Below are 144,179 nucleotides of genomic sequence, written 5' to 3' on the forward strand. Positions count from 1 at the left end.
CTTCCTTTGTACACCTTGCTTCAGGACTCATTTATTCCTTCCAAATGATGCTTTGCAGCCCGTAACCCTGACTGCAGAGTGGCCAGGCTGGCTGACCCATATGGCCCACACATAGAGAATACTTCAAGTATCTCAAGCACATGTGTGACCATGGGTTCTGGCAATAACACCCCTTGGCCCCTCACTTGTCCTTACCGAAGACACATGACTGTTGTCAATATCTCACTGTGCCACCGCAGGACTGAACACCATTACAAACCTCCGCCTCTGCACATACTCATATACTTCTTTAAGAAACAAAAGCCTGCAGCCAGCTGAACAGTTTAATTATGCCATAGTCCAGCCTCCAATAAGACAGTGTTAGCTCGATGCCAGAGGGACTATGGTGCTAGTAATTATAGCAAATGAAGAAGCAGAAGCATCTTTGGAAGGATGTCCAGATGGTCCCCATTCTGCACAGTCTGTACAGGGAGGAAGAGGAAAGAAAAAACCCAAACCTCTCTCCTCAAAGGCAAAAAAATATCCACATCACTGTCTCTCTCCTGAGCAAAAAAGGGGCCACAGAAGATAGAAATAGTTCTAAGGCAAGTGTTAAGGGATCACAAGGTCAAGGTTAGCCTAAGACAATGCCAAAGCTGCACTGCCCGAGACTTGTCCTTACAGAAGAGTGGGAGGAGGAGCAGCCACAGTGAAGAGAGGCTGATAACCCCTGTGCAGAGGTCAGGAGCCATCTCCCATTTCTCCTGTTCAGAGCAGTTATTGCTTCAGTCTGAGCTGACAAGCCCAGTGAGCACCAGGCTCACGTGAGAGGTGACGCATCCAGTTAACAGTGCAAATACAGACACAGAAAGGGTCCTGCACGGCTTCCCAGCCTGGAGCTGTGCTGAGCACGCCAGCTCCTGGGAAAGCCACCAAAACTTCCAGTCAGCATTCCCAGTGCAGGACAGAGGCCACGTTTATCCCAGACAGAGCGAGAAGACAGGAGGGTGCTCTTGTAAGAAGAGACTGCTGAGGGGGTGGATCTTCCAAGTCCAAGTTGCCCCTCTGCAGCCCAGGAGGACACAGCAAGTGCCAGCCGGTGGCCTGCCAGCTGCAGGGTGTTACAAGCTCTCTGCAGAGCTGAATGGGACGAACTTGGCATGTTTAGTTGGGGATGCTGGCGTCTGTCCATTCGCCTCCTCACTCAGCTTGAAGAACATCTCCTGCTCACGCTTCTTCTGGTTCAGCTCATCCTCCAGGGCCTTAAGCAGAAGGGAACACACATAAGAGCAGTATTTGAGATTGCACTGGAGCTACAGACACTGTCCCCTCCAACCAGCCAAGCAGAACACCCTGCTCATGTCAAAGAGGCACTACCTTCTTCCGCGGCCTCAGCTTGTCTCGCCACTCCTTCATGTGCTGGTTGTGGTTCTCATCCAGGGATTTAAGCTTCTGGGTTTCATGCTCAATCAAGAGGTGACACTTTTCATTCTAAACACAGATTAAAAAGCAGAACACCCATTAAGCATCTAGCAGTTCTAGACTTTGAATCCTGTGGTCAAACAGGACTTGCATCAGCCAGAGGCATTCAGAGCTCTGAGCTCCAGGGCACATGTAGGCACAGCCACAAAAACCTCAAGGCAGATCAAGGGGACATCATCCAGTTCACTGACTGTCCTCTGCTGCCACTTCTTATGACCCACTCCCTGTGCTGGAGCAGAAACAGCACACAGGCAGCTCAGAGAGACCGAGCCATGATGGACAGTACCTGCAGCTGCTGGAGCTCGTTCGTGTTGCTCTCACACTGGGCCTGCATGTCCTTCATCTGTGTCTCATGCTTCTGCTGCTGGTGCAGCCGCTCGGCTTTTTGCCTCTTCTCTTCCTGCTGGGCAAACTGAAAGAGAGAAAAGCAGGTGCCCATGTAGGCAGCATTGCTCTCATCTCCAAAGCTGGATAAGAGACTGGCCAGCTTGCACTGTTACACGGGAAAGAAAGAACAACCCTAAGGATGCTCCCCAACATTGGTCGTAACAGGAGCAATGCTCAAAACCACACCTGATGCCACAAAAGGCCTCCAATTCCCTGCAGTGGGTTAGAAATTCAGGACCAGTTGCCTTTTTCCAGCTTCCCTTTGCCAGGAGGCCAGCAAAGTACTTCACCCCAAACCAAGCCTCAACTCGGTGCCCTTTCCAAGACCTGACCTGTTTAATCTTCTCCCGTTGCTCGGATGCACTCCCGCTGGAGTGGATGTGAAGGCTCTTCTTGTACATGGCCATGCGTGTCTTCCCTTCGCTCCTCTGGATTTTGGGGAGCCGGGCTTTCTCCTGCTGCTGCCGAACTTTCAGCTGCTCCAACATGCGCTGGTTGTATCGCTGCATTTGCTCCCTTTCCTGCAGTGGCAGATGGATGGGTATCAGAGGCGGCCAGCAAGAAAGTGCTGAGGACACCAAAAGGAGTTTGAGATCACATCTGGAATTGCACAGTGGTGGCTGGTGACAGACAAGAGGTAAAGGGCAGCTACTGAACATGCTATGAAAGCAGAGAAGGGGCTGGAAGGGAGCAGAAATGATCGAGATGTGCCAATCTCCACTTGCTGCTCTGAGAATCCATCATTCCACATACTGGACAGTGACAGATTTCCAGAAAAGACCCCAAATTCACAACTGCTTCTTGCACATTAAATGCATGCAGCACAGAATATGTGTCCCAGGCAAGTAGGCTGACCCGAGCATTACTCTAGTCCCTTTTCACTAATAATGACCAGGTCCCTTAACTCCTAACCCACCCTTACCCACTTACAGCCTAGAAAGGAAACATCCCTTCTGGGGACACACAGGCACCTTGCTGACCAGCACTGGCATAGGAAAGTGCTAACTCTTCACCTTCTCATGCTTCCGCAGCAATTCATGCCTCTGAAGGAAATACTGGTCCTTTAGCTGCTGCTTGATGAGCTGGTGTTTCTCCTGTTGCTGAAACTCTTCGAGATCCCAGATGCACGCCTCCCGGTCTGAGGAAGGGAAAAAGGTCAGGAACGCACCCTGGCCCCTCAGCTTAGTCACACAAAGCATCCCAAGCACAAGCAATCCCTTACACACAGGAGCAGTGCAGCAGATGTGGGGGGTGATTGTTCACCTCTTGTTTTCCAAGAGAAATTGGTGGCAAACCATACTGGAGAATCACTTCTTGCAATTATGAAGCCTAATTGGTTCATATTTGTAAAGCACTTTGAAGATTAAAGCACTAAGTATTATTATTGTTAAACATTTAGACAGGATCTGGCAAGGCTGGTTTATCCAAATCCCATCCTGCCAGCTTGCAACTCTGTCACAGCATCTGCTGCGTGGGAAGGACCAGTGTTGGATAAACCCATCATTACAGCCTTTGCCACCCACCTCTCATGAGCTGCTGCTTTTTGTTCAGGCACTCGCGTTCCTTGTCGCAGATCTCTCTCTTGTTCTGGGCAGTTATATTCTTCATGGCTTGCTCCAGGTCTTCCTTCTGCTTGGCCAAAAACTCCTGTTCCTGGAAGAAAACAGCAGTAGCACCATGAGCCTTCTTTCTGCTTCAACTTGAAAAGCATCTGGTGGTGTTTTAAAAACTGCTAGTCCCTAAAAGAAGGATGTTTCTGTCTATTGTGCACTTCCCAATCTTGGAGTCATGGCAACCTTCCCTCAGCCTTACCATGGTTTGTTTTTTCTGGGCAAAGTCATCCATCTTCACCTTCATGTTCCCTTTGCGCTGCTGACGTGGCAGCTTCTCAACCTCATTCTTGACCTTTGGGAAGGGAAATGAGACTATCAGCGAGTAACTTTAGGGCAAGGACAACTCCATCAGATGTTGCTAAACAGCTGGATCTCAAGCAATACCCAAAGAAAAGCAAGAGCTTCCTGCTAAAACACCAACTGCTTCCCTCTCAAGTTCTGCTATGGAGAAATGCTGAGCCTGGAAGAAAGAGATGCAGGAAACCAGCTTTCCTCCTTCCTCCTACCCCCATTTTTACCTCCTTCTTCATCTGCTTCAGCTGTTCCAGGAATTTGACATGGTCCCGCTCCTGCTCCAGGCGAATGCGCTTGGCCTCCTCTCGCCGGCGCAGCGAGTGATCTTGTTCCATCTTCTCAATCTGCTGCTTCTGCTGTCGTTCGAGGTTCTCCAGTTCAGTGTCATAGAATTTCTTCTTTGCCTATACGGGAAGGGAACACAGGTCAACCTCAGCCTCCTCGCCTCTTCCTTCTGAGAAGTTTGTGAATTTTTTGTGGTTTTGTTTGCTCTAAAAGAAGATAAAAAAAGGGACGGAGGTTTTGCATGGACTGAGCCTCTTTACTAAACACAGAGGAAGGAAATTTCCATATAGCACCCCATGCAGCCCACAAGGCAATGCCAGCGCTAGTGTGAGCAGAAAGTGCTTCGGAACTTGTTCTACTGGTGATGCCTTTCAAGACTTCTGCTTATGTCCTGATTGGCAACATCTCACTGGGACCCATAGCCCTGGGTGAGCACCAGACAGCGAAGCTCATGCAGAACAGTTCTTTCACTGCAGACAAGGATTTCCAAGTTTGAGGGCACTGCGCTCTGACAGCACCCTTGGGGCCGATCCTCCCTGTGAGCTGAAGGGATGGAGCACCTGGGTGTCAACAAGAGCAGGCTGCAAACTGCCCCAGGGAGCGGGTAAAGAAAGCAGGTTTGGGGCTTTTGCACATCACGCTGTAAGGTGAACAGGTCTCACAAATGGGAAGTGACTTGCTGAGACGGGAATTCACAGACCTGGCATGTCAAGACTGTAGGAATACAACAGAGCACACGAATGAGCTATGGCTCCCAGCCTGCTGCAAGAGGCTGTGGTTCCCAGGCACACATATGAGGTGAATTAATAAAAGGGTATTTAAAAGATGGCTCATGAAAGTGTTAAAGGGACTTGGCTACAGCATTATTTTACTTCAATGGAAGCTGCCCATGCAGGGACTAAATATGTAAGCCCAGTTTATTCAATTTACACTCAGAGACTTGCCAGAGTTCCTGCTGTCACATGCTGGCCACACTGCTTTCTTAAGGGTTTTTTTCTGTGAAATACAACAGCTCTAGGAACTGTTTCTCACAGTAGCCATGAACAGATGTACAAGAAAAAGATCATTAAAGCGGGAAAGTCCGGAACAACCCTTCCCCTGCTACATCCTGCCAGCAGAGGTACTTGGCGCTTGCAAGCTGAGGGTTGCATATGCTTAATGCCCACAAAAGCCTCTGTCCTCCACAAACATCCCATGCCCCAGATCCCAGAGGGCTTCCTCAGCAGTCCTGCTCCCTCTGGACATGATGCCCCAGGACTGCTGCAACTCAGAGAGCATCACCCTGCACCAGGGTTTGCAAGGCAACTGTAGAGGAAAAGTCAAATGAGCTGATACCCAGGAGCTTCCCCCTTCCACGTACCACCATTTCTTGCTCAAAGCGCCTGAGCATCTGCTCCAGCTGCAGCTGGTGTTTGCTGTTGAGCTGGGCCTGGTTTCGGTGCTCCTCCTTCTGAAGGAGACGCAGTTCCCGCAGCTCCTGGCGCCTGTTGAGGGTTAAAATGGAGAAGGAGAGAGAAGCAGAGAGTCAGACAAGGTCAGGGGCATGTGCCCGAGTGGAGACGGCAGAATCAATAACCAGAGCACTTCAGGGGGAATGAGAGCTGTGCAGCCATCCTGTAGCACCCTGCCACTTGCACTCAGCACAGGCAGGAGGTAAATGCCAACTGACTGATGTGCTCTCAGGCTCTGTGACACTGCGAGGAAGCAGGATGCTAATTACCATAACTGCTGGCAAACCATCAACTCGCACAGGTAAGGCCTGTTAGCATTCACTGTGTGTGAAATAAGCCCTGTCAAAGCTCCTAAGGTAATTCTACATGCACTACTCCCCAGCCAGCACTGAAAACACACATTCTGCTAGCTGGGTTAGTGCACACTGGTCTTCAAAACACAGCTCAGGCCAAGCTGGTGCCGTTCTGGCCTGGCCCCTGTGCTCTGCATCCATTCTTGCTCACACCCAGGTGGCAGAAGAGGCAGATTTCCAGAATTCAGATCTATCTGTCACAACACTGCATCGTTCCCCTCATCAAGCAAAAAGGAGCCTCTGCTCAGACAGTTGCATTTGAGCCTGACACGTTTGCGCCTGGTTGAGCTGGAATATACTGATGTAGAAAAGGAACAGCAGCAGCAGCAGCTTCCCCATGCAGGATCCCCACCGTGACCTCTGCTGCCATGCATTAGCCTTACACATCAAGTACAACTCTCCCTGGGGGCTCTCCTGGGAAAAGCACTTTGGAACAATTTCTTCTTTCAAAACAAACTCAAGCCCCATTAAATCAGCTGGCACAGTATGATGTGCTCTCATCTGATCTCACCTTCAAATCCAAACCTTGGCATGTTCCAAGAAACCAGAAACAAACCCCTTAAGTGCAAATCAAGATGCGAAGAGAGTTGATTGTGCCCACTAGCTAGCCCCAGGGGAATAACTGCTCCTCCTAAAAGGTGTTCAGGGACTTGAGGCTTTCCAGCCAAAGCCTCTGTGTCTCTTCACCCACCTCACAGATGGAGAGGGCACAATTTAAAGAGAGTCCTCTTTCCAGGGATGCCACCACAGCTCGGGGTGGACCAGGAGAAAGCAGCTGTGCCTGGAAATTCCCTATATGCTAGTATGCACGTTCTCTGTGTTTGACTGGGGTTATATGCACTTCTCACACAAGAATAAGTAGCTAACGAGCTTCTGTATAGATCTGATATTAGGGCCTATGAATAAGGTTGCCACAAGAACACACAGTGCTTGGGATGAATTGTATTCTCAGAGGGCCCCTCAAAGCAGCACAAGGGAACCTAGATTAGGGCATCAAGCAAAACAGTTTGTATTTTAATTATTTTAAGGGCCTTTTCATTTCAGTGCTGCTGATAGTAACCAAGGTAGAAACAGCAGCTTCTCTTCCTGAGAACAGGTCATGAGGTTTGAAAGCTGTAAGATCCACAAAGGAGTCATAAAGGCTGAAACAGGGAGGACACATTCATGAACATTAAGTGGTGCTCAAGGAGTTTACAACTCTGTTGGCCTTTCTGTCAATGAATTCTGAGGAGACGGAAGAGCAAAAGGAAGAGGAGCGTCTTGAGAACCTTTCTGTGCTTATTTCCATTGAGCCAGAACACCTACAGCCCTGGAGACACATTCAGTCATCCCCAGAGGATAGAGTGAGCCACAGCACAAGCTTCTCTCTCGTCACAGCTTTGCTGCACCTTATCACCAAGATGCATACCTCATTTCTCTGCATGAAAAGAGCTCAGCTTAGTCAGTACATCAAGGCCTCTGCCAGTCAAGGAAAGGCCAAAAGAAGTGATGCCCACACTGGACAGTTGTTCTGCCCAAGGGGGATCAAGACAGAAAATAAGAGCACATTAGGTCGCTCCTGGATTTGTTTGCAGAGAAGAAAACCCTGCCCTGGCTGGTGCCCTGCCCTCCCTGCATCCCAGTGACCCACTTGCCTGAGAAACCTCATCTCTTCATCCTTCTTCTCATCCTCACTGATGATTTTCGAGGTGGTGACGCTCACCTCTACTCCATCCACCACAAACTTGCGGGTGCGCTTTAACGTCTTCTTGTGCATCCGGGAATCCTGAGTTCAGCAAGAGAGGGAAAGAAGAAACTATGCAGCAGAGCTCCCCCGCTTGTTGCATGGGGTGCAGAGCTGGAAGCTTCAGAGCAATTTTGATGCCATTGTTAATGAGGAACATAAGCAGGGAAACCACATCAAGCAAAAAACAGCAGCAGATTTGGAGCTGCCCTTCACACCACTCAGCCTTGCAATGATGCCACAGTACAGTGTGATTGCTACCCTGCAGAAACCTGACCTGGAGAAGAGGCATGTGAAAACCCTTCCTCGCCATGTCCAACTAAAGCAAAACCTGATAGGGAACACTAGGATCCTTCCTTAATTGCAGTGCTGAAAAATCCACACAACAGGAAGCTTGCAAATGGTTCATTTAAAGGCTCCTGCACTATCTGACCCACAGGTATCCCCCCATGTCCTTGCACATGTGAGGCAGGCAAGGTCCTCGCATCAGGCTGTGCTTGCAGACAAAGCCAGGGAAACAAGCCAGCCCTGCCCAAAGGCTCAGCACTCATGTCCCTCTGCTCCTCATTACAACACTCCACTAATCACAACCAGCTCTGAGCCTCTCACCATGACCTCCACAAAGCACAGCCCAGGCTCACTTACATTAGCATTGGCAGGGACAAGTGCCAGAAGCACCCATCCTCTCCCAGCAATAGCGCAGGTGGTCAGCATCCCCCTGCAGGGTCAGCAGCCCAAGCTTGGCTAAAGGACTGTGACCAGGGACTCAGTTTCTTTGGCAAAAAAACAAGGATATGAATGACTTGAATCATGGAGCCCTACAGGAAAGCACAATGGTGCAATGAGCAAAGGCTCCCTGAAGTCCTCTTGCTCTTGCAGTGATAGCCATTAGAGATATAGAAGATGTCAGAAGAGCTTCCTGTGAGCCTGCAAGGCCCAGAGCAAGCCCCTGAAAAGCTTGCTGTAACAGAGGAGTCAGAGAAGCTCTGACGGCATGCAGCCTGCCCACTGTGTAACAACAGACCACTATAGCAGTGGTTCAACCAACAGACAAATTGGTGCAAAAAGGTTTGCACGAGACCAGCCTAGGTCACAGAGGCTCTTACTGCCCCAAACTGAATTAAAACAGCTGTCTAAAACTCCTGCATTGTCCAAATGAGAAAATGCCACCACTGAGCTCTCTGTACCAACCTCTGTGCCCAATAACACCCTCACTCACTGCCTGAGCCCAGTGACCTGGGGATGTGGCAGCCCACCTGGTTCTTGGTCTCTGAGTGGTCCCCAGGTTCTTCCCCACTGTTGAACAAGCAACTCCCTGCCTTAGTCATGGAGCTACTCAAACATGGATATTAAAACAGAATTACTCATTTTCTCCTGGTCTTTTCTGTTACCCCTCAGTAGCAGGCCAGCATCCTCTCATGAACACAAGAAAATGCATTTTCAAACATTCCTGTAATGTAAATTGCTCTCCAGAGAAGAATCTGACAAGCTGTGGTCATATGGGATGCTGACTTTGAGTGCTCACACTTCACAGCGCACATCCCAGTGCGCCTCCTCCAGCTCCCAAGGGTTTCAGCCAAAGCTGTGAAACACCAGCACACACGCAGGTCAGACCTCAGAAAGTCAAGCTAGATACTCAAAAGGAGGAGTTCCCTCCAGAAGCAGGTGTATCTGAGAAAGTTTGGGTTACCTTTTCAAAACCCTATCCATCTCCTTTTGCCTGAATCTGACCTTTTTCCTGCCAGCTGCAGCCTCCCAAACTCACCTGTAGATTTCCTATTCCTAATCTTCCTGAAAAAAAAAGAAAAAAGGCCTGAACACTTTTTACCAGAGGTTTAGTTTTTGGTTTTCTTCTGGACTAAACTATTAGCAACTGGAAAAAGAAAAAAGTCTGGTAATAAAAGGGTCACTTGAACTTTGCAGTTTAGCCTGTGATAAATGCATGTAATAGTTAATGTTTACAGTCAGAAATGGTTTAATTCTTTGCTGCTCCTTCTCTTGCTGTAACCTGCCTGGCGCTCTGTGCACAGAACCCAGCAGCACCAGGAACATGAGCATGGGCAGAGCAGGGGAGTTTAACCCCATGAAGCTAAGGCTGGGCAAGGAGCCTGGGTGAGGAGGGAGCAGCAGAGCCTGGTACCCCCCATGCACTCACAGCTCATTGTGCAAAGCAGAGGCTTCAGCAGAACATCTTTCCTAGAGGCCTCCAGCAGCATTGCTTCTGCAGAACAGCTCTGCTTGAATGCCTTGAATGCTTGGAGAGATGACATTTACTTTGTTCTGAGCAATACCTCTGGCTGGGGCAACTCAGACTACGACCTAACATGACCATCTCTTTGAGACTTACTCCCTGTAAAACCCATGAACTCCTTTCCCTTTCTAGGGGAGCAGCTGGGGAGAGCAACTACATGTGTGGCATCATATTCATCTTTGGCTGGCCTCAGGGAGACCAGGTAACATGGGAAAGGCAGTGATGAGGGATAAACTGCTATGCAAGAGCATTGCAGTTCCCTCATTAAGGATCCACATTAATTGCAGGCTCCTGCAGGGGATGCTGGCTCTCATGCTCACAGCAGGAGACAGAAGGGGAGGAAAGTTTTGCCAAGAATGGTTTTCTCAGCACGTTTCTATGCCGGGAAGCTATCACTCACACAGGCAATTGGATAAAGGTCTTGTGCAACACGCTACTTTGCTCCCTCAAGTCACACGTATTTCTTCTTCTGAAACTCAGCAAATACCATTCCAGTTATTTTGCCTTTTCCTCCAAGCCATGCTGACCTGGCCGGCTCTGGCTCACAAGCATTCCCAGCCTCCAGAAAGCTTTAGCAAAAGCCAAGAAGCCTGGGAAGTTTTCATGCAAGTTACTGCTGACACAAACCAGGCCAGATGTATGGCAGGTTGGAAAAATTAAGAGAGGTACTAGCCCAAATAAGCTTTCTGCTAGGGCTAGGAGAGCAACAGAGTGATGGGCAATGGATAGCTTAGGAAATCACATTTTGGGTTTCATGCTTGCCCTTGCTCCAACTGTGTATGACTGCACAAGTCAGGTGAGTGGCACGGTTACTTCACGCTTCTCAAGGACCCAAAATAACTATAGAGCATCAGACTTCAGTGGCCTGAGGTAGCAGAGGACACATCTACCTGCAGCAGCTCCATGAAGAGCTTCTCCTTCACTTGAGAACACACCATGTGCTCATGGCATAATTTAACCCAGCAGTGTGTGCTGTGCCAGCTGGAGCCCAGCTGGGACAGGCATCCCACAGACAAAGAGAGCAAACCATCAAAGGCTTTCCCTAAAGATGGGCTTCCTCCCTCCTTGCTGCCCCTATGTTTATTTGCAGAGCTCCAAGCCTGGACACTCATACTGCAAGCACCAAGTCCAGTCTTCCCAGCTATCTGGAATGTAGGCACATAGGTGTTCTTTAGCATCAGGCTGTCCTCAACCAGCCTCTGTCCTCTCCTACTTTACCTGTTCCCCACCTTCAAGCACAGGTCACACTTGGGGCATCTCATTTTCTCCTCCTGTAGTCAAAGCTCAACCCCATGTAGAGCACAACATGCTGCTTTCTCAGGAAGGAGTTTAAGGGGCTATGGCTGAAGTGTGCAAGTCCACAGCCTCTCAACGAAAGGATCTGAATTTCAGGTCTGAATTCTAGGACTTGGCTGAAAAGAGAACCTCGGTGCTTTTTAACAGGGGGTGGCTGCTCTTCCTTCTTCACACCCTCTGCCCTCCACACCACTCACCTTCGGGGAGATAGATCCACTCTCCCTGTTGAGGGACAGGTCAGCAGACAGGGAGATGGTGAGGTCCATACTTTCAGAGGCTGAAGTGCTGCCAGAATCCGAATCCCCTTTGGGCCGGCTGCCAGGGAACGGAGCTGGGGAATCCAAGCTCCCATTTGCAAGCTTTTCCTCCATTAAGGTCTCCAGGTGGCTGCTCTCTGGTCGCTCCACGATGCTCTTCCGCTCCTTGCTGCCTGGCCCAGGCTGCTTCTCCCCCTCCATTGAGTTACTGAGCCGGCTGGGCTGCAAGATGATGTCTGGCTTGCCCTGGGTGGCCGAGGTGGCAGAGCTGGCAAGGGCTTTTGTGGAGTGGTTGCTCTCCAGCTTGCCACTGTCACCGTTTATCCTTTCACTTGAGAGTTTATCGCTATGTCCATCTGTGCTCTCCTTGCCAGTCACCACAGGCCCGTTCACTGCCTTGGGCAAGGGAGATTCTGGAGGCTTCTCCCCATCGAAACTCATCTGACTTGCCTCAGAGGGGTCCCGCTTGTGCTTACCAGGGGGCTAGAAAGACAGCGAAGGGAAGGTGTTGGGTTTTGCACCACTGCTTTAACACATCTGCAAGAGCTGCAAGTCCCCGTGCATCAGAGCAAAGTCACCCACAGCTAAAGAGTCACTGGGAGGAATTTTTCTCTTTCAGGACATCAGCCCTGGGATATCTTTTTCCAGGTTTGTGGTCCCAAGGACTGTGGACACTGGCTGGAGGGAAACAGCAGAGTGGGGAAGCTGCAAAACCTGCAACTTCTTAAGAGGCATCCTAGGAGTTTCCTTATCAAACACCTTTTCCCATAGCTAACTCCACCATGGATTAATCACTATCCTTTGGTACAGATGGAGGAGGTTGAAGCATGGCCCCCAACAAAGCTGCACAGGCAGCCACCAAAAAACAGCCCCTCTGTGGCCAAGAAACTGCTCCCCCCAACTCCACCAGATGGGGCCCAGAATAGCTGTAAACCAGCTTTTGGGAGCCTAGAGAAGTTAGGGGCTCCTTCCCTCATCACAGCCACAAACTTGCCAGCACGGTGCTGGGAGCGCTCACCAAGGCAGACTCCAACGAGTCGTCTTCTTCTGCTTCATCCCGACTGTCCTCGATCTCTTCCATCACCTCAGCCTTGGCCTCGGCCACCAGCTCACGCAAGGCACGGTTGCTGGTCACCTTGCTGACGAAGGGATGCTGAAAAGCCAAGCACAATGCACATGTGTGAGGTGGCCATAAAGCAGACTTTGCGAGCTTGCAGCCAAGTAAGCACATGGGGACAGCAACGGCAAGGACCACTTCCTGCTTAGAACAATCACAGAGTCCTAAAGACAAAATACTTGCCAGTGTCACCATGCTTAACCCTCAGAAGAATCAACAGATACGTGCTGCATGTATGAGGCAGAAGAAGAACAAGCACGATGCCAAGGTTAAGCACCAGCTCTGCACACAGATTCTTAAAGCATGGTGCTCTGTGAAGCTGCTTTGTCAATGTCCCCCAAACAAAATCACCAGCTGCATTTAAACAAGGGGCTTTTGCTGCAGAGGAGACGTCTCCCCTCTCCACAAGCAGGCTGAACTCCAGGGTGTAGGTCCAAGCCCAGAGTGCCACCAGCAATGGGGTAAGAGCCAGTCTGGGGGGCAAACAGAGGGGAAGGTTTGATTGAAATTGAGCTCAAATTGCTCAGCACACACAGTGAAGTGTTTGTGTTGAGCTTCAGCAAAAGGCTGGGGAGTCCCTCGGGTTCACAGGGACTGTTGCACGCTTCCTCCTGCCAACCACAGCCACTGGGGAAAAGCATCTTCCAGATTCTTGCTATTGCTCTGGAAGTGAACGGGAGGAAAGGAGCTGAATTTGAATCTGGGATAACCAGGTATAATCCAAGCTGGCTGCCACATGGGTATTTTCAGGCAGTGGGAGCCATTTTTATTCCAGCTTTTGTCCCCAGGGACTCTGCAGTTAGCTCCAAATGGAAAAAGCATTGCTGTTGCTTTTTGGAGCATTTCAGTGGCTGAAAAGCGCTATGAAATTTCTAAACAAAACAAAAACAATCTGAAACCAGCCTGGGGCCCATCAGCACCTTAGTGGGGTGGTTTAGCTCTGAATCACGCCATACACACAAGGGACACTCACAGACTGGGGCAGACACAGACACTATACACAGACCCAGCCCTGGGTCCAGGGCTGGCCCCTACCTCCAGCAGCTGGGCAGCACTGGGCCGGGTCTCTGGGTTCTTGTCCAGCGCCTTCTTCAGGAAGTCTCTGAACTCCAGGGACCTTAAAACACAGTTGTTGGTGAGAAGCTCAGAGGGAAAGGCCCTGAACACCACAGGGGTCTGCTCCATCCCTGTGCAGGTTCTGTCCCAGTCTGCAACTGGTAAGAATCATCGTTTCACTCCCAGCACGGGAAACCCTGTGCTTGGCTATTCTGATTATTTGTAGGAGAATCAGCAGTGTGGCCAAGTGAGGGACTAGATTTTGCCTTACCTGCGATGGCAACGGACAGAGAGGCTGAGCACTGGGCTCTGTGCTCCAGGGCCAAGGCACAGTTAGGAAAGGACACCAGCAGTTATCCTCCAAAGGGAGCCCAGGGGTGGAGCTGCTTGGACAAGGATGCTCCAGAACCCATCCCCACAGCTTCAAGTGTGAAAGGATGGCTGTGAAGGACCAGAAACCCCATAGGAGGGCACCCTCAGCCTGCAAAGCACAGCTCTGAGACACAGAGCATGTCCCTGATATTCTGTGCTGCTTGCTCCTGCTGGGTTTTGGTGTTGGGATCCTGCCTGCTACCTGAACTGCTGTAACAACGCTTGCGACTCCAGTGCTCTCCCAGCAGTAATCTACTGCTGGCTATTATGCAGTGGGTTTTATCATGATTAAAAGAAAAATCTGCTAGTATTTTTTAAACGGAGAAGAGACTTCCCAGACTCCAGGAAAGAAATTCTAGAGCTCTCAGCCATCTCCAGGTTTAGAGGAAAATCTGCCTTTCATACAAAACCAGGATGCTTTGAAAGCAGCCAAGAGATCACCCTCATTTCAGCAGGGCTGTGGGTGAGCAGCAGCTCCCCCCGTGCTGCCTGCACATCATCACAGTGTCAGCACAGTCACAGCACAGAGCTCGATTTCTGCATTGGGTTCTCAAATTAAACAATACTGCTAGAAAAGACTGTTTTTTTTCTCTCTTGAAACACTGTAAGTTGGAAAGCAGACACCCTGCTGCCCCAAACCCCTCACCATTTGGAAGGGCAGCTGAGTGTGGGGGGGTCAGACTTGGCAATCTTCAGCAGGACTCTCATGGGGTTGAGCTCATGATGGGGTGGCTCAATCTGGGCCATTTCAATCAGCGTGATGCCCAGAGACCAGATGTCTGCCTTGTAGTCATACGGAGTGTCCTTCATGGTCTCACACATCACCACCTCCGGGGCCATCCTGCAAGGGGCAGAGCAAGGAGCAGGGATGGGACGGGTGACACCACAGACAATGTGAGGCTTGCCACAGCAATTAAATGCTTTAAATAATACACAGCATTCCATAAAATCAGCCTTTCCTCCTAGCTCTGGCTTTCAGAAGCAGCAGCATCTTTTCTAAGGGGTCCAACTCCCTCTGTCTTCCACAAACCAACCAAGACAGCCCATAGAAACCCCCAGGCCATTGACATCTGGCATGGATGTTGCTGCAGACAATAAATTAATCCTCGCTGATGCCATTCCTTCAGCAAGTCGGGTGATTTAGAGATTGTGTTTCTGGAGCGAGGAGTTGTTCCCATGTGCTTGGAGCTGCTTCAAAGCCCACTGAACCCCCCCCCGGGGGCAGGGAGCGAGGAGCACACACACGCAAGCACACGTGTGTCCTTCACTCCTCCAAGCCTGGAGCATGGTGGCCCCTCTATAGCTCAGGGCACTGCGACACAGGGCAACGCTCCCACACCACTGAGGCTGCTCACAGCCCCCTCCAGCAAGGGAAACCCTTGCACATGTGGACACTGGCCAAGACTCCTTGCTGAAATCCTCCCAGCCGTGCTTGGTGAGGCACTATGGTGCATCACATCCCAAAGGCCATCCGCTCCCTGTTTCTGAGCAAGCCTGATTTTCAGAAGAGTGAAGCTCCTCACGAACACCGGGTTTCTTAGCAAGCAGGTCACTCACCAGTAAGGGGTGCCAATGAAGGAGTCTCTCTTCTGCAACGTTTTCATGTTTTTGGCAGACACTCCAAAGTCAGCTGCAAAGAGCAGTAACATTAGATGCTGCAGGAAAACCAAAGACCCTTCTAAACCAGCACACTTGGCTGAAATGCAGGTTTAAAAGCAAATGCACATTTAAAGCAAGAACATGATACAACTTGATGCTTCCTCTAAACAGAGCATCAGAAATTAGATTTGCTTTTGGACACATAAGCACCAGGGACCTTCCCCCTCCCATGTGCTGTAAGACAGGGGCATAACAAGTCACCCTTACTGTAACCCAAACCCTACACATCTAGAGCGAAGCTGAGCTCTTTTCCACAAGCAAACAAAAGCAGAGCCGTGGCAGATTACTTTCAGGACTGCTATTTCATGGCAAAAAGTCTCACTTTACACCAGAAAAACCAACGTGCTGTTACATTCTTTCTTTTCCTTTCAGCCCTGCTTACAGCGGTCACTGCATGATGCCTTTCAATGAGTATGCCCCTTTTATAGAGAGCTTCTGAAGCCAACCAGACCCAAATCAAACTGGTAAGACCTGCAAAGGGTACCAAGCCCACTTCAGGTTACTTTGCTCCCCAGATTGCTACTGATGACCTCTGGAGGAGGTGTTATCCATCTGCACCCCGTTCTTAGGAACATTTCTATCTTCCCAGGCTGACTCCTGGTCTCCATCAGCACCCACAAACACATCCCAAGAGCACCCACAGCTACCAGCACCCCTCAGAGTACAAAAGGAGATCTGCATCTTTCTAACCAGTCCCTACAGACAAAGCTACCTTCTCATCCTCCAGCAGGTAGTTGGATGTCAGTTTAACTCAAGTTGCTTGGCAAAGCAACCTTTTGGCAAAACTCCCCCTGTCACCACCAGACCTGCTCTGGAGATAGGATGAATTCTTCCAGCTCCCAGCTATGTCAACTGGCACCCTGCACAGGATGCTCAGCAGGCCAAAAAGCATTAAAGTTGAGTTCAAAGAAGGATTAAACAAATTCACTAAAGGAACGTCCGTGAAGAGCATGAGCACAGCTGTGGCTCGGTGAGGCTTGGTACCCAGCTGGGTGCTAAGCACAGCACACAGCTCAACAGCAGACTGAGCCTTGCACCTCCTGCCTGAGCTCATCAGCAGCAAAGTAGCTGATGTCCCATAGGCAGGGCAGAAGGCAGAGAGCATCCCTTGATCTCCCCCATGCTTGGGTATAGCTGAACACTACTGTCCAGCTCCCAGCAGCACATGGCTGTCATTAACGTAGCATGAAACGGTCCCGCAGCTCTCCCATTGAATTCACCAAGCAAACACTTGCTGTGCTCCTGTGCAGGCCAGCTCACCGAGCTTGATGTCCCCATCCTGGGTGAGGAGCACGTTGCCTGCCTTCAGGTCACGGTGGATGATCTTCTTGCTGTGGAGGTAATGGAGGGCTTCCAACATCTGGCGGCAAATCACTTGAATCTGAGGTTCGGTCAGGCCCCGGTCCAGCTCTGTGGGGAGGAGGGAGCTGTTAACCAGGTCAGGGATTGGAGCAATGCTCCACATGAGCAGCAGGAAGGCACTTGCTATCCAGCAGACCATTTAAAAACCACTGTCCATGTGTCAAAGTCGTGGGAGACCAATGCAAATCAGCTTGTTAAGGTAATCTATTCCCTAAACCAGCACTCAGCACAATGCCTGCCTGCCTGAGGCTGCTGGTTTATAGCTCCCTCCCAGGGATGCTTGGCTGAGGCATCTGGCCCAGGAATAGCGGATAAGGAGCATGAGAGGGGGAGCCAGGCATGCCTGCAACAGGGGTCTGAACTGTAAGTTCCCTGCAATTTGGAAAAGAGGTCCCTGCAGACAAGGTGAGTCATGCCCAGTGTGGGGATGCTGCTGCCAGGAGGAGGGAGGTGAACTCAGCTGCAGGCAGCAGTAGGGCCAGACACAGGCGTGAAAAATCAGCAGCTTCATATGCAGCCATGGTGTCATCCCCTAAGGAGCTACCCCTGCCATGGAGACGCAGCATATCTCCTGGTACATGAGGGGCACACTACTTCCCAAAGCAACAAGCAATAAAATGCTCATCTACGTTATCCCTGTCCACCGCTTTCAGCTGGTATTTCAGTTAGCACCAGATACCAGCCAGCAGTTTGTACCCTGCAGTCTGTCCCTATTTCTGAAGCCACCGGTGTGACCTCCCTGCTGCGCTCTGCCCAGCCATCTTCACCACCCAAGACTACTTTCCAAAGCGACAGCTCTGCAAACCATCAAACTTCCAGATGGTTAGCATCATCCGAGCTTCCCTCCCTCCCTTTGCAGTGCAGATCCCTCCTCCAGCACAGCAGAGCAGACCAAGCCTCAGACAACTCCAGCTGCCCAAACTACACAGCCAGGATGGGGCTGATGGATGGACTCTAGCAACTGGGACAGATGCTTAACCACAGTCTGGGGGATGCTGGGTCAGCCACTTTGTTCCTCCTCTTCCTTACCAAGATCTCCCTTGCTCTGGGGGAAGCTGATGCTTTTCACTCTCCCTGGAGCACCTGGCACAAGTGAGGTACAATAGGCCACAGGTTTTGTACAAAAGATTTCAAAAGCGAACACCAGTTGCTGGTGGTGATGGGGAGGTGGAATAGGCAGCAGCTCTGAATCTACTCATACTGGGAGCATTCTTGGGGTCCTTCTCAGAGCTCCTCCTGGCCCTCATTCAGAGGGTGACAGTGCTACAGGCAGGTCACTTGCTCATGGTTTTCTATCTTCCCCCTTCCCAGGTCCTCCAGAGACCGACTGCCATGGACACAGCCCCATGGATGCTCAGGGGGATTTTCATGTCCCAAGAGGCAGGGCACCCCTCCTGAGGTTTTCCAGGGAGAAGGCATCATTTCATCCAGCACTTTGCAACAGGTACTTGTTAATGCAGTGATTTGGGCCTTTTAAATTCATTAAAGAATTTCCTAAAGGACGCACTAAGTTTCAGGGCTGAATCAAAAATGACAAATTTGTGTCCATACTTTCTCTGTAAATAAAAAGCAAGCGAGGACTTTGGAAATATCAGAGCCGAAAAGGAATAACCCCTGGGGAGAAGCAGCTCTGCCCAAGGGGCTCCAGGCAGGAAGATGTCAGAACACCACGTTCACCATGTAGATGGGATGTCACTGCCCCTAGGGTCCATAACTGCCGTGGCACCAGCCAGGGCTGTTTTGGGGAACACCTGCACACTCCCAGTCCCAGCAGCTCTATGTGGAAGGGAGGAGTTAAAAATGGGAAGATTCCTGGAATTTCTGCAAACTGCAGTTTCTTCGGACACTGCTGCCTCGCCAGATGACCGATACCATATGGAGAAGTCAGCAAGGAGATCCTGGGAGATTCATCACAACAGATTAAACATCTCAGCTCTGTTGCTCTTCCCAGGAAGCTGTGGGAACACGATCCCAAGACCCAGTGCCTCAGATAAATATTTAAAGCCATCTTTCCCCTCCAGCCAGACTCTCCCTTCTCCCCATGCCTTGTGATCTGCTGATGCCAGCAGCATTTAAATCACAAAAGGACATCAAAGTAGCTCAAGAAACACTGCAGGGCTGCCACACCTTCTACACCAGGTATGAAAAATAGGCAAGCTCATGGGAGAGAAACAGTAGCTGGAGAAGCTGGGGCACCCACGTCCACCATCCATCCATCCATAGGTTGCCCCTGAAAGCATGCCAGAAGGCTGGAAATGCCTTCAGGGCATCCCCCAAGCACGGAAAGGAGCCCAGCACCGCACACTGCACTCACCCAGCATGGTGGCATCCACCGCCCCGCCTGGGCAGAACTCAATCATGATCTGGGGAAACAAAGACAGAGGAATTAAACTCAGGTCCACATCTCTGTGAGCAAAGCTCACTGGGTAGGGAAGAGGAGACAAAAGCACTGGGTTTTTCTTCCCCACACGGCAAAGCTGTTCCTTTGCCCCACTCAGGGATGCAGAGGCTTCTGTGCTCCTCAGGACACATCCTCCCAGGCATTCCCCCGCACCAACAATCACCCAAGCCCTGTGGCAGGATCCAGCACATTGCCCTCAGCAGCCATCTGGGAGGGGCAGGACTGTCCCCATCACTGCAACACCCCCAGCATCATACCTGGCCCCGTACCTGGACACCCACCCTGAGCAGTCAGCTTCAGCTTCGCTTCCTCACTGTTCACATCTCTTCCCATTGCATTTTGGAGCGAGGGCTGCTCCAGAGAGCGGCCTTGCCAACAGGATGAGATAGCTGTCATAGCTGGGAGCTGACGTGGCCGCGAGAAATCAGGCAGGGTTTTCTTTGGCAAATGAAACATGGGGAGGGCTGGCAAGTCTTAATTTTGTTTTAACTTTGCTTTTTTTTCCTGCCCCCATTGCTCCATAGTTCATTGCCCTCTTGATTCTGAGCTATTTGAGGAGAAACTATGTCAATAAAGAAGTTGGGTACGTTCACCAGATTGATGCTGTTTCTCTCCCAGTGATGTGCACAGAGTTCTTCCAGTCCTGCCTGGTCCTGGCTGTCCCCCCACTGATCCTCTCTACCTTCACCTCTGCAAAAACCTCAGCCAGAGCCCAGGCTGGGGCTCTCTACCATCCACGGCTCCCCACTGCCCTCAGGGCAGGCTGCTCAGATGAACAGATTAACATCTCAAGCAGCCGGGGTTACAAGATAGAAGAGATGCTTCACCTCCCCAACAAGCTCTTCTCCTTGTCCAGGTGACACAGGACAACATACCAGAGAGGTGAAATGCTAGAGTTTATTTTGAGGACAACAACTGAGCAAACCAAAGGCAGCGTTTACCAGCACAACTCTCTAAGCCCTTCAAGTGGAAGTCACGTGCAGCACTAAGCACTGGACCAGGAGCCAAGGTTCAAGCTCCCTCTTTCCCATGGTGTAAGCCTACAACTCCAGCAAACCACTTCCCACCCTTTGGATCTGCAGTTCCTACACATGGACAAGAGAAATGCTACTATCAACTTGGACCACAGCACAAGACACAACTGCCTTGTTTCAGTGGAGAAGAGGGAGCAGGACCAGGCAGAACTGCTCTACAAGAATTGGCCCAGGAACAAGAGTCAGAAGGGAGATAATGCTGAGAAACCCAGGCAGGTTGGGCAGCATGACAGAGGCACTGTTGGAGGAAGTGGAGAAGAAGAAACCAGAGGCCAGGGCTGGGGAAGCATTTGAAGCAGGCAGATGGAGACAAGCAACTGGAAGATGTTTAAACCATTGGCAAACCAGGACAACAAATCTGCGCTGACTCTGGTTTGCTGAGGCTGCAGAAAGACAGTGCAGATCTGTCCCATGAAGTCTGACTGTCACACCTCTGCACTGCTCCGGCTGACAGAAAATCTGCCCTACAAATGATCCTGTCTCATCACTGAATCACAGTACAAGGGATTTTTCCATCTCACATGAGCAATCCTTTCCTGCTCCTGCCGCTCCAGGCACCTCAGGAACTCACCTACCCAAAGAGGGTGGCCTCCAGATTCAAGCAACAACCAGTCAGAACAGAAAGCCTGAGGGAAAGACTGGCTGTGCTACCAGGCTCAGCTCTTCAGCTTAAACAGACCCATAACCTAACAGAACCCATCTCAAATCATCTGCTAAAGTGGCCTTTGCCACCCGGGCCACTTGGGTGCTTTCACTGCTAATGCCCAGCAAGCAGCTTTACAGCCTCTGCCTCTCTGTGTCCCGCAGCTGAACAAAGTCCCCTGGCACCTCACACAGCAACTCTTGCACAGCCTCCAGACTGAGAACCGTGATTTGCATTTTGAGGGGTGAGACGCACACAGAGCAGCCAGCTGGGGGATAGCCACATCCACAGCCTCTCGGGAGCCTCCACGCATAGATGCTGTGCCAAGGTCTCCTGCCAGGGGCATGGCTGGCACAGCCCAAATGTGCTCTGGTCAGACACACTGAGATTTTAAATGGGGAAGAGCTCAGCACAAGCAGCCTGACTCTGGACCCGTGTGGGGTGCATTTCATCTCCAAGTTTCATTTGGGTTTGCAGTCTAGCAATGAGAAAATCAGGGAAATCAGTCCATCTGAACCAGCATGACTGTGTATGTTTATGCAGGCACAGCAGGCTGCAAGCCAGGCACTGGGAATATGGGAAATATGGAAAACTTACAAATATGCATTTTCAACAAGGGCAGAGATGCCAAAGAATAATTACGGGTGCGGCCAGATTGTCTGAGCATCCAAAAACCTAATGGGCTGGTTTCAGCCCAGAAAACCTGATTTAAACAACTGCAACTGGCAATCCCATAGCTCATACACCACACACACACTTCCTTCCAGGAGCAAGTTCTGCCTGAAAAGTGTTTTACCACTGGAGCAGGTAGGAAGGCAGCAGCAGCAGTACATGGTCTCTGTGCGAGCTGGAGGATGCAGGAAGCTCACAGAGAGCAGAGGCTGTGCAGCGGGTCTGACACCCTGGGGTGGGCAGCCTGCCACTCTGGCTGCAATGAGGAATGAGTTGGGAGGATCCGAGAACAGAGCTGTTGAACAAGAGCCTGTGCATCTGTGCAGTAAGGGCTTAGGACTGTTTCCATGTGCTTTGGTATATGGGGCTGACTACTGGTGTCCCCAAACCACAGCTGGAGCAGTGACTGCTCTGGTGAGGGTCAATCTCAGCGCTGCACTTCACCTCTCTACACTGCACCGGGCTGCTGCCCATGTTGTAATTGCTGTCCCCAGCAATCCCCCTGTGACCTGCAAGACCCGGGACCCGGCACAGGGCTAGCTGAGCCACAGCAGCACCGCAAAACAGAGGTTTCACACACCCAGACCCAAAAAAGCTCCTGCCGCCTTGAGAACCAGCACGGGAAAACCAGGCGATCTCTGCCCCACTGTTGACAGCCTGAAAATGCCTCCTTCAACGCCAAGCTGGGGTAGCACCTACACCTCCTCCTCCTGCTCAGGGTCCAGGCAAGGGGGGGGTCTGAGCACGCTGCGGGGTCTGCAGCGAGCAGCCTGGAACAGGGCTGGAGCAAACATCCTGTTTATAATGATTTCCTCTGCGCACGAAATCCAGGGACTTCCTTGCTGCAGGCTGCCCAGCCCCTCTGATGCGCTGAGCTGCTGGGGGGGGGGGGGACGACACATGCAGCAGCAAACAGGAGTTCTCCCTCCTGCTGCCACCTCAAAGCTGTCATAAATCCCAGGGATTAAGCACTATCAGCATTCTAGTTTTCAAAGCCCACAGGCAGCCGTAACCGTACCTCGCAGGCACATCCAAATTCACCGCTAGCTCCCATCACTGGGATGTGTGAGCAGCACAACCCTCCACCACTGCCAGAGCCCCACGGACTCAGCTCCAACATCACAGCCAAAGGAACCCAGCCAGTGTGCCTGCCGGGCTCGTTTGCAGGGCCACAAGGATGCATGAGCTGCATGCATGGGAACAGATTTGGGCAGCTGGTTTATAGACAGAAAAAGAAGCCCACTCCCACTATCTCTCAAAACCTTTGTACCACAGTTTGAGGACTGATACATATAAAATTAATATATATATTTAATTTTATATATTTTAGTTATATATATTTTTAAAAGGACCCTTTTCTTCTATACCTTTAGCAAAACAGCTGAATAAAGAGGACTGCAAGCAGAAGCCACATAATCTTTCCCTTTCAAGACACTTTTGCATGGGCAAAATGAAACACAAGCTTAAATCTGAAAGCAAAAGTCCACTCGAGTTAAAGAGCTTTGCTGGTGACCTTGACGTTTCCCAGCAGCTCATCCTAATCCTGCCTTTAGGCACAGCAGGATTTGGAAGCATTTTGTAGCCAAAGTGGAAGCAGGGCATGCAGAGGGGGCTGGGGCTGTTTTCTGAGCTGCTCAAGTAATAAGTGACTGCCTGGGAGGAGAGGAAGCAGGGTCCAGTGAGTCTAGGGCTGCCCTGGAGAATAAATAGACATACATATGTATGAAACAGCTAAATTAAGGGCTCTTAAAGATGCAGGTCTTCAAGCTGCACCTGAGCAAGGGGGCACCATGTATTATGAGAAAGCATTACAGGACCTTGAAACTCAAGACAGCAGATTGGACCCTGTGCCAGGAGAAACCCTCCAGCAGCTCACACAAGCTGAGGGCTGGAGGGATACCAGCCCTGCAAACAAGCTAAGTACAGATTTCAGCCCAGGACAGCTTCTGGGTCTGACAAACCAGAAGCAGCATCTCCTGCCCAGGTACCGAAGTCCTCCAGGATAGGACTGAGATCCTGCTCCTCGCTCCTGCCGCCTCAGGGAGGACCAGTCCTGTCTCCTGGGTGTGTTTGAACCCCTAGAACTTTCTATACTAAAAAAGGAATAAACAAATAATAATAATAATGAAAAGCTTATCTTGAAAGGTATTTTTACCAAGCACTGCACAGTTGCCAAGGGTGGAACAGCTGATGTCCCTGAACTGAGGTTTGCAATTGAAGCCCAATTAAGAGGAGAGGACCCACCCTCGGCCAGCTCTTACTCATCCAATTGGCACGTCAGAGGGCAGAGGCCCACTAACTGTTCCCTCTGCAACAGCACTGGAGAAATGCCTCTTGCAGACAAAAAGGGAGAGGAGGGGAGAAAAGGAAAAGCCATCAATTTGGGAAAGCTGGGGGCTGCTCATCTCGGCACTTGTGGCCCTGGGCAGCCAGGCATTTCCCATGAGTGCAGCGGACTGCCCAGGGAGGCCACCAGGTCCCATAGGATGGAAGAGCCCTTGGCTGCCAGCCCAGTTGCTCCCAAGTCACTGGAAGGGGTGGGTGCCTGCAGGTTTTCCTGTGACTGCTGCGGATGCAGTTGCACACTGAACAGTCCAATTGCTCTGGAGGCATAGGGGTGCTACAGAGCATCATGTCATTACTAGACAGATGCACACTGTGCTAAGGCACTGTAATCATCCAGCAACCTCCCTTCTCACTGAGCCCTGAGCATCAGGTCCAGTGGGAACAGGAGGCTGCCTCTGTCTACCCTCCTTGGCCCAGAACCTGCTTCAAAACTGAAGTACTTCAGCAATTTCCTCTCCTAATCTGCAGCACAGGGTTTCATTTTGCTTCTTCAAGCAGCTGCCTGCTATCAGGGAGAAAGCAACCAGTAGCATCCTGCTGTGGCGGCAGCCTCCATCACCCACATACAGCCTCATGGCCATGCCACGCTCATGGGGCAGTTTACAAGCATCCTTGTCACCCACAGTGGGAAGCGCCACTGCGGCACAGCCACAAGCTCTCCTGGCTTATATCAGCACGGAAAGACTGGGGAGATAAGTAAATGTGGTGAAGTAAACTGCGCTCCATTTAGAGTAGCTGGTGAAGAGAAATGCTCTCCAGGTTGCCTCCTTGCCAGCATCACAAGTGCCAGTTCAGTGCAGTCATGGCTGGCTGCAGGAGAAAAAGGGGGAAAGAAACCCCCTTTAGATGAACTTTACAAAGCTGCTTTTTAGGCTACAGCAAGAGAACAGGCCCTGCTTTTCTGCAGGGGGATTGCCCAAAGGAGGAAGCTCAGGTCCTCCTCCCACCGCAGCGAAACTGCGAGGTGAGAAGGCAGCCGAAGCATCATTCTGAGGCAGCACCACCTCTGGTGCAAACCACAAGGCATGAACAGCTCCCGGCGTTTCAACAAACGGCCACATTGAGTAATAGCTGCTGCCACTGCAGCTGCAGGGCCCTTCCCCTCTCCCTGCCAGCCCCAACAGTGGGACACAGGCAGGTTGGTCCCTACAGCAGAGCCCCATGGGGACAGTTCAACAACCTCCCTGCACCACGGCCACCAAGGGCAAACCTAGAGTCGCCCTTCCATGGTCGGAAATGGACCCAGCACAGCAAACGCACAGGCAGGGTCCTGGGCACTGATGGCATGAGAGACCTTGCATCCCTTCCCCGGCACCATGGGAAGAGCCCACCTTGGGAACAGCACTCCTGTGTGCTGCCCCAACCCACCAAAACACTTCCTCACTTCCTAGTTTCATAGGGGCCAAAGCCTCCCTTCCCAGGGCAGGACCAGGAGTCCTGCAGGCCCCTCATGTATCCCACACCATGGAATCTGTAGCACAGGATGACTCTCCTGGCATCACAGGTAACGGGAAAAGCAGGGGAAGCATAAGGAAGCTGTCTAGACCTTCCCATCTGTGACAGGGTATGGAGGAGTCACAGCAAGGCAGGTCTCTTTTCCCAGCATGTGGATCATACACCATGGGTGAGACAGGCTCCTTCCCAAGCCCTGCAGGAGCAGCAGGAAGCTGAAAACCCAGACAGTCTCCAAGGCTTCTGGTCTCAACTTAGAGGCAGAGGAGGCATCGCAGGTCCAGGAAAGCATCTTACTACAGCCCTGAGTTGTGGTTCTGGAACAGCAGAAAGTTTCCTGCCCTGTTATCTGCAGTGGGCATTCATTAGCTACTGAACACCAGCTTTCCCATCCTGCTCTTCAGTATCCCAGCTCACCCAGCAGCCTGCTGGTGGCTATCCCATACTGCTGCTTAGCCCCATAATACATGTCATGGAAAATACAGACAACAACCAGCTCTGTTGCTGAACTCTACATGTTACTATAGCACCAAGAGGACTTCAGTAAGGTCAGGAGCATCTGTAGCAGGGGCTGAGGTGGTCCCTGAGTGGGGACAGCCCTGGTCCAGCAACACTGGCTGCAGCAAAGATGAAGTGTTACACAAAGAATACAGATGGACATTTGTCCAAAAGCACACAGGCAAATGATGGATCCAGATCTCAAGCTATACCCTAAGACCACTCTGTGCCAGAGTCACACAAGCAAAGCCCAGTCCCACATGCAAAGCAGGCACCTGGGATGCAGGCAGCAACCTCCATGTGTACCCAGAGATCCCAGAACTGCCTCCACAGCCCAGTTATGGCTTGGACACATGGCGAGACCCCCATGAAAAGCTTGTATCCTTCCCCATTATCTGTCCAAGCTCCCACCTGCACCTACCCCCCAAACACAGTGTGAAATCTAAATACCTCTATCCCCTGTCCCTCCAAGCCCATCATGCTCCTTGGGCTGATGGGTTAAGCCCATCCTCATGCCTCCAACGAAATCTGAATGCATTTCTACCTCCCAGGGCTGAGAAAGGCACTTCAGCTTCTGAGTGACACAAACCCCAGAGGACAGAGCTGTTCTTCACTGGTGGGAAGAACACAGGGATATATTTAGGCACAGAAACCACATTTAGCCACTGTCAAGGGGCATGTCCTTTACTCCATCTGCTTGACATCTGAACCCAAGTTCTGGTGGTTAATGGTGAAGCTATGCTGCTCAGCTGGCTGCAAGAGGAGACAAGCAATACCATCAGCCCTCCCAGGAGAAGCTCCCCTCTGTCCCCCATAGCACAGACGCATGCAGGACCACAGGGGCTGGTTTTGGGGAGCACCTCCTTGGAATCAAGTGCTGTGCTGACCAGTGATTTTGTTTGCAAGCATGTTGAGTCCCTCCGTTATCTTGGCCAGCCTGCCCTGCTCCGACTGAAGTCCAAGGAGCAAGTTTACATTACTGAGCAGAGGGAGGAGGTGGATCACATTCCTACACCTACGTAACTTGGCACTTTCCACACCACCCTCCTGCCCAACACTTTTCACTCATCACATGCAAAAGGGCTGTAAGAAAAGGGGGAACAGATTACGCCAGTGTTGCTCATAAGCCAAATGGTGATTCAAAGGAAGGCTGAGCTGCTCTAGCGATTTGCTGGGGGCTGGCTGAAGACAGAGCAAGACACTACAGCAGCCTGCTATGCACTGACACACACTGTCCTTCCCAACCTCACTTCTAGAGCCCCATGAGGCCACCAACACAAGAGGGGCCAAGTACCCAAGAACCATTGCACCTGCAAGCCAACCAGGTCCACGCTCCCTGTCGCTACAGCAGCCCTCAGCACACACTGGAGAGGCCATAAAACAATACAGAACTCACCAGAAGCCTCTGTGCTGCTACAGCAGAGCACAAATGTCAACAGCTTGCCTGACATGACAAGCATGCTGTAGGTGGAAGCGAAATAATTAGTTCTCTGTAAGAGAGTGCTCCAAGCTTGCCAATTTTCCCTTGCAGACAAGGACACCATTCAGAGACTTCAAATATAATGAACTTTTTCTCCCCCCCTTTTCTGAACAAAATAACCTACAGAGAAAAATATTTGAAATTTAAAAAAGGTCTGTCCCCATAACAAGCGGGGGAAAGAAGATGCAGGGCAGCAAGTGAGGAAAGCCAAGGCTTATGGAGTTTCAGAGCAGGAAAGCTTTATCAAGAACAAAGTCAAATGACACTGCATATTCCTGTTTAAATGCAGAGTTCCTGCTGATCACAGGGAGACTGGGGATGAGGTCTTCACATCAAAATCATTCTGAGATGACAAAACATTTCCTTGAACTACCCCCTCAGGTTGGCAGAAATATTCCCATTCCTACTGAAATTTTGGCAGAACAAATCAAAATTCCTTTTAGCTTAACAAAATGGTTTTGACATTGCAAAAACCATCCTTCCCTTGCTAGAATCACACAAGGCATTCCGTTTCTTTTGACAAGGGCTGATATCTGACCTGTCTGAATTCACCATCCTGACTCACTAACCACAGGGAAGAGAATTCAAGTACACCCGTGGCCAGGGAACATAAACAGCTACGAGCTGCAGAGCAGAGAGGGTCAGCATGGCTGTGACCAGGCAGTGGTACCTGGATGCTGAGTGCTGCAGGAAGGGTTAATTACAACGTGCTCAGGCTTGCTCATGAGCTCTCCCTTCAGCGCTTGGACTCACAGCCTCACGCTCTGTGGACCAGGGACACAGGGACATCAGGAGGAAGGCCAGAACTCTGGTTTGCTATAGAAACCAGAAAAACACCCAGGCAATGGCTCCCTGCCCAGGCATGGGGCAAAGCCTTTGCTGCTTGGAGGGCTTGGACTGGGATCCTCTTCTCTCACCAAGTTAATCAGCATTTAGAGGCCACTCGGTTCACACGAGCATTTGTTACTGGATGGGCAGCAAAACGTTGAAAATCCTTTCAAATCTAAATAGCTAAAAGGAGTAAGTTTCTTCTCCAGTGGGAAGTTTTACTAACCTCAAGTGTCCCAAGTTTGTGCCAGCATCTGAAATACATGATGCATTTCAGAGGGGCAGAGCTCACTGCTGGAGTCTGCTTCAGCTCAGAGTTGGAGTTTGACCCAGGACAAGTTTCCTGATGTCTTTTATTATTAACAGCCAGCAGTTCCAACACAGCCTCAAAGCCTCACGAGGACAACTCACTGAAGGGGTGGCAAAGGACTTGATAAGTTTTCCACTCATGCCTGGTATCTTCTCAGAAACAACTATTTGTTCTGATCATCCCCAAATTCACAACATGAGGTCGATGGATCCAGCACAAAAGATGCTATTTAACTGTTTCAGTGAGGGCTTTGAAGTCAGTGGATATCACCCCAAGCCATAAGTCTGCACAAGGCCATCCATTCCTCCCAAATGACAACTTTCAGGCTGTATCTGAAATAAAGAACTTTAAACCTGCAATCTATTGCTTATTCCAGGACATCATAGGCTGAAGCTAGGTTTCAAGGCACTGTCTCTTATACATAGATAGTTCATAAGTATTCATCTATATGCAAACACCATTCCTTAGCATTTCCCTGGGTAAGCCAGCCAAGTGGGAACGTGGCTTATTGCAATACATTTCTAAAACCAAAGTTTTAAAGTGCTTTGAAAGCTGATTTGCCTATGGGCTTCTTGTCTGCTGCTTTCTTTTCATAAAACTATAGCCTCATGGTTATAACCCCTGACTGGGATTCAGCACATAAGACTTATTCCCAAGTAGCATTTACCTGCTGGGTAAACTTTAGGCAAATTCTTGTCTGTGCCTCCACTCCCCCTTCTAATAACCAGGATAACAACACCAGGTCTCTTTTATAAAACATTCCATGGAGTATAGATGACAAGGGTATGTAATTCCAAGGCATTATTATTGTTTCAATAACCTTGTCTTGTAACATTACCCTCTATAAAGGATGGTAGACAAAAGGCTTCTATTCTAGTCTGCATTGTCATGTTACTACCTGTAGAAGAAGTGCTCTTGAACTTGGCTGGGCTATGGCAATTTGCCTGCTGCATAAGTCATTCTTGGTGGTTGATCAAAATCACTCCAATTCCATCCTTGCTTTAAGGGAAAGCCCCAGTTTTACCCAGAAATAACAGTTCCAGTGACTTGCCAGGGACCTGAATGCTAAAGCTCACGTTCACAAACAGAGCAGATGTGTTGCTCTCATGCAACCCACTGCCCAGCTTTACGGCAGAGAGGAGGGCAGAAGACGACTTAGACCTCCATGCTTATCCTGCAGCAGTTCATGGGTACCAGAGCATGGCCTGGCGAGCAACACAGCGCTGCGTGCTCCTGGGGGCTCTCAGGGTACAGCCAAACCTGGCATGGGTTTAAGCTTCTGCAGTTGGGAGAAAGGAGGAATAGAACAGAAGGGGTTGCTCCTCCAGGACACTGGCTAGATGTTTAACAAAGCTCACTTTGTTTTGATGGGTCTCTCCTTCACTATGCTCAAGCACTATGCGCAGCTTGACACTTGGAAACCGCGGAGGTTCAAGCACTTCAGGGGGACATTTGGTACAAAGCCTCAGGAGCAGGAGGCCAAGCAGGAAGGGCCAGTTTAGACTGCAGCACTCCTGCCAAGTTAAATTTGAAAGGGACCCGAATAGCCCTTGAATTCCTTGGGGACAGATGACTGAGAAGCTTGGAGAGTCCTGGCCTGGAACAGCATTCACGTGAAGGGTCCCGTGTGGGCATCCAGCCACAGCTCAGGCTGCTCTCTCTGCAGCCTTCCTCTGCTAAGGAAAACCTTAGGGAATCTGGTTGGGTTATCAGCTTTCTTTATTGTTTGTTTTAAAGAAAAGGTATTTCGAACTTAAGGATTAAAAGCTGCACATGCTTTACATAGCCCAGCAGTCTAGTTCATGGGATAATGAACATTTCTTTACGATACAGGATTTTCAAGAATGTCCAAATCTCCAGTCAACATCCATATCAAAGGGGTAGCAATCCAAAACGTCCCTGGCTGAACAGGTCAGAGCCTGCCCACAGAAAATGCAAAAGGCTTTTTTGTAAGGGAAGTACAAAGACAAGCTACAAAGCTGGTGTCTATCTGCAAGCTCTACGAGTTACATACCCACACAGCAGGCTGGTGAGAAGAAACTCTAAGCTGATTAAATTAACCATCCCCAAAATGCTCTGGCAAGGCAGGGTTACCTGCATGGTGCAGCGGTTTTTGCTTTGATCTCCAGGAAATGTCTGCTTATTCAAAACCCATGTGCTATAGCAACCATGGTTTATAGAAAAGGAGGGAGGGGGAACAGAACTCCCCAGTGCTTTGCTAGGGAAGTTGTACCACCACCGAGAGAGTCCTGTGGTTAAACACCTGGGGCCAATTGACATTACAGCTAATTTCCAGAGCGTCTTGCAAACCTAAGGAGCGTTGACAGGATCCTGCAGGAGGAATCCTGGGTTTCCTGCCCCACTCATCAGTGTGTTGGTTGTCTGGTGGAGATGCCCACCATCCCCCGGAGCAGAGATCTCCCACAGGAAAGCTGGGGCTCATCACTCCAGAGGATGAATCTCATCCCCAGTCATCTTATTGTCTTACTGCTCCTGTGTCTGCAAGAGGGGACACTTGGAAGCAGCAGAAGTATTCAGGAGCAGGAGATCAAAAGTTCCTCCCTTCCTTTGAGGTCTCAGTCTTCGTGTTGTTTTGGAAGGGGGGGAAAAACCAAACCAAAACAACCAACAAACCACATAGCCCTCAAGAGAGACACAACACGTAAGATCTGTTGGTTTTCTTTCTCATGTACTAATAATTATCAATGTAAATCCAGCACCACTGATTGCAAGCAACCAAACCCCATACCTTAGACATATTCATCAGTTACAAAATAGCTTAAAACGGTTCCTTTTTTAAAGCTGCATGTATACTGGGCGAGGAGGGTTTGCCTTTGTGTTTCCACACTTCTTCAGAAAAAGGGCTGTAAGATGTGGCCCAGCCACAAGGACTCAAACCAGATTCTTTTTTGTTTAATAGCATGAGATTCTCAGCTTTCCTTTGGTGCCCCCATTTCCAGCAGCTGGGATTTATGCAAAACAACATCAAATGCCACAGGGCTTATAATAAAAATCAAATAAAATCATGAAAACTCCTGCGACTGCAGTTTTGCCATCCCTGGGCTGCTTTCAACCAGCACAAGACTGCATGGCCTCTGCCATGAGCAATGAGAAGAAGATGAAAGGGGAACAGAATGAGACAGCATCTGCTGGTGAGGGCACAGCATCTCGGCAGTGTATTTATATGCTGAGGAAGATCATGCTGCATGCTGTAGTCTCACCAGTCATATTCCTGTGGACTCATTGGGGTCCTCCAAGCCCTTGCCTGTGGTTCACACTGGGGTTCTGCTCTGCCCTGTGTGAGAGCTGGGGTTCTTCAGTTTGATGCCCACCAGGTATAAAAGCATGAGGAATTTGCTGGTTTGTGCTTTCATTTCAGTGCTATGGATTCCAAAGCAGCTGCTGTGGGTTAAGAACTTCCCTTTGCACAGAAAAGTTTTCTGCTCCATAAACCCTGCATGTCACCTTCTGGTTACTGAAGCACAAAGCCAAACCCTGGCACCGAGGAGCCATGAGGACCCAACGCAGCTCAGGGGGACAAGGACACTTCTGCAGCAGCAGCCACCACTGAAAACCAGGTTTCCTCACATATTTTCCTTGTTAGTTGAAGAGTTGGAGAACAGTCAACAAGGGCTGATTTAGCAACAGCCCTTCCCAGCGCTGAGCCCCTCTGTGCTGTTGGCTCAGACCAAGCTGTAAATTACTCAAAGGCAAAGAGCTCCTGCCATCCAAGAGGCTGGGCACATCTGGACCCCTTGCCAGGCTGTCTGCACAGTCCCACTCCTGCCCCTGTGTCACTTTGAACATTGTCTCTCCACACCAGGCTACAAGGACAAGGAAACCACAGGGAACAACTGACCAGACACGCACTCACAGCACACACTCAAAGCCTGAGCCACACGAAGCCAAAAGTACAGCAGAGTCCATGCACCCATCAAATGGATCATTTGCTAACGGTCCTGGAAAACACTGGCTAAAACAACCACACAAAGAAATGGTGATGGCATACGGACAAGACAAGGAACGCTGGTGTTCCATTTAGATGCGAATTTTCCCCAGCAGCACCAGCGACCAAGAAGAGGAAGACTTTGAAGGAAAACCTGCTAAAAACTAGAAGCCTTCCAGAATTATAACAGCCTGACTTATTTACTTCCCTCAAAGCCAGTAAAACACTGGAGCATTAATAAGAACAGCCTGAGCAATGAAATGCAAATGCCACTCAAATAATTAAATAAAGAGAACGATCCTCCTCCCAAAACAATGGACAGAGCTGTAATATCTACCCTCACGGGAAAGCCTCATACAGGAGGCTCTTGTTCCAGCCGCTTCAAAAAGGCTTTAATTTTAGTAGGTCGGCAAGCGTATGACATTACAAAGCACTTCTTAGACAAAAGCAGAGCTGAGGAGCCCTGCAATCCATTTTCCCTACAGGAAGGAAGGCAAAGCTTCCTTTTGCAGGGAGGAGGTGGAAGGGGAAAGGGGAGGGGGCTGACATTTTAGATAGGATGAACAAGGCCAGTGCAGGCCGGGCACAAAGCAGGGAGGTGAAACCAGCAGAAGAGAGTGGAATACAGACCAGCCCCACCTCTCACCCAAGCTCTGCCTGTGTTTGCCTTTTTAATTTTGCTGAGATTAGTTTTGCTGCATTTGCAACACGTCGAAGTCGTGAGTCCCCTCCTAGGAGGGATGTTTGTCTTTCACTTCCTGAGAAGTGTACATATTTACTTCATTCTTTAACGCACTCAGGGCTCGGCATCACAAATACCTAGTCTCTAGGCAACCTGCAGCCCAGCTCCCTTGAAGCAAGACAACGCATGGGAGGAAGTGCTCGGTGCTGGCTATGGCAGCCCTCTGAGCAGGGTGTCACAGAGAGGCTGGGGGCTTTAGTGATGGATTTTTAAATAAGAAGGGACACCGATGCATGCTGACACTGCAAAAGGCGCTAGCTGAATAAGCACACATTGCCCAATAGAACAGTACCTCTTCTGCATTGCTTAACCAAGGAATGAACCAGACATGGATTGCATTATTCCTGTGACAGCCCTGAGGCTCAGGCCTTGGCTCTTGCCTAACAAGCAGAGACCCACAGCTCTGGCAGCTCAAGACACAAGTACAGGTCTCAAAAGCTGAGATCTCTTTTTAACCCTGGTAAGATTGCCCTGGGAGGCCATAAAGCCCGATTAAAAAGAGAAAGAAAGAGTAACAGAGCTGCTGAACGCGCCCTTTGACCCTCCTGACTTGCCAATAGCTGTAAGAAGGAGAAGAGGACCTGGCCACGAAGATGGTTTTGAAACTGATAGCATGACAGAACGGTTTGGGTTGGAAAGGACCTTAAAGCTCATCCAGCTCCAACCCCTGCCACAGGCAGAAATGTGCAGCTGTACAGGTCACACACAGCAACAGCCTCTTACCCAGAGCTTGCCATCCCAATAAAAGGCTCCCAGCAGCTTGACGATGTGCCGGTGATCGCAGGTTGCCAGTATTTCAATCTCCACCATGTAATCCTCCAGTTCATCTTCACTCTTTGTTTCAATGACTTTGGCAGCCGCTAAAGCTCCGGTTTCCTTGTTCTTGGCCTGCAAGGAAAAAAAACAGTGTGAGTACAACAAAGGCAAGAAGAGCCAGGAGCACACAGTACTCAAACAAGTCCTTCTCTCCCAGTTCATGCTCAGCTTGACTGGTACCAGCCACACCACAAGCGCAGAAACATGCAAAGGCATTTCTGTTTCCTAAACCTGCCTGTAGCTTTGCAGAGAGGATGAATGCTGTGTCAGGGCCAAAGCATCCTCTTCCCAGCCTCCTGTGCCCACACCACTTCCCATCATGCAGAGAAAGAAGCTTTTAGAAAAGGAGATGCATCCTATTGTTTGTAGCATCAGGCTCTCCAATAATATCAAAGGTGACAGTTCCAATTACTAGCAGTCTTGAGTACACAGATAATCCAGACAAATTCGAGACGGATGTATTTTGATTTCCCAGGACTGGCCAGGATTCCTGATGGTGCATATTAGTAAGCTTTTCAGATCACAGTAAGAACAATAGTACACATGCTTTCTGAGCTGCCCCCTCCATTGTACACTGTCCCTTTAACCAGCTTATTCACCAAATAAGCAGAAAACCACCAACACCTCCATGTCCAGGGGTTGAAAAACTTTTCCTGACTTTCCCTCCCCATTCCTCACACCACCACAGGTGTGTCCCAGCTTGCTGACCTCCTTCCCCCCAGACACCCCTCCCCAAGCAGCAATCTACCCAGGAAGGGGCTGCTCTGCTTGCAGGGGCCACACACCAGCAATAGGCCAGTAAATCCAGGCTGCACCGGAAGCATTTGCAGACACATTTCTTGTCACCCACTCCTCTTGTGTCCAGTCCCATATGAGGAAAAGGCAGCTGACAAAAGACTAGGCTAACAGCAAGCGCCTGTGAGCAGGGACGGAGCTGCTCCCATAGAGGACTGTTTCAGCATCATCTGCCCAGCACTGTCCATTGGCTTCTGCCAGAACAGCCAGGGCAGGTTCACATTTCGCAGATGCAATTTGTACAAATTGGTGCAAGAATCAGAAGTTTCAACAAAACCCCAAAAGGGCGTTTGCCAGACAGTCTGTGCACCAGGATGTGTCACATGCTGGTAGAGGGGGCCCCGCAGGAGCTGTTTACTCAGGAGCACCCTGCCATGCCCAGCACCACATTGAATCACCAGATCAAGGGGCAGGATAAATCCCTATACCTCACCCATTCTGCTCCCCATGGATACAGGCAAGCCCTTATGCCATGGCTGCAGTTCATTACCTGTTTTCCTTCCATCACATTCACTTTGGACTGCCTCTCCCCCAGGGAAAGAAGTCCCACTGCAGGTGCTAATAGTGCAGGAGCCGGGCAAGCTCCGGTTGTGAACTTCCTTACTGCTCTGTAGTTTATATGTCTGTGTTTGGAAAAACCTCCACAGAAGTTTACAGGATTATTAATTCCTAGTATAAACACTGCAAGCTCCGGTGAACAGTTTTATATAGGTTAGGTGATAGCTTAACTGTGTACTGAGGAATAGGCTGGGAAGGGGGGCAAGGAGCAAGGGGAAAACAACACAATGTAGTCAGGAAAGTAAAGGACCCCTGAGCCTCTGCTGAGTTTTGAAGCCTTGCTGCATTCGCATGAATTGGCATCGACAGCTCTGTCTTTACCACAGGGGACAAACCCATTTCCATCTGGGCTTGCTGCCCAGTCTCAAGACAGAAGCTCATGCTGGTTTCTTTTGCTCCTGTGGTTTGTTTCTTACCATCTTACCCAGATGTCCAGAGGAGAACACACAGAGCAGGGCAGCGGGAGATGCGGAGCACAGTAAGCATTGGGAAAAGCAGAGTGCTTCCAAATCGGAGCAAGAGGTGCCCCACTCTGTTTGCTCTGCACTTACGGTGTTGGGAGAGGTCCAAGAAGGGGAAGTAAATATTGTGAGAAGAGGTGGGGCTTCCCTTGGAGGTCAGCCATCGCACGCTTCCCATTGGCAGGGTCCTGGCCAGCTCAGCCTTTCCAGGATGCTGGGGCCCTGCAGGCACCTGAAAAAGCCCAGAAGAGCATGCCCCAGTTGCCCACAGCATCATCACCTACTGAGAGGTCTGAACTGACTTGCTCTCACTCTCAAGCCTTGAGGGAGCCACTGCAGCAGCCACTCTGCCACCTCTGACCCCCTTCTGGGCTTGCTAGAGGCAAAAGTGCAGGGATGCTGGATGCTGAGCTGGAGGACATGGGTTTGCAAACCCGGCTGCAAGCTGTGGGTGAGGGAGTGACTGCAGCCCACACGTTCATTGTGGCAGACTGACCTCATTCATCATTACTAATGGGTGAGCAACCCAGCAACCCCCAGCAATCGCTTCCTGTCTAGCTACAAGCCCATGTAGGTTCTGCCTGATGTTCAGCCTTTAAAGACATCCATAAGAGAATTAGCTGCTGCCTTTCTGTGTCACATTGGACAGTCCCAAATGAGAGTGTTTACCCGTCCATCTCCATTTCCTCATCCACTGTAGCAGGGGACACAGCTTGGGGATGGAAGGGAATCCCATGAGCTGCGTGAGGTGGGTTTTCACCCCAGGGGGAGAGGAGCACTGCACTGTCCCAGATCCCCTGAGACCAGCAGGCACAGGGATGTCACACCACTTGGTCACACCAGTGAAAGCAACACCACCATCTCCAAGGAGAAGTCAGCTCCGGACAACACAAACCCAGGAAGCAAGAACACGACTTCTGAAACAGCAAGCTAACAGGGGGTAGGCGTGCTGCAGGCATGAGCCCTGTACTGTGCCTGCTCCTGTGATAACGTCACAGGTACAACTGAGTGCCCTCACAGCACTTCCCAGAAGGGATCAAAATGACCCTTAGCCCTGAAGGATGGAAGAGAAAGGTAAAATAGGAAGGAGATCCTGGAAAATTAATCTCCTCTGGCATTGCCCACTGCAGTGTGGAGAGGAGACTGGTGGTCCCAGTCCTTTGAGAGGACCACCACTCACACATCCTGCACAGCTCCTCTGCTCCCGCGATGTCTGTAGCCAATCTGAGCCCAAACCCAGCCTGTAGTGTTTCTACCATACAAGACATAGGGAGATCCCCACCGTATGGCGTGTGCATTCCTGAACAAAGCTCAGCAAGTCACGTTTGTCACCACAAGAGCTTTGGAAATCCAAGGGGCTTCTGTCCATTTCCTCTCCATCTGTTTGTCCTCCAGCAGTGACACCAGGCTTCAGCCTCCCTGGGAATGGCAGGTGCCTGCCATCAGGCAGACGGCTGCATCACAGCCCCTCACAGCAGCCAGCCAGCTCCCGAAGCTGCTCACAGCAGGCCACATTTGTGCAGGCAGCGTCACGTTTTGGCCAAGTACGCCAGGCAGCCTCGCTGCAATTCACATCTGGTGCTTTCCTGCAGCTTCTCTGCTGGTATTTTCCTGCATACGTTGTATTACGACAGAGATCTTCTTCCAGGAAGGTTTGTTGCGATCCCAAGTATGCCAAAGGCAAACGTTGCCAGCCCTCAGAGCTGGTTTCAGATATCCCTGGCATGAGATGATGCTTCAGGGTTTAAATCCCTTTCTTTATTTCTGCTTAATCCTTGTGCAATGGATGTGAATCTGCCCACAGGTGTTAGCACAAAGCAAAACACAGCCTACTCTGCCCTCAGCAAGCCAAGCTAGCAATCAGCAGCTCCGAGTCTGTGACCTGCAGGCCTGGTTGATGACCTTTACAGCAAGGGGATGCATAGTGCCAGGCTGAGAAGAGGCAGTATCTGCTGCTCACTCAGCAAGAGATGCAGAAGGGAAGGAAAGGGTTGCACCAACCTCTTTGCAGCTTCACCTTTACCTGAAGAGGGATCATGCCCTCACCTTGCAGCAAGGGACATGAAAACTTCTCTCATGCTGCTTCTTGCCTTGTCTTTAAATGCCAAAAAAGGAAGAGACAATGATATGGAGGAAAGAAGAAAACCAAGAACTATCAAGAAAGCACCCTAGCACTACTCACCAACAGTTTGTAAGATGTTTGAAACGGAATCCTGCAAAATACAGGTTGAATTACAAGCCTCGAGTCTTCTGCAAACCCCAGCCTAATTACAGGGTCTCCATCCCAGCAAAAGCCCAGGTAGAGAATGCAGAGATGGGGAGAGAGCTTCTGTTCTCGGGTTGAACACCCCCAAACGAGCAGCTTTAGGGGAATCTGTGGCATTTCACATTTTTCCAGTGAAACTTGTGGACAGGAACAAAAGACCCACCAAGATGGTGAGATTCCAAGAACAGAAACTGTTTGATGTCAGTCTATGATCTACAGCTGGCCAGTCAAAAGCACTCATCCAGTTCCATCATCTTTTAGCTCCTCCACTCCTGGGTGTTTTAATGGCATGGATAATTTGTCCCTGGAGTGCAATTTAGTACTAAAACTAAGCAAACAGAGCAGCCAGCTGCCAGCACAGTGCCCAGGATGTGCTGCTGAGCTACAGTTCCATTCATTACAGCCTTGGCATTTCAAACCTGACAAGTCCTTATGGCCACTTCCAGCCTTTGTGCAAATCAATGCACTGCAGAGACCCCGTGACAGGTCTGTGCAGAAACGGGTCTGGAATGTGCATTCCACAACAGAAAACATACCCCATAAAAGTTATCCAGTAAACCACTTCCAGAAAGGAACACCACGAGCCAAGCAGGATGCAAAGCAAAGGATCTTGCTGGAGTCCTCTAGAGCAAGATGGGTGCTGGACTTGCTGTTACCAAACACACTTTGAATAGCAAGGGATAGGGGATGAACAGGATTACTCCTAGATGGCAGAGGCATAGAGAAACTGCTTATGGATCTAAGGGGTGCCTGTTCAGGTGACAGGAGAGGCTGTTTGGCTTTGTTTGTGACTCAACCTCCGAGCTATTGTGAAATCCAGATTGTGACAAATACAGGAACTATTTTAAGCCTTTAAAGCACACATTACTGGAAGGCTGGATTGTTCAGTCCTTCCTCATGCAGGATTGCTGCTGAAGGCAACGGCCAGTTTCTAGGTGAGTCAGGGGAAATCCAACATGAACTCTCACTCACTAGTGGAAAAGAGAGAGCTAGCACTGAGAGCACCTGATCTTGTCCTCTACACATGCTTGCCCACAGTATATTCCCAAGCCAAGGGACAATCCTTTTTAAGCCGGTCTGCCATATCATGTCACCATATTTTTGGTGTGAGCTACTCTTCCCCCCCTTATAAGTCTTCTCTCTGTGGCAGGAGAGCTGATGCTTCACATATCACCGAGTTACAGAAGCAGGAGTAAAAAGCCTGGTGCTTTCAGTGGATGCTGTGTTTGGGGGGGGGGGTGACAGTTCCGACTTCCCCCACCTCCCACACCACATTCCCATTGTGTGCCTTTGTATACGAGCAAGTGCTCACTTACGTATTTCTCAGGGATTACTTAAGACAATTGCCTTCCGATGCACTTTGCCCAAGCTGTCTGCATCAGTAATTGAGCTCAGAATAGACAGGCTTGAGTCAGTGCTCATGTTATTGTCCAATAATCAATGGGAGCTGAAATGAGTTCCATGCACAACAAGCTCCCTAGAGCCACTTCAGTCTGTCACCACAAGTGAACACTGGGTTGGGGTTCTTTGGAAACCCTGAATTCAGCCCTTGGCAGACCCAGTGGAGCGGTCGGTGATGAGCAGGCACAGCAGCAAGGCTGGCACAGCCCTGGTCTGGCAGCCCTGATACACACAGCAGCATTGGGTCAGGCTGAGCCAGCGCTGATGCTTTAGCAGCTGTGGCAACACTTGTGCAGCGGCAAAGGGAAGTGGAAGTGGCTTGTGAAACAAGTCAGTGTTGGCTATAAAAAAACATGCAGAAATGTCTTCCTCTGGTTTTTACAAGCTAGAGGCAAAGCAATATCACCAGAGAGCTCAAACTACAGCCAAGGACTTGTTTTCTCTGTAGACATGCCAAAACACAGTGTGACCAAAGCATGGCACAAACACCTTTTCTTGCCTTAAAAGCTCAGCACTGGTGCAGCAGAAGACGGTGAGAAATAACAAGCCCAAGCAGCAGCACGTTAGTCAGGGAGCAGGAAAGCCCCATGCAATGCTTCAGACCTTGCACCCAAACACAGCAGCAGAGCCTGGAACAACATGAGTCTTTTTTGATGCTACACCCCACTATAGCCCACCCATAGAAACCAAGTGGCCTTCATGGTCCTGGTGTAAGCAAGAAGTGAACAAACAGCCATGCCAGGGTTGAAGAGAGTAAAGATCCACATGGATCCAACATCTTCAGCCTACACAGGTCTAGAACTCAAAAGTACAAAACATCCTTCAAATCACTGGTCCCCTGGAAGCACACGGTGCTCTGAGGGAAGCCAGTGCTGTGAGTGAAGCACTCCTGCCTGGTCTTCACTCACTCAACACCACAATATTGAAAAAGAAAATTAAAATGGTAGGGGAAAACCCCATGCAGCCACTTCTGAGCTTCCTCGCAGCTTTCTGCTCCAATTTGGTACATACCGAGCTAAGGCTTGAGTGCCTACTATGCCCAAGAGCCAGGGAACACGGCTTAGGCAGTGGTAGCAGGCATGTCTGTGTCAGCCCTTTCACTTTGTGCTAGAAAAGGCCCCAGTAGAAGAATAAAGAACTGATGAGACCTTTGCTATCTCTGCAGCACCAGCCTGCCCAGGGAGGACACCCAGCAGTACTCCTGCGCTTGTCAAGAGAGAAATGCAGGGCAGGCAGCAGCTCGACAACAACATCAAGCACTGAGGTCCAACAACAACAGCTGGTTTTGCTGGGGCACAACTCCCTGCACTGTCTCTCCCACCTACTGAAATACCACCCAAACATTTTGATTGATTGAATGAGAACATGAGCCATGGGGACACAAGCACAGGCAGGTGTCTGCACAGGAAGGGAAAAGGTCAGGAAAGTTTCCATGTGTTGGATGGGAAAAGCATTCTGTTTTGAAGAGATGACATTCAGGGGTGGAAGTGAGGTGCTTTTCTATGGCCAGGAGGCAGAAGCCAGTTAATGCAACTCCAGCAGCACTAAGCGGCAACACTCTGCTCTTCACAAGGGCCACCCTTCCAATCCCTCATCCCAGAGACAGCACAGAGACATCGATCCTGAATGTGACTGCATTCGCCTCTCCAACAGGAGCTAAGCAGCTCCATCAGCATGGTGATGCTCAGGCCCAGCTGCTGAAGCAGATGGGCTATGTTGAGCGAGGCAGCAGTTCACTGTGCCTGTGGTTTGCAAGCACCCAGCCCTGGCAAAGCACGCTCCTGCACCACTCCTGCTGCCTTCGAGAGCCAAGTTTGTCAGCAAGGACCCATTACCTCAGTGTTTCAAAGAATATGTTTCAAGTGACTTTGCTCTTCATAGCTGAATTCCTTTTCTCCCAGGACTTGAGGCTAAGCAAGGTTGGCAGTGCTGGTGGATGGGAGGGTAGCACTGCCACCCAGGACTGGCAACCAAGCAGTATGGCAGCAAGGATGGGTTTGACCCGAGACTCATGAGGAAAACCCAAGATCTACACACAGCAGCATCCGAAAGGTGAGAAAAAGAATCTTTTTTTCCAAGGAAACAGCATGTTCAAAGAAAATTAAAAAAATATTAAAAATTATGGGATGTGCTGAGCAGGGATTTTTCTAAGGAGCAACTGCCACGTGCTAGAGGGTGAAAGGCTCAAAGCCTTCATCTAAGCTTTCTCTTCCATGCTGCTGCCCACAGCTCCTGCTGTCAGCAGCATTGCCAAGCTCTGGGCCATGGCACTGAACTCATTAACAAAATATTTAGGCCATGGAGACCTATCCTCTCCCCTGCCACACACATACAGCCGTGGCTCCGCAGGGACACGCTTCACTTGGACTTCAGCACAGACAGAGCATCACATGTTTCAAAGCGAGTTTCAAGTGAACACTGAGCTTAAAGTCCAATCAGGTTTAACATTGTTGGGCCACTGCTTGCCCAGAAGAGTGGTGTCTTCCCATTCCTCTTCTCTCCCCAGCTGAAAAGTTGTAAGAAAACCCTTCAGCCATTCTAAGGGACAATGATTTAATCTTTTTCTTTTCTTTTGCTGCCATAGTTACAATCAACTCAAACTCCACCAACCCCCTTTGTTGACTTCCTCTCTTTCATTTTTTTTAAGCTAACTCAGCAGATCAGCGTCTCTCAGTGACACCCTTTCCAGGAATTACATGTTAAATCCCCCACGAATCAAACCGACAAGAGCTGTGCCCGTGTCACTGGTGCCAACTCACGCAAAGCCAGAACGGTGCAGGTTCAGCTGGTGAGCAGAGAGAGGTTTGCAGGTGACAGGGACGGTCTTGTGCCTTCAAACAGGCCCATCACTGTGAAAGCCAGGCTTATAGAGCAGCTGCACAACATTTAAAAATTAGTCTTATTACCCACATTTCAAAACAGAGCACTTACAGTCTGCAGCATGTGCAGCAGTACAGCAGTAATACCACCCTCACAGATCAGATAACCCAAGCCATTATCTGAAGAAGAAATAAGAACAACAACATAAAAGGCACAGCTGTGAGGCACTGTGACATGGGGCTCAGCGATATCTCTCTGGGAACCAGCACGCGGAGCCGTTGGAAGGCAAGTTTGACTTCCCGCTGCACTGGGGGCTGCGGGCAGCGCAGCAGCCCACGCTCCCCACCCTATGAAGAGAAAGCCTTATCAGGGGCCAGCATCCCATCCGCGGGCTGGGAAGGGGAGATACCATTTCACAAGAGACATGAGCACGGCAAAACAATCCCACTATGAGAGGGGCAGCCAATCCCAAGGCTGAGCCCATGCTCTTGTAAGATCCAGTCCATCCCCTGCTAGCTCGTGAGTTCTCAATGCCCAGAAGAGCCCTGCACATCTATTCCTGCTGACAGGCACACAACCACCTGCAGCAGTAAACGCTGCACCAACTACTGGGTTTTGCAGGACTGAGATGCGATTCAGCAGCTCCGAGCAGCCAGCCCACAGCAGCCTGCACTGCTGGCTTCATGCCGAGCATCTGCATGGCCCTGAGATCAGTAGGGCTTTGCTTCACCAACACAGCTCTCTAGGGTGCTACTACCACTTCTCCCTCCCTGCACACACAAAGAAATGTTAACTGTGAACTGATAAAGCCACCACCATATATTCTATGGATTGTATCTTGGGTGTTTCTGAAGAAAGAGAAATCTGAGTTAGGAACTTGTATTTTTATAGGATCACAACCCTAGAGGTGCTGCAGCCCGCCCAGGCTAGCACACACAGGTCACAGTTCCCAACTGCTGGCCTAATGAGTGATTTAAGAGCATCAATTTAGCGAGCTTTGCATGAGGTGAGTAACAAAGTGTATTTGGCACAGAGCACGTTGCTATCTGCAGGCTGCTATTGCTTCCTTATCATACCTGCCGGACTTACCCAAACCAAGACATTAATAGAATGAGAGCTAGAAAGAAACAGTTTCTCCCCACCCCCTTCCTACTTTTCAGCTTCATTACCCTCTGCAACAAGTTTCACTGTTTCCTCATACCACCAGGGTCCTCTTTTGCTGAAAAAGGCTTTTGTACAAAACCAGGGAAATCCCAGTAGTTTCTACTGGCTGTAGGTTTCTTACGGTCTGCTGCATGCATTTCAGACTCCACTACAGATCTGGTTATTTTTAATTAATATATATTTAAATTAAGCCTGTCCTACTTTTCTTACATGCTGTGTCAAACCAGTTCAAGTTTGCTCAGCTGAGTGCATAGGGAGTCCAAGACACAGCCCCCTGACAGTGTTCTGCAGGGCAATGAAACCATTACCCAGCCCAGCACCCCTTCCTCCTGCTCAAACCTGGTCTTATAATACTAAAACAAGCACATTTTTTCTTCTACCCACATCTAAATTTCTCCCAGGTCATACGCTTCAGCATACAAATCCCACTCTTTTGCACTGCTCAGGCTCTTCAGAGCAAGCATAACATACGGTATGTAGGGCAGGATGTAGGCATAGGTGGATTATATCATCTCCCTGCACTTCCGTGTGTGGGAAAGGGGCAGAGGACAGACAGGAACTTCATTCAAACATCCTGAAACTCTCACAGCCCTACAAACACTCAGAGCTGCTCTAAATGATCGCTTTTGTGTGAAAAGCAAATTGACTTTAAAGGGAGTTCAAGAGAATGATTAAATCTGTTCACTGCATCTTGGCCACCTACGTTCTCCTTGCACACAGTGGGGTGTTTTGTTTGGGGCTTTTCTGGCAGCTGTGCAGAACAAGAAGGCAAGCCTCATCTTTCACATCGCCATCCTATGTGCATCAGCACCCAGGGTGGTGCTCCAGACTGAGAAGGACAGAGGAAAACAAGATGCAAGTGAAATCTTAGCATGGCAAGAAACTATGATGTCTCTGCAATAATGCTACTGGCTACTATCTAAAAATTAGGTTTTCTAGTACATGGCACCCAAATGATGGGGGATTCTTAAACAAACAAACAAAACCTTGCATGAGAACTCTTCAAAACTCAACCATGTCCATTGGCCAGCCAGGATGGAGAACAGGTTGAGAAGAGATTCAAAGAAGATGGAGGATTAAAACTTTACTAAGAAGAATAAAATAGCCCTTGATTTCTTCACAACATTAATCCCCTATCCCCTGATAAGCCACGTTAAAACAACAGAAAAGCAGACAGTTGCCCAAATGTACTGGTTGTAGAGGAAGTCAGCTTCTGGTTATAAACATGTAGTCTTCACTGCTTTGTTTACTGCAATCCACATTCTCATTTGGGTCAAAATGGGGATCAAAGGAGATGGAAGTAGTTGGAGATGAGGAAAGGTCATTACCTGAGGGGCTGACATCCTTAGCCTACAGTATGTAAGCTTAGTCTGCTAATTGTGTTATTGTTTTGAGGCTGGAGTTAGCACCAGAGGCATTAGGATACGACAACAAAACCAAACCAGCCTCGTATAAAGTAGCTTCATTCTGAAAGTCATCCACTTCAGAGATGTTGTCCATGTTTAAATTAGACGGGATTTAAACCAGTTATTCCCCTTAAGTTTTCATTTGTCTTGTCATTAACTTCTTTCACAACAGCTACCTCCTTCGCATCATTGGATGAGAAACGTAAGCAAATATAAGCAAAGAATTATCCAGTAAAGAGTGAACGTGGCTACATGCAAAAGGGTTTCCAACACACAACACCAGCTGGTAACAGAAGTGCTGATTCCTACCAGTGCTACCTTTGGAAGGATGACTACATTAGGGATTTAAAGGTGATTTTTAGGAATTGCATTTTATTAGAAAACAGGAACCCTCACTAGAACTTCGACTCAATGGATATTTAGTGTCCATTTTTGTAGAGTTTCTACCAAATACCAATTCATTACAACAAATCCCAGGGTACTGCAGTAAAACACCTCTGCCCTGACCTGCAACGGACCAGCTCCCTTCCTGGCCTTCTCTTTCGTTACTGGTTACTCCTCAACTGTGAAAAGGCAACACCTTTGTAAGTGATCTGATGAGACCACCAAAAACCAGCTACCCAACAGCTAATTCACCACTCTCAGCCCAAATTATGCCTGTAGCGTGGGTCCCCCAAGGAGCCTGGATCCCCAACGTGCTCTTTCAGCCAGACCCTGCCAAAAGGCTCCTGTCTCGGCTGTAGCACAAGAGAGCAGAGATTTCAGAGCCGGTAACAACACGAACACCGTTGCTCTGGAGCGCAAAGGACAGCGTATTTGGCCTTGAACCCCCCACCCTTTAACACAGAGATGAAGCGTTCCTAGCAGTGGACACGGCTCCATTCTGGAGGAGCTGGGCTCCTCTGCCCGCTGTACGCTTCCCGCCGGCGAGGACCACAGGAATACAACGAGTGTCAGTCCCGGGGACTCGCAGAGCTTGGAGGCTGCCCGAGACCGCTGACTTCCAAGCACTCCTCCAGGCTTGGCAAGGACCACATCTCACAATAGCCCCGCTCTGAAAGCGGGTGACTGAAAGTGGGGAATTAAACCCGCCGTTCCCCCCCCCCCCCCAACCCCGAGCCAAGCGCTGCGCTCCCACCTTGTAGACCTTGCCGAAGGCTCCGTCGCCCAGCTCCCCCAGCACCTCCCACACCTCGCCGGGGTCCAGGTCGCGGCGGACGTGCTCGTACTCCTTGGACCTCCGCTTCTCGAAGGTGGAAAGGCGCAGGATGCGGCGGAAATTAGCGAAAGCCATGCTGGAGCGGAGCGGGGACAGCGAGCAGCGGAGCGGGGACGGGAGCAGCGGAGCGGGGACGGGCAGCAGCAGGGAGCCGCCTCCCGGCCCCAACTAAGTCCGAGCCGCTGCGCGCCGCAGAAGCAGGGAGCGGAACCGCCTCCAACCGCGCACATGGGGCCAGCCCCGCTCCACCTGCGGGCCCGGATGACCCCGCCCCGCACCAGCCGGCACCGCCCTCGCCCGCCCCGCACGGCCCCGGTTCGCGCGGCTCGGCCCGGTCCCGCTTGGCACAGCCGAGCCGTGGCGGGGCAGAGCACGGAGCCGTGTCCGCAGGTGGAAGCCTTGGCGACAGGGGCACGTTTCCTCCTCCTCCCGGCTCATCTCGTGTGGAAACGGCCCAACACCAACAGTTTCAAACTCCCGATAACGGCGATTTGCGGGTGTCGGCACCGCGGGTACCCGTCATGAGTTTGTTTTGGAGGAGATGGGACCCAACCGGTGTCAAGCGTGAAGGTTTTCATCATCCCCTCCCTGCCAAACCCTCGGCTCCGCTGAAAACCCGGTTTGAAATCGGGTATTCAATGGGGACACCTAGGGGAAATATCCGATGGTGCAGCCGCGCTTCGGAACGTCGGGTTTGAACCGAGGGCTTGGAGGTCAGTGTTCGTCTGCACCAGGCTCGAAGATGCCAGCCCCGCTCCCATCAGCAAGTGTTTGCTCACATACACGTGCGTGTAACACAGGCGAAACTCCGCACAGCTCTGGCTTTGAGAACACCCGGGCTAGGTGGTTTCTCATTATTTCCCCATTATATTATACCTGAGAACACAGGGACTGAGCGTTGCCTCTCCTTGTCTGTGCTGGGTTTACTGTGGTACAAATCAGCCCTCACATTTATACTGGGAGTTTCCTCGATGCTGAAGCTGGAAATGCTACTTGAAACTCCAGTTCCTGGAAATGGGTGGCTGTGTGAGAATTTCAGTGCCTTTTTTGAGGAAAGCTTAGTGTTCCCTAATTTCTTCCCTTTCCCCCACTGAGATGTAGGAAGAACAAGGTGAGAACGTAACCCAAGTGTATCCCTGAAACAGAAGGAAGCTGAAAATGATTGAGCTCAAACCCAGGCTCTGTGGGCTTTGGATCAGATCTGATACAAGGTGTGGATTTGGAAACACACGAGTAAGAACAGAATAGAACAGAATCAGAGCAACTGCTTTCTACATTTTAATCTTGATTTTCCCACTGTTTTAGCACCCCTGATCCTGTGCACAGGCAGTCACGAGCATCCCCATTGTGTCAGCACAGGCCTCTGTGTTACCCAAGAGGAAGGAAGTGCTGACCTGACTAAAAAGAGCACTTTCCATGGTTATCGCTGCACTGGATTGGACTCATTCTGGGTTTGAAGAGAAATGGGTGATAAACATTTTATAGAGAATCCTAAAATCAACTAGATTGGAAAAGACCTTTAAGATCATCAAGTCCAACCTTTATCCCAGGACTGCCAAGTCCATCACTAAACCATGCCACTAAATCCTTATTTAAACATAACAGCAGTCCAGCTTGCTAACAGCTCTTGAACATGAAATTGGGCATTTAAAAGCAGCCATCTCCACATTGTAACTGCTGGACACAATGCACAAGGCATTGTCACATACTGGAAACTAGAAAAGCCCTGGCTAAGGGATAAAGCAAAGCCCTACAGCTGCTGTGCAGCACCTCCTCAGCACACTTCCCTACCTCCTGCCTGTGGGTCTTCAGCCTATTGCCTTGGTTGTGCAAACCCCCATGGTGCTCCAGCTTGAGTGACACCTCTTCCCATGGGATTTACCCCACTGGCAGAGATCTGAGGGGAGCAGGATCAGACCAGGCTGCAGGGACTGATTGTTCGCTGTTGGGGATGTTTGATGGAAATGTTGGATCTGGAGACTGGGCTCTTCCTCTGCACTGGAAAAGATTAAATAGGACTAAAAATAATCGCCGGTGGATCACGAGTTAAAAGTGACACCTCCAAAGGAAAAAATGGTTCTTTTTACAGTTTTTCTGTTGGAAAAGTAATTTTTTTCCTCCAGGGGTGGAGAGGAAGAGAAAACAGACAGAAAATGATGAGACCTTTAACATTGCCTTCTATGCAGAAATCACTTACGTCTCTTTCAGAAATCAGGCAATCTTACTAATGCTGTCTACTAATTCTGAACAGTACCTCTTGTCTGCCACTCTGTTTTAATTGCCTGTGCAACCTGTCTGGGAGCAGTGGGCACTGAAAGTAAAATGAATCCTGCTAATTATTGCCCTCAGCTTTGTGCAGACGATGCCCGAGAGCTCTCTGTTTTCCAGATCTGCAGTTTTATTGCTTTCTCCATTACATGACCAACCTGAAAAGGACTGCATCAGGCTGCTCTTTGACTTACTGGGCTGAAATGTGAGGCAAGGATTTGCTTTCATGAGCTCTACGCTGTGGTGTGCATCCTCCTGTCCTATGAGGTACGTCCTTGCAGGTCCTGGGATCGGTACAGGGATATCTGCACCATCCAATGCCCCTGTAAAAGGAATCAGCTCACTGGAGCTCATCTTTTCTCACTGCGTGCAAGAAGGACCCTGGGTCTGATGTGGCTGTGATGCTGCTGCACAGAAAAGGAAAGCAGGGAAACAAACAGTCCCCGTTGATACCAACCTTCCCCCAGAGGGGATAAATACACCCCTGAAGCTGTTGCCAGCTAGGAACCATCTAAACACTCCTCCCAGCTCAAGCTGTCCATCCTAGCAAGGAGTTCTCCAAAAAACAAGTCCTCATCTGTGGCTACCTCGGGGGATGAGAGCAGAGCATCTATTTTCACCCACGGGTTTTTGCTAGTGTGGTGGTGCAGCGTGCTCTGATGCCCTTTTTTTATCCTCCCCAGCATCACACACAGCTCGAGCTGGGAGAGGCTGGAACCCTTTCCGGTAAGAGCAGTGAGGAGAGCAGGCTGTGGTGAGGTGGTAAAGGGTGGTGGGGTGGTAAAGCCAGGGTTACCCCTAGAGTACAACCTTGCTCTCTGACACAACCTGCAGCTCTGCTCTGGACCAGGCTCCCAGCTGACAGCCAGCGCTTGGACATGGGGAGAAAGGAGAGGAGCCAACTGTGGGATGTAGCCCTGCAAGTCATTCTGTACATGGGAGGGATGGGAAAGGACCTCTCAAAGCAGCCTTAGAGCTGGGCTGGCTATCAGTAGGTCCACGCAGCACAGCCTGAACCAAGCCAGCAGCAGCCACGTGCTCCCGCATGGCTCAGCCTCAGGAAGCACCAGGATTCTGGTATTTCCTGCAGGCGCGACTAGCAGGAGGTCACCTTTATTCTTTGGATGCAAACACCGGTTGGTATTCCATGTATTCTTGCCAAGCAGGAAATCATTGCTTGTCATCTGTTTCTAAACCTTTCTGCCCCAAAAGAGAACCATCTTGAACAGCAGCTCGTCCACCAGAGCTGCCCTTCAGCTGCCTCATGCAGACGGGGATAAAGGGATTGATTTGAACTAGTTTGAAGCCAGAATGTTTCTCTTCAATATCCAGAAAGAAGAACTTAAGGTATTCGAGGACTCTGATATTTCTGGAGATGGGGTAAAATTAGAGAAATTACAGTCAAACCATGAAAATGCCCCTAAACTCAAAGTTAATCTTTAGGATTCATTTTGCACTGCAGCCGGAGTTTTCTTCTGTTGCCTTCAGGAGCAGGTCTTTGTAACTTACCACACAGTCTGAATTGAAACTGTTTTAACAGTCAGATAGCAATAGGAATAAATGGTTTTTCGAGGGTAAACCAGGCACCTTCCTCTGTCTGAGGAGACTGATAGACAACCAGTCATTAACAGACTGTAGACCTCTCTGCCACAGCCTCACACCGTCCTCATGACTTCAGCATGCTCCAGCAGCACACTTAGCAAGACAGTCATTAGTAACCAAGGGAGATCCCTTCTCTCTTTCTTCTCCTTTCTGCTGGTAGGGTCCCAGGTTATTGTTTTTACTGAAAATTCTCCATGTCCCACCACCAGTATCCTCTTCAATTCTTTGTTTCAGGCGATTGCATCTCTCCTGTAAGCCCTGCAGGGCTCGCAGCCTGCTTCCTGTGTGGTTTAGCAGCACAGCGAGGTATCAAAGCCTCCATCCTGAGCGCAGTTCTCTGGTGCCCTCAGAGCAGTTTCCTGGAAGGAGCTGTTTCACAGCCCCAGGTTGTGTTGATCCCATCCTTTCATCTCCAGGCTGCCTGATTAAAAGGTCAGTGTTTTGCAGGAGCAGAATGGCTGTGACAGCTCCTGCTCCCCCATCCACACCAAGCTCCAGCTGTTCCAAATCATTCCAACAACTGCAAGTCATTACAAATGGTAGAGGAACAGCCATATGCCAGGGAGGAGGCCCATCGGCCTGTAACATGCTCGGGATCAGCCGGAGGCAATACTTGGAACCAATTTCACCAGTCAGTTCGGAAACCAGAACAAGTCAAGGCAATGAGAGTCCAGACTTAAGGGTCTTTCTCTGATGTATATTGTGCAAGGCTGCCTTGCTGAACTAAGCATCTACCTCCTCTCCAAAACTAGCTACTGCACTACGGGGAATTCAAGATGTTTGTAGTCTTCTGCCTTGACAAACAACGACAACAAGAGGAAAGGGATCACAAAGAGCCTCCCAGCAGGACAGCAAGCTCCTGCCACTGCCTGTTCTGTTTTCTCCATTGCACATCACCACTCTTCTGCCCAGGAGAGCACCAGAGGCTGACATCCAGTGAAGGACTGATAATACTGGGACGTCAGTCTTGTGCCTCAAAGCTCTCTCCAGGACTAAGCCTGATGGAGCGTTACCTTGCCCCATGTACTGCAGTAGGTGTTGTCTTGGTACTTCAGACACCACCTCTTCCTGTCCCTGTGTTACACCCGGTTTAGCGAGAGCCTTTCTCCCGGGTGCTGCCATTTGGCCGCACTCAAGACACACACAAAGCAAGGCTGGGTTGGAGCGGGGAAGGCTGGGCTCTGAGGCTGGAGCCACTCACACTGGCAGCTTTGTGCTCCCATGCTCTGGGCTCAGGCAGCTCCCAGCATCCGTGCTGGCAAGGAACAGCCCAATGACAGGAAACGCTCTTTGCTTTGTTAACAAAACCACCTAATTAAGGCCATGTGGACGGAAAGCAGGAGGCAGTTTAGTTTCTCTTGTTAAATATTGACTGTTTACCCTTTGGGCACAGCAATCCAGTGAATTTATTTCCCCCTCTCACCTTACACACAGGGCATCACACCACCGAGCCTCCTCCAAACTCACTGCCATTGGAGAGCTTCCCTAATGAAGCAGCGGGCCTGCAGCATAAGGGACTAATTAGAATAGACAATTCCAGTCTCCAAGCTCACCACTGACCTCCCATGAAGGGAGGCTTGGGCATGCCTGCAGGGTGGTATCCCACCTCTGGGACCTCTGCCGCTGCTGTGAGTCCAGAGAAAATAAACTGCATGGCTGAAATCCCTATTTTCCAGGATTATCCAGAGAGAGATCATAACAAACCACTCTGCAGAGAAGAGATGAGTCCAGTGCCTTTTCCATAAGATACCTTGGCATTTTTAGCCTGGATTTGGAGGGACCAGCCACCCTGAGCTTTCAGCCAGATGCTTCCTGCAGAGTCCAGAGTGACTCTGGGGTTTTGCCCTGCTCAGGGCAGTTGCCCCAGCATAAGCAGCAGCAAAATCAGATCCACAGTTAAAGATCATTTCCCTTAGTGCTGCCCCTGGAGCCCAGAACCAGGGATTAACCCACCACTGGTCAATAGGAGCACAGACCAAGCAGGACAGGCACATGGGATGAAGCTTTAGGCAACAGAAAGCAATTAGGACTTGCAATGGGGCATGAAGTGAGGGTGCAACACCCACCACGGGGCACACTAGTCATAGCATGTTACGCAATGTCATATAGTGAGATACAGGTCAATAAAACATGACACAATACAAACATTAATTATATGTTAATTAGGAATAGAAACACTGTCATCTATATAACATAGCTCTATAAAGCATACACAGATTTCTCCCCTAATGCTGTATGCTGTAGGGTATGAAGCAGCATTTCATTGCATTGCTTGTCACATTTAAACTCTTCTGCACTTTTGATTTATAATCCAAGTCCTTTTGGGGTTTCCCTGGGGACAAGTCAGCTTGGAGTTGCCCAGCCCCCTTCATACACCAAAACATGCTGCAGCTGCATGCTAAGGACAGGTTGGTGTGGTGTGGGTAAGTACACACACATGCATCACCGAGGCAGACATCCCTCTTACTACTTGAAAGTGAACAGGCTTCCCTCAGCTAAGGGATGGGTACAGAAAGCTCATACACAGTTTTACAATCCTGGTGTCCAAGGAGATCAGCTCCAACAACTTCTGTGTCCATGCTGGGGCAGGCGGGGTCTCACGGGTCTGAACAAATGGCCACAAATAAGCCCTTGCACTGTTACTTTACATATACAGTGTATATGTAAAACACACATAAATATAATTATATATATTACTTTATAGCTATAAAACATATATAATAATACATATAAGGGTGAATATGAATAGATACAGAGATTATAGAGAGATTATAGACACACACACACGTATAAAAGGAATAAAAAATACACCCAAAAATGTATTTGCATAAAAGGAAAAAAGTTCCAGGAAAGTCACAGGCTTCTTTGTAACTCACATCACAAATTAAACAGTGAAATTATGCTTGGATTTAGAGAAAACAATTGAAATGTTTAGCTAACATTGGACCAAAGAGGCCTACAAAAAATTATTCCTACTCCTCTGATACCTTGGGTAGTTAATTAAGACTATAAAAGTGGTGACTTGAATAAAGGCAATGTCAGTTAATGTAATTATAGGAGAATGACACAGATCCATTATCTTGCACTGTCCCCAGGAGCACATCTGCAGGCAGCAGATGCTGGGCACAGTAGAGGTTGATGCTGGATATCTGAGCACATCTCCAGGCATGTCTCCATGGACTGCACATCTCTCTGCAAATTAAAACATCATCAAACACCAAAATCACTGCAAAACATGCCTCTGGGCTATCAGACAGGTAATGAAAAGGTTGTAGAGCTCCAGCTCACAATTAAAAACCCTCCTGAAGACCTTTAAGAAGAAAAGCAACACTGCATTTATTTCTTAAGGCATGGCTTTTCCAGGAGTACTTTTATTTTTTCAAATGCAGGGGAAGAGAAGTTTCTTTTTTGTCTTAAATACAGGACATTGTGTACAGCATTTCTGACAGCAGGTCATGGCGGTTTGCTCTCAATGGCAGATCTTCCCTTGGCTTAGAGAAAAATAAACCACGTAATTTAACAGTCTAAAAGAGCACCTGCTTGTGCTTTGCAGCTGATTATGTGTACACACTACTGCGCTCTGTCAACCAAGAAACAGAGGCACAACATAAAATACATAATGCATTTTAAAAGTTACCTGGTGTTCACAGCATCGTTATTATTGGCCTAGAGTTCTTCATTGACTGAAGGAGCCAGAGAGGGGGGGAACAGTTAAGAAGCATGTTTAACAACAGTATATAACAACATGTTTAACAACAGTATATATGACTCTAAAGACTTTCCCCTCTAAAAGGGGAAAAAAACAAAACAAAAAAACCCATTCATGTCACTCATCCTCGTGTTGGAACTATGTATTTTGTGTGTCAGTACCAAATCTAGCACCATATCCTGCGCAATAGGAATGCTTGTTACGTGGCACACACAAACGAGCTGCATACAAAAGGTTTTACCATAAAAATGAAGATATTTATTCAAGAAGTACAAATTTGATGGTACCAGCCATCTTTGAAAGCCATTACCATGAGGCAGAGAGGACAAAAACCAAAGTTTCTTGCTCAGAGCATATGAAAGTGTCTTACAAGTTGCCAGCTAACAGAGTCATTTCAATCATTGCTCCAAAGCCACCTCCACTTTTTCAACATTCCCTGGACTTGAGAGGCACAAATAGGGTTTCTAATAAAAGACCAGTTAGTTATTTTAATAAAGCCATCAGCTAAAATTTATGTGGGTTTAAATTTCCTTAAACTGTCTCCAGCCTTTCACTGGATTCAAATTTCCTAAAGGAAAAATGGGACTTGGGAACGAGCAGGTGCAGAATTTTTGGAGCTCAAGATAAACTAAAAGTTTTAAGGCAGGAGCCAGGATTTTGAGTTCTCTATTTGCCCCATGGCTCTGATCAAATGGTCTTTGTCTGTAAATACACAAATACAGAGTTTAGCGCATAAATACCCAGCAAGCGGTCCTGCTTGGAGGGCATGAACATCTGTTTTCATGGAGAGTCCAGTGGACACGTTTCTTAGAAGTCTCCAAGTCCACATAAGAAGCCCGCTGGTTAAAACATCTCATCTTCCAAGTAGTTGACTTTTGTAGGCTCAGTGGCATGGACTTCCCCTGGAAGGAGAGCTATAGCTCCATCTCCTATGAACAAGAGCAACACCCCACGGCTACAAGAGTACCTAAGCGGATGAAATACAGAAGAGGAGAGCCATTTGAAGAACAGAGCAATCAAAAACACTTGATGAAAGGGAAAGTCTTAAAGCAGGCAGACTTGTATATACAGTCATTAACCAACAGAAGTGTTTGTAGCTGCGGATGTAATAGCAGGACATTCATCTTCTTTGGAAGAAGACAGAAGCACAGCTGCTGGGAAGTGTAACTCCAAGGCTTCCTAGGTCAGTTCACTTGCAAGGCAGAGCACCAACATCTCAGTGGGTTTGAAGCAGATTTCTTCTTGGGGAGCTCATCCCCCCACCCAAAGCAAGTCTGCTCAAACACCTTTCTCCAACAGCTCTACATCCTGCTCCAGGAGAGCACAAGCTGCCCAAGAGCTGGCAGTCATCATCCAGGAGGGAGCCAGAATTACAGGGGGACTGGCGAAGGGCAAATGAGAAGAAGCCCCTTTCTCTAACAGAGACTACTGACATTTCAACATAACAGGAGCTGAGCAGCGCAGCGAAAAAGCCAACAGATTTTTTAATGTAAACATTCTCTGCATAAGGTGCAGGGTTTTGGATGTCTGTACAGTGACACAGAAAAGAGTTTTTAAAGTAGACATCAAGAGTCAGAAATGTAGCTACCACTTTCGTTTCTGATGAAAATAGAAATGGAGAAACGTACAGCATTCAGTCCATCAACACTTACACAGCAACAATGCTTTCAAAAATCCATGGCTAAAAGCATCCCACCATTGTAACAAAGATTCTTTTTTTAATAGTTTTTAAAATGTTTTTACATTATTTACTAACAATGGATATATATGCAGAAGCATGTCATACTACAGCAATATCTTATCAATCAGCCATCTGCTTTACCAAAGGTTATGGACATTGCCATGTGTTGCCTTGCTGCTCCAATGAACCCCCCTGTTCTCTCCTCCCCAAAGCCACTTAGGAACTTTATGTGGAAGGCAAAGAGGAGCTGGGTTTTGTTTGGTTGCTCCTGGGGGAATGTTTGTTGTGGTTGTTGTTACTACTTTTAGCACTGGGGTGTCTATTAGAAAACTCAACTTACTACACTGGTGACTCACATCATTTAGTTTTCAAAAACACTTCCCAGATGCAGAGAAGCAAAGGCTTTCAGAAAACTAAACCAGTTCTTGCAGCACAGCTACTTCAAGCTGTGTTTTCTGCACCAATAAATTGAGGGGCACAAAGAGCCAAGGTGAAACTTTTGGGAGCTGGATGCTCTGAAGGAGCAGCTGTCACTTCATGGTGGAAGATGACTGTGAACATCCATCTGCAGTGCACCAAGCAATGGATCTACAGCATCTGGGGCTTTCCTGGAGCTCTGTCGCCCCAGCAGACTGCATGTTTTTGTGTCTCTCTGCCCTTCAAGCTGTTGAGGAGTGGGGACTTTCACCGTGTTATTACTTCTGGGTCAGGCAGATGCAGCAATAAGGAGTATAAAAATCTGAATCACGTCAAACAGACGTGATTACTGTCACTAACACGGTAATAAAAAAAATGTTATCTACTGGCAACAGTCCATAGCCAGAGCTAATCAGGAATGACAGAAAGGGCTGATGGGCCTAATAAGAAGTCCTATTACTCCTCGCTTGTCTGTACTTGGCATTGCAGTTCCTGGCTGTGTGTTAAGAAACCTGTTGTGTTGCTTCAGCTATGCCCAAGACACCCCATGGTAATGGCAGCACACCACCTGACAGGCCGAAAGGCAGCCCTGGCCATGCTGCCAGCAGCATTGAGCCCAAGCTCAACACATACTCTCCCTGCAAAAGAAAGATGGCCACACCAGCATGCTTCCACCCATCCTTGCTGTGAGCAGCATCCACCATGTAGACCGGCACCAATCCTCACCAAGGCTGCCAGCTCAGCAGCAGTTTAACACTTGGTCAGCCTCACTCCAGCCACGCCTACTCCACTGGTCCATTAAATGAGCCTCCTCTTCCTCCTTCCCTCCCTCCTCTAGGGCATGTGGGGAGCCCCACTGTGCCCCAGGAACCCACTCGAGTCCCACAGGAGCCCCAGCCCAATCCCCTGCAGTGGTGTTTATAGCCAAGAACATCTTGCAGGACAAAGACAATGCATTTCAGAAGTGGAAATCATTGTTCTCTCAAGGGAAATTGCAACTTCTAGTTATACACATGGGATATGTTACTCAACATGCTGTATGCCTGTATGCCTTCATTACCAATATTTTTTTAAGTATATGTTTTGAAACTTAGAAATCCTTCCTAATACAAATCCTGTAAAATTTGTTTCCTGTCTCCAGCAGGGTCCGTGCTCACCTGTCATTTTGTACAGAAGAGGATGAAAAGTCTTCACTTTCAAAGTATTTTATCACTGAATTTTTCCAGTTATACGTATGTGCTTAAGGGACAGGAGGGAGAGAGGAGGGGCTGTTAGAGAAAAGAGTATTTTAATGAACCCATTCTCTGTTCTACTCAAAGCCCACTCACAATTTGGCCTTCAGCTCACCTTGCTGCCCAACGTAAAAGCAATTAATATAAAACATAGTCATCTGTAATGGCATAATAAAACTGAACCTTTTCCAACTCAGAGTGGGGAGAGGGAAAGGAGGAGCTCTCCCTGACCCTACACACTGTAATCTCAAACCCAGTATAATTATCTGAATGAAAATAGAAAAAGAGAAAAATAATCAACAAAACGTATCCTTAAGAAAAGAAAGAAAAAAGGAAAATAGTTGTATGCACTGTAGTGTTCACAGTTACAGAGCTGTTAGCCTGGTTTGCTCCTCCTTCATCACAATCTCCCCCTTCCAGAAGGGCCTGCAGGGAAAGGACATCATAAAGACCATTAACACAGAGATGTAATTTATGCCTCATGGACAAGCAGTGTCTTTCTGGCATGAAACCATCCTTTGCCAGCAAAAATCCAAGAGAGCTTTGAGCTGTTTATAGACCAAGTACTTTTTTCCCTTGTGGAATGCAAAAGATCTTGGTGGCAAAAACACAGTATAGGAAATCAGATTTGTCTTAAAAGAAACCTTCTACAATAAAAGCCTTTTGTTACAGATTAGCATTTATCAGCTTTGAGTTACTCTTTTAGAAGAAAAGAAGAAAACCATGTCACTTTGTTGCTTACAAGAACAGGGAACTAATTTTCCTTTATACAGCTCTGCCACTGCACTTCAGTTATCCTGTACCAAAGTGGGTCTAAAGGAGCTGTCAGAAAACCATAGGCTTCGTACAACAAAGGGAGCAACAAGAAAGCTCTATTTATTTGGGGTAGGGTTGGAGATGCTTATCACATGTGGATCTGTTTTCCAACCATCAATGTAAATTCTGAGCCTGCTTCCACCTGCTGGGAAAGCCTCTTGATATTGTATAAGTGACCACTGATCAATTCTGGCTCTCTCCTGATGCTCATGGAGCAAGAACTCCCTTTGAGTCCCAGAAACTGAGTTTCAGGGAATTAATGAAGAAGCAAAAGTAACAAGTTTAAAATTGTCCCTGTAACCCACCAGTTTCTCTAGTCGATGAGAAAGAGCTGGGACAAATGTAGCTTCAGACTACTGATTCAGAGAGGGAAGACAGAAACCCACAAAACCAAGCTATTCACACCTGAATAGCATATTTGACTTTGGAAGGTTATTTCAAATCTGGCTGAAAAAAAACCAACCAAAACCAAAACCCAAGAAAACTAGAAATTGTGTTTAAAAGGTCTGATCTCGACCAAAGGCATTACCAGACAGGGGTGCAGAGCAGCCAAAGGAACACAGAGAGCATCTTTGAGGGAATAAGCAGTTGGATCTCTCACCCCCAAAATATGCTCTGATTCAGATTTTTGAGACTACAAAAGGATCTGTCATTTACTGACAGCGCTCCTCTTACATTCTGAAGGGAAAGCACTGGCTGTGAACCACCACTGTCACGCTCAGGGCTGTGGGTGCATGCTGGTAAGGATACCTCCAGTGGTCCTGGTTAGAGAGTCACCAGGGCTAGAAGACTGCTGCTGCAAAAGACACTCACACAAAAAGCTGAAAAATGTCTGCTGTCATGTCCTCCTCACCATCTTCCAGGCTTTGTGACCTCTAGGAACTGAGCAGGGGAAGTTGCAATCCATTGCATCTGGGTGTAACTGCACTTTAACCTGGACCTACTACCTTGCCATTTGACAAAGGTGATGCACCTAACACTTAAGCACAGACCAGCACATCATTCCCCTCAGCTAGCCTGGTCACAGCTTGTTTTAATGATCCAAGTGATATACAGGAATTCAACAGGCACATGCTCAGGTGCCCACGAGCCAGTAAGCTTCAGGCTAAGTCAGTCTGGTAGCAAGTAAGTTTACAGTACAGTACAGTACATGAGAGTATACATTGACTAAGTTATTGCCTAAGGCTCCGGTGGGCTGTCTTCCCAGCTCAGGAGCCCACAATGGCACAGGACTGTGTTGCCACCTTGGAATGTACAACTGCTTGGTCTGAGCATCACCAGGAACTTGAGCCCCCAGGCCAGCTCCACTGCCCAGGGCTGGCTGTGCCTTGGCAGAGCCTGGGTAAAGCCCATGAGCTAGGTCAAACCAGAAAGGATCCCTGATAACAGGCAGCACAGGACCTACCCAGAGCAGCTGAGATTCTTGCATGAAGTGTACGTGGTGCTGATATGAAATGTTATCAACTGATGAAGGCTTTGTTTTGATTTTTAAATAAAAGTGCTCTCTGTTGCTCTGGTTCCATGGATCAGGACATCACCTACAGTTTGAAGAATCGTTACATACTTGTATTGTTTAAGTGAACGACAATCTCCTCCCTCCCTCTTTTACCTCCTCTCTCTTCCCTTCCCGCTCTTTCCTTTGCACTTGCCCTGTGCTGCTTGCTGTTGTGTTAAATATGAGATCAGGCAAACCCCGAAGGCCAGTTTACATATTCATATTTTGTTTTTGCAGCTCTCCATCACAGATGGAATTTTTGCTGGTCATTTCTTGGAACTAAGCCATTAGCAGGACAAACCAAAAGAAGAGAGGGCAGTAAAACAAACCCCATGACAGAGATGGAGGCTAGAAGAATCAATAAACAAGAAACAGAAATCAGTTTTCCACCGGGGTGGGATTTGCTAAGGGCTGGCTCACAATGACTTGCACCACGTAGTCCTTTGGGATTTTCAGCTCCTCCAGTTTCATTTTGTCTGCCAGTGGCCTGCCTGAGAAGAACCAGCGCTGGCTTCCGGGCTCCACTCCCTCCACTGCGTGCAGCCGCCTCTTCATGTGGTACACCGTGTCCATGCTGCGGACCATGAGTTTGAGGTCTTTGCCTGTGGACAGGCGCAAACGGAGCTGGCATTCGTGTCCTGAATTGGGTGGGGGATCAGGAATATCCAGAGTCTCCAGATCACCCTTCTCCTCTATCATGTTGATAGGTGGGGCGAGGCAGTAGACGGGAAGCTGGTACCGGTTGCCCAGTTCATCGTAACACTCTGTAAGAGCACCTTTAGGAGATAAGAGAGGGGGAAAAAGATGAGTATGAATGCATTTCACATTTAACACTGGAGCGGTCATGCTTGGAAGCACTTGCCCTACAGCTGAACCACCCGAGTGAAGAGGTCTGAATTCAGGCTTTAAAGGACTGTTACAAAAATCTTAACTTTTCATTAAAAATTGCTTCACCTTGTTTCCTTATGGAAACTTGGGGTTGAGTTAAAAGCACCTCCCCGATAAACCAGGATAAACTTCAAAAGCAGCAGGAAGAGATGAGAGAAGATGAAGCTCTCCCCATGTGACCTTTAAAAGAGGAATATTTCTCTGGGAACACAGCCCAAGGTTCAGGGAACACATGTACCCATAAAATGCTACTTGGATGAATTACATGATCCCAAACCCAAGCTCTGAATAGGCAAAATAGCAAATACCAAAGGCAAGAGACCACTGTGAATGAAAGGTTTTGTAACTTCTCAAGCATTCAAAACTTGCTGAAACGGTTTCATATAGGACCCATGTTTTAGTGAGCACTGCCAGAACAAACATGACCACCCAAGTTAGACAACTCTGCGGCTCAGTTTGGAGCACGGTGTCACCACCACAGCAACAACACCCACCCATACTTTATAGTTGCACAGCATCTGTAACTCCCATATTCAAAGCCCTGAAGTTTCAAAAGTGATTTGTATTTCTCCAGACTCCTAAGAACTTCCTTGGGATAATCTGGGTGTTCATGTTAGAGACGACTGGCCAGCTGTGTGCTGCCTTCACACGGCATTCCGTCTTACTGAAAGGGTACAACACGCACAAACAGCTCAAGAATTATAGCACTTACCGAAGTAACAAATGCAAGATGACTTTTTCCCAGTATGAGGCACACTTTATAAAGATATTTATTACCGAGATAGATAGATATGCCCTGCAAAAACAGCAGCACATTTTTCATATTTTAAGAGTTACAGAAGGCTGAGAGCAGAGCCCTGCTGCAGACAGCACAACTCACCTCTTGCAGCAAGACACGAAATCGAGATGCTGTGAAAGCCGCATCCTAAATCACAGCAGAAATCCCTTCTCACTGTGGTTAACCCCCTCCAGATATTCAACCCTCCAAGCAAACGCTTTTCCCGTTTTGAATTTACCTGCTAAAACAAACTTCCACATTTTTGCCCCTAGAGGGGGCACATTCCCTTGCAAGATCACCCATCCTTTTGTAGGCAGAAATGTTTGAAGAGGAGCCAAGTCCTTCAGCTACAGAATAAGTAAAAAACTCTTTGACTCGGCAGTTCTGCACACAACTGCTTCTTGTTAGAAACTAAGGGCGGCTCTTTGAGTTGGAGGTTTTTCATGCTGTCAGGGAGCTGTCTTAAACTTGCCTGTTTGATCAGCACAATTACTGCAATATAAAATTCTAACTCAGGGATGTACTGTTGTCACTCAGCCCACTGTGACAGCAGCATCTTGTGCTGCATCTTTCTTTTAGACAGAAGCACCCCTTTTTTAAGGATAATCTGTATGGATGAAAACACACAGAGGAAATCTCTGGCTAAAAAAATCAATGTTCTAGGTGCAGCTGCTTTTGGAGCTTTTCTGTTTGCACAGGTAGCACCAAGGCAGCTAAGCCCTGAGATTTAGTGAGAAAACAAAACAAAAGAAGAAATCCAGAAAAAAATACAGTTGTACCACTCACTGCAGTCCCATATCATCTATGAATTTTAGAGCTAATCAGCTTTTATCAAAACTGTATTGGATCTATACCTTCCATGGTGCTTTGTGTTATACAGACTAAAGCCCAAAGTTCCCATACTTCAGTTTTACCTTACAATGTTGGTTTCATTCTGTACGCCTGATCTATTTAGTAAATGTCACAGTATTAAATTCTGGATCACATTCATAGAAACAAATAGATGTTGTTTGCTGATAAAGAAACATCCAAACTTCAACAGCCTTTACATTTAGCCAAAGCAGCTGAACTTGTATCTGTCTTCAAAAGCCACTATCTTAAAAGAATGCTCCTACTTTAGAATAGTGTATCAAAGAGTTAATTTTAGATACCGTGGGGTAAGTTTGCTAAGGAATTTCTTCATCATTTACATCCTTGCCCAGCTGAACTAACATCAAGGTCAAAGCATATGCTATAAACACCGGATTGCTTAATCATAATCAGATAAGCAATATTAAAAAATCCTCTGAAACAGAAGCTAACTTGGAGGTCTGTCTTAAAAAAAATAAAAGACCAAAAAGAAGAACCATTTGCCAGTAAGAACAGCATAGTCCCATCCCACACTGAGGAACAGCTTATAACAAACTGTTAATGTAACACGTTACCATAAACCTCACCAGTAATCCCATTCTTCCACTCATACTGGTAAAAACACTCTGAAGACTCTCGAGTCCTTTTGCCTACCATCCAATGGATTTCAAGACTGGATACATTGATGAAAGCATAGAAGACTACGGTTGTGAGCAGAAGAGACTTTACAATGAATCATCTCCTTACCGGTACCCTGCGCCTGTTGAAGGCCAAGTTGGAGCCCCAAGGAGGAGGCGAGATGTTGAGCTTTGCCTCCTAAGAGATATGGAGCTGTGCACACACAGTGTAGTCCTCTTCAGCCAGCTTAATTCCCACTGGGCTTTCTGAGGCTTAAGTGATCTCTGGAGAGGGTCAGGCTCTGCTACAACCTTCAAGATACTGTAAACCACAATAAACTTAAGAGCAGGATGCAAAGGGTTGTGTCACGTTGGTTCTAGTTCAAAAGCAAAATGATGGCTGTATGTGTTCACCGGAAGGCACGGTGAGCATGGAGCTATTTTAAGTGATGAGGCAAACACAAGTTATCAGAAAGGAAGAGAGAAAGTGGTTGAATTACCCATAGTCACCACAACAAGGCCCATCTCACCAGCCAGATGGCAGCTCTTCACCAAGGCATTCACTGCAGCATCCCTTACAGAGCACAAAGCACGCAGGAAATTAAACATCCGAACTACAAAACCCTTTGTAATTTTGCTGCTATAATTGAAAACCATGTTTCTGATCCTTCCTGTGAGATACATCAGCTTGGGTCACCCAAGTTATTTAACAGGAAGGGCACTAAAAGAATGTCAAGCTTTTATGAGAAAACAGAAAAAGAGAAAGATTTTTTTTTTTTAGGTTTCCCGTTACTTAGGCAACCAAGGTCTTCACCAGCCAGTTACGGCATAGGAAAGACGCAGCCTCCCTTAAACCAGAGGAGGAAAAAGCAATGCAAACAGAGGTTTGGCAGCTCAGGCAGGCTAGAAAGAAGCCACGTAAAAGGGGCAGATTTCAAGAACAAAGCAGCAGAGGATGGGTGGCTGGCATGCAGGTCTAGGTGGAGGATTCCGTACTGGATGTGAAAAATCAAGATGTTATAAAAAGAGCTGACAATTATATTGAGGAGAGACAAATTAAGCTTATCAATAGTTCAATATATTTTCTGTATATTTAAATGCTCCTCTAGATGTTAACATGACTTTAATAAACTTGGATATGGGATATCCTGGTAGCATCATGAAGAACTGCCCTTAAGGAAAGCCAATGACACAACCAACCAACCCACCAACTCCAAACCCTAATCCCCTCCAACCTTCTAGCACTCAGAATTAAGGTGACAGGCAAGGTGCTTCGAGGATCTCACTAACCATTTTCAGGATAATTCACATTATCCTGAACATTTCCCAGTTAAAGACTTACACTTTCAACCAAACTCTTGAGTCATTTGGTACAAGTGACTGCAACACAGTTACGCAGTTAACTTTATAGGCTTAAAACAAGTCAAACAGAACAGAAGATGGTAGAATCACAGCAGATGGGAATATTTTAATATTTCAAAAGTAATATAATCTTGGAGACTGAGGAATTATGGAAAGAGCTGCAAGGCAGAGCTTCTCGTTGGTTGTTATCCAGGTAGAAAAGAGCTTGAGAGTTTCAGGCAGAAAAATAAGCAGATGTGATCATGAAGCATTTGGAATTGGAACATTTTGAAAGGAATTGCCTTGCAGGCCATAAAAACTCTGTTTTACTTAGATTATGAGGATGGTGATCTTTCTCTGGATTGGTAAAGGCAAACACTAAAAAAACAACTGGTTGAGATACTGCTTCCGCTGCTAAGCAGTTCAGAGTTTGGACTAGCAATTTAAATGACATGAAGGTAAACTTGCAAAAGTTACTGCAACCAGGCATGTATGACCACACTCATCTAAAAATGTAAAGAGTTTTAATGCATTTTAATGACATTTTGGAATTTCTTTAAAACTGCATACATACCATTCTGTCTTTAGAAAAAGTAACAAATTTATTGTTTCTGCCTTCTGTTTCTTTTAAGATTTTGGACAGTTTTGAAGAGAATTACTCAGAAACACGCAAACCCTAAGAACTGAGCAGATTCTATCTCTTCTTCCATTCCCTCAGACAGACTTGCTGCAGGAAGAGAAATTAAGATGACACAAAACAAAATCTAGCATTGCAGTGAGACTGGCTAATTTAAGGCGTTTAAGTGTCTGCGTATAACACATTTGCCCAAGGAACAGCTGGTTCATTTGGTTTTTTACTGAAAAGCTTCATTTTAAACCCAAGTTGAGCCTGGATTGCTGAACAGATTGGCAGTAGTAGAGCTTTCACCTGTACACCAGTGGTTTGAATCTAGTATAGGTCTCTAATGCCTGAAACTCATTATCAACATCAGAAAACAAGTGGGTCTTCTTCTGGGCCCTACAGTACAGCAGTTCCTAGAGAGCAATGACTGAGGCAGAAAAGCTGAACTATCTCTTAATCTTTATTAGTCACCAATTCTCGGTCACAGCTGGGAAACACAGGATCTCAGAAGAAAAAAGAGACGTGTACTGACGTCAATGGCTTATGAGAGTGGTGAAGGATGACTGCTCACTACCTGAAGAGGATCAAGAGAAACAAGTGAAAACATGCAGTGGTTTGTTCCAGCTCACCTACAACCATCACGAACCGGGAGGAGTTAACAGGGAAAAAAAAAAAGCTCTTTCACATTAAACCCCGTGTAACTCAGTAATGACTGGAACAGCTTAATGCTGCAGTTAACAACTGCAGCTCTCCCGTTTTCTGGAGGGCATCGTGTGGGAGTACTCGTGCAAGCCTGTGCCTTGCACCACGTACAGAGCACAATAAAGCAGCTATAATCATTAATGGCGTGGATGAAGCACTAGATAATAACCCACACATATAATCCCCCTCCTATGCTTCTTCCACACTAAACTTCCACAGGCTATGCAAATTTAAACTATCATAAAGCTGCTGTACAAAGCCTTTATAAAGGCAAATGCTTGTCTCCTAAGCCACAGCACAACTGCTTACACAACACAGCTCTGCTCTCATCTTCAGCCTCCCTTTGTTACAAAGAACTTACTCCAGCTCTTTAAAGAATGGGTTTTGTAGATAATGGGTGTTAAGCATTTCATAATTCTCATTTCAAATTCACTGAAAAACAGCTCTTCCATTACAGAAACATTATCGGTCTGGCTCAATTCCACAAAGGCGAACTCCCAGAGCCAGCAGGAGATCCCAGAGCTTCAGGAGCTGCTTGGTGAGCAGGGACCAGCTCACTCCTGCTTGCAGCAACTGACACAAGAGAAACAGGAATTGTTCTTGGTGCATGACAGCAAGAGAATGGAAGAGAAAAGATACCCTGCCTCTGTAATGCTCACACTGTTCTTTGGCAGGAGAACTACCTTGTAACTGGTTCACTGAATCAGCCATTGCACTGCTCATGCTCATCTCCATGCTTGGATGTTCTTTAGAGAACCTGGCTCACCCAGACTCCAAGATCACTGATAAAATAACACACATTCAGCTGCCTGAAAAGGCTCTGCAAGGCAATAACCTGAGACATGCTTTCAGGAGAGTGTTGTACTACAGATTCTTGTGGTCCCTTCCAACCTGCACGAACCTAACTAGCTGCTTTTGCTGCAATCCTATTTTAGAAAGCAAATCACAGTTGTAGTATCCAGCCAAAGATCCCCCATGTATACCTAAGTCATCCTGCTTTTGACTAAGCACACCTCACCCTAGTGCTGGGTAGGTTTGTGAACCAAGCTCGCAATCTTCATGAGTAAACCATTCTTAAACCAGTTTTGCAACTCATGGCTGCACACTAGCTCAGGGAGGAAACCCCAAACCACTACCACCGAATCAGCAGTGCCTGGTACCTACAGCAACCAGAGGTTTGCTGCCCTGCAGAGATCAAAGCTTCCCCTCTAAGATGGAATTGTTTGTGCTCACATGCCAAAGAAACCCAGATGCATCTGAAGAACAAAGCAAGACAAGGGGTTTGAGCAGCTCCTTCTGCACTAATCCACTGGGTAAGAGGGATGTGCCGTCATTGCCCAGTCTGATGTATGTCTTGTTCGTGTGTGGTAACCAAAAGCCAATCTGTCTGCAACCATTGCTGTTTGTCAGAAACCTTTTGGTTTGGGTTGGATTTTGGGGAGAAGGGGAAGAGAAGGAGAAAGGGGTGCTTATTTTGGGAAGAGGCTGGTGCAGAAATGCAAGATGCATCACTGGGCACAGGAATCTGCTCCCTTTACCATAGGGGAGCATCAGCGTTAGTTAATTCACTAGCAGTAATTAACTAGGCTGAAGGTGAAAAATAATTAACAGTTTTCTGAAAGACATGAATTTCTGCACTAAATAAGCAAGCCACTTCTCTTCAAATTTTAGCCAGCTAGCATGTGTTCATCCCTTATTGTCCCTGCTGTGCTACAGTGGGGAGAGCAGGGTAGGGAGAGGAGAGGGAACAGCTATCATGGGAGGAGGGACAGTTGGGAAGAGAATGATCTGTGAAGGAGAATGCTTGTGGGAAAGGGGGCTCAGGGCCCTGAACCAACTCCCTCAAAATTCCTATTAAAAATCCTCACTGACGGCAACAGCAGCAGCGACAATCCCGTCAAAAGAACTGGGATCTGCAGCCCCACCATGCTCGCCTGCCAGAGAAAGAGGGGAAGCCAGAGAAAGAGAGGAAGCAGAAGATGGGAAGCAGGAGAAGAGGGGAACTACACCAGAAACCTCAACATTTGAGTAACTTACTTGCAGAACAAAGATAATTCTTCCTTAATACAGTTTTACTAGAGCACAAATACCTACAGGCTATGCAATTCAGGGGCTTTTCATCTGCTCTGGTTGTGGCAGACAACTAAGACACCCATCAGGCTGGTACACACCTCTAATCCACAACACAGCTAAGAACTGCCAGTTACTGGACCAGGGCTATGAATAACTACCAACTAAAATCAAGACAACAGCGAATTTTAACCACTACCATGGGTTCAGAGGCTGATTAACCAGCCACCAAGTCACCTCTACAACAGTAAACAGATAGCTTCCCAATCTCTTTCCTTGCAGACTTTTGCTATGATACAAACTCTAGAGCAGACCGATTCATTGGCAAGTTCTTCTTTACCCAAATAAGGTTTAGATAAAGTCAATTATGTATTAATGATTGGTAGTTGTCATGTTAGCTATACAATACGTACTGCCACTTCTATATTGCTCTGTAAAACTTGGATCTAACATTGCAAGAAGGTAACAGCTTCCAAGAAACATTACATCAGGGTTCAAAGATGACAAGTTCTTTTACTAATGAAGTATTCATGTACTATTCTGCTTTGCATGTCATTAAAATAGATGCTTGTCTAGACAGGCTTCTCAGATAAAAATAAAAGATCTGGTTGGTAAAAGAGTTTCTCTGTATTCTTTTTTCATTTACAAGTTTTTGCTTTCTTTGAAGATTCACAAAGCTTTCCCTCTGCTCACCTAAAACAGACTTGTAAAAGTCTTCTGATGCGTAAGCCATGACCAGGATGTTGCAGAAAGGCCACCAGAAAACACAGCATACTGGTCCTTAAGGTACAAATGCTTTATTCTTCCACAAAGCGGGAGAAGCTGACATTTGGACTGCAGAAGTTCTGTTAATCCTAAACTAGACTTCTGTATTTACAAAGACTCCATCATCCTATGAGAAGAAACATGCTTTGTGAGCATTGTTTTCAGCCTGAAGAGAAAAAAAGTCTTTGGGCCTTTTATGTAATAATCATATCCAAAACAACTATTCAGTCTTACTTTCTTCATATGACAAACTACTTTGCTATTTCCAGTTACTTCTGGAAAACAAGTAACTGCTCTGCTATTTGTATTTTACTTTAAGAGGATTTTCTTTTAGCTAAGATCAGCATGACACTAGTGATCAACACTGTGGATGGACCCCTACATCATCCAGCAAATACACCAGAGCCTGCTGCACTGCTTTCCAAATAAGACAAAAGGCAAACATAGCTTCACCTTTGCTTGAGACTAATCTCATTAAGCACAATCCGCTTGCTCTTAACTGCTTGTTCTACCTTGAACCACATCTTGTAGCCACCAGAAGAAAAAGCATGTCCTTTTGCTTCTCAGGTGGAGAAGGCACAGCCTGACCGTCCTAAGAAGCCCTGCCCTACATGGGGATGCTGCATGACCACTGCCAGTGCTCTCCACCTTCAAACAATCCCCTAACCATCACAATGCCCACTCTGGGCAGCAAAATATTTGAGACTTAATCTGAGCTTGAAGTGGATATGGATAGAAATTTGGCTTGAGATAGCACTTTGACCAGGATGCATCCATGGGCAAGGAGCAAGCGAGATATCTGACAAGGCTGAGCTCCTCATTTACCGAACTGAGGTACTTTGAAAGATACCAACTCCTTCAGAAGCACCAATTTTAGGGCAAAACACTGTTAATTACAGTACCGAGCAATACCACCTCTGAAGATCACCTTTTCACACAGAAGGCAGTATCTAGGGGGCCCTCATTGGCTTAGACTGAAATTTTCAATGAGGAATATTTTAAACACTTCATATTTCTTTTTCTCATTTTACTAGAAGACAGCAAGGGAGATGAAGCAGATACCCAGCTTCAGTGCTGTAAATGGCCAATGATGGAGAAAATGTCCACTCCTGAGAAGTATTTAATAAACTAGACATCATGTCCTGACCACTATCAGATACCAGAAGAATATTATTCATTCAAAACAGATGTGCTACTGTCTGAAAGACCAGCAACACAGAGATCAACAAGCAGTCTGCAGCTTCTTATATGAAGAATTTTAAACATTCTCTTGTCATGAGTCCAGGTTTATTTTGTGCATTTAATGGCCATCACGTAAAGTCAGTCTTGTGGGATTTTTGGAGTTGTTATTCTTCCTTAAAGGAGTTAGCTGCACTTTCCTGGTCACACGTTAATGGTTAAAAAAACCAAAATGCAGGTCTGAAAACAGTGTTATACAGTCATCTTCACTGCACCCAAAAAGGCACGTTGAAACCAAAGACAGGAAGCAGACAGGCATATGCTACCAGGGGAAGAGACTTGAGAAGAGTCCAAGCAATTATGTTGATGAAACTCCCCAAAATACCTTTCGAAAAACAAGAGCAGAAGTTAAAAATATTTAAGGCAAACAACTGTAGGATGTAGCCATAAGTGGGTTTTTATTTGAAGGGTTGATAGTTTCTAACCTGCACTTAGATAAACAAATATTTCAGCCAGCCACAACTACTTTACATCCCGGTGATTTGATTCAATGCTCCATTTGAAGAAAGCATGGAAATCCAGCATCCCTCCGAAAGGATGTTGTGCATCTATTCAAAAAATATTATTTTCTGTCACAGCAGAAATGACAGAAAGCATCACCTTAATTTTAGCTCTGGACTGAAGAGGCTTCTGAGAAAACAGACCCTGCTTCAAGGTTAAGAGAAAGCCGGTGAAGCACAACAGCATAATGTGTCCTTCACTAGCACCACCCCGACGCATTGCATTCAGGATGGCAGAGAGAGCTTGTAATATTCATATGGAATACACATGAGCCAGCAGCTTTGGACTTACACACATCCCAGTGCTGCAAGCACTAACGAAGGCTATAAGGTAAGTAAATTAAAACAATTCCCAAATTTGAATGGGTCTCTTCATCTTGCACAGTAGCAATCTGCTTTAAAGCAGCACTAGGTGCTTCTTCCATTGCGTATACATATACTTATTCCTCTATGTCTGGGTACCAGCCCAAGCACGTTATCTTTAAGCAAATGGGAGGAAAGAGAAGGAGATCCCACATAACGATCTGGAATTTCCAAGAGAGCAGAAAACAAAATTAAGATAACAGAAAAGGGTGCACCATTACAATAAAAGCACCTCCAGCAGTGATATGCTAGCCCAATTCCAATGATTATCTCCAACTGCCTCATTGATTAGCTATTGTCATTCCCCCTCATTCTCTGCTCACAGACCTCTATGCTCAGCTGTCCACCACATGCTATGCACAGTGGTTGCAATGTGGAAAGAACATGAATATTGGCCAAACATTAATCTGACTGTTATTTGCTTCCTTGAGAATACGAGGAACACCAACCCTATAGAGAAGCTCCTGGTGGGCGCTGCAGATGTAGCCTTCTTGCATGGAATTCTCCAATTAAAAAGGAATTTATTGGCATTTCTCTAATTTTCAGGCAGGGGATCGCCTGAACAGCTCACTTTTACAAGAAGCATTTCTCTGATGAAAAATACCCTACAAAACATACAGCTTTATTTCAGCCACAAACTGCATGGTGACAACCTAGCAATGTATAATACTCCAAGCATCTCTTCCTCTCACTTCTAATCACAACCCAGTGGAGCACAGTCCTCCCAGGACACAGGGGCTACACCCCAATGCTCTTCAGATACCTGGAGGCACACCCAGCCCACCAAATGGAAATTAATAATCCATTTAGTGGTGCTGTTAAAGATCACTTTAGTACATGGTATACGAGGGCTCCTCTGCAGTGCGCTGCATTTCAAAATCAATGCTGGCTTACCCTTCTCTTTCTAAAATGCATGCAAGCCACTGGCTGTGACAGTAAAGGCCCTTCATAAATGGTTCCTTCCCACCACTTCTGAGTCTGTGGACGCAGAGATGTTTTCTGAGCAGCACAACCATACTAGCAGTTGCCCAGTTCCCAGCTCCTGCTTGCTCCTGCTGCTGCAGTACCCACTGAGCTGTCCTGCTGTAGGTGCTCGCAGCTATACAGGTGGACTGGGGAACTGATAAATGTCAAAAGCAACTCAATGCTGTGGCAAAGGAGATTTTAAACCTAGAGATGTTCACTGACCCTGCTCAACATCCTGCAGCCCCATGAAGAGATGTGGAAGGGGAACAATGAGGTTGTGTAAAGGGAAGCAGGCATCTTGCTCTGCTGCTTAAAGCATTCAGGGTCTACAGCCCTGTTCGGTGTTGGGAAGCCAACTCCACTTTACCAAAGTGAGAATACACATTCTGCTTTCATACCTGAAAGAAATGCTGAACACCTCACACACTCCAAAGTCACCAGTTATCAGTAATTCCCCTGTTAGGATGTACACTCTCCCCTCCAAATACTAAGAACTCTACAGGGGAACTCGACAAAGCAGGAGCCCTATCCTGTCATACAACATTGCCTTCCTGCTCCCTTGCATCCCTCCTCTGACTCAAGCAAAAACAATCCAAGGAATTATATCAAATGAAAGAAATCAGCAACAGCTGGCTTTGCTATTTAGGAAGACTTTTATACTGCTTCACACAAAAAGAAGGGTTTCTCTTTCTCAGTTTATTTTGTGCCTTTATAGGCATCTTCAGAGTAACACTCAGCTTTCCATGGGGCCTTTTAGAGTAAAAACCGGAGCAAAGATAGGACAAAACAGAGCTGAAGAGGAAAAACAACTGCTTGTGAGACTACATCAATGCAGGATGAGGTTATTCACATTAACTCCCTGCCTCTCTCCCTAGAAAGCTTTCAAAGGGGAAATGGGGAGAGTACTCAAGAGCATTCACAAATCAAATAAAATCCAAACCAAAGGTTTCTGCAAAGCTTTCAACTCCCAGCTCCAAAGCAGTTACTATGAACGAAGGTATTTCTACTGCACTATAGTTTATAAATTAATGCTGCAAACTTGCCCTTTGTCAGTGTGACAGTAAACAAACCAATTGCTTTTAAACACCCAGGAACTGAAATACCGTGCTGTATTTTCAGCCAGGAAGAGCTGCTTTCTCACTCATATTTATAAATTGAGTATCTCCTCCCTGAAGTTCCAGTTTAAAAGAAAAATGCAGCTAAAGCTGCCAACTGTGCAACAGTCATGTGGTGAGGCTTTAGAGACTTGACAGCACTGTTAAACCAAATGACAACAGTGGTAAAAGAGAATGAGAAACAAGGCTTTAGCGAAGGTTTAAACATTTTGCAGTTTGTGTCTACAATGTGAATCCTCCATTTCTTTTCCAAAGGACAACAGAAATTGAAGCAATTGGTGTTATAATTGATTTTTGCCTTTTTAAATTTCACATGGATCAAAAGCAAAAAGTAAACAATTCTCCTGCTTTTACCAGACAGCTTACTAGTAACTGGCCAGTCTTCAACTCTGACAACTATGGAGCAAAGGGACCTGTGTAAGGACTTTGCTCATGCAGCAGGACAGCACTGCATCTGCCCTTCCACAGCACTGTGTGCTCAAGTGCCTCTCTGGAAAAAGGCATTTCTCAAGGGCAATAAGCCATCCCTCCATGCATGGCAGCTCAATGGTGGACAGAGAAAATGCCGAGAACCAGAGGCAAGAGGTGGCAGAGCAGGAGGAGATGCCATGCTGCTGGCTGTCTCCAAGCAGCCACTGGGAAGCAGGCTGAACTCAGTGTCTGCGCAGGGAGCACACAGCCTGGAGGCCACTGAAGATCCCCAACTCAGATGAAGTCTTCTCATGAAAAAGGAATTACTGTGTCTGAGCAGAAGTGAAACAGCCACAGCATTTCAGAGATTTCTCAGCAGCAGGAGGCTCTTTCTGAGGACAGGGATGGCAGAAGGAGCACATATGAAGCTGCTCCATAAAATGGAATCTGAAGATGAGTTATCTCCCCATGGCTTTGCAGGTACCCAGAGCAGGTACCCATCCAGCAGCTGGATAGTAGTATTTTTTTTAATGCTTGTCACATCCTCATGTCATGTCCATGCTTCAGAGCAATGTGCTGGTGAGACTGCAACAACTGGAGTGGCCAAAACTTGAGAGAGGCACCACTGAAGCTGGGACCACAGCCCTCATCCAGAGCATCTATCAGTGCTGCGTGCCCATGGAGGCAGGAGAATATCAAAACAGTCTGGGTACAACCTGGTAAAAGGTGGACTCAATGGATTCACTAACCATTTCAGCAAAGATAAGCCTAGGGAGGGAACTTGGTGTCAACACCTTTTAAAAAATAGATATTAATGTGTAGAAGTAAAACCAAAATACAAGCACCCTCCTAATGCGCACTCATGTTCTCAGTGCAAGCAGCAGTGAGGCTGATTCTTTGGAAGCCACCAGAAATTTCTGGGGTTTAATTCCTTACTTCTGGTATTTTTTTTTCTTAAGTAAAGAGAAAATGCTCCCCTCAGACTAAGAGCTTCTCTCTGCTGAGCAGAGTTTAGCACAAGAAAAAAACCCAATGAAGCAGAACAGCCCTCAACCAAAATTAGAAAGAATAAACCTAGTAGTGACAACCATAAGTTTTATGATACTCACTACAGATTCGAGAATTTCCTTAACTTTTACAGCCTGCATGTTCATCTCAGTGCTACTGCTGATCATATTGACAGACACACTTTGATAGTCAGACCTCCCAAAGGTTTTTTAACCTCTGGAATCTAAAATTAGACAGCCACAGTCCCCAGAATACTGGAGTTTTAGAGAGACATTAGAGAAACCTGACTGAGCATTCTGTATCCACATACAAAAGCCCATTGTTCAACAAGGTTTCATGCGTGTGTGAACAATGTAATACATTATAGGAAAAATATTTTGTCAATACCAATTAAAAAGCCTCTTCAGACAAATGAGCTACTGAGAAAGCAATTCCTACAGCCTTAACCCCTAGCAAGGCTATGTAATGGTACAGCAGCTTGCAGGAAGGGGTGGGATAAAAACCCCACAAGGATCTTGTGGCTTAACAGTTTACAGAAGCAGATTCAATTTAAATGCTAAAGATGCCATGGCAAAATTTACTGCCCAGATTCTCTCAACCACAGATTCATCAATACAACAGTGAAGTCCAGTACAACCATCACACAAGGCACTGCAAAAATCAGAGAGATTCACTTCTGGAGCTACTTATTCTACAGGATACGTACATGAAATGCTTAAGTGTTAAATGTCTACTATACAATTTTGTCATAGATACATGCAAATTGCTGTACAAATTTAAAGACTAACTCCTGAGAGCCTGCTGACTACCTTACACTGCTTCCTTTCTCATTTATGGCTGGCAGCTTGCTTTTAACAATTACTGTTTTGAGAGCCTGGAAAATCAGTGTATGAGATGGCTACACAGGATCCACTGCAGAAAGCTCATTTACAGTAGCATCCCATCACTGGCACTCCCATGCAGCACTTCTTGGATGTTAATAAAGATCAAGCATGCAACATGAGAAGCCTTAACATTCATAAAGGAGCCAGGTTTGGCAGATATCCCCATTTAACAGGTAAAAATGCCACAGCAGGTGTATTTTCTAAAAGGTGATGCACAAAGTCTGCAACAGAATAAAATCTCTAATCATTTGAATTAGAGACCATGCTTCAACTTGATTTAGAAAAACTGATTTCACTTCATGGATGGTATAAAGAACCCCTGTTCTGATATAGGACCCGGCTTTAATACAAACCAGTATATATGCCTGTGACATATAATACCTTTTATTAAATTAATACAAAGTGGCATAGCTATTAATGGCTGATACAGCCTTAAAAGGACTACTGGCACTTGGGTGCTAACTTTCCCTCTCCAGGACAGAGAGCTGCCTGGTTCCTTTTCAATAGAAGCACTGAATGCTATTTTCATCTTTTGTTCCTTTTTCTACAAAAATAAACTACCATGACCACTCCTCCCACCCCTCATTCCAAATCATACGCAACCTCAGGTGGTTTTCTTGTGCAAAGGAGGATCTGTACACCCTCTACCTTCCCTGTGTATAAGGATGAGGCTGGTTGGGATGACTGTCCTACATTGACGGCATATACTGCTCAGCTTTCCCATTACTATTGTGTTCCTTAGCCCTGCATGGAAGAAGAAAATTGTATTTTGCTTATGGTTTGCCTCCACCACCAATACAGACTGGATTGGTGACACTGAGGACAAATGTTTTAGGCAAATCCTGTCCACCAGCACGATCTTGGTATTTACACTTTCCATGAAACTACTGCAGAAAAGAAGTTAGAGAAAGGCAAAACCTGTCAGCCTGAATTTTCCACAAACATTAGAACAATCTCAGTAAGGATGGAAACAAGGTAATAGCATCCACTGAACAAAGTTAATAAAACACCGTTGTAATAAAAGTAACATGAACAGTCTGTCAGCAGTAGGCAGCAAAGCAGCACACTGATGCCCACCATCAATAACCCATGTGCTATCAAACACTTATGGGCACAGGCACTCCTTCTGTTTCCAAAAAAACTTGAATAATTCTTCTTGGAGACCAACAAGAGAAGGTGAAACACCAGCTGCAGCAGGGAGCAGAACTTTTCCAGCGCTTATAGTGATTTACTTAAGTAGTATATACACCTCCTTGGGACTTCTCACACAATGAATGCAATCAGTGCTAAAAGCAACACTGACAACCTGCCAAACACACCCGTGCTATGGGCTGCTGTCCTGTTCACCCATAATCATACTCTTCCATCAGCTTTAGCTGTCACCTTCTCTCCTTGTTACCTTGCACTCCCAAGGTCTTAAGCAACCACTTGAAATCCTTCATTTACAGAGAAAAATGGTCTTTTCAGCATAGCAAAGGGTCACTTTCTTTACTGAGTACAACTGAAAATGCTCACAGAATACTAAGTACTAAAATTAAACTAAACTAAACAAAAAACCCAACCCCAAACCTGACCAGTAAGGAACACATGCATCCCTGACAGCCTGTTGAACCCCAGTGCTGTACTGCGATGCAGCTGAGCACTATAGGATGGCAGGTACCTGACGTGATGCGACGTGTCCTTTCAGACACAGCAGCAGCCTCCCAAACCCCAGCGCACACAAAGGCGAGGCAGTGCAGAGGGATGCACGACTGCAGGCGCAGCCTGTAAAGCTGCTCTTTAGTGCAGGGAAACATCAGGCCTGAAGGCAGCAAATCTCACAGTGTGATATAAAGCTACAGCTGAAGAGGGAAAAAAAGAGTATTGCTGGAACTGGGGAGTTGTGTTTGGACTGGAGTGGGATAAACAGCGGAGGTGAAGCATGCTTTTCCTCTATACCACTGCTGTTGGCTTTGGTTTGGGGTTATTTTTTCATGGTTTTCTGTTGAATATTTCACCCAAGGGGGAAGAAAATGCTCTATTCACAGAAAAGAACATTTCAGTAATTTCACCTACTTTTCTCCAGCATTTAAGTTAAATACAGCCCTGCTTTTCATGATCTCAAGTATTATATGCAGTAAATGTGACAGTTCTGCTTGCATACAAAGAGCCAGCTCTGCAAGACTACTCACTGAAAAAGCATGCTGCGAGCTACAGGAACTGTATTTTAAGGCACAGAGAATTTGACTGCTCTCCAGCACAAAGCCACTGCTTAACAGAGAGGCCCTTTTATAATTCAAACAGCATTAAAAGAGTTAAATCCAATATACTGGTAACTCTGCTACAGGAAAATTAAATGTCTATCCTGAAACTTAAAAACTCCACTTAGCCCCAGACAGATTTTAATTAATACTAACTACTTTCAGGGCAAGTTCAGCTCAATACTAACAGTTGGTGCAGACCCTAATAAAATACTACACACTCCAACATTTCCTTTTTGATAGCTAATAAGTATGTAAAACTGCTCTTCATTAAATTTAAATGGACTCATTAATAAAATATTGAGGATGTGCTACTTTAAGACATCAGGAAAAAAAGTATAAATTGGCGATAACGTTATTTCTATTTTTAAAACACATCCCACGGAGGCACCCAAGATAGATGAGAAGTGCTAAGCTCATCCCACAAGCTTATTTATTTATTTAATGCTTCTTATGTGCTATTTTTAACTGCAGAAGACAGCAAAAGGCATCCATTAGAAAAATTACATTGGTTAGAGCCTTCCTCACACCGGTTAAGTAAGTGAGAGACCTGGCTGAACACGGTGTTAAAAGACGTGGGTTTTTTCCTCCCTTTCCTGTAGGTTTCTGGAATAAAAAGGCAATTTTATTTTTGCAGCATCAGCTAGGCCAGAATCTGTATCTGCAAACCTCTGTCAATCCTTACTCATTCCCTCATCCCCTCTTCCCACTCCTCCACTTCCCGCACAGTTTAATTTTGTAAGTAATACACGGCTTGAATGCATACAAATGTGCTTAGCACACAGGGACAGTTAAAATGTAGATGTATGGGTACGGTTTGGGTTTTTTAAGCCTCAGTTCTGCACAAACAAAATAAATGAGAAGTGCCATACTCTCCTACTACTGCATCATTTTGCAGAAGATCTCTTCCTTTGGGAGAGGAAAAAATTAGTTTAAAAATTTCCATTTTTTTCAGTAGAGTTCATGGAATTTATCTTAGTTGATGTTGGTTCTCCTTAGGAATCATGGTTCTTTGGTGGGCTAAGAAATCAAAGGAAGATTCCAATCCTTGTCTGTCCCATCACAAATACAAGTTTTCACGTACGAAAATGCTGCAGCTACGCTGTCAGATTATTTACTTAGAAAAAACCACTGTTGACTTAGCTTCTCCATGCCATCTTCCTAACTGGTTGCTTTCTTTGGGGAAATAGAGTATTTTGATGCGCAACCTGAGCAGCAGATTTTCCTTTTTCCTCCCATTTGCCCAAAGCCTAAACTCCACAGAGGCACTCCAGCACTTCTGAGCAGTTTCTGCCAGGGTTTCTGGTGGAGCAGAAGACAAAATTGCTCATAGACACTCAGGTACTATTTCAGGAGCCTCTGCAAGCATTTTGATTCTCATCCTAACTTTGCTACAGAAGCACAGCCTGAACTGGATGTGCAGCTGCTGCCAGGTTAACAGCTACAGACAAAACAGGTACAAAGACAAATTTCAGAGGTGACACAGGTCCCCTTGCCATGCTCCAGGTCCCCACATAAAGCCAAGGGCAGGGTGGGAGGAATGATCACCCCACGTGGGGTACAATGTTGCTCAGCAAGCTACATGGGTCAATCTAGACAGAAGCGTCAAGTCAAGTAAGCCAGGACCAAACAGTTACTGCATGTGCAGCAGCTGGATTTCTTAACAGCTATTTTTCCCTCCTTTTTAAATTTTCCACAAAGTGAGTTTTCCATAATCAAAACCACGGAGGTTTTTGGTGTCACTCCAAACAAGGACAGTTTGCTTGTTCTACCTGCCTGGAGATAAGCTCAGTTTGCTGAGAACAGGTATGACTGAACCCCATCATGGAAGGCTTTGATTCATAATCTGTTCATACATGGCACTAACAATGCTTGATGGCCAAGAAATGCTTGAATTTCTGAAAGAAGTACTTTTCTCCACAGTGGGGAGGTCACATTACAAAGGAAACTATGCAAGCAGCTGATGCACAAGGTAAGTGTCACCAGCAGAAAGTTGAAGAAAAGGCAAGTAATGCAATTTTGTGGGTACAATAATCACTACTAAACTTGAGATTCTGAATAAATACTCCAAATATTCTCTGTATTTGGAATCCTGCCAACAGAGCCTCTGATACAAGTTTGATCTCCTCACTCACTTCTGAAATATTCTCAATATTTGGCATGTGGGCCTTAGAAGGCTACAGTCTGCCAGCAGCAGGCAGGACCCCAAGCAAATTGCCTGCTGAAAAAACAAATTTAAGAGTTCACATACTTCTTTCCCCTTAAGTATTACATTCAGTTACATTAAAAGGCTAATTTCCAGGGCACGACATCCATCCTACATTCCTCAGGCTGCCCAAAGAGAAGAAATGCGAGTTCTCTGCCCAGTTTCAGATTTTTTCCTTGAAGCCAGAAACTGCTGGGACTGAAAGCCTGAAACACACTTACAAATAAGCAGTTATTCAAGAAACTAAGGAACATTATTTTCAAAACCTGGGAGTGCTGTCCTACATCCTCCCTTCTTGTGAGGAACACCGCCACACAAGTGACTTCACCTCAGAACCCAGAGACTGGGGCAGACAAACTTCCAAGCAGGCTTGAATTGCTTTAATTTTCCCACTTGAATAAAAGCCTCCTCCCCAGTTACCAGTTGTTATGCCAATCGAATGAGCAGAAGCAGAGACCTGACGTGTCAAACAACTTCTCTGCATGGCTTGATGCCATAAGTTTAACGTTCTCCTTGGAAGCACTGTTCATATGTACACTTGTGCAACATCTACACCGCACACACAATGCCATCAAAATAGCCCTTTACCCGGGTCTTGCCCAATTCCATAACCACACTAACTTACAGCAGGGACATTATTTTATTCGCTCCAATGCATTTGGCCTAGAATGTGTACAGACCTCCAACAGGTCTGTCAAAGAAGAGACCCGAGATCTCCTTGACGTTGGCAGGTTCTGAAAATAACTGACAAACTCCTCTTTAGATCTACAGCTACTACAGAAACAACTGCCCTTGACAAAAACTCCCTCATTATTAGTCAAACCAGCAAAACACAAGCCTCCTTGAAAACAAACAACGATCTAGAGGATCACAATAGGTTGCCCATGAATTATGGAAAAGCCAGGTTGTGTTGCAGCACTGGAAGTTTCCACATCTCAGTGACATTTCAGAGATCCTTACTGCTCAACAGGAGTGGGGAAAAGAACATGTTAAGCCACAACTGCCAGCAGTGTTTCACACTTTAGTATTGGAAAAGACACACAGATCCCCAGACCCACCCCTTTCAAGATAAATACATCATCAACTGTGACTTCAAGAAACTGATGTCCTAGACACCACCAATATAAAAAGAAACAAACAGGCAATGTGAGTAGTCAATCCCATGAAGACTAGTTACCCCAGAAAGCAAGGTACATGATCTTCCAAATCATCCTCTTTTTTGCTTCCCAGGAGACCCAAGTCAGCACATACAGGACATCTTTTAAGCATGTCAGGAACAAGTTTGTTATTTGACTGCATACATGTCTCAATGATTTTCAGGTTAAAACCACATTTGCCTTAACCTACTGTTACACTTCTCACAGGCCACATCAATCTCAGATGAACCTACCATGTGGTAGTGTTATGTTTGCACCATCAATGATTGCTTGTGCCAGTTCGTGATCATTGCTCTCAAAAGCATGTGCAGCAGCCTTGAGGGCATCCCAAATCTCCTTGCGACCTTCGAAAGCTGGTGCTGTGTCCCAGAACTCGTCTCTCTTGCTGCGCAACTGTCCGTCCGTCATGGGGTAATCACTTTTCCATTTCGGTTTCTCTTTTTTCAAGGGCTGATTACGACCGAGAGCAACTGTTGAGGGGAGAAAGAAGAAGGGGAATCAAAAAAAGGCAATAGCACAAAATTACTGAAGTGCCCCTTGGTTATTCTGTTTAGGATCTCCTGAGCTGAAGTTCACTTTTGGGCAATCCTGATCTTTTTCCATCCTCTTCAAGGCACTGACTCCCTTCCTCTGGGCTCCAAGCTGATTTGACCTCTTTGAAAAACTGAGGGGCTACCTCCTCCTGCTTGCTTATTTCACCTTCACCCCTGAGCACCCACAGCTTCTGCCCAAGCTCCTCATCCCTCCAGCTGCGCTGTGTGTGCCTGGCTGGGAGACTCACACCCAACACAGACATCTGCCAAAGGCCACAGCCAAAGCAGTGGCACAGCGAGACACCCATTATCCCAAAACCAGGGTGCAGTGAGACCACACTGCATCTGGATCTCTGCTCTATGCTGCCAGCAATACTCCCTGCTCAATAAATGAGACAGTCTGTTAATACAAGAGTTTCAAGAGGCTAAAGACTTTTTTCATCATCTCCTTTTTTAATTAACAGTTTAATCGACAGTTTTTTAATTAAAAGATTTAACTCGGAGTAAGTATATGCAGAAAGGCAAATAAGATGCATAAAGGCTGGAACTGTCAGAGAGAAAACACTCTAAAGAATAACTCAGGAATCCATCGAGCTTTAAAAACTGGTTACCTCATTCACAATAAATGCGAAAGCATTTGTTTCATTTTAACTACAGCTGGTTTTGTGTAACAGCCAGCACTAATCACATAATGTTAGTGGATTACAACTACCTGCTCACTTTGAATTACAGCCTTGCTATGACTGTGTTAAATCCTTCTCTTCCATTTGTGTAAGGAGTTATTTCACCTTCTGTTGAAAAGAAAATGAAAAAGAAGGGAGCAAGCTTCAGTGCACACCAGGAAGACTTTGTCTTCACCAGAGTTAAAACCCCATTTCCTTCAGCCCCCTCCTGGCAATGGGAGAAGCAATTGCTGAAATTGGACCTGCAAGGACAGTACAGGGAGAGAGCAGCAACAACCCACGAAAACAGTTCTCACCTTGGAAAACCCTGAATACATAGTTTAAATGTCACCAAAGGACACAAAGTGTCCTTCAACAGTTGAACTAAATTCACGTGTGTTTGCAGCTGAAAATAAGCGGCGCCTCCATGGTCATAGAAACTGGGTGATGAGTGCAGAATGCTCCTGAAAGACAGGTAAACTACACAGGACTGAAGTCAATTAAAGACCCCATCACGTATGATGCTGGAAAGCCGTCCCCTCTTATGCTCTCCATGCAGAGCCCCTGCTGTTCCAAGAAAGCAGAAGTACCCCAGCTGCCATCAGGCCAGGGAAGCATGAAGAGATGCAGTCTGTCACTTACACCCATGTTATCAGGCTGAAATATCTCTTCCAAGAATGAGACACCACAGCTGCTGCGATATCAAAGCCTGCAAAGCAAAACTGCTGCTTATCAGGTGCTCCTGGCTAGTCTGCAAGGATGGGAGAGCACCAGGACAAACACAAGGGTTTCCATTTAGCACTCTCTATTCCACGTACATCCTTAGAGATCGTAAAAAGCACTTCCTTTCTCCAGACCCCCTTATTTTTCTGGTAAGAAGTCAACAATAGCTGACAGACTTGCATCTCTCTTCAATCTTACTCCAGCATTCATTTTTGAATGGAAGAATAGTGTAATGTTTAAACATTCTTCATAGTTCTTAATGTAGACTTACACTGTACCTCTATAGTTAACTACAAAACGTATTTACGGCAAAGGGGGGGTGTGTGGGTGAGGGACATGACTGAGAAGCCTAAGTGTCAATAAATCAGAAATACTCATTTCAGATAAGCACAACATTTTGCAAAAATAGTATTTAATTCCAAGATTCCTTCTTCTTCCTTGATGGTTCCCCCTGCCCCCCCCCCCGCCACAGATGCACTCAGCTGTTTTCAGATAGCATCTGACAATGAGCGCTGGGTCTGAGGGTTGACCATCAGTGCCTGGTGCTACAGCAGACACTGCAGCTTAACACATGCTTTAAGGAGACCAAAACTCATATACAAGGTTTAAAACTCATGCCCTTACACAATCTGGTTTTATATGACCAAAGAACTACCCACTTAATTTCGTAACTCAGAACAACATTCAGATTTAAAAAGTCGAGACCTGAACCACCGAAAATAGGGTATTTCAAAGAACTCCTGATGGTGACATTGACAACTACATAAAGGCATGAGGCTTCTTCACATAAAAAAAACCCAGAGTTTATATTTGCACGGAAACAAAGTCAGACCATAATTAAAAGTAGCAAATGACAACTGCACAGCACACATGCAATGACTCCAGCTTTTATTCCGTTTCCCATGCAGAAATTAACAATAATAAACTTCTGAATCCTTTCAAGTGACCACAAACATTTATTGCTTTTTGTTTCCATGGGATTGCTTCCATTAGATTGCTTCCATTTGCCTTTCAAAGAAGTGCTGACCATTTAACAAATCTCAGAACAGCAAACCCAAGTGTTTACAAAACACCAAGTTTCCTGGCAAAGCCCAGCCCTCACTGGTCCAAGTCTCAGCTGAGTACACGCAAGCTGGGAGCCAACGATGGTCCAGCCTAGAACAATGGTGAAGGAGGCAGCCCAGACAAGATGGACTGCACGCATTACACAGTATATTATGAAACTGTAAAAGCATATGTGGTAAAACACTTAAACCAGGAATTGTTTCCTTTTTAGGCTTAGCAGTCAGAGCATGAACATTTCAGACAGACTGAACAGGACACTAAGAAATGTGGGTCAGTGGGCAGCTTTCCTTGCATTCTACTTCAGCTTACATCTGTTTGCATGTACATTTAGTGAACGCTAATTTATCCCACAGGGCCCTCTCTTTCTCCCCAAACATTAATTATGAAAGCAGGTTAACAGCACTTCCTGCAGTCCCCAAGCATGGCAGTGTTTCCTACACACAACCCTGCCCACCCCATATCTAGCACCACAGCAGAATTGTAACAGGCCATTTCTCTCCCTCGCTTGCCTTTTTGCCCAAGACAGCATCCCAATATATTGCTCTCCATTAGACAAGAATAGCAGCGGAGAGACTAAAGAGACAGAGATCCCAGCAACCCCAAATAACTTCTCCCTGGATATACAATCCTTCCTACAGTCAGCAGTGATGATAAACCCAGCGATAAAATCTTTTCTTTCAAGTTGGAAAGAAAGATGGTGGAAGAAAGCGACTCTACAAATGCCTCTAAAGCCAAATCCAGCCTAACAAGCCATCTATCCAAGCACTAAGCCTTTAAATGCAACTTGGCATCGCAAGTCAGTATTTAAAAAGGTCTTTAACATGTTTACCATTTATTAGAAGTGCTTCAACAATCCCCTAAAAGCTTTATACCTCCCCTGAAGAAACATTAATCTCTCTCTAGCTGTATGGATAGATGGAGCAGAAGGGATAATAAGAAACTGAAGAAACATAAAAACCCTAACATGTAAAAGGGCCGAAATCTTTCACTTTTCACCTCATGTTTTAGTCACTAAAGATAAACAAAACTATGTGAATTTCTACAATCAAAGTTTTGGACCACATTAAAGGACTTCCCCATTTCTGTAGTAAAAATGATAAAGAGTAGTCAGAAAAGCACTGAAACAACCATCAGAAGTCTGAAATGCTCTGACAGATATTTACAGAGTCAGGTTTATATTCCTCGCTTCGGAAGCAAACTAGAGCTCAAAAGAAAATGTTGAGTGCATTTATGACTATGCACATCAGAGGCACAGCCTGCTTGCAAGATCTGGGAGAGCAAGTAACATCCACATTAATTTTTCATCTTACATCACTTCAACATAAGTAAGAAATTATTAATATCCTGCTTGAAAATATGAATAGTTTTATAAGTGCCAAGAAGGCATGTTCTCTCTGAAGCAATACTGAAAGTTGCCCATCTCAATAGATGGCAATGGTTGATATTTTTGGCAAGAGATTTATTTAGAAGGAAATATGAAGACCATTAACAGTCTACTTTTCAAAAAGAAAAAGATCAGCACATTATTGAGACTCCAAAAATAATTTAGGTTGCTCTGCCCCAGTAGCTCACAGATACTCAGATGGGGTGGTGCGTCCCAAAGAGGGGCAAGAAGCTGCTGACAAGATGCAGAACCTTGCTTAACTTAAGAGCAGTCTTTCTCAGGGAGAACCACGTGGCCATACAAAGACTTTTCCTCGGCTGCCAGAATGGTTACAAAGTGATCACAGATGCTCTTTATCCTCCTGGATACTGGACTTGTTCTGACCTGAGAATTGCTTTAAAGAGGCCTCCTTCACTGTTTCCCTCCAGTTTGAACTGCACTACTATTTACATCGTACACAGAGCACAAATACCAAATACAGATTTTAGGTCTTGCTAAGGTCCTTCATGTTAATGGCAGAAGCAATAGCTAGGGTGGTAAGAAGTCCTGATAATTACATAATGAATCTCTCTGGGCTCAACACACATAGGAGAAGAAACCCAAACCTATCAGTTAGGAACTCCTGGATGCAGCAGGAGCCAGGGTAGGAGATGGGACTGCAGTGATGCACAGATGGCTGGAGAGGCAGGTGAGCAGAGAGGTAAGTCTCGTCTGAATCCAGCATTCACCCATCCGGCACATCTGCCATCCAGGGGTCCCTACACATGTGAAATAAAAGCACTGCTCATACTCCTTTCCGTAGTCAAGCATTCCTTATTGGACTGTTCTATACCTCAAAGTGACTTAAAACCAGTGGCAGACAAGCAGTAGGCTGTTTCTGTTCCTTGGGTAAGATCTAGCAGCATATAAAGGGTTTTCTTTTCACAGGTAGAGTACCCCAGGATCCTGGAGGTAGCTAATACTGTCTGACCTACTAACCTTAGCTCCTGGAAAACTACAAAGTGTTATTTTTCAGAAGGAAAGATGTATTTCTCCAGTCCTTGCAGACTGTCTTATAACTTGGATTATGAAAGTTTGTTTCCCTTCCCCCCAGTTTCCTCATCAAAGCAGTGGAATCAGTAAGGTTATCTATGCTTCTTTAGAATGAGCTTATGCAGATAAATCCAGATATTTAAATCAGTTTCTTAACAGAATGTCAAAAAATAATGTCTATGTAGATAGAACTTTTAACAGCTGTTGTGTTTGTTATGTTGCTGTCACTGTGGATCACAGTACTGCTGTCTCCTCCAAAGTAGACCAGATGAGTATGAGCAGCTGGTAACAGAAGAGTCTCAAACTAAAAGCCAATATCCAGCTAAAGGATTCATAATTCCTAGTTTATACACCCATGAACTGTAGCACTCTATAATCAAATAGGATAATATTTCTGCCTCAAAGGGCTTACTGTCAAATTAAATAATGCAAATGCAACTGCTGAATGAGACACCAGAAGCTTACAGTGTCTGGAGGAGGACAGGTGGACCTCTGCTTCAGTCTTGAATTAGATTTTCCTCCTCAGTTACTGACCACACAGTAGCCCTGTAAGAGAGGCCACAGATTTGGTCCCCTCTTACAGCCCAGTTACCTCCAGCAACTGATCTAAAAACTTAAGCCTTTGGGGAAATGTCCCCTTTGTCATCAGTCAGCCTTGTGTGAGCCTTTCTCTCCCACGCCATTTCTTCAAGTATCTTTCACCTGCTTCTGAAAATAGTGTTAAGAATAAACTACTGATTTCTTCCTTTTTTCTTTGAAACAGAAGTGTATGTTGCTTGTAGCATTAGCCTTTTGCTGCTCTTGTCAGAGGTGGAAGAAACTGCCCCAGTTTGGCCAAAACGTGTGTTGGAAAAGTCTCCATGCACACACAACCCATCCAGGGCACAGAGAGCCTGGCAATGCAGTTCCCAGAATCCTAGAACGATTTAAGTTGGAAGAGACCTTAAAGCTCCTCCAGATCCAACCCCCTGCCATGGGCAGGGACACCTTCCAGTAGGCCAGGCTGCTCTAAGCCCCATCCAACCTGGCCTTGAACACTGCCAGGGATGGGGCAGCCACAGCTTCACCGGGTATCCTGTGCCAGTGCCTCACCACCCTCAGAGTAAAGGGGGCATCTGGACTGGACATGCTCCATTTTAGGACTGGAAGCCCAAAGCTACTGAACTCCATGCATTCACCAGCAGCTGCAGGACAGAGCTGCAAGAACAATGCCTTTCTGTGCTTCCATATGTCTGCACATGTTTATGAAGTCCAACACACAACAAGAAACAAGCATTGGAGAAGGCTGACATGGAGGGACCCCATGGGTCATGACTTCAGAGCAGATACAGCCAAGTGTTAGCAGATAACATCAAAACGTTTCAAAATGTTGAAATGACACTAGTATCAGGATCACGAGTTAAGAGCAGACAGACAAGTGTTAGAAGAGAACATCAACATGTTGAAATAACACTAGTATCAGGAGAATCTGGCAAGATCTGGTAATGTTTTCACTGGCCTTCTTCTTTGTTTTGTTTAGGAAAATTTCTAAAAGATGAAGACAACTGCTTAAGTGTTGAGAGATGAGAAAGATTTTGAATGAACCATGAGGAAAGGAGCAGGAGCACCCAAGAGAAGTACTGAAGAAAGGACAGAAAAATCACCAAAACCAATCTATCTGAATGGGAAAGGTTAAGATAGATTTCCAGAAACTGTTCTCAGTGGAAAAGATGGGATTTGACAACTGCCAGATTCCCAGGCTCCACGGGATAAGGACAGAAATGATAAACCATCAAGGAAACAACACAGACCAAAACTTGCAGTGGATGAGGCCAGCGAGGAGAAGGTGGCACACAGGTGCTGTTCGGTTTGCTTTAAATGCAGGCATGCACAGGTTCAACAGGGGAGCAATATCAATTTGAGTAACATCAGTGGGTGATTATTTGAAGACAGGAGAAGCTAACTAAATATTACTGAAATAGAACACATGATCCAAAATTTTGTCTTTACAATATTGTTTGCTTGTTGAGGATCATTTGCAAACAAAGTATTTTTCTAAGACAAATGAAATGCAAAACAACAGTTTACTATCCATGAAGTTTCTTTTAGTAAGTCCCAAGGGTTTCCCTCCCCACAATCAGTGAGCAGTATTCTATCAAATGAGTCTCATTTTAAATCTATTTTGCTCCAATTTCCTCATAAGGTATCTTGTAATTTGGTATCAATATCTAGATACAGCTCATCCTAATAATATTCTTTGCATCGTTTTCTAGTGTGATCCTTCCAATAGCTGAATTATAATAACAGCACTAGGGAGAAGAGTCAGTACAAAGGAGAGCTGCAGAAAAAACAGCTAAACAGTGGGAAATGCATTGCATCTAAGAAGTAGACAATTTAAATTACACTAAATAGCACAGGCTACATTAAGTAGCTGAGAAACACAGCAGGAAAATGGCAGAATATTATCTGTTTCTTTCTAGTTTTCAGCATTTTTATTTCTTAATAAGGTTACTTTTTTTGCAAGGCAGGAACAGTGTTTGGGAAAGGAAGTGTCCCAGGACAGTAGTAAAAGACTTACAAATGAAATATTTTACTGAATACTTGAATATTCCTAACAAGGAAATGAAGGAGCAGCAAGATTTCATGTGAAAACTGAAGGAAGCATCTATCAGTTCAGTCCTGAGATTATTCAAAGCAATGTAACGGACCTGTGGGCCTGAGAAAAACATGAGCTTTCCAACTGCTGTGGATGGATGGATGGATGGATGGATGGATGGATGGATGGATGGATGGATGGATGGATGGATGGATGGATGGATGGATGGATGTATAAACAATGATAGAAACTAGGTTGAGTTTTAGGCTTTTTCAGGAAGGTAGACAGGGGAAGGTAAACGAACACTACAAGAAAAACTACATTTCTTGATAGAAATTTAAGTCACATGCCTTTAAACAGATGTGTAGTAAAACACCAAGCTACAGACTCAAAACCATATTACAAAGGTGTAGCAAGCCAGTTAATTTTGAGCCAGACAAGACAAACTTGTGGCGTGAAGCTTTTTAAAGCAGCAAACATAGCAAAAACAAAGCTGTGCTCAAGAAGTAAATCCATCAATATGCCTCAGGGGCTCCTTCCCCTTTCTCCTACCTGGAAAGGGCTGAAGGAGGGAAGGAGAAGAAAATTAAAGAAAACAAAACAAAAAACAGATGGAGAAGGCAGGAACCAGTGGGGACAGCAGACTGATCACCATCACTCAAAGCCAGGCTTGAACTCCTACATGAACTGCCTGCCAGACGTGACTGTGCTCATGCTAGATGATATATGCGGTCCCTCTGGGGAAAGGGGGTGCCATCAATCACTTGTGCCACCCCTACACTCAAAGCCAACCAGGCAAACAGCACTGTGAACCCCCTGACGATGCTCATCTGTGCTGGCACTAGGGATGTCACATAGGTTTGCTCAAAGCAGGAGCAGGGAATGTGCGCTCCCTGTTTCTCCAGGTCTCTCCTCAACTATTAAACAATACCTTCCTCTAAAAGGAGTTAATTACACAGAAGAAACCACAGTGAATAAAATGCAAGTTACACTGGTAATTACAGGCAGCCTTGGACAAGTCATACGTGCACAATGCTTCCCTGCCTCTCAGCATTCACAAGGCACTGAATCTTTGCCGAGTCAATCCAGAAGCTTCACAGCATGAGATATAAAACACATGAGAGGATGAGGGCGTATGAATGTGCTGGACAAAGAGATAAAATGACTCTAATTACCAGCTATTACACTGTATTTTCCATTTCTCCCATATTTTCAACAGGAACTGCAGAAGATATCAAGAGAGCTTTATATTTCCAAGCAGCTCCTCACTCATCACCCCTTACATTTCAAAGAAGACAGAAGCCAGCAGTATTGCAGCAAGAAATAAAGGCTTCAGAGTTTTGAGATCTGCTCCTTGATGGTACACCAGATCCAAACACCCCAACTCATCCCAACACACGCAGGATCTATTCAGATCACCAACAGCACTGATGGGTGCTTTGTGCTGGGACACATAGTGACAACATAGGTTGCCTTTCAGAGAAATTTAAACCATGTTTGTGTATTTTTTCTGACATGAGGTGCAATTCACATCCAAGAGCCAGCCACCAAGAGATGAACTTCAGCCTCCCATAAGTTCATGCAGGTTTTATGAGGACAATTCCACTGCTCCTGAAGCTGCAAGAGCAAGACAGCAAACCCTGACAGTTACAAACGCCCTGGCTAAGTGGTGTCAGATAGAGCAATAATGCAAACAAAGCTTTGAGACTTCAAATGCCTCAAAATTTCAAATAATATTTTTCAAAGCAAATTTTTCACACTGGTCTCCCACCAAAAGCTCAGCACTATTTCCTAGTGTTAATTCTATGGCTCTGATATTAGATTACAAAAGCTCTGTGGTTAACTCCTGAGCCCCGCTTGCCCACCCAGCTTCCCACTGGAAGCACAAGCACAGTATTTCTCAATCATCTTGATTAAGCTCATGATGTAACAGCTCTTCTCCTGACAGATAAAGCCTAAGAAGCAAACACCTTTGTAGATTCACCACCTCAAATCTTTAGTGCCTCGGTCAAGGGGCAACCACAGATGAAGCAGGAACGCTGCCAGGCAGGGCCAAGGCCAGATGATGCCCATCTGTCTCTATCACACACCATCACAGGAATCTTGGAGCCACAAATTCTGCTTCCACATCCAGTAGGAAGAACAGCAGCAGCTATACTAGCTGCTCAGCATCAGCTTCTGCCTCGCAGTGTCTAGTAGTGCTGTGGTGAAACAGCTTCAAGGGACAGACGTTATCAACACAATTACTTGTCAGCACTGTTTACACTAGAATTTAAACTGCTCCTATCGCTGGTAGATGCACGTTTTCAGCTGGATGCAGAACAGGGTAAAGATTTACCTGTTCCCAAAACACAGCACGCAAGCACTGACTTAATCTGTGCGATCTATAGCGCACAACTAGGCTATCTTCCTTGGAAGCTTATGACAAGAACCATTAAGGAAACTGTCAGCAACATGAAAAATATTCTATTTGAGATAGGCTGCATAAAGTACATGCTTCTTTTGACTTCTGCAAAGCATAGCTTAAGTTAAAACTCAATCACAGCTGAGAGCTTGGCATCCACACAGTCTCTCGCATGCAAAACAAAATAAGCACAGTACGCAGACCAGCAGAGCTGGAAACAGGTCTGGAAATGCAGGGAGAAGCTGCACAGAGCTTGCCTAAAAATACCCCAAAACCAAAAGAATACTCCCCCTAAAAAAGCCCCAAACCCAGTGTTTTCTGTCCCCCATCATGAGGAACAATGCAACTAAGCAACTTCACTTTTAAAGTACTAAAACCCTCTTCTATCATCCCCTCAATTCAGTTAACAGGGAAACTTCAGACCCAACAGATAAAACCATAAAGCAGCAAGTTCCTCCAACTGGTCAACTCCATGCCAGCATATTGCGATGCAAGCACATGCCTGCTACTCCATGCCAGCAGCATAGACCAGTCTCATCTGCTACTGTGGACTTAATACAAGGTAAGATCTAATGTTCCCAGTTGCAAAGAACTCTGTCCTGGCTCAAAAGCCCCCTTCCTCCTCAATAACGTTCTCCCTCTGACCACTGCATAACAAGGATCTATTTGAACTGCTAAGGAAGGATTTAAAGACGTTTACTGCAGGCTGACATCCCTCCTGTCATAAAACTTACAATTGGAAGCGCTTCTCTGCATGCCAACAGCCAAGCTTTGAGCAAGGCACAAATCAGGGTCTGGCTCAGCGGCAGTTACACTAAAGCTCTGCTTTTTGTGTTGGCCTAAGCCATGGGAGCGGCAGAGCCAGTGCCAGCTCGTCACACAGCCACAGACCAACCACACAAGGTCATCACAAATTCTCTGAGTTCGGTTAAGTGACAGACGGGGACATCTGCTATACATCTGGTCTGCATTTAACACGCCAGGAGAACTTCCAGCACCAGTGCAATTTTCATTTAAAAAGAAAGGAAAAAGAAAAATCAAAGGCAGCCGCAGCCTTATCTTTCATCCTGCCAGAATTATAAAAAGCGTTGAGGTGATAATTCTCTTTGAACAATGCAGCCAGTTCCACCCTGATTGGGTGCAACTGCACTAAAGCCAGCCAGAAGAGCCCCCTCAGCAGACTGTTTGTGTACTCAATGATGCTGCAACTGGTGAAGACTCTCTGGGTGATGCCACTAGTGAATTTACTTTATTACAAGTAAACCCAGACTTCTGCTGCTCTTAACCCATTTACTGGGCCAGAAGGAAGGACAGCAAGGGAAGAGCTGAGGCATTTCAATGCCCCAAGAGAAACAAGTGCAGCACCACCAAGATTCAGATCTAGTTTCAACATAATTTAAAACTTTTTAGGCCACCACTGCGGCTCAGTGCTACCTACGAAAATTTTAAATCTCACAGAGATCCTAGAAATCCATAGGGATCCCCAACAGTAAAACTGCTTAGGAGGAGCTGCAGAAGTCAGCACAATTTTCAGATCCATCTCACCACAGTGCTCATTTGCGTCAGGCTTTAAAACTTTAAATTCAACACGATCTGTGTAATAAGGTGTAATGCACAAGACAGATGGCCAGTTTAATGTTCCTCATGACGCAGTCATGACGCAGGTGAGCATGGCATTCCTTTCCATGTCACTTCTGCCACATACAGCAGTCACAAGTTCCAGAACAAAATGAACAAAGAAGCTTCCAAGTTGGTAACTGTTTTTACAGTGACCAATGATTAAATCAGCTTGGCTACAGAATTTAACACCACATCTTGAATTTATTCCAGTCACAGTTACTGGCAGGGATAAAGTTTCACATTAGCAAATTAACTAAATGCACTATTACTGTATCTCAGCTACTTAAGCTCATCAGTAAATTAAAGAGCTCAGTAAAAGCTGAAAATAGGAATCTTACTTGACACACATACCAAACATACATTACCTTAATGACTTAATTTTACAGTTCCATCTTATGTTCCACAGGTGCCATTTGGAAAACTGAAAGGCAATTGCTTGGTTTGAGGAACAGGTGATGCATAAGCAAGCATTTAAAGATTTAATCTAAGAAATTTTATTTCTTAGAATGATACTTACTGCTTTGCTAAGCTCTATTTTACAAGGTAGTTTTCCATGATAAAATTATCATTTCACACTCACTACAAGTTACTTCTGCATCAATTTTTAGATGCTTTCAACTTGGTTTAAATTTAAGAAGTGTTTTATCGTAGTCTCTAACTAAAACCTACCACTCATTTTCCCAAGGACTATACCCTGGTAACTTCCAAGAAGTGTGTCTGCCCATGCAAGCTGAACAAGGTAAACCTGCGGGCACACAGCCCTGCCAAGCACCTGCAGCTGAGACAGATGTGTAACAGTGGGATAATGCATTCTCATCACTCCTCTGATGTCAAGCTTCTTTCTGCAAAGTAATCTCTCAACTGGGTCTTAACAGTAAGCGGCAAGGTCTTCTTTAATAGCCACCAAGTCAGTCCCGCCATACACAGCACCAGTGATTTAGGAGCAGAAAGTCAAGTACTCCACTTGCTGATATGTATCCTATCTAAGGTCACACAGCAAAAACCATGAAACCACAACATCACTCCAGACTTCCCCAGAATGCGGACCTGGTCTCCTATCTACCACCAAGCCCATCTTTTGGGGATATTTGTCCTTTCTGGCAAGTTTACAGCCACAGGACAAAAAATTCCTCAAGGCCTAGTAAGAGTGAGACTTCATTTCTGAAGCAGGTTGATTAAAAACAACTCACCCAAACCCCAGACTAACACACACCCCCCATGTTTCAGTTGCCCTTAGCATAAGAGGTTCTTCACCCACAAACAAGGTTTTTACTTGCTACAGTATTTTAACTAGCAGGAGTCATCTTCCTCTACTACTGTCCCCGGTTTCCCATTAGTAAAAAGCTCATCACAACATTACCAAATCAGGATGACCATAGAAGCTAAATGATCACATCACTGAGCTGCCAGGTACTCCCAAACAGCGAGGTACCAGAAGTAGCAGGTCCATTTTAATATTCATACATTTGACTGTGCACACTCAACTTCTACAGGGCAGAAGTCTGGCAGACTGGTGGCTTCATGCCCCAGTGAAAACCAAAAACATTCATTTACTTTTCTTCAGTCAGTATTTTCTGGATCCACAATCCAGTTAATAAACTTGAAAATTCATTCATGGAAGTACATATGCTCGCAGCCTAAGCGAATTCCATCCTTCAGTTCTATGCCATCTAAACCAAGTGGGAGGAAAAAAACAGTGGATCCAACCCTACATTTGATTTTCACCCCATGTGAAGGATAGAATCTGCCTTAAAACAATGTGCAAAGAGCCAGAGAATCTAAAGCAGACTTATCTGCCTAGGTGGCTGCATTAAGTGATACAATCAAAGCAGTTACTTGCAGGAGTGGTGGGGACCCAGGAGCAGCTTATAGCAATTGTTCTGTTCTCCAGATGGAGATAACAAAACACAGGAGGAAAACAAAAACTAAACCCTAAAATGAGAGCAGTTGAGAGAGAGAAATTCTATGTTAGGACTACCTGAGAGCATGGAAACAGGATAAAGACTACCTTCTTCTGAGTAACAGCTAAGTTACATGATTTCCCTATCATCAATCCACGTATCCCATCCTGTGTCTCACAGTATATACCATTACTCTTCCGAGCCCCAAGATGCCACATCTCTTCTGGAGACTGCTCCTCTATACTGGCAGGGTGACATCTGTTGTCCCACCTCTGGTTTCCATGGAGATTTAATTATGCACATCACAGAATCATGGAATGTTTTGGGTTGGAAGGGACCTTAAAGCTCATCTATCTCCAACCCCCTGCCACAGGTAGGGACACCTTCCGCTAGACCAGGTTGCTTAAAGCCCCTTGAAAGAAAGGCTAAAACACTCCGTGAGTTGAGTTTTCCTAGTTAAAACCTGTTTCCAACTACCTTCTCCAAGGAGGAAGGTTTCAGGGAGAGAAAGAGCACCATGCAGAATCAGTGTTCATCCAAGGCTGAACAAAGCTCCCATTTATTTTCCAATACTTACAAAGGAAAAGAAATAAATCGCATCCAAGAATTAAAAAAATATATATTTCCGCTACCTATTATTCTGTACTCAGATTAAGGACTTATTTTATACTGTTTTGTCACGTACTTTAGTAAGTAATAAAAGTGTAATGGTAATAATTACATCATTAATTAGCACAATTACCACTGAATAATCCTTTTTTGGATGTTAAATGCAAATAATTTCTTCTTGTGTGGACTCTTTGTATCTGATGTATTTTGTACCATTTACTAATAATGCCCAGGCAACTTCAGAAGATCAAGCTGCCTTTTGAAAAGCACTTGTCAACCTCTCAGCTATAAGGACTCCTACCTTTGATGGAGACTTTTTGTTAAGAAAACCATATATATCCCAGAGTTAGAGACAAATATTAATATATAAGGATACCAGTACATTCTTAGGTAATTAGAAAGCTATCTTCCATCTTCCTAACCTAGAATGAAAACTATGCAAGCCTGTACTGCATCCTGAATATATATATATATATATGTATCTCTTACATATCCAGACAAAACACTACTGTTAAATGGGAGTACTTCAACAAAGTAGCCTTTAAACTACATCCTTTCAAGGCCATTTTAATCCCCTGTGGATGTACTCAGGAAAAAAAAAAATAGACCTATTATAGCCTATGGTCAAGGATTATTGATGTGATCCAACTTTAAGCATTTAGCTGAAATTGCCTGAATTATAAGCATAAACAAGGCAGCCTCCTCTGAGCAATGCTGAGCATAGATGTCAGCTTCTGCTGTGAACCTGCTTCTGCAGAAGCCTGCTACTTTCCATGAGATGGAAGGACCTTGGAGTAGGCACAGGAAACTGCCCTCTTTATTTAAATTGCTCAAATGAAAATAGATTAAAGCATCCAGAGCCTTTCCACCTTTAGCAAATTCATCTGACCTCTTTCAAAAGTCCCTGAGCACGTAAGTCTTTAGTTCTATTAATGGACTGAGCAATGCTTGCTCTGCACCAAAAGGCAGCGCTTCCAAAGGACACAACAGCACATCCCCCTAAGTAACTTCTCTTCCTTTCAAGTGAAAGGATCACTACAGAACATAATTTGATTGAAAACACATTTATTTCTCAACAATTCAGAGAATACTAAAACTGGCAGTGAAGTGATTATGTTGGCAATAGTACTGGCTGTTATGTACCCACTAATAGCTGACGTAGGTCTTGACCACAGGCTCTGCTTGCCTTTTCTAAAAAGGTACTCACCATAATACTTGAAGGAGCTTATTTCTCCAGTGTCATCGTCTACTCGTAAGCAAAAGCAGTATCGCTCGTCAGGGCATGCACTTACCACATTTTTTCACAAATTATTTAGACAAGTGCTGTTACAGCAGATTAAAGTCAGTTTATGTTGATTTGGGACTTGAAAGTTAAGTTTCTGTCGGAAAAGTCTTTGGTTCAGAGTTAAAGCACCCCTTTTTCTTACTTAAAGGAAAAATAAGCCTAGCTTCAAGTTTAAGGATGAGAACTTTGGTAATTGATTGCTGGCTACAGCAGTTACCAGAAGAATATACAAAAACAACTGGATGCAAGCTCATTCCAGATTCACCCAGCTTGCTCAATTAATTACTGTGCTCTAATGAGCAAACCATGCCCATGAAGTGCTGCTTCTGCAGCTCCAATCAAGGGTGCCTCAAACACCAGATCCAGAAGAACTCGGGCTGCATTTCAGACTCCATCACAGCAAGCAAATTGTAAACATGAAATAAGCCCTTTTAGATCCCTCAGCAAACAGAATAAAAATACGAAGAAAGTATTTAGGTTTCCTTGCTTTTAAAGGCCTGTATCAAAACTAGGAATGGAAAGAAAGCATGCATCAGGGACTTCAGCAGACTGAGCAGCTGTCAGCTCAGGCCAGGCCCCAGGCAGTGATTTCATTCAACAGTAGCTTCTCTCCTGCTAACTTCAAGTTGCAGCTTTGGTTCATAAAACTATGGCCAGTGTCCCAGACCCTCCCTATTACAGCAATATTTAGGCATTACTAGCAACAGAGGCTATTAAAATAATAATCAGAAAGGCAGTAAGAAATAGGAGACTCCTTTGCTGTGGGAAGAGTAATCTCTGTTGGGGTACATCCAAGATGAATACCAGCTACTTAGAGATGACTGGAAAAATCAAGTAGGAAGAATCTTCTTTTCATGTTCTCTTCATACTAAACCTAGACATTTGAGCGCCAGTATTCCGAACCAACCCTATTTTTATGACAGAGCTAAAGCTAAAGTCATTTCCCCTCCCTGCAGCACAGCATTTTCCTCTTGGTTATCATAGAAGAGCTGGTATCTTCAAACTTGTTAGATACCTATACCTGCAACAGCAGGAATTGATCCAAACTGTTCCAAGCTCCTAATCCAAATTACCACTTCAAGAAAGCCATTAAAATATGTATGTTTTCAACAATCACTCTGTTTGGAAAAGCTAGACCTAGGAACATTTAAAGACTGGTCAATAACGCACCCAGTACTCATTTGACCAATCTCAGCTGTATTTCCATAGAAAGAGCAGGCTGCAATATTAACCAAACTAACCAGTCAAAACCAAACCCTGTATAATCCAAAGGTTTTAACCTGTGTAAAAGGTTAAAGGATGAGCATGAGAAAAACGCACCAGAAAATGTTCACGACGGAGTAGCATTCACTCCGGCTCCTCCTGCCAAAAAGAGCTCATGTGGGCTCATTATTTAGCACCAAAATTGACTAACACATGATAATCTCCAGTGAAATATCTTGATAGAAAGTTATTTGTTTTGTGAGAAAAAGGGTTCCTGGTTTATTAACCTTCAATATAAACAAGTGAAAGTTGAAAAGTTTCATAACAAGAATCAGAGAAGGAACAGTGCGGATACCTAAATCTGAACCGCATGGGAAAAGTTCCTTCAGTTGGAAAAAAGTCCTAGTATTAATTTACAATAATGAAATGAAACATGTGAAAGGAAGAAGAGCGACTGCACCGAGCAGCTACATGTGCGCTTTACCAGTGGGGGATGAATTCAGCTTGGAAATTTGGCAGGCAGAGCAATCAGATAGCAACAGCATACTTGAGTAGGTAAACCTGGAAAGAGTTAAAACCAGATTAAATCTGTTGGTAGAATTTCTAAGACAGAATATTCTGTTTGACACAGCACTGAACTAGGAAATACAGAAGACTTCGCCGGCACTGCCATCTTAGACTTTGTAAAACCTTGTTTAAAGCTGAATTGTCACTACATAATAAAACTTATTAAATAATACTGGGTTTTAACAGGCTTGATTATCAAACAGCAGTGCTCTCGGCATCCCTCTGGATGCAGCCTGCCAAGAGATGTTAACAAAGTAGGGCACTGGCAGGAACTGAAATGCTTCCTCCCCCACCACCAAAGTATCTATAATGTTTTCCTAATGTGTAGCTCAATGCAAATTATTACATCTTGGTAATAAGTTTCCCGCTACAATAAGATAAAATGCTAATGTCATTTCTTCCATGGTCTTGTGGCATGCCATTTTCCCTGAATATAATCATCAGAAAGAACATAATTGGAGCAAAAAAACTTCACTTGCATTCCTAAGATACACCGCCTGTCTTCTTCAGGATACATAAAGCCAAAAAAAGTACATTCTGTAAGTGAACAGGTATATAGAATGCAAAAGAAATATTCCTTTGTTTTCCAACACAGTATTTTGAAGCACCTGTGGTAAGCACTGCTTTAAGAAAGTTAATTTATAAATTCTTGAGGAAAAAGTTGCTCCCTGGGAACTGATCATGACTGGTCATGTCTTGTGACAGTTGAAGGCTGAGAATGGGGAGTATTAAAGTGCCCACCCATTCTGCATGAGTTATTGCTACTCTTAGGTGCAGCAGTTAGCTAGACCCCATCAAAGAGGGTGTTTTGTTTGGGGTTCACCAGTTAATGCACCCCCCCAGATTTCTACTCCCAGCTGGTTTGGTGAACAGCCTCCACCTGTGTCAAAAACACTTAAAAATCCTCACCAGCAGCAATAAATGATTCCTGCTATGTTAAAGATAAACAGAACCCCAAATCCTCTTTTTTCAAATGAGTGTTTTCCCCACTGCTGGGCACTGACTCTCCAAAAACCAGTGGAGAGTTTCACTTTTCAAACAGCCTAAAAAACTAGAGTGGCACTTTAATCAAAAGCCATAACCTCTCCTCCTCTTCAACTTAAACCTAATTACTAAAAGGATAAGGTTTAGGACAATTAAGTGCACAACAGACCAGTCATTCTGCTAGAAAGGGTGTGAAACTTCCCAGGAAGCCAAAGCACACACAAGTCTTGAGACTTGTCTCTATTAACACCTTATTGGACTTTGGTGGGTAAAGGACTACAAAGCCAATCAATGCAGAAGTGAAATGGTACCTTATAAAACATGGGTACCTTGGAGCATTAATTATTGCTAACTAGGCAAGGTAAAAACAACAGCAAGATGGTAAGACTCTCAAGACTTTTCCTCTGGTCAAGCTTACTTGACTTAAAATGTAAAAGGATAGTTCAGAAAATGAAGAAGTTGTTTCCACCAAACCTGTATGGGCTAGTTATGACACTGTAAACTCTTTGGGACCACAACTGTTCCTTTGCTTCAATTCATTCACAATTCATAAGCTAGCCCAACAGAGACCCAGACTACAACTTGCACTCAGGAATAGCATGATTCCAGCTGTAAGCACATGTCCCCAAAGAAATGTCATTTTAAAATCCATGAGATACACACAAAGTCACAAAACGCTGGAGTTTTCCTTTAAGTAGCGTATTTTGGTAGCATTTCTCTCTGTAAGAAACAAAAGACAGAAAAACTTTTGGAAACCTGTACTCAGACACATGGCATTATTTACATCATGATCTCTCCAAAGCGGTGGTGGCCCAGGAAGCTCTGCCACAGTTGAGAAGAACCTCATATATTTTCTAGGGGTTCATGCCATTTAGAAGAAAAAAGAAAAGATGACCCAAATACAGTTGAATTGTTTTTAGAGTTCTACAAGAAAATAATCTTTCTGTACACTGCATTGTTTTTTCTCATTTTGAGAGAAAACACTCGTTCAAAAAGCCTCTACCATGAGCCAGAATTCAAGAACTAGATTATTTATATCTCAAGGACTTTCATTTGAGTACTGCTGTGCAATACCAAACCACAATATCCATGCTCACTTGTTCTGACAATGCTGCTGCTCCTTCTTCCTCCCACAGGAGAGACTAAAATGGTGTATTTTCATCTAGTGCCATTCTGAAGGAGTTTCAGTTAAAGAAAAAAAGATGAGCCTGTAGTATTTTTGGAGCTATTTTTGTGATGTAGTATCAGTGCAGCAGCTGGAGTGTCCTGGACATGTTCAACAAACGTGCTTGTTTCAGTTGTGTTAATGCAGAGATGGGACGTTGCATTAAGTAACATCAGTGTCAGGCTATACAATGTGTGACTGATTTAAAGCACGTGATTTAATCAAGCAACGCAATTTCAATACTCATGTGGTTTTCTGTTGCAGTTCAAGTTGTTTTGGCACCAGAACTAGTTTTAGATTTGGATAAAGATACAATGGAGATGTTATCTTCCACATCTACAGATGTGAAAAACCCAACACATAAATGGCTAAGAGAACTCATCTCAAATGAGTATTTAAACCTGTTTTGGAATAATATCCAGTATTGATAAGCACTTTACGAAACATATTTTTATTTGGTGTTTGTATTTATAGCAACCCATGTTCTTTTAATATACTCCTGTAGGCACATAGCAGAAAAATACAAAAAATGCAGTCTGTTATGTATTTTCCTGAGCCAAGTCATCAACATGCAATTCACAAGTGAGTTCCATCTCTTTAAAAACAAAGTTTTAAATAGATATTTGACAGCTTTCCCCTTCTTCACCCCTCAAAGTGCTAACCCTCAGCTGGGACCTGTGAATTTACCACCCCTTCAGCAGGTTTGCTCATTACATGCACTGGACATATGTAATACACAGGCAAAGAAAGAGATCTGCTCAGCCTCAGCAAGCAGGGCACTCCTGAACAGGCAACCAGACCAAATCTGCGAACAGCAAAGGATGCTGCTACTTAGAGGTGTGAAGCACTGGAGTGCTAAGCTTCATCTGAACGTATGTTTAACTACTGCTGCCACCGAATATAGCCTCCCTGTGAATACATCCAGCAAGAGCTAGTGAAATTGTTAGTCAAATCTTCAGATAACATTTATGGTTTCCTAACTGTTTAACATATATGCTACGCTTTGCTTCCCATTAACACTTCCAAACTGCTTATTGCCCATGTCTTCTCAATCCATGCGTTAACAAACTTGGAGCATCCAGAGCTTGCAATTAGTAGAAACAGCACTTGAACCTGCACCAAAAAAACTCAAAACATGCTTCCACGTTCAGCGACATCCGTAGTGTCCCCTCCCTGCTTCCAGCATGGCCCTGAGGTCCTTCTTATTCCCTATGGGGGAGAAGGATACAGTGCAGTGACTCCTGCAAGAGAGGTTCAGAAGCATTTGGTGGTTGAGAGCCCAACTGACAGCTAAGCATTCTGCATGAAAGACCTTATTCTGACATACACAGCTTTTACTTGTATCAGAGATGAAGCAAATGCACCTGAAAACACTCTGATGGCATTAAGTCCAGCATCTATGACACAGGCAGCGCTTTTCTATACCTCTGCCAAGAAATACTTCTTGCACTTCTTGCAGTACATATGAAGTCTGTGAATTAACAATTTTTACTTAAATCATTTACCTTTTCACCAGCCAACCATTATCCTGTGATAGCCGATGTTCTATAGTAGGCTCAGGTGCTTAAGCAGCAGCATGTGGCCAAAAAACAACTGGCAGGAGAAAATGGCATTCACCAGCTGCAGGTACTATCTGCTATTTTGTAGGTACTCTTTTACAAAAAGACTGTATTTACCCATACAGACAAGAATTCATAGGAGATGATAGTTCTGTGGCAGAGAAATAAAGTGACAAAGTAAATACCATGAGAGATCCTTCTCCTGAATCCAGAGTGCCCTTGATCACAGTGTGAGAGCAGAAATTGAGCTCCATAACTGGATTTTAAAAATACAAAGGAAACAAGCTTCCAACCCCAAGCTACTGCGCTCTGCTCCCGATGCCATCTCAGGCCCCATAGTGTTCTCAAAGAGCACTCATCTCTATCGGGAAAAGGTGAAAAATGCCTTCCTGCATGACATGCTGTCTGAACTGAGAGAATTATTTATAGTTGCTGTGTTTATTTTCAATTATTAAACTGTAAGTTGTTACAAACTATAAAATGTTTATAATTTCATGGAAACTATTTTTGTTATTTATAGAAAAGCATCAATAACAGTAGAGTGAATGTATATACATAAGGATAAACTTTCCCTATTAAATAGGTGCAAAGATAACATGCAATCTGCAGCATTGTATGATACATTTCCACATTTTAGTCTCTAATCTTTTCCCCCTGGGCTGCACCTGTTCTCACTGAACACTACTGAAGCACTTCACTACCATTTGTGAAGTGACTTTTCTTTCATATTTGAGAATGTGGGAAAACCACATGATAGATCATGCTAAAATTCCCTGAACCCCCTCCCTTCTACCTAATCTTCAGCACAAGCGTGTCTATATATACATTTATATATACATATATAAGAAAAAATTCTTCTGCACATCTGACTTCCTACGGAAGCGAAGAATCATTTATTCAGAGCTGTGCCCGTCTCCTCCCATAAATGACTTCCAAGCAGGGCTTTGATTTTTTCCTTTTAAATCATGTTTGCCACTATGGAAGGAGGTGAGATGGGAAAAGAATGAAGGGAGGAGATGTTAAAGCAATCTAACACACAAGCACAGCAGCAAGGATCCCCATCCCCACCAGTATTTCTACTTTATGTAACACAATTTTCAAATGCTTTACATTAGGCCCTAATTGGTCAACTGGATGTAGAACAACTCCTGCAAATTAATAGCATGTATTAATTGCTCATGCCCTTATTACCTGCAGAACCTGCCATGCCCTTGCATCTCTCAGTACTGTGAAGTCTTGGGACGACTGGCTACTCATGTCATTTTAAGTATTTAAGGTAGCCTAAGAAACTCCAGTGCCATTCAGCATTTAAGACATAGTTTTCAATTTGCTGCAAAGGTAGGAAGCAGAACAAAACCCTTTTACGCAGTTTGCACTGCCCCATCTTTTGTCTACCTCTCAAAGAGGTTTTACACAAGCCTAATCTGAGTGTGCCAAGAGAGAAAGCTACAACCTGGCTAACAGCTGTGAGCGAGATCAGCCCAGGGTCAGCAGAAGGCAGCAAATGCAAAATGCAGGTTCCAGATGAACCTTAAATAAACCACGGTAGACATCATGCGTATTTTACCGCACACAGGTCAAGACAGTAAAATATCAAGTTACATACTACATTATAGGTATTTTCCATTGACTGTACAAGCAGTGCCATGAGCACGCATGCTGCTTTTGGATGCTTCACTTCTACTGATACTGGTAACTCAGGATGAAGCACTGAATTAGATTCTGTACTTTTCACACTGGAAACACAAACACAATGTGTTCCTTAAAAACAAACAAACAAAACCCCACCTGCACTTTTTCTGCTTCCCAAGTAGGGGAACATTTCTCTTTCTTCAGATCTTAGATGTCAGCCAGACAACGTATAGCTTGTAACATACAGTTACAGCTTCATCTACTATTGTAGATGAAGCTGTAACTGAAAACGTCAGAGTGCAAGTAAAATGTTTCATCCAACATCCAGAAATCAAGTTACTGACTTCAGCTTTTTTGTATCTCCTTGTATTCCACCTGCTTTGCAGAACAGGTCATTTCATAGACTTTCCCGTCTGATTACAGGCAATCAAGCCTCATCACTCTCACCACACTCCCATACCAAGAGATGCCAGGCACTAACGTCCCACCAGCAGGACCACCAGCTATGGCCCTGGCACTTTCCCAGTGAGAGGATCCAATGTGCCCTGCACACTCGTTCCCAACACCAGCCCTGCCAAGTCACAATACAAGTGCCAAAATCTTAGTATTGCTGTAAGCAAACAAGAGCCCATAGGCTTTCAGTAAACAAAGCAAGCAGATGCCTCTGAAAGCCCACTGTACACATGCAATGCTCACATCATCCTGGCATCCACCCAAGGTCAGCACCTTTCCACATGCTGAAATTCAGCATCACAAACTAGCAAGACAACCCTGAGAACCACCTCATCCGCCTGCTTACTCTATTTTTACTACAGTTATGATGACTACAGCTGTCTAAATGGAGCAGCTTTTAAAACTAGAATGAAGAAGATTGAGAAAGCTCAATTTCATAATGTGACTTTTGCAAAAGAAGAAACCTACACAGCTTCCAGCTGAAAATAAAACAAAAGCTGCAAACCTTCACAAGCTTCACCCGAAGCACCTGCCTGTAGGAAAGACGAAGGTGAACCAAGGACTCCTGCCTTTAAATTGCCACACACCTACTTCCTTGCTTCAACCTTGGCTGCTGAATGGCAAAACTCCCCCATGGAAATGCTCTTCCCTTTGCCAGACAGGGATGAGACCAGCCCTGGGAAGAGAAAGCTCCTGGCTGCGCACCCAGCTGTGCCTCTTCTCAGGGAACACCCCAAGGGAAGGAAAACCCAGCCCTTCCTGCTTTTTCTTTCAGAGCAGTACTTTGGCCATACTACATGGCTGGGGACACACTGGGATCTGGCTTTTCTGCATGAGAAGATAGACATATTGCACCAGCCCTGCTCAAAAAGTCATTCTGAATTCGGTGAGAAAGAACTGGGAGAACCATGAAGTACCTCCTGGCCAGTACAGAATACCTTCCTATAGCAGCCATAAGCAATTTGAATTTTTAAACAAACAAATAACTAACTTACTTAAGGACCAAGGACGGTGTTAAAGAAGTATTTGTATCAAAGGAGTCTGCATTTTAAGGCAGTGAAGCAGAGGTAGCAAGTTGGAAACAACTGCCTAAAAATGTAACTGACTTTTACACACCACAGTTGTCTACAAGAGAGGGTGAAAGTTTGAATCAAAGCCTTCAAGTATCACAGTCCTTTTTTGCTTATAAAACAGCAAAGGAGCAGTTGTATTTATTTCTCACACACAGGCTTCTGGTCAGAAGTTTTTCAGATACTTACTTTCTTTCAGGAGCTGGGTAACCAGACTGGCTGTGGCCAACTCGATCCTTCCTTGTACCTGCAAGAAGACTTGCAGGAATTGGCAAGACTTAACTATAAGGCAAATCTTTATTTCTGGCTTCAACTGTATTATAATTTGTGACTCATGAATTATATTATTCAACATTCCCATGAAAAATAATAGCTATCATATTACCTGCTGCATTAAGAGCAGATCGCTGGTTTTCAGATTTTATTCAAACAGGCAACTGATATTTTTCCATTTATCCAAAGTCTCCAAAGCACAATGAATATACAATTTATTACATTTAACAGTCAGTGAAGAAGGACATTGGTGCTTTGAACACTGAAATCCCAAATAAAGAAACTGAAACATCACTTCATCTGGAAACCAAACAAACAACTACATGAAGGAACACCAAAAAGGAAACTGAACAGTTGTGCTCATCAGCCTTTACTAACAGTGAAAGCAACCCCTTATTTCATTTCCTAAGACTTACTTGTTATCACCTGACAACAAAACCAGAGTCTGTTAGTTTACAAATGAAAAGTGACATACCATCAAAGTGATATTCCAGTAGAAAAATACTGGGGACTGAATTATCAGCCATTCTCAGCACAAGATCCACAGATTCTAAGAATCTCAATGGGGCTGTGGATGCCCAGTCTGCAGGAAACCAAGTCATTAAAGGCTCCTTTTATTACAAAGCCCTGACAAAAACCACATGTACTCTTGGGGAGCTCATGAGAGAATCAGAGCAAGTTGGAAGAGCCATGCTAAGCTTTTCTTGTTATTAAAAAGAAAAAAAAAGCCACAGCAAGACCCAGCAGCTAATGCCAGCTCTGATTTAATGAGAGTTTTGCAAAAACACATCCAGCACCATATTACAAGGTTGCATTACAAACCAGCAGGCACAACCTGACATCTACAACTACCTCCTTTAGATGGGAATAAAACCTCAGAAAGGTGCTGTGTGCAAGCACCCACCATCACAGCTTCTAACAGCCAAAAACACAATCTGGAAGTGAGAGACTCTTTGACTGTTCTGATTACAAGGGGTAGGCACCAATGCTACTAACTGCTCAGTCATGAGATGCTTGTTTAACCCCCCCCGTGCAAGCCGTGCATAGCCCTACTGTATTAGTCCAATTGTGAGCAACAAATCTGACTAATTAATATGCAAATTCCCTTGGTCAGGCTTCCATAGAAGCACCATGAAAGCAGTAATTGTAACTTCAAATCAGACATGTGATAAGCAGCACTGCACAGCACTCTAAAGAAAATATTTAAGAAACTGTTGTCCAAAAAGCAGAGGTTGAGGACATAATCTGGCTTTCTAGAAGTTAACAAAGCTCCAGCACTGCATCAAATACTGCAGGAGGAATTTAAAGTTTTAATAATCTCCTATTCCAGCATGTCAGTCAAATGTGCAGCCCTATTTCCACTTGTCCCCATTATCACTGCTGGGTGAGAGGGGCAGCAGTAAAGAAGACAAATTTCAAACAGAATCAGCATCTTTTATAACAAAGAAGGGCGATAAGAACTCCAGCAGGCAGGCAAACGTCATGTCAGGGAGAGTGCAGCAGCAATCAGACAGCTGCAGCCAAAAGCCTTAATGTGTAATGACTTGTCATGCCCATACTTCTAGACACTGGATTTCCTGCCCTTTTGTTACTCCACACAAATAACTGTCTCACTGAACTTTACCAAGACGAAGTAATAGGCAACTTCTAACAGGGGTAAGAGTTTGCCAGAAGAAAATGAATGGCTTCATATTTCTCCTTTCCCTTCCTACTGCTCCCCTCCAAGGAAAGAAAAGAAGTATGATTCCTCCAGAAAGGACTTGCCCGTGGGGATAGCAAGTTGAAAATCCAAGTTCTCCTGGTTTTGCTGAACTGAACATACCTGATAAGCTATTAAACCTTATGTAAAGGAACAAGTGCAGAGTTTTCCAGCAGTTTCCTCCAAACCTAGTGCTTTTCCAAAAAGCAAACATGCCTGAAGAAATCATGTAACATGTAAGCGGCCAGAGAACAACTACTTCTCTGCCAGACTCATCATCCTGCAGAAAAGTCTCCTTTGACTAGGCACAGTAAGAAGAGGTATGGTGCTCAGCTCCTAAAAGTTTGGAATATCAGATGGTAGACAGCAGAGCTAAAGAGATGAGGGGAGGAAAGCATGTGTCTATAAATCACCTAACAATCATCTTATATTCTTCCTTGTATCTCCTTTAATCCATCTCACCATCCAGATACCCACCCACCACAACACGCTCTCATGGTACCAAGCACCAAGACAGGAACTTTTTCTGCAATACAACAAGCAACATTCCATTGAAACAAAAACCTGCTAAAAAGAGCAGTGATAATGAAACAGCTGGTGCCAATCTGCAAAGACCATTTAATTTCCAGCAGGATGGGCAGAGCAGCATCTGTTTAATTCTGGGTAAGAAACAGATGACTCCTGCTTCGGTCAATGCAAACAGAAACATGCAGTAAGCTGCTACACCCATAGGAGAGCTGGTATTTCTGATTATCTCAGTCTTACAGAGACACACATGAGTATATGCAACAGCTCTCTGGATACATGCAAGCATCCTGACCTTGACACATACCAATAGTTAGAATACAAAGGACACGCAGGTGGTCGGGGCATGCTGTCAGCTTTGCTGAGCAGCAGAGAAGTATCAGGAAGTGTCAGTGACTGACAAACAGACCTAAGAGAATACTGGGATGTGACAAATCCTCATCTTGACTCCAGTGATACAATTGAGCAGGATTTCATCAGTCCCCAGAGCACCGTAATAGACTTTGAGATCTGTATGAATTTAACTTGAGATCCAGCTCCCACTTTCACACAGCATCAAGCACTGCTATTGTCATCTAATCAACCTCTTGACCGCTCCTAATTCTCCATGAAACTTTTCCATTCTGGGGGAAAGAAAAAGCCTCCCCAGAATAAGTCCATCACTGGCACTGCTCTGATTAGAACAGAGACTTTTGTTCCAAAACACCTTCCTGAGATTTATAAATGGTCTGGCCCTGCTCCCTGACAGCAATCTGAAGGTGAATACACCAGACTAGGTCACAGCCCAGGAGCTGGAGGAAATGAGCCTTATACGGGAAACAGGATTAAATCACCTTTCTGTACAGTCTCCAAATCATGTTCACTTGCGCTTCAGCTGGTTCAGTTACTGATGTTTCAAGACACAAGCTCCCTTGAGAGAGTAAGTCAGATTTCATACTTGGCATGGGCACATTTGCAGAATTTGTAAAGCTAAGAATTAGTGCAGACTGGACTTGGCTATCTCAGGAGTCAGACTTATAAAAGATATTCTGAGGCTCTTCCAGCTTAACCTACACCCCCTTTTTTTCTTGTTGAGAGGCAGGCACAGATACATAACGTCACAAAACAGGCTATTGCACACTGTACCCGATTGTTTAAGACAGTCCTAAGAAGCCTATAATTCAACTGAAATTTCATCACTTCTCACTTCAGCAAGACAACCTTAAGGAACATTATCCTTAGAGCATGAATCAACATGAGCCAGCTGACATACATTTCACATCTACTGCATCTTGAAAAACCAGGCTGCTGTTCTAATGCACCAAGCACAATAGATTATTTAACCCCAAAGCAGCAGCAGCGTGTCGTGCCGTGCAAACACCAAGCAGGAATGTGCTCCCACTAAGTCCATCCAGGATGGTACTCTGCCGACAACTTGGATGGAGACAGCCCACCTCATGCACTGCTACTGGGTGTGCAATAAGGCTATTTTACAGTATCAGACAAACTCTGGTAGCTCCTATCTCATTCATTCAATATCACAGGCAAGATAAGAGTGAGGAAATTAAACTGAGGCTATTTCTGTGACATGATCTCACCTCATAACACCTAGCTAGTGAAGCAGGTCTCACAACAAACAGCATAGCTTTTAATTGCTATTTTTTGATCGAGATTTTTTAAGAATGTGGCGATTTCTGTTTCTTTTTCCTTGACTTCTAGTATGGTGTGGTCCTCTCTGCACTGACACCCCTGCATTTTTTACTGGTTTAGGTAAGTCGGCTTGGTACAAATGCTTTTTAGATAACTCACTTCTTCCTTTTATTTTTTATAATAGAGGAAAAGAATAAAGACTCATACTAGCCAAAGTTATAGAATTCTTTTTAATGACAATGATGTGATTAAATCCTACAGTTCTTAGCAGCTGGACACTGGCATCCCTATGAACTATGTATCCAGCATTAATCAGCAGGTGGTCGCTTCAGATATTAATCATAAGCAGTGCTTGTGTTTTTTTCACAGTGTGGAATAACAGCAAAGTCACTGGTCTAACAGAATACCCATCAGCTGGGGCATCTGTAATAAAGCCAGAATCATAATGTTCCACAAGGCACAGGGGGGAAATGTAGCCCTTGATGAGCAATTCTCAACCTGAAATCTGTGGCCTCTGCACATGTAAGGACTACTTATAAGTCAAATGTCCTGTGGGTAGGCTGACTTTAAGTGACAATAATGCACACACAGCTCAGCTGGAGAACATCAGGGGTCCACAAACCCAAGAACGCTGAGAAAGCAATCATTCAGGCATTTAGGTAGAGAAAAACAGAAGGGTAAGGGCCGCTTGCACTGCAGCAGTGTTTCCACATAAGCTCACCAAGTAGGTGTGCTCTTGCACACAAGTGAGAACATGCTGCTCCAGCATCTGAAGTCGCTGGAAATTGATTACTTAGCATGGGCGATTTAGGCTGGCAGAAAGAATCCATCTTTCTTAGAATAAGAATAAAAATAAACCCCAACCCCGCAGCAGTGCCAGGATCTAAGTTATCTGAATAATTATTTTCTGCACGCCACAAAGAGACGAGCCCAAGGACAACAAAGTTTAGCAGCCCCAGGCAGGCCCTTGCCCCAGCCCGTCCATCATTTCATCAGCCGCCTGCCCTCGGGCCGTGCCGCGGAGCCCCCACACACCCGGGGCAGCACCCGCCGGGGCTGCGCCCACCCTGCGCCCCTCCGAGGTCCCGCACACCGCCGCCGCCCCGGGAAAGTTGCGGCCCCGGCGGCCGCGCTGGTGAGAGGGTGGGAACCGGGCGCGGCGCCCCGAGGCCGGCGAGCGCAGCGCTGCTCCCCCGCCTGACACCAGCCCCGGGCCCGTCCCCACCGCAGGCCCCGGCCCGCAGCACCCGCCCCGGGGTCCCCGCACAATGTCGGGGGCGACCCGCCCGACCTCCCCCGCCCAGCCCAGCCCATCCCCGGGGCCCGGCGCTCACCTCCGGTGCCGTCCGAGTTCTCGTTGAGGCTGCCCGAGGAGTCGTGGTGGGAGCCCACACACCCGCCCATGGGGCCCGCCCGGCCCGCAGACCCGCCGCCGAGCCGCCCCCCCACCCCCCTCCCCCTGTAGCCGAGCTCCGCCGCCGGCCGGGCAGGCGCGATGGCTCCGGAGCCGCCTCTTCGGTCTGCAACACCGCCCCCGAGGCGCGTCCTCCTCCCGCCGCCCGGCTCCGCCTCCGGCCCGCCCCGGCCCGGCCCGGCCCCGGGCTCGACCCGGTCCACGGCTCAGGTCCGGGTTCGAACCGGGTGCGGTCGGCAGCCACCTCGCCTGGTTTTAGGTCGCTGCAACGCGCAGGCCGGGACGGGCCTGACTGAGGCCCGGTGCCGCCAAGCCCGAGGCCGTCCCTCGCCTGCCGGGTGGCGGCCGCCCCGCGGGGCAGGGCGAAGCCCCGGTGGAAGTTGGCGCGCGGCTCTGGGGCGCTGTGACCGGCCCCGCCGCAGGGGCTGGGCCGGGTCGGGTCCGCTCGCTGTCCCCGGCGCAGCGCGGACGAGGGAGTAGGGCGAGGGCGGCGGGCTTTGTGTGTGGGATGCGGGGCCAGCCCTCGCCGCTGCGGGGCCAGCTGCACCGCAGCTGGCAGGCTCGGGGTGCAGGGGTCGGGCGAGCCGGGTACGCCTGGCTCGGGTAGCCAGATGGGTTTGTTTGTTCTTACGGTGGAGACCGGGGCTTTCCCGTACTGTGTATGAATGTGTCTGCACATGAAAGTACACGCACATTCCGGGTTAAATCTGCCCCCCATTACTCATACAGCTACCTCTGTACATACTGTCCATTTAAATGATAATAAAACTAAGCGAAATGAGTGCTGCTTGGTCAATCAACGTCTTCTACTCTGAAAAGTTTGACTTACGTGCACCTAATGCCTAGAGGGGTTATCTTACTTCAGTAGCAATCTTGCATGGGTTCAGGGAGTCACAGCTCATACACTCCACAAATGCACTGTAGCTCTTTCAAACAAGCAGCAAAAAGTCCGAACATTGAAAAAATGGAAGCAGACAGTGCAAAAAATAAAGCATGGTAACAGACTGTGCTCCGGGTTCCCCACATGCTCTGCTATACATGGCAGCTTAATGTTCTGATACGCAAAACAGCAGAAAACAAAACACAAGCTGAGCATATTTTAACTCCTTAAAGATGACATTGCAAACGTATTTTTTAGAGTTAAAATAGCATAGCTGTTTGTAAAGCTCACAGTCACCACAGCGAAAGGAGCTGACGGACAAATCTGGTGTTCTATCATTAATTTTCCCACATAATCTTCATACCAAAAGACCAGCCGGCCTTTGGGAAGGCACTTGTGTTGATAATTAAAATCCCAAATGTATGAGAGAAGCTGAGTGGCAAATGCCGAGCACTTCATCATCTGAGAGCAAAATAACTTGGCACTTTATGGTTGGCTTTATGGGCTCAAATAGGAAGGTCAGGACTGGTAAGAAAACCAAAGGAAGGATCACTGGAGTCTGAACACGTGCACACTTACATCAAGAAAAGCAAAAACTTCTTTTCTGTGCAGACATTAAATGTGATAGAGGAAACACAGAGCTCAGTTGTTCTAGTTTTCTTCACAGATTGTATTGGAGAGCCTGAACATACACAGGTACAATCAAAGGTACATCAGGGGTATTTGTTTTTTTACTTTGGATCAAACGTAATTTGTTCAAAATTGTAGGAATACAGAAGAAAGTTAAGGATGTTTCAAATTGTCATGAGAGTAGGTGTTGATGTGGGTATATTGTCATCAGAGCATGATAATTCTATGGAGAAAGCATGACTTTAGTTTTCTCATGCACACATTGTGTGTAAGTTATATGTATGTATTTGTGCGTGTATAAACACTTGAGATGGACCTAAGTCAGTATTTACAGCCTGATCCCATGTGTCAGGATGTACTTGCAATGCACCACTGAAGTACAGGAGACAAACCAAGACTTTTCTAAATGCATTATTTCTTTTGAAGATTATGTTCCTCCTCAAACTAATTTTCACAAGAGGCAAGGACTGAGCTTTGCAATCAGTTTCTGCACTCTAATCTTGGCTTTGCCCTAGATACCCACTGTGGCCTTGGACAAGTCCCATAACCTCGGCAGCTCTATTTCTATCAGTAGATTAATGTTTGTCTACATATCTCTTGGGGGTATGGCTAAGATTAATTAATTCTTACTCTTGATTACTTGCTAACTGCCTGCAATGTGTGGGATGTAAAACACTTTGAAGATCAGACGTGTCATTTCACAAATTAAGTGGTGCAATGAATTGACTAGTCCGTATAGGTACAGCTACCCTATAAGATTCAAAATTATTCTTTGTGGGTCATAAACCCTACAGTGCTAACAGCTAAAGGATCTTCTTTTGGCACAAGATGCTACTCTACTGTATGTTGTAGCAGGAGGCCCAGAGCAATGGGGTTTGTGACCAAGGAGTGCAGCATGTAAAAAAACCCTAAGTGGACCTACATATGCGTTGTGAGGGTTATTTCCCATCTATTCCTATACATGAAAATATTTTGTGTACTTCATCAGTACACAAAACTCTCCAACTGGGATCTCACTGTTTTCTCGCAGTCAATGGTGGTGAGTTTTGCCATCACATGATGATACAGAATGACAAATCCCTGTTCTCTGATGATTCAGCTTTGCGTGGGAACAAGAATGAGATGCTGAAATTGCACCAGTACTGAAACTTCTGTCGCAGGCATCAACATTTTGATTTTTATCAGTCCCACCCAGGACTGTAGTATCAAAGTCTTATCATTATAAGTGAAAGTCTACCCAGCTCTCTCTCGTCCTGCTTTGACAGATGGGAAAGGGAGACACAAGAGGTGAGGTTATTTGCTAGAGGTCCCGCAGGAAGCAGAAGCAGGAAAGAACCATGGAGTCCAACCACCATGTGCGAAGCCCATCTTCCTCTTCAGAGAGGCTGAAGAAATTTAGCAGGTTGCTGTTTTCAGATTTACTTCCACATGGCTCTCTCTCTGAAAGTTAATGAAGCTGTAGCCTCATTTTCACAGGCGACATGGTGGAGGTTTCCCTGCCCCCATGTGATGCACAGCACCTATATTTAAATGTGCTTTTGAGGAACACTGGCTTCTATTCCAAAATTCCCACCAGTGACTTTTAGGCTGACTCCAAGCTAATATAATCCGTCTCTTAGAAAGCCATAGCAAAGCAACTCTTATCAGTCTGCACCACCTAGAGACCACAAAGTGTGTCGAAATGATGTTAAAACCAGACGGTTTGTTTTCCTGGAATGAACAAGGGAAAGAAATCCACTGCACAGAGGGATCCTTGTGGTTGAGGAACCCCGTCAGACATCAGGACATCCAGAGCTGGCCAAGTATAAACAGAATGCACGTCTGCCTAGTCCTGCTTGTGTCCCCTCTGTGCCCTCTGGTAGTGCATGTCCTTCAGCACATCTCCAGGAGCACAAACGCATTGCTCCAAATGCCTTGGCACACACCTCTGCTTCTGAAAGTGCTGGGATGAGAAGTTTGAGCTTCTGAGGGAAATTTCATCGATCAGAATGTGTATTCCTGTGAAGAGCAGGTTACATCTCTCTCCTGACCTCTGCAGAGCCCCACACCTACTCCTGTGGACTCCTTTGGCAGGCTCTTTGTGTCTTCTCTGTTAATAACAGAAGGAACGGTGATGCTTCAGTTTTCTTTTATACATTTCTGCAAAGCTATGTGGTTTCTATCCTCAATTGCTGTAGAAAAGGGGTTACTGGAAAGGCTAAAAATCCTGATTTAATGTGCAGCATCAGAGATGACGGTAAGAATCTCCAGGTGTGGTCGATTCTACAGCAGGATTCCACAAAATCCCCCAAAATATTGCTTGCTGCCAGTTTCACTTTGCAGGAGTCCCAGATGCTCAGAGCACACCAGTCTGTGGAGGAAAGACCCATTTTTCATCAAGCATTCCAGCACTGATGTTATTTTATGGGGACAGTGGAAATATTTTACTTTTTAGCCTGAAAACCTTGAAAATGGATAAATGAATCAGTCCAGAGTTTAATCAGATTATTTTGCACTTCACTCACATCTTTAAAACCAGAACTTTGTGAAGTTATGTTTCTCAAACACTGAGTTTCTGTGGAAAAAGAGTTGTTCTAACTTCAGGCTACAGGTGTATAAGCAATTCCACTACAAGTTCAATTTCTTGTCTGGACTGGAAATCAAGAACTCACAAATTCATTTTTTAACTGTGTAGAGGGACCATGTATCGTAAAGTATTAACTGTTGGCCAGCAGGTACCATTGTGACAGACACACATGAAGGCAGCTGGCAAGTGAGCTGTCGACTTTCATTTTCTGTTTCATGACAGCTTTATTGCTGTTTCTCCTTTAAACATGCTTCCCATTTTTCATCAATTCTGAATTCTGCAAGCTGTTCTGAAAGCAGGGGATTTTTAACCTACTGTCTCAAACAGCTCCTGTCTACTTAAATTCTCTGAATAAGAGATATTATTGCTTTGACACATCAGGGAGGTTTTTCTAGTGGTCAAAATACACATTTAAACCGACAACAAAAAAATAGCCTTGACTATTAAATAAGAAAAGTGAAACACTGCTTCCCTCCTGTGGTGACCTCCCTGACTGCACACTGAAACTGTACGGACGAAATAAATTGCACATTTTAAGTGATATTCTTATTATTATGATGATGATGATGACATTTGAAGAGTAATGCTTTCTTGCTGATCTGCAGCCAAGCAGTCATTCACATCCCGCTGTTATTGTTATAGCACTGGATTTAATATGCTATTTCAAAGCCAAATGGTGCTGTTGAAGCACACGAAGTGCCAGCTCTTGCTAATCGGCTGCCATAGAACTTTATCTCATTACAATCTGCTGTTTGTGGACAAGTTCTCCTCTTTCAGCTGCACTTGAATTGATTCTCTGCCTGGGTGGGTACAGAAGTGTTATGTGTCAGTGTGCTAAATAATGAAGAGGATTAGTGGCAGCGGGACAAAGGGAGGAGATGTGGATGAGGGCCCCGAGCCTACCTGCAAACTGTTTTACAGGCTGCTGGGTCACTGAGCCAGCACAGAAGGACAGGCCACGCTAAGGGCTATGCTATTACCATTCCTGCGTTTGCTACTAATATGAATATTGTATTAGTATCTGGAGGGCTCACTCAGGATCCCATATCTCTACCTGGAAGAACACTGAAGTTTTAAAGGAAAGACATGGGGCTGTAGGATGTGGTTTACTTTAGAAAAGGAACATGGCAGGGGCAGGATAAAAATGCCTATGGTTATGAATAAGTGAGAAGAAATGGGGCAAAAGGTTTGGATTTCCCTTTTTCCTTTTTTTGTCATATAAGAATGAAGGCATGCACTAGTAATGGTGACAGGATAAGTCAGGGCTGATTAAGGAACATTTTTTTTCATGGAGGATGCAATTGAGTAGAGTGGAAGAAAGAAATGCATAACATCCAGGACCATTGCTTCTCTCTTGGCTTTGTGCTAATCGCAAAAATTCCTCTGGGAAAGAAGTTGGGGAGTTCTCTTGTTCCTGGGTTTTAGCTCTGCTTCCCAAATGCAGAGCATCTGAAATCAAAGAGCTATTTCGTAGACAGAATATACATACAGCCTTCTCACAAAGGACTGACAACTGGGTTCATTTGAGGTGAAATCACACAGTTTTTGGCGGGAGGAGGAGGGGGGGTGGAAAAGGAATGATGCTACCTCCTGTCAAAATGCTTTTGATAAAATTAAAGCTGAGCCAGATGGTAATGGTACAGGCTAATGTTACCATATGGCAGGATCAGTCATGCAAGAAATATGCTACTTGAAGGAACATATGAAACTGATAGATGTTAATATTCCAAATATTTGAGATTTGCATCTTGGACATTCTCATGGGCTGTGAAACTGGAAGAAAATGCATGTGCTCAGGAAGTGCTTGCTTGGACTGCAGTTGCACTCCGGTGGGATACTCGTTCCTCCTCCACTTTCCTCAGCAGTAGGAAACATCTGGCCAAGCTCTTACTTTGCTCTCCCTGCTCAGCGCTGGGTCACATCACGTCACAGCAGTGTGTGTGTCTAGGCAGGTGCCTATGCAGAAGGGAAATGGAGTCAGGGAAAGGAATAAGGTCTCACTACACACACAAGGCAGGGACACCAGCACTGCCAGTCCCTACCTGTTTGCAGGACATCCGGAGGAGAGGCACCAGGGCCACAGCCACAGGGTCAGGGCCTCCCACACCATCCCTACAGCTGCGAAGGGGAGGGGGAGAGGGTGAGGGGTGAATAAGCATAAGCATAAGCCCCAGACCTGTTCATTTCTATCAGTCACACAGAGAAAACCAGATCACAACAGTGACAATGGTAGATATCACCAGCCAGATGCTACCAACAGAAGAGGAACGATACAACCGCTCAGCTCTCAGATTCTTGCCAGCTTTTAGTTTCTAATGGTGCCATGCACTATTCAGAGGTGAAATATTTTAATATTTTTTATATGACTGAGCTTTGCAGGGAAAGTGGAAGAAACCCTTCAACTGAACAAGATCGCTGGCATGGCAGGGTACATTCACACTGAACTGTTGGACGACTTTGCCTGGGTGTGTGTCAAAAGCTTGTCTCATCACTGTTGCCATTGAGGAGAAGCTTATTTCATAGATATTGTAACACTATTGAGTTGGTGGAATTGTATCAGGGATGATAAACTTGGCTGAAAACCTGTTTTGAACTTCTGATGATATTAAAAAACCCAGTAACGACAACAAGAGATTTTGGCTCATGACAACTGTTGTTTGTCCCCTATGATGTATAATGCCTTGGGATTTAGAATAGCATCCTATTGTTATATTTCCAATAAACAAAGAGGCAGTTTCTCCTCCTGCCTTATTAGATAGTCTTTGTATGAATCAAGGAGAATAACACATCTGTGTGAGATGGAGCACAGTGTAAATGACTCTCATTGGTGTGCCCTGGTGGAGACGTGGCCTCCAGTGCGTGTGAGGAGCCCAGTGAGGCACACACAGAACCAACTTTAAAGCTCCTTGAATGCAGATAAAGAAGTGTTGCTTTAATTTCCACTTCAGCACTCTGCACTCTTCAGCAATTTCCAGCAATTTGAGCTGAAGGGATGCAGGGATTAGAGCGAACCTCAAAGGAAGCCAGTTCAGCAGAAGTGGTGCTAAGGAGTGATCTCCAGTATTTCTACCAGGAAACCTCCTCCTTTCTGTTACTGTTAGCACCACAGCCTGGATTCATGTCACCTCTCATCACACTTGCAGTAGGTGATAGGAAAAACATTAAGAGATGGGAAAGTGTTTTAAATATTTATATTAGTAAGTGGGAGCATTGTATTACTGGCTCTGGAAACATGAAAGGCCTCTTAAACTTGTGCTGCAAGATCTAAAAAGAAACATCTTTTTGGAAATGGTAAATTGCCATTCCTGAGGCTGAACTGGGTGAGTATGGGGAGCTCCATCCTTTGGGGCTGGGCAGTCCAAGGTTGGAAGACTCATGGGCACACGATGGCACACTGCCCACAGTACTGCTCTCCTGAGAGTAAAACTGCCTTAGGTGAAAAGGGGATCACTTCCGTTGTTCAACATTAGTTTTTTTTCACCGCTTTACCTCCCCCTAAAAAATTACTTTGTAATGAATAAAGCCTGGAAAAAGCAATATTTTTTTTGCAAAAAATAATGTGAACCTCTACCAGCTCCGTCACTGTCAACAGATCTGTACACAGCAGCAATTTCTAGGTTAACCATTGCAATAAGGAAAGAAATACTCTGCACACAGGCAGAAGCGATGAAGTAATTGGTATCATCATCCTTTCAGCAATGCTTTGTTTGTTATTTCTCATTTTGTGTTCGTACATTCGATTTTTCTTGCCTAAGCATGGTCTTTTGCATTTGTTCTCATTGGTTTTCAGCTTACAGATTTCATCCCATTATCTAGATCAATTTGAATTCAGAGCCTGTCTTCCTTATTGTTTACAATAGCTCCCAGCTTATAAAACTGTATTATCTTTCCTATCATACAAATCAGTTATTAATGGACATGATGAACAAACCAGGCTCCTCTGTCCCCACTTGAAATTGCTTGTTTGGGAATTGGGGCTTTTTTTCTCCTGCTTATGCACCCAAATTATGGTGATTTTGTTTATGTTCTCATTTTGCTCACATGCCCCTAATTTGCTCAGGACACTGTCATGTAATACTGAGTACACAATCTTTTTACAGTCAGGATATATCACATCTGCTTCTCCTTTGTCCAACAGGCCTGTTATTCTATCAGAGGAGGAAATTAGATTGATTTGATGTGATTTGTTCTTGAGAAATCCATGCTGGCTTTTTCTTGTCATTTTATTATCTTCAAGGTGTTTATATTGATTGTGTAATAATTTGTTCCAGTATCTTTCCAAGAAATAGAGTTAGGCAGGCTGGATAACTCCTGGGGCCTCTTTTTCTCCTTTTTAAAGTCAGGGCACTGCTTGTTTCTCCTGTCCCTTGGGGCCTGCCACCATTGCTTCTCAGAGATACTCACTAATGCATTAGAAATTTCCTTGGCTGGTTCACAACTGCTTTGGGATGAATTCAATTAGCTCTGCTGACTTAAGGACATCCACACATTTCCTGAGGTTGTCTTCCCTTATTCTAGCCTGCATGTGCAGCTCCTTTCTAGCCCAGGCACCAGGTGATGCTTTGTGTGAGGGAGGAGACCATGATGAAGCAAAGCAGCATCTATCCAAAATGGAACCCAGGCACGGATGGGCATGTGGTACCCAGGCAGGGAGCTGGGAAGTCTTGATCTCCACAGCGCAGACACGGTCTGGCTGATCATAACGAACCTCTGAGCTGCTTTACCCATACCTGCTCATTTCAATAAATGTTGCCTCTCGTGCAGATCTACAGAAAAAGTGAGGCAGTGGTTTTGGAGCAATTATCTCTAAAATTCATGCTGCCAAACAGAGATTATTTCCTGATCACGTTTGCTCATCTGAACTGCAGAATACTATTGCAAGGCTACTGAATTATTGTTTTGTGATGCATTGTGAAACTCTCTAAAATGTTGGTTATACACCCAACAGTTACGTGAGGACATCTGTGACCCATGTAAAGATGCAGATGCATTCAAGAGTTTCTGGCAGTTTTGGACTCGCAAAGGTAACTTTGAAAAGGGATTGGAATAGCACAGACCATCCGCTGCGCTGGGGACTTTGATACTCTTCTCTTGCTGAGTCAGTCATGGTCCAGATGATAGCTCATGTCCTTGGGCTCTTGTTTTCCCATGTCACGGCTCGCAAGAAGACCCAGGTATTTTCTGCATCGTTATTTGGGTACATTTTTTGCACAGGTCTGAACCCAGCGAACTCATGTGAGTGCAGCTTTACAAATACAAGAGATCCCACTGGTGCCAAAGGCAGAGGCACAGTCGTGATGATACGAATATGTGGGACACTCAACATCTTTGTTTGGGTAGTGCAGCTGGTTACACTGGACCACAGGAGCATTGGGACATCTGACTTATACATGAAAGTGTTAGTTATCATTGGCCAGATAGGTGGGGAAAGCATGGTGTAAGCTTGAAATTTCCAAGTAATTTATTTCATTTATTAACTCTCAAACTGTTAGGAATACATTTACAAGGTCTGGGAATAAGAGTGAGCAAGATTAGGTCATGCTCATACCTTTTACAACAACTCAGGTTTTTATTAAATTTCTATCCAGGAGGAGACTTTATGCTGATGAAATTATTTGAGGAAGTATTAAAAAGAACCATAAAAATCCAAATTACATTCAGTGCAGCAGAAAGAGGAGGGTTTATGAGGTCTGCTAAGAAGCATTTATCACCTGGAAACACACCACAGTTAGCAAAATCCAGTTTGCTTTTAATTTAACTGCTCGAGAGTGACTGGATGACTTTTTGTTAATACTGAAATTACCCAAAGCAGTAACAGAGCATTGCGCACATTTCACTAAGCTTCAGACCACTAGGGTGAGCCAGACTATAGCCAATGCCAACTGTTAGGTCGTGTGAAATGGAAATGACAAATCAGATCATGAGATTCGTAGCAAATATGTCAAAACATGTGATTAGAGCTCATGTCCATCATCTCAGGACTAGGGCACTTCGGTTTTCCCCTTGTCCTAGGGGCTTTCAAGTACAGCATACTTGAAAGTCTCCACCTCTGATGAACTGCTGAGATGGTTCCTACAAGTGCTTTGGAAATCCTGCCCTCTTTGTGCATGTTGGCTGCCCAGCATCATTCCTTTTGTGCCCTAGGGCTCCCAAGGTGCTAAATTTCATTCTTTGTCTAGGGAGCTCTCTAGTTCCATATGCAACTGTGCCAGAAAAATATCATCTTTTAAAAGGTTTTAACACAGTTCTTAGCTAAGCTAAGTATGAGGGAAAAAATCCTACCCACCAAAGTGTCCTCTTTGCCACCTCAGTCTGGGGTGGATATGAAGTGCTGTGCTTGGGAGTTAATGTGGAGAGTAAATGAGGAACACTTCAGTTTAGATTTGGAGTCAACTGCCCTATGTAAGAGCGTGGTTTTGTAGCTGGTGTAGGGAGAAATCTAAGTCACCCAGCTGTAATCCAGCTCTGATTTAGAATTTGCATTATGGCAGCGAGTTCACACTGAGCCAGGACTTACATCGCCTGCCTTTGGCTAGTACAAGCACACAGTTGGCAGTCCCCTTATAAAGAACCAGCCTTGTCCACTGTCAGGATGATCTGTGCTAAATCAAGTTTGGGAAATAGATGGAGAAACTCAATGGTACTAAAAAGATATTCTCGCCCTTGGCCAGCTCCTGTTCCCTATGTCGTGTGATGTGATTCATATGTGTGTGGTGTGAGCATGTGCTCCTGGGGTCCGTGACCCAGCATGGGTGTCTGACACTGTGGCAACGAGTGTTGGGGGCTTTATCCCTTGCTGACACTAGGGATGCATCTGACCAGCTGCCTCTGAAAGACAGCTCCCTCTCCTTAGACATCTACATGCCTGATTTCATGGGAAGACGTGGTAGCGACAAATATGAAGCAATTAAAATGCATAAAGTAACCAGTGCCTCTTGCTCCTCATTTTTCTGTGCTGGCTGTCTTGGTGATTTGTAATAACCTTCAGTGGAGAAAATCTATGAATGCTTGAAATACAGAACATTGCAGGGGACAGCGGGCTCTCATTTAAGGAAAAACTTCTTGAAGTGGTTTGGGAAAAGCCTGCCAAATACTTGTGTATAGCATCACTGGATAAACAAGTGGGGCTCTGTGGGCTAACACAGTCAGCTGGGCATCATTTAGGTTAAACGGTCACATAATTCTTCCTCTTCATGTTCTTCCAACACCAGAAAATAAAGCTGCAGTTTGCTATTATTTATCCCGTGCATTCATTGATGTCAGTCACTGAATAGCCCTTCAGGGGGCTTTACTGCCCTGAACAAACTGCAAAAAATGTGGTCTATTCTCTCTGAGCAGGTTGAGCCCATGGATACTGGGGGACAGTACTCCAGCTCTTCATGATCTCCCCTGGCATGTCCTTGTTAATGTTTTTTTTTGTATAGACCCTAGAGTAGCAGAACTGGTTCAGTGGTTGCCTTTCCTGAAGCTTGACTCAAAAATCTATACTTTGCTCTTGTCAAGCTTGGAGACTCCTTTCCATGCAGGCACTGGCTCCCGGTACAGTGAGAATGATACTGGAAGCCTGTGGTTTAGGAAGGTACTTGGTTGACTGTGTGCTGCAGCACATTTTCTCTGCTTGACTCATCTCCTGCACTGTAGAGCATCCAATTTATAGCTGAAGAGTAGAGCTCTTAGATTTGCAAAATGAGAGAATTTAAGCAATTGTAAGAGTTAGGATTCCAAACCCTTTTCTGCTCTTTTGTGGGGATTGAAAGGACTGAGACCTTCTATCACACTGAAATAACTCTTAAGAGAATCCTGCATCAGAGCCACATTCTCCACCTGTGTCGCATGTGCCTTCAGAGCACACTGCAGTGCAGGAGAGACATTAGCCAGCACTCTAAAGAAAACTGCTTGTCCAAGAGGCTGTGTAGCTACATTACCACAGCCAGAGTTACCCATATATCCCATGACATCCTGCTCAGAAGTTACATCCTGCTCATATATCTACGCACAGCAAATGAGCTGTGGAGGGGAGACGTGCATGAAGAGCAAAACAAGCTCTTTATATTGGCTTTGTGTTTAAGCTGGCACTGCAGCTGTGGAAAGCCTGGCCCTTCACCATTGCCACCGTTCTATCCCTCTGTTCTCTCTCCTGTGCGTCTGCGAACGGTCCCAGGCAACCCAGCATGAAGGAAAGGTAAACAGCCAGCTGCATGGATTCACTGTAAACCTCTGCTTAGAGAGACCTCACTGCAATTCTTTCCATGGGTACATGGATATTTGTGCCTGCAGAGTACAGGACGCAGCATGGGAAGGTGTCTGCAAGGGAACGAAGCCAGGACGAAGAAAGCTGGGACTTTGATGGCAGCATATCAAAACATGGCCTGGTTTTGATTCCTCTGCTTATGTTGCTTCTAATTCCCTTGCTTCCCATGGTAGAGGATGTTTGACATGCTTTGAGCAAGTGTACACACGTCTGCACAGGGGGAGCACTCATCTTCTCTGTACCTTTCCAGCCTGCCTGCCTGGACTGACGCAGATCCCCCCAGCGAGGCTGACGTCCTCTGAGATGTTTGCTCTGTGTCTTGTACCCATTCCCTCACTGCATTTGTGAGCAATGCCCACTGCTGCTGTGTGTAGCCCCTTCTCCTGCAGTGCTCCAGCACATGCTTCTTAACACTTCAATTGTGTTGCTTCTTTGCAAAGGAAAATACTGGGAGAAATAGATACACTTTGCTCCATACCCAAAACCCCACAGATCGACCAGCTACCAAATGAAATGAAGTAATAATGTGTACTCATTTTCTCACATGGCCAGCTCCAGGTCTGGCTTGTGGTGATCCTGGAATCTGCAAATGGATAAACTCAGCAGAGGGCACCTGGAACAACTTTATTCTTGTTTCAGTTGTTGGCATTTCTGACAAGACCACAGTTCAGTTTAAATACCTCAAGTGTCAGTGTAATGGTGCACAATTTTCTTGCTAACCTGATTTATGCAGTTGGCTTACTCCAGGAAACACCAGCAATAACAGTAGGCCCAGGCAAGTTTTTCACTTCTAAAACAATATCTACTCATAGGAGGTGCTGACAACTCCAGGAAAATGTGGTCATCAATAACTTCTCTTCAGCAGAGCCATTTCATTCAGTTTTATGGCCCTGGCTTTGAACAGCTCTATCACTGTCAAGGGGGTGACATGGCACAAGATAACAAACATGGGACGTGTTAAATAGCAGCACATACCTGTAACAGTGAGCTTTTGGGAAGCCTGTTTTCAAGAGCAAGCCATCTGATTTGCTTCCTAAGGGAGGGAAACACGCACCATAAAAACAGACACACATAGAATCATCAGTGTTTGGCTTTCTTGGACAACAAGAGGTGACAGGGCCGTTCTGCAGGTCCTGGATGATCAGCTAGGAATGATGAGAGATGCAAATTGCCCTCTATAGTGGACTTTTCTCAGATTGCTGTTACTCAGCAATAAAATCCATCTGAAAGGTCTTTCCTTTCTCCGTGGTCCCCACCTCCATTCATCGGCCCTGTTTACAGGAGGCTGCTTCCCATCCCAGATGCTTTCAGTGCTCTCCTAACATCTTCCATGTCACATTGGCAGCATTGAGATGACAGCAAAGTGCACCAAGAGGAGGGGAGGACAAGTACCTTCACAGCTGCCTTCACTACTGAAGGGAATGTTTACGTCATGACATCCTTGATCTCTTTAATTCTCCTTTTCATATTTTTCAATGTAAGTTTGTATTTCCTTTCTTGAACACCTTCCAGTTCGCACCACACAAACTCCTCTTGCGTTTCTTATCTCCTTACATCCATTATAAACATCAGGACAGAAATGATATTGACAAAAACTGCTTTCTTAGACTTTGGGGTGAATGAATTCTTCAGGGAGTTTGAAAAGAAACAGACAATTTGTAATTTGGAGGCAGTCTTTAAGGCTGGCCTGAGACTGAAGGAAGGACCTGAGGCTGTCCTGCTCTCTCACGGAGTCGCTTCCATCTCCCCGGCTCTCAATCACATTATGTCGAGATGGTTAAACTCCAGGGCTGATAAACAGTCTGCTGAAGAATGTTTTTCCACTTTGCCAGGCAGCAGAGGAAAAGCTCTCCTGACACTCCCGGTGCCACGCACGCTGCGCTGCACCGCTCTGCCAATGCACTTAGTGGGCTTTTGGAGCAAAGCATAAATGTTTCAGAGGGATGCTTTAATAAGTGTTTGCTCAGAAGCTGTTGGTTCCTTCCCTGGTAGTTGCTATGGTAAAACATGTTGATTCAAACAGGAATAGTGAACACAGAGTGAGGAGATTCACTCTTAAAACCCATCTCACCAGCGAAAGGGATGACACCAAGAAGATAGTGATACAGCTCTGGATGTGGCTTCAGCCAGGCAATCACTTCAGTGGTTCACCCCCAGCAAAATACTCCTTTAGCCCACAAATTGTGTTCATCCCACTTTGAAAGTGAGGTTTGCTGAGTGTCCTGAAGTGTGTGATCCCTCTCATGCCCCTGTCATCTCCGCTGCTTCTCCTCTGCTGCTGCTGGAGAAGGACTTTTCTGGCCATAGCAGCATGGCTGGGCATGAGAATGGCACTGATGCTCCTTGCAGATAATGAAGACAATCCCAGTGTTCACCACCATACAAATCATCCAACTGCTCCTTTTTGCCATAAACAATAGGGATAAAGTGGAAGGGGATTTGGGGGGGGAAGTCTGGAAAAAGGATCCAAGACTTTAAATATCACAGTTTTAATACTCTGAAGTAATCTGTTCCTCCAACCCTTTTGACTCAAGAGTCTCATCATTAAGAGCCTCAACTCTTTAAGTATTGACTCTCTGCTGCACCTTATTTACTGTCCTCCCTGTTCATGCTGCATCATTCAAGCCATTGACATGTGCTGTGCTCAGCTGTTTGGCCCAGGTAAAAAGGAGGCATAGCATTTCATAAAGCAGCTTTCTGCCTACCTGAACATAAGTGGCCTCTGTATATCCAGAGCACCCCAGGAGTCTGAGAGACAGGCAGCTTTTCCCTGCATACTCTCCCTGTGATGTAGATGGTGTGTTATTTCAGCTCAGAATTAATAGCACAATTAGACTGATGAGAGGTTTAATGGCATCGCTGGACTATGAACTTCTGAAGCATGCTGTGTTGTGCTAAGATATCCGGGTAACAAATCCAGCTATTATTGTTGTTGCTATTATTACATGGCCAAGAAGCCCTCATGAGACCGGGACTCCTCCAGGAGGGCACTGTGCCGACACAAGGTAAACTTGGCACTGCTGCCAGCCTGAGTGTGAGCAGCCAGGGCTGAGCACAGTCAGGAGAGAAGCAGCAGATAATGGCAGGGACTGAATATATTTCTCTCCACTCTGGTTTATGGCTCTTCATACAACAGGCTTTTTTTGTTGCAGAAGGATCAGGAAGCTTTCCAGCAGCTTTGGACCCAGAACAGCAGCATGGCAGTGCTTAGCACAGAAAAGCTTCACAGGGCACTTTGGAGAGCTCCTGTAACCGTGTCTAATTCTGAGGCACCTTATAGTACTGCCCCTCTCAGCCCTTGTGTCACAGAGCAAAGGCATTGAAACTCCCCGCTGTCTCCCCTTCTGCAGTGAGCGTCCAGAGCACAGGGCTTCAAATTTCTTCCTCACAGCATGTTATTTGTGAGTCTAAATAAGATCCAAACTGCTCAGGCTGCAGCGATGAGGGGGGTCATCTCTTGGTCTTTGAGAGCACCTTTAGGAAGGAAGATGGAGTTGAAGCTAGAGAACTATTGCCAAAAAGTTCAATGCAAATAGAGAAAATATGCTACAGCACAGAAACAGAAATAGAAAGGCTAACTGAGATAAGGCCATGACAGAAAACTAGATGGACTGTGCCACTTCAGCTGTGCTTGTTTTAACCTGTCTTTCTGTATTTATTTAGTAGATTCCAGCATCTCTCACTTGGAATCTGCCTCAGAAGTGCTGGCTGATTTCTGTTCTGCCGGAGCACACAGCCTCGTGTCCTCACCGACAATAACAGTGCTTAGCAAAGAGGTGTTAAGAAGTGTGACCTGGACAGGAGATGAAATGTCCTTTCTGATGCCTTAGGGTTGTTGACATGGGAACAGTAGGTCACCATACGGCATGTTCTTCCTTTTAAACCAGCAGGGAGCTTCAATTATTCAGACCAAGAAATAGACTGAAGGAACTGCTCAAAGTGCCTTGTGCTGAGGCCAGTCTGTTCCCCTTGGAGATCAGATGTTTGGGGTCTCCCCCATTTGTGTTCTTGCTCTGTGCCAGAGAAGAACCAGGCACATGCAGCCTCAGCAGGGTAGATGCTTGCTGAGATCTGCTGAACCTCTGTGTGTTCTACAGGAAAGCCAGCCTGGTGCTCCTCCCCACTCCTCTCTGCTGCTGTGATCCTTGTACTCATGGGATGCGTTCAGTCAGATACTGGCTAGCTGAGAGGCAATAAGAGGGCTTCAAATATAATGAGTCTTAAAACCGTAACACCAGCAATCAGGGTCAGCAGTGTCTCGGGGATGCTCTGAAACCACAGAACCAGTGTTATTGCAAATGTGCACTAAAATCGCACAGCTGCACTGGCAGCCTGCCCTGCAAACATGGTCATGTTTCTTGAGAAATTATCATTTTCGACATTTCACCTTCACAGCCACTTCTCTCTCCCCTATATGCTAAAGCCCTATTAACAGTAGAGTGACACCTACAAGATTCTAATAACCCCCCACAAGTTTGGACCAATAGTTAATTAGCTGAGGACCTCTGATGAATGGTGCAGTCGGATGAAGCTGTCAGAGCATAGCAGTCTCCTGCATTAATTCTTGTCATCTCTACATCACTGAAAATTTGGGAAGGAGATGGCATTGTGTGCTTGCTGTTCATAAAAGAAACCCATCCAGACCAAAAGAAACCCATACATGGATAAATGGGACTACTAGGGATGGAGATAATGCATTTGTTACATCTCTGCACCTCCTTAATTTTAGCTTTGCAAAATGGCATCTGTGTGCTTTAAAGCAAATTATAAAATTAATGTGGGTCTGCCTTGCAACTGCTGAGATTTGATCAAATTACGCTATCAGAAGTTAAAACAACCAAACCCAGTGAATGCCCCCAGAAAGATCCTATAATCTTTTTACTGAAACCCTTTTCATAATACACACCATATAAACCATGTTATATTTTCAGTGATTTCTTTCTCTTTTTATGTGGGTTGCAAATTAACTCAGGAATAAACACTGCAAAAATCGATAAATACTTCATCCTTTGGCCTTTGGGCTTATTTACTCACCAATAACTTACACTGCATAGCCAAAGAAAAACTATTCTCTCCATTATTTTCTGCAGCCAAAGAGGACACACTCCACTATTGCGTTCCTCTGCTGCAGTCACCCAATTGCCCCTGAACTGTTCAAGGCAGAGCTGGGCAAACAATTTGCAAGTGATGCCAGGAACATAACACAGTAGGATGTCCTCAGGGCTTTCCACTTGCACAGGCAGCTGAGATAGCCGCCGAGATAACAGAGAACTGTCTGAAATTCTTCTTCAGAAATAGCACCTTTTTTTTTTTGCCAGGAAATGACAATTTACTCAAATGGGAACTTTTTGAGGGAAAGGTTCTGAAGGGGATACTAGAACTGTTACTAAACCTCAGGTTTTGAGTGGGGAATGCTGGGAGAGAGGATCCTCTAAGGGATTTGCTGATTACATCCATCCCAGGTATGCATTCAGGGATTTTAGCCTTGGTGGTGAGTGCCCTGCTGCCTGCCAGCCTCCTCCTTTCCCGAGGTGAGCAAAAGGACCACTGGGAAACCTAGAAGTGTTTTTTCATGGTGGAAAAAGCTCTGTTCCACCTCTGTTTCTGAGAACGGCCACCTGGCTTTAACCTGAAGACAGCAGAAAATGGGGGTCCTCTGCCAGGAGCCTCCTGACAGAGCAGGGATGGGAAGAAGCTTCTGGGGAGACTCTGGGACTGGCTTTGAGTGCAGGAGCTTTGCTGGGGACTGGGTGCTTCCTCACACCTCTGCCCTTAGAGACATTTCAGTTATGCACATAGGAGCTCTATTTACTGGATCTATTTCTGCAGCAGGAGGTCAGGCTCAGGTGGAATATTCTCCAGTGTCTCAGACACTGAGGTGGCCAGAGAGGGTCCCTGCTTCCTTCAGCAGAGTTTGGAACAGATTAGGGGCAATAAATAAAGCATTACAAAAAACCCACAGCCACACAACTTGTCTGGGAGCAGGGGCTGCTGCTGACTTCACAGGCACTATTTTTACACCTGAAGTGTTTCCAGTCTCCCAAGGGTTCATCAGAGCAGGGCCAGGAGAGACATTCACTGGGGAAGGGCTCTGCTGACCAGAAGATGTTTGTTCCTGTTTATTAGCTGGAGGCATTCTGTCCGAAAGCAGGAGGGGGTGACTTTGTTTCTTTGTCTGCTGCATGAGGAAGCCGTGGATGCAGTGTTTCCCTTCCCTGTTTACCAGCCAGTGGAAACAATTGCAAAAAAAAAACCCCAAACCCCAAAAGAGCAGATTCCTGCCCATTCCATTGGGTTTGGTTGGCAGCATGGATATCTGCATTCAGATCCAAAGGTGGGCACCATCACAGTCCAGTCTGAGGGCTTGTCTGCACTGGAAGTGGTGATCCTCATGACTTTTGTGTATGCCGGTCATGGTGAGCCCATCTCCATGTGTCCTCAAAACCCATGTGACAAATCACCTACTGCTAGGTGTCCACTGAGGAATATCCAAGCAATTCCAGGTGTATTTCAGCACAAGACAGCACTGAATCGACAGCGATGGGCTGTGGAGTGTTTGGCAAGTGGTTCTGGAGTGAGGTCAGTGTGGAGAAACCCCTGCAGCCCACCAGGGCAAGCTCTATCTAATAACATGAGCTGAGGGAAAATGGATGACATAATCCACTGGAAATGGGGTATGAGATGATACAGAGCCCTGTAGGGGCTGATGCCCACGTGCACGCTTACTGATACAGCAAAGGGCTTGTCCTGGAAAAGGAGTTTGCAATTCACTTTATAAATCAAGGTCTGAGCAAATACGAAAAGGCGCCAAGTGGGAATGTTTACGAACTCCAGAGCTTCCATTGTAACCTCTGAAATGCCAAGGAGAGAGAAGCCCTCTTAATGCCAGTGGCTGGGCACACTGTTCCCACTGCGGGACACTGCTTCTGTTTCCCATCAACTCTTTCAGGGGAGTGAGTGTTAAGGAGCACATGCTTTAAACACAGCATTAAAGACAGAAAATGGGAGAACGTTTCAGGGCTTAATGAACATGGGGCCTGGACTGGCTGCAATGGTATCTTCTCATGGCAGCCCAAAGCTGATTGATGGGAGTTATTGTGCTCACACCACAAGGTGAGGTATCACCCCATCGCCTCCCTTTGGAAAAGGACCAGCGTTCCTGCGGGGGAGCAGGCTGGGATGCAGAAGCACCCTGACGTACACACAAAGGGGTGTGCTGGGTGACGGACCAGCCTGCAATGACTTGGAGCTGCAGGGGGGCATGAGAGAGACAAACTGGGCAGAGGTGCAAAAGTCTCTTCTGTCCCCATGGCCATCAGGGATGAGCTGATAGGGCACTGCAGACCCAAACCACATGAAGAGAGCTCAACGGGCAGTAGAGACTCCTCCACACAGCCATTTCCCTCTCCTTCCCACAGAGCAGGTGACTGTCATTCTCCCTCAGAGCTGGGTGGGAACTGCAACCTTACAGAGCACACTGGTGATTTAAAGCACATTAAAGTAATGCACTTTCTTTTCTCTGAACGCAGAAACATCGGAGGGTCAATCAGCTCATTCCGTTCCTTCCCCAGAAGCCACAGAGGAGTTTCTGAAGTGCTCCCATGCTCATTGAGACCATGCTTTGACAAATTGCTTTGTCTCTGTGATTGTTCAGGTTTGGTATGAGTGGCCCAAAATGAGCAGAAAAAAGCCATCCTCAGCAGAGGAGGATGCACCGCTCATGCCTCACATCACGCATCTGTTCACCCAGTGGGGGGTTGGATGAGAAAACTTCTCTCACCAGCTGCAAAATAGTAATTCCCCCCCAGTCCAAAGCCAGAGGAGTTATCTTTTCCTGGCTCCAAAATGCTCCATATTTCTCTTCACGCTAGTCCTTCCAGTGGAGAAGGACAGGGTGTGCGTGTCTGGCAGTCACATCTTTTTCCCTCTCTGACGTGCTATGTTCCCTGTTTTCCAATGAGAGCAGGGGTGGGTGCAGCCAGGAGGTGATTGTGGGGACGTGCAGCCATGTGGGTGCTCTCCTGGTACCCATCAGCTGCCAGGCACTGATGGTGGGGAGCCCACACCCTCCTCTGCCAAGCTCTTAAATCCACACCCAGCCGCTGGTCACTGAAATCCAGCAGTCTGGAGTTACAGCTGCTTTCCTGGAGCACCAGGCTCTGTGACGGACATGCAGTGTGGTGCTCTACAAATGCATATGCTATTCCTTACAGTGTTGCACCACTGCATCCTTTGGGTACCAGTGTGGGGAAAAGTTGGGTTTGCTTGGGATGATGTGCGTAAGCGTTACAAGGCAGGAGTGGGCTTTCTACTGCACTATCCACAAGCACTGCAGCTGAGGTGTCCTTCTGAAGGAGTAAGGTGGGGAGCTGCAGAGCACGACACACGTGCATTAACTTTCCAGGTTTGGACACTGCAAACGAGGAGGGAATGACTCAGCTCAGCTCTCCATCCAGCCTTTGGAGAGCTGCAGAATGACTTCACCCAGGCAGTCTGCTGGATTCAAGCAGGGAGCCTGTAGCTCCTTCAAAACAAGAAAGCCAACCCAAAGATGCAGAGAGGTGCTCTGCATGTGTGCAGTGATGTACACCACCCTGAAGGCTGCAGGGCAATGGTCCATCTTCTGTACGTGCTGGCTTATGTGTCTGGTGTCCTTTCACTGAGCTTGCAAAGGATCGTGGAGGTAGAGCTGGCCAAACTCCACTCAGGGATGGTCTGTGGTGAAGCATGGCTGGGATCACAGCTTGGGACCCCAGAGCTCAGGGACCTCAGGATGTCCACAAGTACATCTGTGTGAGCACATTAGTGCCTGTGTGCACGCACAAGCGTGTGCTGAGTACATTGCAAACAGGCTGAAGGCTCGTTTGCTTTCTCAGATTTCAATGGGGTGCAGGACTTTATATCTGAGGAGGAATGGTGCCTTCCCTCCCTGCTCTCAGGGCAGACCTTATTGCTCTCTACAGCTATCTGAAAGAAGGTTGTAGTGAGATGGGGTCAGTCTTTTCTCCCAAGTAACAAGTGATAGGACAAGGAGAAAACAGCTTCAAGATATGCAGAGAAGGTTTAGACTGGATATTAGGAAAAATTCTTCACCAGAACGGTTGTCAAGCACTGGAACAGGCTGCCCAGGAAAATGGTTGAGTTGCCATCTCTGGAGATATTTAAAAGACGTGCAGATGTATAGAAGTGGCACTTAGGGACATGGTTTAGTGGTGGACTTGGCAGTGTTAAGTTTGCAGTTGGCCTCCATAATCTTAAAGGTCTTTTCCAACCTAAATAATTCAGTGATTCTCCTTCAACCAAACTTTTCATGTGGGAAATAGCGTTGTTACCTTTCCATTTCCTGGTTTTCCTCAGCAAACTCACAGTTTTCATTTATGAGTCCTGGGTTCTTCCCTCCTGCTGCAGAGGAAGGATGAAACCTTGATGCTCTTCACTCCCCATTTTTCCAGGGCTGAGGAGTTCCCTAGCCCATGTACTGAACGCATGATGAAGGATGTCAACTGAGGGTCCAGAAAGAGGGACAAGATGACCTGGTTCTGGAAGCCTTCTTCAGACATCCTATTTCCCTGTTATGGACATGTCTATCATCCCTTCCATGAATCCCCGTGACTGCCTTGATCCCTGGCATGGAAACCCAACCTGCTTTCCCACACAGGGTGTTCTTTCACCCTGGGGTGAGAATGAGGGGTGGCCTCACAGTACGTGACATGGGTGGCTAGCAGAGGGCTTGTCTTCTCAGGCAGAGACCTTCTTTGTAGGGAGAGGCAGTGAACTGTAAGAATTAATATATAGGCAAACAAAGTGGAAACAATCAGGCGGGAACATGATATCTGGAATGCGTCACAAGTAAATATGCTTTCCAATTAAATGAATAGAAAGAAATGGAGGGGACTACAGGAGAGGAGGAGGAAGGGAAGGCCTCCCTCTTCATTGCTTTTTTCCCTCTGAGTCATCTTTTGTACCTGTGGAAAATGACTGCAAGAAGCAAGGACATCAAAATGGTAACCTTTTGTTCCAGACAAGTGAGATGCTGACTCTGGGAGCAAGGACATCACAGTCTGGCTGCTTTCACCTTGCTCCTTGATCTTACCTCTTGCAGGAGAGAATATGGTGTTAAACCTCTGGTGTTAGAGGGCTAGCTGGTGCTTTGGACTGAGAGTCAACTCTACACTTGGTTGAAGCATCATTTTGCAGACTAGAACCCTCTTCTGGTTAAATGTTTGTGTTTGAGGTTGTTTTGGAAAACCTGTTACTAAGAAAAGCAAGGATAAGAGTGTCATAACAGTTCATGCCAACTGTTACTGGTGTCAGGGAAAACTGCTTCTTTCATGTGCTGACACTGGGGGTCAAGCACTCTTCTGAGGTACCATCAGTGTAATATATCCAGTGTTTCCAAGAGAAAAAGAAGGGATTCCCTCTGTACTACACCCTGCTCTCCAGATTTGCCATTTGGCTGAGTAACATGACTCAGTCCCCCACGCCCTCTGTGTTTGTACCCCTCCTTCACTCCAGCTTACACTACCATGTTTAAATTATTCTGCATTAGCATTGCATTTGGGGCATTTAAAACAAGTTTCATGCTACAGACAGACATAAACGTGAAGGCTCCCATGGGAGCCAAGAGCTGAACTCCGTGTGCCTGCAGCATCACGGCTGTGGGAATGGCTGTTTCATTTATCCATTTGTCCATGCATCTTCCCAGCAATGTGAACAAGAAAATCCTCTGTGAGGAATAAGCCCATCGCTGTTTGTCATCTGGAAGGCTTTGTTTGTTATGTTTGCTGGCCTTTTCCAAGCTGGAGGATTATGGAGCTGAAAGTATCCCTGAAAGAGAAAGTACCCCTAAAACATATCCCCAGACCAGTACAGAAATGCCAATGAGTTAAAATGAATGCAGTGTAAGAGAGGGAAAACCAGTCCTGTCTGTTGCTTGCCTCTGTACAGGGCAGGAGGTCTTTGCATGCAGCATCCCTGTGTCCTCACTAGCGTATCTCAGCTCTGGTGTCCTGGTCCTTCCCTGCCCACACTGCTCTGTCAAAGTGCTTCTTTCTGGGCCCTCCTGCACCATCCCAGTTTCCTCTGGGAGGAATGCGCTGAATGTGCCAAGTTATGGTTTGATTAAGTGGAAAGATTATTCTCAGCATGACACGTTGAATCACAAATGAAAAGCTGGTTCTTGGGGCTGTACCCTCTCTGCTCTGCCTTCTGCCAAAAATGCTTTTAATTAGCACAGAATAAAAAACAGGACTTTTTGTCTGATTTATGCTTAAATAGAGAAATATAATAGAAACATTAACTTGCACTGAATGAAAACCTTTTTGTTTACTTCAGAAATTATAAAAAAGAAAAACTATTATTCTGGCTCAACTCCAACCCTTTCCTTTTGTTTTGGTTTTGGAGAATGAACTTTCAAGCTTTTGATTTTACTTTTCACTTTTCAAAGAACAAGTCAAATTTGAAAACAAAGGATATTTCAAAATTAAATATGATCACTTTTGGGTTTAGTCCATCTGATTTTAAAAATGTGGAAACAATGTACTTTGACTTGATCAAAATGCTTTTTATTTCCACCTCAACTTTTGTGTCTGGGAGGATTTAAAGAATTCAGCTTTTGGGGGGAAAATCGTCTGTATCCTTTTGGTATTTAGAACCCACATCCTTTTGGGTTGTAAATCTGCTATTCCCTGAGAAACAATTCTCACAGCATTATCTTCAAGTTTCTTGATCTTTAGCTAGTCTTAGCTGACTCACTCTCAAATGCTACTGTAATCACATGCTTTTCACACAATAATTGTTTAGAGCCAACTTCTACCCATTTCCATCTGTGCTTTATCAGTAGCCACTGCTTAAACAATATTTTCTGTCAATAGCTGTCATGAGTTCCCAGGATACTAATGTGTTTGGGCCATGCAGATGCTGAGAAGGTCACAAAATGTTGGGAGAAAAAGCAACCACCCAAAAATTGCTGCCAAGGGAAAAAAAGGCCCCGAAAAGAAGATTCTTAGGTCAGAAGAGGGGAAGTGTCACCAAAGAAGTAGGGGTAGCCCACAACGGGACCCACCCTGCTGTGGGTCCTTCACACATCAGGGAACCTGCTTCCCAGCCTTGAGGACCCTCCGCTGGCCATGGTCCCTCCAGGGTGCAGGGGTGATGGGGCAGCTCTGCCAGGAGCAGATGGGGAGGAAAAAGGAAGAGTTAAGGTAATCCCAAACATATCCAGGTTAGGGTTAACCTTACAGGCATCCTGGTCCTGGAAACAGCGACCTGCTCCTATCCTGAATCCTGTGCTAGTTTGGCACAAAGATGAAGGCAATTCCCCAACGTCTGCTCGCTGTGTGAAGTTGAAGAAGTCATTTCCTTTCTTCCTGAAACAGGGAGTCTGAGCACAGCTCCCTGCAGGGCCAAGGATGAGGAGCAGGATGGTCGGGGAGAGCATCCCTGTCCAGTTCAAGCCTCCTGATGGCAGCTGGCTGCCTGTGAATCTGATAACTCAGTAACAGCGGTGTCCTGCAAATCCTCTTCAAGGAATGAATGCCTTTTTACTCAAGAGGTTTATTCAGTTACTTTCTGCTGTTTTCAGGACAAAAGACATTTTTATTGTGTCAGTTCAATAAATTAGCAGGGATTGGAGTCAGTAACCTCCTGGCAATGTCAGAAATGCAAAACTTCATGTAGCACCAATCCCACTATGGGCCTGATCTCACCTGCTGCTCTACAGATAACTGTGCAATAAGAGGTCAGATTTCCTCGGCTGCCTTTGTGAGTGTGCTAAGCTTATCCTCTCCTCATCCCCTACAGGAGACGGCTTTCATCTTCTAACCCCTCCTGTAATTGTTCACTCTCTGCAGGCAGAGCATGGCAGGTCTGGCTCTTGAATTCTGTTTAATATGATATTTATCTAGTCAATATTCTTCCCTCAGTGGGTTTCCACTGATGGCTTTTCTCTCTGCTGCTTTCACATCTCTCTCTGTGGTTCTTCCTGCTGTGTTGCTTAACCTTTTAAAGTATTCCGAAGGCTATAAGGATCCTCCTGAAGAAACAGGGTTTACAAGGGAGGACAAGAGAGGAACCCTCTTTGCCAGGTTGTGTTGATTCTAGTGACATAAATGAATCCTTGCACAGCCCAGGCTGAGCTACTACCTGCTGCCTCCCTCTCCGCACATTCCCCACTGGTGATAAATATTTGCTTTCTCCTCCTGAGGCTGCATCATGTCAGGTTTCATTTTCACAAAGCTCTTTTATTTAGAAAACCCCTCTCTGTTGAGTAAGAAGACTTTCAATCTCTGCCCTCAGCTATATTTAGTTCATAGGGAATTTATGGGATGAATACACTTTTGTGAATGCAGGGGTGGTTACAAAAGGCGTTGGCTGGCAAGACTGGTAACTCTCCTGTCAGAGTGGTTTTCAGGACAGGGAGGTGAGACTTATTTGGCAGGCTCCTGTTGTCCTGATAAATGCTTTAGAAACACCGTCCGCAGAAGGAAGCTCAGCAGTAGATCCCAATTACATGGTGAAATACACAGGCTGTTTTGTAACACATCATTCCTGACTGCTGTCAGCTGCAAAGCACTGCTTTCCTCTGGGAGGTGCAGAACAGCACCATCACACAACCGCAGAGTAAATGTATTGATGACACTGCCTCTCTGTAGAGTACAAGACTGCATTTTTCCTGCTCAGATCCTCTCTTTTCACCTGTGCACATGTTGTTTTCATCACAGCTCTCCTAACAATTATTTTCATCACTTGAACTGGTGGGAGAGGGTCAGGATGCTCAGTTTGGCCATCTGTATGCAGCATGTGTATGGATGGGAAAGCAACGGCCAGCAGAATGTGTCTAAAGGTCATTGCTGATGCATCAGATGCCAAAGACCTGCTTGGGCTGGGGTGATCTGAACACAAAAGGGTCAACTCCCAAGGCTCCTTCTCACAAGGCTGAGGTCTGGCGCCTGTGCTGGTGAGCACTTCTCCTTTTCAGATAAATACTTAGCTAAAATTCAGACATGGTGGCTGTTCTAGCTCTCGTGACCCTGGTCTGAAGGCATTAAGTAATAAAATGACAATGCTGGGGACATTTACTATTTTCCAATTACTATTTACTACCACATATTTACTACCCATTTACTATTTACTAGAGCAGGGTTCCCTCCTTTCCCTGCTGAATCCCTGAGAGATGGACCCTTCCTCCCCAAAGAGAAGAGCCTGGAGACAGAGCTGAGCTGCCCGCTGGGAGATGCCCCTGATCCTCTACTGATGGTGGAGGGAACTTGGATGCCCAACTTCCAGACAGCTAACACTAGCTGATAGGAATCTCTCCCTTCACATCTTCACGTCTGTAGCACTTCACACTCAAGACAGACTTGATACAGAGCTGCTATTGATTCCAGTACCCTGTATCATCTCTTCTAGCCTGGAGTATCTATCAGGTTTGCCTTTGGCTGTTTTTAAGTCCTTATCCAAGAGGCACCCAGTGCTCACTGCATACCCAGCCTGTACACTGAACCTAGAACTTCCTTCATCAGCTAAAATTATTTCTCTCATCTTGGGAGCTGTGTCCTTTCCTATGAATTGAGAAGAGTACCAGGAATGACGCTCTCCATTCTTTGTCTCTGCTGTTGCTCCTTGGCACAGAGGAGCTACGCAAGAGAGCTGTACAAAGGAAAAGAGGACAAACCCATTTCTTGGGAGGCTCCTCAAACTCTCAGAGTGCTCTGAAATCACTGCTGGAGCTCTTTGAAGTCCATAAACAAGAATTACAAATGGATCTCAAAATGGTCTACAAATATTAACAATCAACTCCTTAGTGCTCCGCACTGTTATTTTACTGTTACTGATGGGAAAACGGATAGAGAGCAGTCAGGAAACCAGGCCAGGCCTGCATATTAGTGTCCGATTAGTAATAGAGCTAAGCTGAAAACTTAAGAATCTTGATGCGCAGTGCCTGAATCTAACCACGGTGCAGCATAGTTCAGATATTCAGATGCAGATATTTTCCTATCTGCATCTACTTTTGCAAAATTCAGTTTTCTTTCTCTACCCTTACTTAATTTTGGAGCCCAGGTATATTCTCGATGGGAAAATGTCATCTCCATAGAGACTCAATGGTGTCTTAAATATACCTTGAGCAGAGAGGGATCAAGCAGCACACCTCCTTAGCCCTTCATGTGCCTCTGAACATGACCTGCCCTGCAGAAGGGGGAGCAGGAGACTTTACAGGAAACTGCCAAAGCTACAAAACGAACCCAATGAACCCAGGAGCCCGATATTTGATTTTCACTCAGTACAGAGGCTGGCTCTGCTGAAAATGGGCCCTTTCACCCCAGAGACAGCAAGGGAATTAGCAGGCTGGCTCCTTATCACTCTACTCATTTGTTAATGAAGTGTCATAGCATGTTGGGGGAACCTGGAGGCTGTAGGGCACCCTCAGTGACCCATAAATGGAGCTGTTTACGAAAGTGAGATGAATGGAAAGGAAAACAGCAAGGCCATGCCAATAAGTGAACGTTCTGTCCAGCACACGCTTCCTCCAGGACACAGAGAGAAGGAGGATTGCTGATTGACCAGCTGCTTCTCACCATACAGTGTCTGTGGTTTCAGGATTGCTCATTTAAAGCCACTGTGCATGCAGATGGTTTGGACTTGAGTTTGGCCGAGGGGATCCTACGTTACCAAGAACTGTGTCTTTTAAGGCATTTGAAATAGCAACAGATAGAAAGGGCTGCTCCTACACAGTCTCAAAGTCCCTTTGAGACTCCACGGTGTCTATTCCTCTGCTTCGGAGGCTACATGGTCTGTGTAAAATAAATTCCTACAGCTTGAAATAGGATCATTAAGCTCCAATCATCGCATCTCCAGGAGGCAAGGAGGTGACTGTATAGATTAATACTGGAGGGGTCTTATTTATTCTCTAAGCAATGCCAGATAATCTTTTTCTCCAACTACAATTAAAAGATGAATTTCCTATTTACTCTTACCCAAGACTCAGCCTTGGGATGCAGCAAGGCTTTCTCCATCTATATGTAAACCAGCACTGGGACTAGTATCCTATTTCCACACACCTTTATTGCCCCACACCACTGTGCCACAGTGATCATCCAACTATCACAACAAATCCTGCCTCCTGCAGGGCCAGGGCTTGCCAGGCAGGATTTCTCCCTATCACACCCAAAATACCCCACCGAGCAGCTGGGGAGCCAGGGTCCTGGTTGGGTGTGTGGCTGTTCACTCTTCTGCTTTCTACTTGGGGAATTCAACAAACCACCCAGTGTACCAGGGTTGGATATTTGCCACCAGGACCAGGGACTGGGAAGCTCTTTCGTTCCATGTTGATCTTTCTGTTTTTCCATCTATCACAGGAAGGACTCCTTGTTTCATTGCCAGGATTGGTGCTGGCATTGGTCCTGCTCTGCTCTGAATGCCCTCCTCTTAGAGGCATTTGCTCCTTTCCAGAACAGGCACACATGGAGATAGTCAGACTTTTATTTTATGGCCAGGAGAGTGTGTGGCAAGGTACATCCCACTGGTTAGGTGGGTGCCTGGAAAGGACCTGGTATCATCTTCTTGGGTACCCAGGAGAGGTCCAGCACCTGTCCCTGAGGGGCTTCAGTGACACTCTGCATAGTCTTGGGCTATTCCTTATGGTCAGCTGAATGCAGCTGTAATAAATATACCCAGTAATTTCAGACTGGGGGATAAACAACACAGAAAGAGCTTTTTAGACTGGTGTTCTAAGGGAACAAGGCTTACACGTTTTTTGCCCTCTCTCCTCGTCCCCCCAAAGTTATTAAACTTAGGACTTCTTGGCTAAATTCCACCAAACTGAACAGGTGCCAAAGGGAAGAAAATTTGCAAAAAATATTGTGGAAATTGATGTCTGGGCAGCAGAAAGCAAATCCATCAATGTTCTCTTTAAGGAAGAAGTTGCAGCATCATTAAAACCTATCCGAGGCCTTGGAGGACTGGCATGGGCATGAGATGTAGGAAAGTCTCCAGCAGCGGAGTCGTGGAGCTTGTAGGATCTTGTAGGAGCATCAGCATCATATTCAGCATCAGCATCAGCAATTCCAGTCCTCCAAGTCTGGTCTCTCAGGCGTGCTCTATGGTGCCCCTTGCAGCAAGGCTGAGCCCCACTGAGACAAAGGCAAGGCAGGCTGAGGTGCTTCTGGCTTTTTGCAGCTTGGTCTTTGCTGACAGCCCCTTTCCCTGCCTGTCCTTCAGGCCAGCAGAAGTCCCACTGCAGGAGACCCCTTCTTAGGCCAACTACATCATCCTTATTCCTCGCTCCACTTCTTACCAGAGCCATCTGTCTTCCTGCATGCTGGAGGCTTTCTTGGAGGCAATTGCCTGTGTGCACACCTCAGGGAGCAGGATGCGTGCTAGCAGGCACTTAGCTTATGGAGCAGCAAGTCCCTGATGTCTCTGGTGACCCTCAGCCGATTAACGTGCCAGCTTAATGGGAGTAAATCTCCATTAGTCATCAGCAACGTGACACATTTATCCCTGGCCTGAAAACGCTTCACTATCAGCAGGTGAATAAGGACAAAATGTTGTCAGAGGACACAAAGCTACACACAGGCAGGTTATGGATGCCAGAAGAGCCCTGGAAATGCTTGGGAAGTGACTGGGGACTTGGGAGAGTATGGGCAATTTTGATTAAGATTTACCTGAGTTTGACTTTCAGGACTGCCTTTGGAGCAAACATGACCAGGGGACGTTCAAGGCTTTGAGTCTGTGATGTACTATAAACCCTAGTTTGTGGTCCAGCTCTGGTTCAGTGTTTCCAGAGCTTTAGAAATCAAACTAAAATTCCAAGTAAGCAAAAGACTGTTACAGAACAGATGTGCCAAGGCACATCTGGGACTCTGAGGACACCTGAAGGTGTCTGTTAGGATGCAGGCTTTGCAATCACTGTCCATCACTGAGCAGGTTACCTGCTCTGCATTAATCAAACAGACAGATACCAGTGAGTAAAACTAAAAGGTCTGATCCTTAATTCACTGCACAAAGTGAACTTCTTGGGAAACCCCATCAGTTCAGGGCTGTATTTACTCTGTGGACAAGCTGCCTTGAGCAGTCTCTGGAACCCAGAAACAAGCGTGCACAGGATCTCTGCACCCGTGCTGCACACAGAGGGCAGTGTGAGAGAAGCTACCGAGCTGGCAGCACTGAAGAGGCAGAGCTGCCACGCTCCAGAGGAGGAGAAGCCAGCCCCGACACCAGGCACCACTGCGAAGTTCTGGGTTTACGTGGCCAGCGATGCCCAATGTACTGACACTCATTTCTCCCGCTGTCTGCCAACAGCCCAGATGGGTTTCCAGCTCTGTTCCTCCTTCACAGTGCTGTTAGATTTCCTGGATGTATTTTACATTGCTTAGCCTCGGCTCCACAGCACAACAGATACATGACACATTTTTCTTGCCTTTAAACCAGAATAACACAAATGGTCCCCGTATTTCTTTGTGCCTCCTGCTATTGATAGATCTGTTTTTATCTGTGGCACCCAGAAGGCTCGTGTGGGCAGATCCTACCTTCTGGTTAGAACTCATGGAATTTTAAAGATCTTTCTCCACACTGGTGTTGATGCTCTGGCTTTTAGGGTAACGCTCTGCTCCTGTGTTTTTATGGATTGCTCATACACCAAATCCCTGGGCATTGCCTGCTGGCCCTAAGGCAATCAGGATAGCCATGCTTTGGCATCCAGACTCAGCAGTTACATGCCAGGCTCCCACATCCCTGCATACCTCTCATTTATTACTGGGGTCTCTGGAAACCTTTGCCAAGATCATTGCTTCTTTTGTAGGAGGTTTCATGTTCCGAGTAAAACACTTTGTGGTTATATAGACCATTAAGAATCACATGGTGTTTCCGAATCAAGGAGTGAAAAATCACTGGATCGTATTTCTTGTCTTTTTTCTCTGTCTTAGGCCAGGTGTCCCTGACCCATCCTGCTGACACCGCCGGCTTGGCTTGCTCTGCCTGTAAAGCTGGAGGTAAACAGAGATATACTGATGAGAGAGAGCTTTTGCTGGCTCAGCATCTGTGGCATGGGCATCTGCTGCCACTCAGGGGCTCTTGTGCTGTGGTGAGGGAGGGTCTGCAGCACAGACTTGCTCAAGTCAGATCCTGCATGTCTCTGGCTCCTGTCCCCCAATTCTGACTCACAGAAGGCTAAAAATACAACCTGGCTCATAGATGCTATTCTGGGGGTGCTGTGTTTTTCCTTGCTTTAGCTCCCCAAGCATGTGCTGCTATTTTTTCCAGTAATGATCAGCATTACCTTATGTATTTCTCTATAGGCTATATAATTTTAGAGCTGATTGTGCAATTGTTACTGCTCTAAATAATTTGCTGTGTGAACTGGGTTTCTTAATTAAAAACAATAACAAATTTGGCTTCATTTATAGCACTCCTAAGTGCTTAGCACCAGGATTAGAGTGGGCTTCTTCAGGGACTGTATGTTTCCCAACACGCATCACTCCTGTCAGTGTGTTCCAGCTCTGTGTTCCCTGCAGAAAATCACCAAACTGTGTCAGCTTTCATTCTCTTGTACAAGGAAGAGAAATACTTAGAGGAAAGGAGGACAAGACCGCTTATAACTGTAGGCACAATTACATTATTACCAATCTAGGCGGGTTTGAATCACCAGAAGCAAAGTCACTTCATTGTCTTAGTAAGCTGTGGTGTTGTAAAAGCACCATGGGAAGAGTGGTTTATGTCTGAGGAAATGAGAATATGAGAGATGCACAGGAAGCATTAAAATGTTCAGTATTAATAAAGGAAATGCTACAAGTTGCTAATCTTTTTGCCCCAGGGTTGGCAGATCCCAAATGCATTGACCAACGTGATCATTCTCAGCACTTCTCAGAGAGAAGCAAAATGAAAGCTGATGAACACAAAAGATCAAGTTACCCTGCACACCCCATTTTCCCTTTTGAGTGAGGCAGCAAAGTCTATCAGGAGCTTCAGGAGAGGCCCTTTGCCATCCTTATGCGTTTATCCCCTCTGTGCCTCCCCCTCTGAGGGGTCTTGTGTCCAGCATTTTAATGGTGCTGCTGTGCTCACAAGAGGGTGGATTAGTTTGGATGCTGGTGCTGCGGGGGAAGGCTGTGAAGAGCTGAGAGTGGTGGCTGGGGACCCTGGGCAGCAGGTGTCCCTTGGGGCTGCTTTGGGAAAAGCTGAACTTGCCTCAAAGCAGGAAAACAAGAGTAACTGGCCTCTGCCAGCTCTGCTTTTTGTGTTGTGATTTATTTCTTTTTGTCTCATTCCTCTGATTTCAGCCATAATTTACAATTTGCTGCTCTTAGTGTGAAAATGATTCTCATCTTCACCCCATGCTTGTGCAATTCACCCCATCCTTAGCAAAGGCATAAACTGGAAATGGTGCAAGTGACAGTAAGTGGCATCCTACAGTGTTCAGGGATGAGCTCCATCTGGGTTAACCTCTTCCTCTCCTTGCCAGTGTCAGTATTTACCTGTGTAAATACATCTTTTTTACTGCTATTCTCTGCAAATCCTCTAAGCTGCAGACAGTCTGGACCTGGAGAGCTTGCGATACATGTTTCTATGATAGATAAAGTCTGTAAGACCTTTTTCTGGTGCTGTTTCTCTTTCTCTCAGTGTATGTCCAGCCTCCCACCACAGCCTCCTGCGGTCCAGCAGATTGCCAGCTTGGCTTCTCCAGCCTCCTCCAGCTGACAAACACTTCCCAAGTGTCCTTCCAACTCCAAACACCAACACCAACAGCTGCTCTCATCCTGGCCCCAAGGAGGAACAGGCTTTGCAGGCCCCATTGAATGGCATCGTGTTTGCTGGTGCCTGCACTGAGCTTGCATACACACTCACGTACACGTGCACGTGAGTATGTACATGCCAAATAAAGGCTGACATGATGTAGGTGGACCTTGCTGTCTCTTCCAGGGGAAAAAGGGGTTCAGCTGCACTCCTGTGCTCTCTCCCAGTTTGGTTGGGATCAGCAGCTTTGTGTTTTCAATGCTCTGGCTGCTGCATTGACATGAACCCAGACGGACAGAGTCTGCTTGGCCTTTAGGTGCAGGAGGAATCGTCTCTAAGCCCTGTGTTTGGTCCGTGGCAGAAGCTGAGCCACTTGAGACACTTTGGTTAGGTCAAGGAGAACTCCTGCTACTGGTTCTGAGTAGGGAGGGGATGTGAACTTGGGCATAGTCACCAGCTGGTGGACTGGATGTCTCTGAGGAGACTAAGCATGATCCAGGGTGGCGGCAGCTGGCATATGGTCCTGAAGGGAGGTCCTAAGGATCAGAGGACCAGAGGCAAAGCAAGGGCAGGAGGGTTCTTGTGCATCGATATCACCCAGGATAGAAACCAGTGTGTGTCATTGACGTCAAATCTGACCCCCGTCAAAGCCGAGTGTCCTGTTACAGTCAAGTAGCATTTAACTTTGGGAAAATGCCTCCATGCTGGAGCTGTTACTAATGCAGTAAATGCTGGAGCTCCCGGGAGGCTGAATAATTACCAACTCCTCAAAGGAAAACACCACAGACCTCTGTAAAGTAAAGACAAGATAAAACTTCTAAGCTGGGAGAAGTGAATTGGCTCTCAACACGTAAACTCCAGAGTTAAACCTGCCTCCCCACCCTCCCTGGTGCCACATAACCACCGTGTTAAGAGGCTCAGAAATTGGCACTAAGAAATCCAAAGGGCTATTTATCCAGACCTGGAAATGATGATACTGTCCCATGAAAGGTGTGTTTGTGCTCAGAGGTCTGTGGAACA

At 46.0% G+C, this 144,179-nt stretch overlaps 2 protein-coding genes across 2 annotated transcripts; both read right to left on the reverse strand.

The window, feature by feature from the left end:
- Nucleotides 1–304: 304 nt before the first annotated feature.
- STK10 (serine/threonine kinase 10) lies at nt 305–46,381 on the reverse strand. Its single transcript, XM_057409794.1, has 20 exons — nt 46,317–46,381; nt 46,115–46,275; nt 34,013–34,177; nt 19,252–19,300; nt 16,836–16,985; nt 15,474–15,546; nt 14,563–14,757; nt 13,524–13,605; nt 12,390–12,524; nt 11,312–11,854; nt 7,479–7,609; nt 5,401–5,524; nt 3,980–4,159; nt 3,661–3,753; nt 3,372–3,501; nt 2,862–2,986; nt 2,181–2,369; nt 1,748–1,873; nt 1,357–1,470; nt 305–1,241 (listed from the first exon to the last, which is right to left on the reverse strand). The coding sequence occupies exons 2-20, from the start codon at nt 46,268–46,270 to the stop codon at nt 1,101–1,103; spliced, it is 2,901 nt and encodes a 966-aa protein (XP_057265777.1). The 5' UTR covers nt 46,271–46,275; nt 46,317–46,381; the 3' UTR covers nt 305–1,100.
- Nucleotides 46,382–59,619: 13,238 nt separating this feature from the next.
- Nucleotides 59,620–110,186, reverse strand: UBTD2 (ubiquitin domain containing 2). The gene is made up of 3 exons (XM_057409795.1): nt 110,023–110,186; nt 80,370–80,606; nt 59,620–60,191 (listed from the first exon to the last, which is right to left on the reverse strand). The coding sequence occupies exons 1-3, from the start codon at nt 110,090–110,092 to the stop codon at nt 59,794–59,796; spliced, it is 705 nt and encodes a 234-aa protein (XP_057265778.1). The 5' UTR covers nt 110,093–110,186; the 3' UTR covers nt 59,620–59,793.
- Nucleotides 110,187–144,179: the final 33,993 nt, after the last annotated feature.

Source organism: Pezoporus wallicus, unplaced genomic scaffold, assembly GCF_028554395.1.
Source record: "Pezoporus wallicus isolate ANWC-B61680 ecotype Strahan unplaced genomic scaffold, APGP_CSIRO_Pwel_v1 contig_4309, whole genome shotgun sequence".
In the NCBI taxonomy this organism is placed as follows: domain Eukaryota; kingdom Metazoa; phylum Chordata; class Aves; order Psittaciformes; family Psittacidae; genus Pezoporus; species Pezoporus wallicus.

Excerpts from the sequence above, each read along its gene's own strand:
- STK10 (XM_057409794.1), bottom strand. The coding sequence starts at position 46,270 with ATGGCTTTCGCTAATTTCCGCCGCATCCTGCGCCTTTCCACCTTCGAG. Across the intron at positions 34,178-46,114 it reads CCTTCGGCAAGGTCTACAAG|GCCAAGAACAAGGAAACCGG; the intron begins GTGGGAGCGCAG and ends TTTTCCTTGCAG. Across the intron at positions 15,547-16,835 it reads GGATGGGGACATCAAGCTCG|CTGACTTTGGAGTGTCTGCC; the intron begins GTGAGCTGGCCT and ends TGCTCTTTGCAG.
- UBTD2 (XM_057409795.1), bottom strand. The coding sequence starts at position 110,092 with ATGGGCGGGTGTGTGGGCTCCCACCACGACTCCTCGGGCAGCCTCAAC. Across the intron at positions 80,607-110,022 it reads GAACTCGGACGGCACCGGAG|TTGCTCTCGGTCGTAATCAG; the intron begins GTGAGCGCCGGG and ends TCCCCTCAACAG. Across the intron at positions 60,192-80,369 it reads AAACATAACACTACCACATG|GTGCTCTTACAGAGTGTTAC; the intron begins GTAGGTTCATCT and ends TATCTCCTAAAG.